The sequence below is a fragment of the Setaria viridis genome, chromosome 3 (assembly GCF_005286985.2).
Source record: "Setaria viridis chromosome 3, Setaria_viridis_v4.0, whole genome shotgun sequence".
In the NCBI taxonomy this organism is placed as follows: Eukaryota; Viridiplantae; Streptophyta; class Magnoliopsida; order Poales; family Poaceae; genus Setaria; species Setaria viridis.
The window spans coordinates 8,829,996-8,964,499 of NC_048265.2; the positions used below are offsets into that span (position 1 = coordinate 8,829,996).

A 134,504-nucleotide genomic window follows, 5' to 3' on the forward strand; every position below is an offset into this window, starting at 1 on the left:
GAACTACTTCTACCATGCATGTACGTTCCTAGTCCTACGTGTACCACGTGGAGTGCCACCGGGTCTACCATCCTTACTGACAGGTGGGTCCATGTTACAGCCGGCCATGTATAGAGGAGGGCCCCACCAGCACCAGGGCACACCAGGCCAGCAGCGGCGCCAGTAGACGCGAACTGGTCATCGACACGTCAGGCTACGGACATTCCGGCCGTACGTCACGAAGAGAATTGACGGACCAAGATCCAGACCGCCCGTCTCAAAAAGTTGTTTGTCAGCTGCCGTGCAACTGTCCATGTAAATAAGGGCAGGCGAAGAGACATGAATCCAGTGCCGTCACATCAGGCTCCGTTTCTGACACGAACACCCATGGGATCAATCCAAGCACCGGCCTATCGATCCTCGTCGCAACTTGCAAGAAGTGTGAACCCGACCTCACCTTACATATATTTTAACTTCGTAAAAACTTTTGTACTACAAAAACATGGTCAATTTATCCCATCAACTTTTTGACAACTTGCTAGCTAGTTTGCATGTTCCTCCGTGCATTGCATCCACGCATGATGCCTTCATGTGTTCAGTTCATCTACCAGAAAGATTAGAGCACGGCATTTATATATGGATGCTTGCACGATTGCACCCAACCAAAAGTTGATCGGTCACAGCACACTGCACACATGCAGGTGGTCAGAGTAGTGCACAAGAGAGGAGGAGCTAGCTGCTGAATGCTGAAGAGCCTTTCTCCCCAAGCAAAGAGCTACTACTAGCTAGCATGCACTAGCTAGCAGAAAAGTCCAAGCGGGTCGCTAGCAGCTGCAAGTAAAGAATATTTGTGCAGCACGTCCATTCGTCCAAGGTGCCAATCGAAAGCAACACGTCGAGAAAGCTTTGAGTAGAAAACAAAACGGTGATGGCCGAAAAGCTAGCATGGGATCGAGAGAGAGAGAGACAGTGACACGAAAAATAAAGCTTTGCACCAATGGGCACGGCGAGGCGATGACTTGGTTGTTAATTAACCCAACAAAACATTTGCATCTCATACTACAGTAAACATTTGCACTATTTTATAGTACGTACATGCTCGTAGTGCGTGCACCTTTCTCACAAACTTTTTCACTTTCACATCAACCTCCCGAGTTGGAGTTTGTTTGTGACTTGTCAGAAAGCTAGGCTGCACGGAGAGGACGACAACTTTGCCACGTTGGAGGCACCAATAGTCGCGGCCCCAATAATCACTTGCCCCTTGGTTAAGAATATGTTATGTTTTGCATGCTTGGACCGCTTGGTAAAAGAATTACTATTGCCACACACACACTACCAGCCACTCACGTTTGATGTCGCTGTTTCTAAAGATTCCCACAATGGCAGCAGCTGAAATCTGACCATGAGTGTTGAGTGTTCCACTGAGCTAGCTAGTTGGCCTTTTCAGTCCAGGGAGTTGGATCCAACCGTGCGTTTAGTTTACCCTTTTTACGTGCTTGCCTTTTGCCTTTAGCACGTTCGCTAACTTTTATCAGCTTTAATTTTTCGAGTCTAACATCAACCTTTTTTTTCCTAAGTATCATATCAGGTGGGCGAATGGTTTTCGCACCGTCCTTCTCCACAACACAGCTTGTAAATTTTCACCTCAGCTCGGATTACTTCTTTCTCCTAAATTTTCACCTCAGCTCGGCTTGCTTCTTCTTTTTAATGTACATACAATCAGTACGGTAGCTCTCCTGATTCGTTGTAAAGAAATTCTACCTCTGCAACACTTTTCATGAACTACCTATTCCTTTCTCATGGACCACGTAAATTTATATAATGTTATAAAAGGATATTGCATAATGTTGTAATCGGGAGAGTAGTTAAGGTACCAATCAGACACATGACGGTGATGTCTCATTGTTTGATAGGTACAAAACGCAACAAAATTTCAAAAGCCAATAATGAGAGATGTGTACTGACTGACTCATTGTCGACGCATATATCCAACGGGGACGACGTTAAGTCTTGTTGGAAATGAATCGGAGACGCGACGTACTGCTTTTGTTAGAATAGAATATGTACAGAGAATATAACAATCAGTACGCGGCTGGCAATGCTTTCGGACGGACACTATATAAGGGCGCCATTTTTTTAAAAAAAAAACGCGCTTGACCTAACATGGCCACCAATCAGGTTGCCCCATTGGGCCACTATAGCTCGATCTGGTCCAGTCACTGCTCACACAATACCTGTTCTGATTCGTACGGATCGCTGCTAAAAAAAACATTGCTAAGGGAACTGCTGTGAAATTACTATGAAATGCAGGGTCACTGTCCTTTTCCCTTTGGAATGCTCGCTGTCGCTGGCAGCCCAGCTCGTGGCGGCCAGGCCACCTTTATCCGAGGCAGAACCACATGCATGAATCTTCCTCTGCTTTTGATTTGCTTTTGCTCGATTATAGGAGATCGAAACCGATGTGTGCCGAAGGCAACATGTACATGGACAGGCCAGGCGGTGGTGTTGGAGTGGCCGATCGGTTGGAGTGGGAGCTAGCAGCGACCGAGCCAGTACAAAAAACCTGCCAAGTGCGACGCGGGCACGTCAGCCCCCACGAACACGGCGCCGACCAAGACCCGGCCGTGCCCTTCACGGCCTCGGGGACGGCGCGCGATGCTCCTCTGCAAATCTCACAATGTGTAGCTGGGTACCACTTCACCTACCAAGAAAAGAAGGGACAAATAATAGTAAGCATGCCATGTGTGATCGATATGGGATAGATGGAGAGAAATGCATGGCAATGTGAACACAATATATATATACCTAAGAACAACACTGCTACGAAATGTACAAAAGTAGAAATGTTGCGCACAATGGAAAATGGGGGTAACTCTTTCCTTTCCGTTTTCTTGTTTTGAAAAAAAAATAGTGTTGATGTCCGTGCTAGCCACACCGAGTAATTTTCACGCCTGCTACGCGCCAAGGTAGTTTGAGCGAAGCATCTCATTCGCTAAAATCGTAAACGTAACAATTGGTTGGACATTGTAAAGCTAATAGTTGGAGGTAACGGTTCGGGGTGCACGAGAAGAATATTGAACCCATTACCAAATTAGAGCGGACAAAGATGTACTCCAACCGTTATTGGTCACATACGTACCGTGGGCACTAATGAGAAAACGACCTCTCCAATTCAAATTCATATCTCCACTAACTCGCACACATGGGATTGTTTGGATCTCCGATTTCATCCTCTAATTGTAAAACGATATATTATTTTCTCCTATGTTTCCGAATAGTTTTAAATCAAAATACGTTGCTTCTAACTCTCTTAATTTGTAAGTATCGGAAATACAGAGGACACCTTTTTTTCAAGTAAAAGGGGTACACTACAAATATCCAGCGTTGGGCTGAAACAGCGCCAACTCAGCAAGCTCAAAAAAGTTGCTTTCCATGAGACGATGTTCGCCGCCAAGCAATGCCACCCCCTCCCTCCGCCGCCCCGCCCCCCCTATATAAACCCACCCACCCCCTTCTGGCCTCTGCCATTGCTCATTTCATTCCTCCCACACCCACTTCCACTTGGCATTCCGCACCCATCATCTTGGCCTCTTTCTAGTTCGACGGCAGCGCGCGTCTGGCGATCAGGCTAGGATTTCGCGGCGATCGAGCTCGGCATGGAGCAGAGGAACCTGCTGGTGTCGGCCCTGGGCGTGGGCGTGGGCGTGGGGCTGGGGCTCGCGTCCGCGAGGTGGGCGGCGCCGGCGCACGGCGAGGGGAGCGGCGCCGGCGCTGCGGAGGTGGAGGCGGAGCTGCGGCGGTTGGTCCTGGACGGCCGCGAGAGCCAGGTCACCTTCGACGAGTTCCATAATTTCCACTACTACCTCAGGTAAAGAGGTTTGGTTTGGTTTGGTTGGTGGGATTCGAGGAAGATCCGATTGGCTGATGCCTAGTGCGATCCGACTTGGAAAGCTGGCATGACATGAGAGCGATCGATATGAGTTGTCTTCTGAATTTGATGGTTTCCTTCGCGCTTCACTGGAGTGTAGTGGTGCCTCTGCTCTAGTAAATCGTTAGCGTACGCTTCGCGATATTTTTCTCGTCCCCAAACGACGGCACGATCAGGAGCCGTGTTGTAGAGAAAGCGGAAGGGGTTGCTTGATTCGATCACACGATTTCTTTTGCAGCACTAAAACTTTTACTCTGTTAATTTGGGGACGAGATTTTCAGCTCTGTTCAGCTCTACGATGTCACTGGCACGGACAGCGACTGAACTGCTAGTGTGATTTTCTGCAGCGATCAGACCAAGGAAGTGCTCATCAGCGCGGCTTTCGTCCACCTGAGGAAAGCGGAATTGTCAAAGCACATCCGGAACCTCTCCGCTGCAAGCCGTGCCATACTGCTCTCTGGCCCTACAGGTTCGTCGCCTCCGGCGCTATAATCCATTAGCTTCGAGAGCTGCTGCTCGGCTTCCCTGTTTTACTGATGGTGATCTTGTTGACTGCTTCCTGTGCAGAGCCTTACCTGCAGTCGCTCGCTAAAGCTCTGTCCCAGCACTTCAAGGCGCGGTTGCTAATTCTGGATGCTAACGACTTCTCCCTTCGGGTCAGTGGGACCTGTTACTATAGTAATTTTGACTTGTATAGTTGCCAATTGCCCTGCTGTTTCTCAACTCTCTAGTGCTGAATGCTTCTGCAGATCCAAAGCAAATACGGGGGCTCCAATAAAGTCATGGTGAGTCACAGTTCCAGAGATTTTTTATAAAATAATGCCCGCTCATCTCCTTTTTTCGAACGATACAGTTCCTGAATCCTGATCATGAGAACTAATCTTCCTTCAGAAAAGCACTTGCTACATCTCTTTGTTTTTGTTTAAGAAAAGAGATCCAGCGACTCCAGCACAGTCAGTTATTTGAGTCAACCGGTAACTATGGGTTTGTTGCTTTTGCTTCTGCAGGTCCGTAATCAGTCAGTACCGGAGACCACATTCGGGAAGATGTCTGGTCTCATTGGATCTTTTATGACATATCCTAAGAAGGATGAGCCTAGAGGTACCTAAGCATTGCTGATTCCCTTTGTTTGATTTTTTAAGCAGATATTTAAACGCTAGTATGCAACTGTAGATTTTTTTTGAAAGGATTAAAAAAAAAATTTTGAAAGGAGTATGCAACTGTAGATTGGAGCTGCAAGTATAGCGCAGCTGGACCTCATCACCCCTTTTGGCTTGCCATCTTTTCCAATATTTCAAAAGAATGAGTTTATTCTCTTTTTTAATAGCAATTAATGAATTTATTCTTATCAAGCAGTAATGTTACCCAAATTTTGTAGATTCTGATTTGTTCTGGTTCTGTCGTGCAGAATCGTTGCATCGGCAGACAAGCAACACGGATTTAAGAGCAAGGTAATATACTTGTTGTGTTGTGTATGAGACCAGAAATGATAGTAATAGCTTTTGTCATGTTACTCATCCATCCTTTGTTTTCTTCAGAGGCTCTGATGGTTCTACCAGTACACCTTCACTTAGGAAAAATGCCTCTGTATCATCTGACATGAGCGATCTTGCCTCACAATGTTCAGGACATTCAGGTGATTTTTTTTGGTCATTTATCTCCTTTTTTCTGTTTAGTTATCTTGATGTCATATATGTGCAGAGTTAAATTTAGACAGCTCCTAGATCACACTTACTAGTCTCCACCAGTTTCAGACTGCCCGGCATCCGCGTTTTCTGGTAAAATATGTACATGTGTCAATATTAGTTCTGACATATAAATGCCATGTGTTTTATGTTCTCCGTGGGGTTTATTGGACGAGATTGCATTTACTGTTAGACATGCTGGCAAATTTTGGCATATATGCAATTGTATTAGAATAGAACCAGAGAACCTTATGATACAGAAGTATCTTACAGTTCTTCACTTTTTTCAATGCAAATTTCAGTGAGGCGAACCAGTAGCTGGTGTTTTGATGAGAAAGTTCTGATACAGTCACTCTACAAGGTGAATATACTTCTTCACCGTAACTTGATTCGCTTTGTTTAGTTGTGATATACTTATCTGGCTGCCACTGTTGTAGGTCCTGATTTCTGTATCTGAAAACGATCCGATTATTCTTTACATAAGGGATGTCGATCATTTCCTCTGGAAATCGCAAAGGACTTACACAATGTTCCAGAAAATGATGGCAAAATTATCTGGTCAAGTGTTGATACTTGGTTCTCGGCTACTCAATTTTGATGCTGATAATAGGGATGTTGACGAGAGAGTTAGTACCCTGTTTCCTTACCATGTTGATATAAAACCTCCGGAGGAGGAGACCCATCTAGATTGTTGGAAAAACCAAATGGAGGAAGACACAAAGAAATTTCAAATGCAAGATAATAGAAACCACATCATAGAGGTACTCTCAGCGAATGATCTGGACTGTGATGATTTGAGCTCAATCTGCGAAGCAGATACTATGGTTCTCAGCAATTACATAGAGGAAATCATTGTCTCAGCAGTCTCTTACCACTTGATTAACAACAAGGATCCTGAATACAAAAATGGAAAGCTCATCCTATCTTCTAAAAGGTTTGGCCAGTAATCCTGATTTTTCTTCTTCTTTACAAATACCAGTGATTTTGAACTCCTACTTGTTATTTCATTTTATAATACTTTTCTTTGGATTCCATAACATAAAATTTCTTTACAGTTTGTCCCATGGGTTAAGCATTTTCCAAGGTGGCCATGGTGGGAAAGACACCCTGAAATTGGAAGAAACAAAGGTGTGCAAATGTCTAGTTGAACTACCAAAATAAATAGTGCATCATTGTACTAGTTATGCTGACTTCGATCATATTGTGACACAGGATGGTGTGAAAGGAGCTCTTGGATCCAAGAAAACTGAGGCAGACAAATCAACCCCAGTTCCAGTTGGCGATGGTCCATTGCCACCACCAAAACCAGTAAGTTTGCCTTTTGTTATACCCTTCTACTACTAGTTGTTCATTCTGTGATTTTTCTCTCTGAGCACTAAAAACATTTAAGTTTTTTACCTTGATGCACTTTCCTGTTTTGAGCAGGAAATTCCAGATAATGAATTTGAAAAGCGCATCAGACCAGAGGTCATACCAGCGAGTGAAATAGGAGTGACATTTGATGACATTGGAGCCCTGGCTGATATCAAAGAGTCTCTTCAGGAGCTGGTTATGCTTCCTCTTCGACGACCCGATCTTTTCAAAGGAGGGCTTCTGAAGCCGTGCAGAGGGATTTTGCTGTTTGGGCCACCTGGAACAGGGAAGACAATGCTTGCTAAGGCTATAGCAAATGACGCTGGTGCCAGCTTCATCAATGTATCGATGTCCACGATCACATCGAAATGGTTTGGGGAGGATGAGAAAAATGTCCGGGCATTGTTCAGTTTGGCTGCGAAGGTAGCTCCCACTATTATTTTTGTTGATGAGGTCGACAGTATGTTGGGGCAGCGTGCTCGGTCGGGTGAACATGAGGCGATGCGGAAGATCAAGAACGAGTTCATGAGTCACTGGGATGGTCTGTTGTCAAAGTCAGGTGAAAGAGTTCTTGTTCTTGCGGCGACAAATAGACCGTTTGACCTTGATGAAGCCATCATCAGGAGATTTGAGCGCAGGTCTGTTCAACTACTACCTTTCCCGAGGGTTTGTTGATTCAATCTAAGTTTAGCGCTTGAGATGATGAATGTTTGCTCTTCTTTGTTATACTGAACAGAATCATGGTTGGGCTTCCTACTCAAGAGAGCAGAGAGCTGATCTTGAGGACACTGTTGTCAAAAGAGAAAGTTGACGAAAATATTGATTTCAAAGAACTTGCAACCATGACCGAAGGTTACAGTGGCAGTGATCTTAAGGTTTGTGCGCTGCTTCCAAACAAAGTTCATATCGTAGCAGATAACTGAAAGCTTCATTTTTCTTTTTCCTTTGTCACAGAATCTTTGTGTCACCGCTGCTTACCGCCCGGTAAGGGAGCTCCTGAAGAAAGAACGAGAAAAGGAACTGGTAAGTTTGACTGTCTGGTTTCTTGCTTCAGTACTGAAGATGGGGCGAGTTGCTGCTGATCAGGTAACCTTGTCCAATGAATTGATGACTCAGGAACGAAGGGAGAAGGAGGCAAAAGAGAAGGCAGCAGCGACGTCGGAGAATCCCGAAGCTCCAGAGAGTAAGAAAGAGAATTCAGAAAGTAAGGAGAATTCAGAAAGCAAGAAAAAGAATTCAGATGGCAAGGTGGATAGCTCAGGGGCGAAAGCTGAAGGTGAGAAGGAAGCGACCATTGACCTTAGGCCACTGACAATGGAAGACTTGAAGGAAGCAAAGAACCAAGTGAGTTGCCGGCGCCGCCATAATTTGCTTGCTATACCAATAGAATGGACTTATCACTTTATCACTGAACCGCCATGAGTTGCTTGCTATACCAATCAATATAATGGACTTATCAGTTACCACTGAACCGTGTCCCATGATGCAGGTTGCAGCGAGCTTCGCTGCCGAAGGTGCTGTGATGAACGAGCTGAAGCAATGGAACGACCTCTATGGCGAAGGGGGCTCCAGGAAGAAACAGCAGTTGACATACTTCTTATAGGTTACAAGCATTTTGGTGGGATCGTGGAGGAACAGATTCCAGCGTTTGGTGGATCATTGAGGAACAGAGCATGGCTTTTAGATGTAGCTTCGAATCTGTGAGATGGATGGTCAATTGTAGGACTACCATGAACAATGGTCAATTGTAGGACTATCATGAACAATTCTTTTACAATCATTTGTACATCCGCATCGCTAGAATTGTAATTTCCTTGGTTTATTTGTTTCTGTATATTTGGATTGAAAAGCTCTTCTATTCAAGGGTGATTTTAGCTTCTCATGTAGGCAGCTGTAATACATAGCATTATCCATGTCTGATTGGTAGTTATTCTCATCGTGTTGCTCGTTCAGTTCTCATACATCTGTAATTCATAGTTCCATATGTTGGATCGGTTGTTATTCTTAGGGCACGTACAACCCATAACCGGTTGCCGTCTTTTTTATGCCACGGCAGCAAGCTCGTCCGACGTGTGCATCATTAAATGAAGAGAGATAATATGGTCGTGTTCGTCGACAGCTTCGACTCGTGCTCCCAAGTCACAGCGACGCCCGTCCTCCCGTGGGACCGAGTTCCAGTGCAGTCGTTGTAGGGACTGCAAGTTAAGGGTGCGTTTGGTTCCAAGGATGAAGTGGGATGGGATGGGACGATCCCACTTCATCCCGCGTTTGGTTTGGAGACGGGACGAGGACATCCCAACCAAGGAAGATACCACGAAGATCCGGGACGTCCCCGTCCGGCAAAAATGAGCGGATGGGGGCATCCCACTTCGCCCCCGTCACGCGTCGTCTGTCCGTCGTCCGCCGGTTCTGCGAGGGGTGGCGCGGTGGAGTCGGCGCGCCGGAGCCCGAGGGGAGGGCGGGCGGCCATGGCCGACGGCGCGTCCAGATAGGGTGGGGGCACCTCCTGCTGCGGGATCGAGCTTCAAGGGCGGGCGCCCACGGCCGGCGGCGCGTCCAGCTGGGGGGAGCTCCGGCGGCGGCGCGTCTAGCTGGGGGTGGAGGGAGCTCCGGCGGCGGCGCGTCCCGAGCTCGGCGGGGCAAGCTCCGATGACGGCTCGGGGCTGGAGGGGCGAGCGCCCCAAGCGGCGCGGCCGGTGCTCACGAGGCCAGCGCGGCTGGGTCCCGAGCTCTGCGCGGTCGGGGCACAAGGCCGGCGGGAGCAAGTCCTCGGGCGGCGCGGCCGGGGTCCGAGGCAGGCGGCGCGGCCGGAGCTCCCCTGGCTGGCCGCTGTCAGACGGAGGAAGAAGATATACTCGTGATAATGACAGGTGGGGCCCACTAACGGTAGCTAACGGAAGCTGAAAACGGTGGTCGTCCCATCTACTTGAGTACCTCCAACCAAACAAAAAAATGGGACGAACTCATTCTTGCCAACCAAACGAGTCGGGACGATCCCATCCTAAAAAACTAGGACAGAACCGACCCATCCCATCTCGTCTCCAAACCAAACGCACCCTAAGCGCAGCTGAGAGAGGAAGTACTGTTGATCAGTACTGTTTGGACTGTTCATGATTTCACTGTTTCGTTGCTGTAGCATTTCATCTGGCCCGTTCGCTCTCAGATCGGACGGCCAAAATCACGTGCGGTCGCTATCTTACAGTCGCAGTAGCGACTGCACGCGATCTCCGTCCCCTCCCGTTGTATGCGTGGATGCGAGCTGCCGCCAGCCCGCGCAGATGCCGTGCTCCGGGCGTCGTCCCTACCTCCTCTGCGCCAGATGAATCCGTCCATGCGCTCCTCCGCGCGTTTATCCCGACGGGGGCTGTACCCGCCGCGCCTACAGTTGAGCTCGCTCTTGGGGGCGTTCGGCTGGCCGCCGGGCTGGGCCTGCTGTGCCACGACGGTGAACAGCTGATGCGCGCATCCCTTATGCAAAGCTCAAACGGCGACCTCGATGTGGTTTGTGCGAGCCCGCCGCTTCAGAGGAGATAGAATCAGAGAGAGAGAGTACAGATGAGAGACGAGAGACGAAGGCCTCACCTCACGGGAGGTAGAGAGGAGATAAGGGGCAATGTGGTCTTTTCTTATATTTCTATTTTTTCACTGGTTTTCAACATTTTTTAATTTATATTTGCTGAAGAAAGAAGCGCACAGAAGCAACAAAATCGCATAGATCAAATTCGTATTTAATCACCATCTACTTTATGAACTAGCTCAACAAAATCGCATAGATCAAATTCATATTTAATCACCCTCACGGACAGCTAAATAAACGACCCATGGTACAAATTATCGTATGATATGGAAAATCAAATAGACAGCAGCTGTTGTACGTGCCTCGTCAGGATCTTGCACAGCAATGTGTGGATACTGTCAAATTATCTAAGGGGGTGTTTGGACCTAAATTACATAGATGGAGACTAATTCACGAGACGAATCTATTAAGCCTAATTAATCCATCATTAGCACATGTTTACTGTAGCACCATATTATCAAATCATAAACTAATTAGGCTTAATAGATTCGTCTCGCAAATTAGTCTCCATCTGTGCAATTGGTTTGTTATTAATCTATATTTAATACTCCTAATTAGTATCTAAACATTCAATGTGACAGAAATTTTAGGAGAAACTTAAGAAACAAACACCCCCTAACACAGTTCGGATTGACGTCATTTCAAAAACTAGAATCAGGTATAAATCCATGGGGAAAATAGAAACACATCGAATGCAAATGCGAAGGTCAAAAGAAGCTTTAAATCATTTTTCTTTAACAAATGTCGCAAATGGTACTGCCATCTCACAAACAGAAATAGGTTGTGCAAGATTTTTGGGACCAAGTTGCTAATCCTATCCGAGGGCAAACTTGGACGATACAGCACGGGCATAGAGCTGTCCATCCATAGGTCCCTCGTTTCTTCAATCATTGAATTTAAATCTCAATCTGTAGCCGTGGGTACAGATGTAATGGAACCAAAGCCGATCACACATCCACGAATCCACGGAACATAACGTTTCTCTGCGAAGATTATGATTGTTAGGGAGGCCTCAACGCTGGAGGTACAACACGCCTCTCTGCTGGGATCTTCGCCATGACTATTGATTCTTTTACAGAGGATGTAGTAGATGAGCCCCGATCTCGCAAACAGTGTGTGAAGTCTGGAGAGATGCTGGGACTCTTCTGCAGATCGTGTCCGAGGGCTAAAACTGGATGATACCGCACAAAGGAAAGCAGTGCATCCCCAGGTCCCTCGTTCAAAAACCATAGTAGAGCGCTTGAGAAGGAGAAAACAGAGCAACGCGCATCGACGAAGAGATAGGCAAGCAAGAACGGATGCTCAGCGAATACGAACCAAAGGTAAAAGTCATCATATCGCCAAGGAGGCGATGGATCAAGCGTGTATATATCTCTTCATTGCACCCTACCATGGAAAGAACAAAGAAAAACACTAGAGCAGAGAAAGATCGTGAGCAAAAGGAAAAGAAGATCGCCTATGGCGAGGAACTGAAGACGAAGGGGGCGGGCGGCGGCGGCGGCGGCGGAGGCGAATGGGTTCTAGGGTTTTGGAGTTGGGTGGTATAAATAGAGGAGGAGTTGGAGCGGAACAACGGGACCTGGAACGGCCACTGCCCGGCCATTGGACCCCGTGGGCCAGAAGTGTTAAACTCTTTGGGCTGGTGCCGGTGGACTGGCTTGTGGGCGCGAACTAGAATGTGTTTGAGCCCAACTAACTGAGAACTCTGATCTGGGCCCGAGAAGGGCAAACAGCTCGGCCCCGTGCATGTCAATGTCCCCCGAGCGAGGTCAGTCCATGTCGGAAGCAGCCCAAACCGGCAAGGCGGCAAGCTTGACGCAACTCTGGTACGTCGTACGTCACAGGAATCCTTGAACCTTCGATGCCAGTGAGTGTCGAACTGCAAATGGCAGAGGCCGTCCCTTCCGGGTCCTCTCCGGCTACAGGCAGGTCTCGAACCATCACGACGTTCCCTTCCCGAAGCAAAAACAACGGCACGCGCGCGCTCCGCGCAGCTACCGCTACGGCTAGGCTGCTGCGAGACGAGACCACGCACGCAATGATCGCCTCCTCTCCCCTCAGCTGATGCGTGACTGGACGGAGGTCGGAGCCGGAAGAGTTCGAGGAGACAACGGCCGTGACCGCGATTAGACGGCTCACAAAAAGAAGCTGCTCGCTCGCTACCGCCGCGGCGCCGATCGACGCTTCGTTCCATCCCACCCCCCTACTCCGTAGGTCAGCGAGCGAGACTGGCTCTGGCTGGCCGCCGGAACTACAGGGTGTTTGGGAGACAAGGGCTAAACTTTAGCCCTGTCACATCGGATATTCGGATGCTAATTAGGATGACTAAATATGAGCTAATTATAAAACGAATAGCACAACCGCTAGGCTAAATCGCGAGACAAATCTATTAAGCTTAATTAATCCATCATTAGCGAATGGTTACTGTAGCACCACATTGACAAATCATGGACTAATTAGGCTTAATAGATTCGTCTCGCGATTTAACCTAGGGGTTGTGCAATTAGTTTTGTAATTAACCAATGTTTAATACTTCTAATTATTGTCAAACATCCGATGTGACAGGAACTAAATTTTAGTCATGTATGCCAAACACCCCTACATCATCAGGCCGGGAAAACCGAGGCCGTAAAAGCTCGTCGGCGTTTCAGGCACCGGTCACCTCGCCCTGGGGTTTCACCCCACACGGCCACACTAGCCCGAGGCCCGGTTCGGCGGCTTTGTCCCGCGCGCGCAGCCTTCCTTCGTCTTGCGTGAACGTCGGAGGCACTTTATTTGGTCGATTGGTGTGTGCACATTCCATATTGCAAATCATTAACGACATGACGAGCATAAACGTTGTTTGAAACAGAACTGGAGCCTATCGCTGTTTCCACGAGCTTTACGGCCTTCATTCCTGCCTAACTCCACTGGAAACCATTTTGTTTGTTTGTTCGATCGATCGATCACACTTGGCTTCCTCCTGCCTTTACAGGAACACGATCATTAGCAAGAAGTTTCCGCCCTTGATTAGTGAGGTTGCAGGGTCTAATCTTTCAGTTACGTTTGCACCAATTACGGTGCATGTACTAACAAACTCTCGCACACAAAAGCAATCCGCCCGTGCGATTACACATGATCCTTCTTTTTTGTTTGAGAAAAATGGTTCTAATTATTGTTCAGCGGGGCCGATCCCACGGATACTGTTGCTGGCGAATAAAGCGGGTGCTGTACCGTGGCTTGGGATGCTGTCTCTATTTCGCACTCGCAGTTGGGGCGAGGTCGTTGTCCCACGGCCTCGACTCAACTGAAACTGAAGTGATGGCAGCTGGGGACACTTCGGCATCATTCCTGCCCCCAGCTCTTTTGCATTCCTCTAGGGCCGAAAATAAAGTTCTTTTTACATGTCTGAAAATACATCAGTGCCATACTGATGGAACACCGAACGCTTTCCAGCCTTCCAGGGTTTCTGAAGAAGCAGTAGAACGGACTGTATCAGCCTTCATTTGACGACATGCATGAACGGCAAGTTTTTCTCTAAAAAACAATCTACCAAGTCACACAAAGCTTCTCATTGTCAGCTCGTCGTGCGACATCCATTCACTGTGTTTTATTTCCTCTTCATCGTTCTCTGAAAAGATCCATCCCGAAAATGTGTTGATTGTCCGTGCGGTCGTCCTGACTAGTGACAGTGCTCCGTCTGAAAAAGAAAACGAGGCGCAGCAACGGAGAAGAACGGCAGTCAAGTGTCTGTACGGTCGCACTGATCAAGTGTCGGAATCAAATGGACAAATAAAACGTCGTCGAGGACGGCAGTGAAAATATGCGTACCGTGAGATTGATCATGTCCCTGAAACTCACGAGCCCAGGGACCGTCAGCCGTGCCGTGGCCCCTGGGCTGGGCGGGCGATTTCACTACTTCTTGCCGTATTGAGTGCCAACCGATGTGACGTGACCATGTCCGAGAGAGTTGTGTTTTGCACGTACAGTAGGTTGTTCACGGACTGACCACGGGGGTTTACTGACAGCAAGCAAGCCACAGGCCACGAACAGGCGTCTTGAAGCAGCACGGAGCCAGGATTCCGAAGATCCGACGGCCATCGCCCCATCCCAAGCCCAACCCCGTGACTGCACCGCGAAATCACGCTCCCAGCCTCTCATCCCCTCCGCTGCCGCGGGTGCCTTCCGGGTGCCGGCCGGCGGCCGCCGCCCGCGCCACTCTCACCACGGAACGTCCCACCAATTCCCCGGCCGGCCCAACACTTCCCCACCCCGCCACCGCCAGCCCCCGCTCCCGACGCCTCGGATCACAGGCAGCTCCTCCGTCCCGTGCCGAGTGCCGTGCCACGGCCCTACTACCGCCGCGCGCCACAAAACGCGCAGAAAATATACGGAGCACTCCTCTGTGTGTGTGTTCGGTGCGGCCCCGCTCCGTCCGTCCCGTCTCGTTTCGCGCTCCCCTGCTTTCGAACCAGTTTAAAAGCCGCCCGCCCGCCCGCCCGCCCGCCCACCCGGCAGCCAACAGCCCCCCACGTCTCCGTCACGGCGCTCCCAGTCAAGTCCCGCTGTCCCAGCCTATCTCGTCGCCGGTCGCCGCGACCCCAATGCAGCTGCGGGTCCTCCGCCTCCTGGCGGCGCGGCGCGCCGTGCTGACGACCATCACGACCCCGGCGCCGGCGTCCTCCGAGGTCCCGGACAGCGACGTCGAGGAGGAGGAGGACGAGGGCCCCTTCTTCGACCTCGACTTCTCCGCCTCCTCCGTCCGGGCCTCCTCCAGCTCCGCCGGCAGCGCGTCCTCGGGCTCCGAGTCCGACGATGCATTCACCGAGCTCGACTTCATCATCTCCCTGCACCGGAGCCGCTCCGCCTCCCCGTCCTACGACGCCCTCTTCTTCGGCGGCCTCGCGCCCCCTCCACCCCCGCCCCCGCCGATGCCGCGACTCAAGTTCTGCGCGTCCGAGCCCAGCGCCAAGGCCACCGGCATGCAGGCGCAGTACGGCAGCAAGCGCGCCGGCGGCGGCGGCCTGCGGACGCTGAGCTTTGGGGCCAGGAAGGCCGCGTTCTACGGCGGACGACCCAGCTTCGCGCGGAGCTCCAGCAGCGCGCGCTCTCTGAGGCTGTTCATGGAGTCGCCGGCGGACGACGAGGACGAGGAGGTCACGGAGGAGCCTAGACGGACACCTTCCCGAGACGTCATCAGGAGGTACCTGACCAAGATCTCGCGGCGGCTGCGGGGCGTGCGGCTACGCGCCGGCGCCGCCGCCGAGGCCAGGGGGCTCCGTCGCCTCCGCAAGAGCCGGTCGGCGTCGGCCGCCGTGACGCTTGCGTCGCCCGCGCCGTCTCGACGCGACGACTCGCTCGTTGAGAAGCAGGACGGCATCGCCAGCGCCATCGCCCACTGCAAGGAGTCGCTCCACCGAGGTCCGTTACACGTCTGAACTGAACTAATGCGCGGTGTTACAAGCAGTTACGGTGCATCAATCCAGCTTACAGATTCAGCAACATTTTTGATCTGCTCTTCAGCGTCCCTCTCGGAGTGCGACTCGCCGCTGCTGCGGTCACGGAGTGATCCTGGTAAATGTGAAGCCGCCGCATAGCCAGCGCGTCAAACTCTGATCGAAGGTCACCATTTCCGTTCAGAGCTCCTGACGAAACTGGAATGGAGGTAGAGCATGCAAAAGCTTCACCCGGAAATTCAGCGAAGAAGAGACAAAGCACAAGTGAATTATTAACGCATCAGGAGCATGCGGCGGCCATGCTGGCTTGAAGAGATCTTTGATTTCTGCTTGTTTTATGGGTGTGTGTGTTTCACGTCCTTTGATTGGAAGCGTGGGAAAAGAGCTCTTTTTAGGCTTTCTTTATCCCCTCATGTAGAAGCGTGGACTGTAGTAGCCGCGTCTTTTGCAGTTCTGCGTGTGCTCGTTTTCTAAAGTTTTGATTGTACAAGTGACTTGTAACATCGACTTGTAACTACGTACATTTTGGACTCTGAGCTTTGACCACTCATGGCTTTCTCCAGTGTCCATTCATGCATTCAAAACTGTTTTAACTGTGCATCCCCTTTCTTGTTTAATTCCATGTGCATGCATTCTGCAAATCAAGCCTCACCTTGGCATCATGGCAGCTAAGGCTATCTCAGAGGTTAACTGGGCCACTTCTTAACTGGAGTTCGCGGTACAGCGTAAGGAGGCTCATCTTCATCTCATGCAGGGGGCGTTACTAAACTTTTAGCTCCCGTCACATCAAATGTTTAAATACTAATTAGGAGTATTAAGCATAGATTATTTACAAAATCCATTGCACGGATGGAGGCTAAACGGCGAGACGAATCTATTAAGCCTAATTAATCCATAATTTGACAATGTGCTGCTACAGTAACCATTTGCTAACGATGGATTAATTAGCCTTAATAGATTTGTCTCGCTGTTTAGCCTCCACATGTGCAATTAGTTTTATAATTCACTCATATTTAGTCCTCTTAATTAGTCTTCGAATATTCGAGGCGACACGGACTAAACTTTAGCTTGAGGAACCAAACAGCCCCGAATTTTTCTGCAAAACTCAAGCCATAGAAACACATATAGATGTTCGGAAAAGATAGAAAGAAAGAAAGAACACATATGGATAGTGGGGGAGGAAAACGAAACCGGAAAAGCTGAGGAAAAGCTCGGCGGGGGCCGCTCATGGCGTCGCGCCATGATGGCGGCGAGCGGAAAAGCGCCGCGCGCGTACGTACGGTGCGGGTGGGCGAGGGAGAAGACAAGGATCTGTGCGTGATTCTGATGGGCCTCGGGAACCGCGCCGGCCCATTTCTTTCCTCTTGTTTATCATCATCATCATCATCGATTCATCGTCTCTCTCTCCTCTCTCTCACCGGAGAGAGAGGGAGGGAGGGAGGCCGGCAGCCTTTGCTTTTTCACTGCTCCGTGACTTCCTCCTCTTCCGGCGCCGGGGGGCTGACGGGCCTCTTCCCCGTCGCTGTTCCGTGGTCCCTTTCGTTTACCTCCCTCTCTCTTTTGCAGGGTGCGTGCAGCGCCCAAAGCTTTGACGATGCACAGTGCCGGGAAAGAGCTGCGCGAAAGCTTTTGTTCCGGTCAGAGGCTCAGAGCCTTTGGCCTCGCTTCGCTTTGTAGCTTTGCCCGTCTTTACTACGTTCACCTCCTAAATTCTGCCGGAAAGAGTCGGCGTAAGCATGCAAAGCTAGCGAAAGGCAATACGACGTGCTCCGCCTCGCCGTCACCACCGGCGCTGTCAGAAATTTTCCACCGGCCTCGATGCGGTGCGATTACAGCGCAGTGATTGTGAGGCCCCGTGCTGCAACGCCATGGATTGGATCTAGTCGTGGTGGCCGCTGGTCACTCACTCATGGTCAGTCAGGTAATTCGAGAACGATCATTGCGTTAGCCTCTGCCTTGGGTATGGAGTGGAGTGGTATGCGCTTCCGTTGGTGCTGTTCCTTCCTTCCCTTTTACCGATGACAAAACTGCATTCCCCTGCAGAAGCTCGCGAGTGCAATGATGCAGGGCGCTGCGGGCGTTCTTCAGTCTCCTGCTCCTACTCCTCTCCTTCCCTAGAAAGCAGAGCACTAGTTCGGCCATCAGGTTGGCCCCGGCAGATTAACACCAGCATTTGACTGTAAATAAAAGTAAAAGAACAGTTAACATCTGTCATTGCAGCGGCATAGAAAATACTAGCACCTGAAAACTCTTAATATCCTGTGCTCAGCTACCGCGGCGGCAACGCGACCGAAACTCCAAGCGTCTCGAGGCAGATGCCTCGCTGTTGAATCCAGGCAGAGTGGAATTGCACCATTGATTCTTGACAGCCGCCGGAGGACACGGTGGTTGCTGCGGGCAGAAGGCAAAACTTGTTGGCGAAACCGCATGCAGTCTCCTTGGGTACGCATCGGCATGTTTAGATCCCTTCGGTTTTGAGGCTCCAGAGGTGCATGCACGGGCAATTGGGCATCAGAGGGCGTTTCCAGGTCCCGTGCACGTCGATGGCCAGGCCGGGACACAGGGCGAGCACGAGGTGATCAGAGGATCCAATCTCTCTGGAGCCGAGAGATTGTTCGTCTGAACTCTCAGGGAGTCGTTCCTGTTCCAGTACATGAATCTCGCCTCCGACGGTACATGCATCGGATGCCTCCTTCGAAAGTCAGCAACCATGCGTCACCACATGCGAGAGCAAAGTCAGCAAGATGAAGCATTTCCGATCCATTTTCTTGCCTTTGCGGCTTTGCCCAAGGGAGGAGGGAAAAAACAGATTTTTTTTTACGCCAGCTTTTGCTTTTCCAAAGCGAACTGTTATTTTTGCATGAGGCTTATCCTTTATCCGTGGAGAAAGGCATCCACGCATTGCATTGCATTGCATGCTTGCTATACTTGCTTTGCTTCCCTTTTGCATCTGGGAGTGTGCTACAGTGCTGCAGAGTGCAGAGGACAGTGGCGCTCGCTTTGTGTACGTGCTGGACGTGGTCAGGGTCAACTGCGCCCGGCTTGCACGGCTGCAGTCGTCCCATAGAGGGTGTTTTGTATCGGTCTCGGCTGACGGCTGTCTCACTCCGACGACCTCCATCATCTCCTTGCTTCGTGTACGCAAGTGCAGGTGAATACTGTAGCAAGTGGTCTGGAACTCTGGATGGTACTCTGGTGCATGCATCATGTTTGGAGCAAGAGCAACTGCTCATTGGGATTATTTCACCCAATTATTTGGGCATCCTGCGGATACTCTTGGGATCTTGTCTGCTGCGAAGGAAGTCAGGAACTACGGGTTCTGTACCCGTGAAAGGGGAGTTCATGCAGGTGCCGCGTGCTTATGAAGGTTACGGAAGTTCTTTGATACTTCGAAGCTGACAGATCAAGGTGGCCAACGGACCATGAAAAATCTCCACTCACATTTTTTTAGTCTTCCTTTTCTTTTTGTGAAATAGTCTTCTTTAGTCTTTTAGACTTGTGTTGGTTGGTGCACGTTACTCATTGCAATTTTTTTTCTTGTGGTGGCTGAGTGCATCCGCTGTGCTTAGATTAAAACTAATATTTTGTCTTGAAACAAGATTTGCTCGTTAAAAAAGAGGAGTGCACGTAATGTGGCTGGCTGGGCCTGAGCTCCAGATCGGGACGGAGGCGGACTTTGGAGGGCTTTTGAGGCTGGGCCGGAGTTCCCGTTCGTGGATCCTGAGCCGATAGTCATCGTTTTAGTCATTTCAACCCGTGCGCCGGTGAGCCGCCGAAGAAGCCTAACCGAAAACATACATATGGTAAGAATTTGAAGACCGTTGAACCATGTGGATCCTGGGCCGAGTCATGCAGCGAGAAATGATTTCAGCCTGAATTTAGCTCCAATGAAAGGGAACAGCAGCCAGCTAGCCGTGCATGCATTATACTCCAGAAATGATTTCATCGTTGTTACCACCCCGCAGCAGTAGTTAGAGTGACAAGCTAGCTAACTGCAAGGCTGCGGAAAGCTAATCGCACAAACAGCTGAAAGTCTGAAATTTGCTCCAAGGAGGATTTCATTGTTGTTATTCAACACGATGTTAGAACAAACAGGTAGTCGTCGTTATGGTACAAAACGAGGTACGAGAAGAGCCGGAATCTACTGAGGAGGAGGGAGGGAGCACTCGGCTGTTATACCTTAGCCGCCACCGTCACTACCTACGCCGGTCATCGCCGGTAAAGAGAAAGGGCAAAAACTATACCGGCTCACCCGCAAACAAGCATGGCCACGCAAATTATTCAAGCACCGCTTCGCCGTCGAAGGCTATGGCTCCGCGCCTCCGATGTGCAGTGGTCAGCGCCCGAAATCCGCGACGCAGGCGGGGTTCCCGGCGACGACGACCGCCGCCGACACGCGCAGCACGACGCGGCACCGCATGGCCACGCGCACGGTCCGCCGCCCGTACAGGCCCCCGAGCACGCTGACCCTGCCGTCCACGGCCGTGTGGCTGGCGAGCCGCACCTCGCCGCTGCCGAACAGCACCTCGCCCACCACGGCCGGGCCCACCCGGTCCACGAACACGTCCAGGCCCGCGGTCACCCGGCTGGCGCCCCGCGCGGGGACCTCCCCGGGCGGCGCGCGGCCCACGCCGACGGGCCCGGCCACGCCATCCACGAAGATCTCCGTGTCGCTGGCCCCGAACCGCATGGACGCATAGTTTGGGTTCCGGATCACGATGCTTCCCTCCAGCGTGACGTTGATCCGCAGCGGCCGCGCCGCCCGCGGGTCGAAGCGCACGTTGAACCACCGCACCGACACGGAGTCCATGGACAGCGTCGGGTCCCGCACCTTGAGCACGGTCAGGGACAGTGCCAGCATCACCAGCGCGGCCAGCGCGCCGGTCGCGGCCAGGCCGCAGCACGCCCACCGCAGCCAGCGGCCGCGGCCCGCTGGCGTCGCGCCATGGGCATCGTCGTCGGCCTTGCCGGCGCTGGCGTCGACGGCTTTGGCCTTGGCGGCGTCAGCAAAGGCGAAGGGCGTGGAGCCTTTGGGTTTGCTCGGCTTGGCGTCGGCCATGAGCTTGCGGTGCGCGTGGCGGGGGTAGTCGGCATTGGGTAGTTGCTGAGCGCGAGTCGCCGTTGGGGGTTAGGAGGATTAAGGCGGGTAGCTGTCGAGCACGGTGAGTGGCTGCGTCTTTGGCAGTGCAAGGGCGATCGGTTTGGCGCCATGTTTGGTGGTTGGGGAGTTGGACGTCGCACTCTGGGCGCTGTTCCCATCCGTTGGGATTAAATTCGGTCAGAGAGCTTGGTTGGCTGGCTGGCTGCTGCTGTGCTCGACACGACGAGACACTGAGGGTCGGCGATAACGGACGAGTACGTGCGATGATTGCAGAAGCAGGCCCGTTTGCTCGTCCTGTTTATGCCGCTCCGATCCCCCTCTGTCCATTTGATCTTGTGATTCCAGGGTGCTCGTTATTCCAAGAAGAATTTAGAAACACATCTTCTTGTGATTCCAGGGTGCTCGTTATCCCGTTTGGACGTGGAATGTCTGCACCTTTTTTTTCTGATCCAGGCCACAATCGGCTTTCCTTTCCTTGGTATGGCATGGGCCGTCCACTTAACCGAAAACCATCAGCCATTCCTCGTTTGGGCCTCCGCGTTGGTGCCCCCCACGGCCCACTGGGGTATCATCCCCTCCTACAGTCCTGCCTATCCTTTTCTGCTTCCTTGTTCCGGATCGGAACCTGCTGGCGGCCTTCACCGTAGCAGCCACCCCGCCGGCGGATCCGTACAGCTCTGCCGCCTCCCACTCCTTCATTATCCTACGATTTACCCGGACCGGCGACCACAGCTGCGGCCACCGCCACCGCCACCGCTGGTGCCTTGCGTCCAATCCACCCACCGGGTTCGTCGCCGGTCACTCCTGTCATCGCCCATCCTCCACCCGCCGTCGCCCGTCGGGGGGGGGGGGGGGGGGGGGGGCGATGCGGATGCCTCTATTTAGACGCATCCGCTGCCGCAATCGCAAGCCTACGCCACCAGATAAGCGCGCCGCCGCCGCGTTCCGCCCGATTCATCGCCCCCGACTCGGCTCTGCCATTTCTAGGAAGGGTCCGTACCGGTGCCGCGGGTTGCGCGCGCCATGCCGCCACGACCGCCTCAGCGCCCTCCCCGACGACCTACTGCTCCTCATCTTGCAGCGCCTCGACACCCGCACGGTGCTAGCCACCGCGACCCTCTCGAAGCGCTGGGCCTACCTCCCCCGCTGTCTCGATTTTAGGGTCAGCGACATACTATCGGCGCGCTACTACAGGTGCAGCCGTATCCGGCTATCCGCCACTAAGTCGCAACTTTTATTAATGGTATCATCGACTTCGATCTCAAGGTGGCTCGTGACAGCATCGAGCGGTATGAGCGCCGTGCCATGCGTGCTATGGTCTCATCCATCAACAGCTTCCTTGAGGCGGATGACGATCAGGACAGAGGCGGTTAAGGTTGGTTATTTCCGGATGATGATCAGTTTTAACGTGAAAAAAACGGGTTTTCATGACACCACAGCGCAAGGTGACATTCAAGTGCGTGAGGTGTGGGAAGGAGCTAAGCTTGTAACTCACATTACTTTCCACAACAGCCAAGCGCTCAAGCATTGGTAGAGTGTAAAGCTTGATCAGCCCGAACCAGCTATGCTCGATGATAAGCTGCTTGATTTCTGATTTGGGGGCATGGATGACCACAACACCTTGGTTGAGCATGCAGGACTTGAGATGCAGTGCTTGTAGCTGAGGGCACAAGGTGAAAATAGTTTCATAGGCTGCGGTTGGAGTGGACCTCGGCAAATCTTGCAAGACCAGACTGGAGAGCGCATGGAATCCTTAACATACGCTTCACTGGATATGATAGATGGTTCAAACATTGGAGCCCCACATTGTTGTTCCCTAAACTCAGGAGACTTCTGATTGCTGATGTCCCTTCATCCTGGGATGTCTCTTGGCCCCGCCTCCTCATCGAGGTCGCGCCATGCCTCGAGAGCCTTCACATCCATATTACCCCATGGGAGGAGGAGCCTCGTGATGACATTTCGTGGCAACCCTCTGAGTTCTGCCATAATCAGCTAAAGGAGTTGGTGATAACTGGTTTTCAGGGAACATAAAGACAGATTTACTTTGTTAACTTTGTTATTAACGGGGTGTTTGATACCAGGGGCTAAAGTTTAGTCCTGTCACATCGGATGTTCGGATGCTAATTAGGAGGATTAAACATGTACTAATTATAAAACTAATTGCAGAACCCCTAGGCTAATTCGCGAGACGAATCTATTAAACCTAATTAATCCATCATTAGTAAATGGTTACTGTAGCACCACATTGTCAAATCATGGACTAATTAGGTTCAATAGATTCGTCTCACGAATTAGACTCCATCTGTGTAATTAGTTTTGTAATTAGACTATGTTTAATACTCCTAATTAGTATCTAAATATCCGATGTGACAGGGCTAAACTTTAGCCCCTGAAGCTAAACACCTCCTAAGTACCAATGTTGTTGCAGCTTGTTTCCTTGCAAAAAAATGGTTATGTTCAGGACAGGGGGTGCTGGGACTGGGACATGGTGACACAGCAATACCAATGGGTCAATGAGGAGAAGGTCAAAATACTGAACCAGATTGCCTATAGTGCTCCTTGCGCTGCTACTCCCATTCAAGTGGTTCTGGAGTAATCTCCAACATGCAAGATTGAATAAAATGCATAAATTATATATATATATCTATATATATATATGCTTAAATACTGCTCCGAATTTGATCTATGTAATTTGTGAACCTGTTTCAAGGAGTTATTGATCTTCTGTGAGTTGAATTTTAATTGCATAAGTTATGTATGCATAATTTGTTCTCCGGATTTAATTGATGTAGCATATAAGCCTCTAACTACTCGGTTGATCCACTTATCAGTGCTGTACTATATAGCACATGGGCTTACTAATCAAGTACTGCATATGGCTAGCCTGTGTGCTCTCTTGGCCCTGTTTATGTTTTGCAGTTTATGTTTTGCATCATATAGACATTTTGGGCACAATTCTAGTCAGTTCGGGTCTGTGTTATATGAAAAAATTTAATGAAATTTACCTTTTCTTTCAGTAGAACATATCTTCTCTACTTCATTATGCAGTACTGAAGAATGCATATGGCACTGCAGGGCTCTGTAAAATAACTTGTTTATTGTACTATTTTAGAGTTTTAATAGCAATATTTTAATGTAACAAGTGATTTCTCTACTTTTCATCTCAGCACATCCATAGCAAATATCTTGAAGTTTGAGTTGATGACACCCATAATAAATTGGCCGCATCCATATATAATATTGGGTTTCTTAACTAGTTAACTTTATATGCCACTTTCAGTTTGCAATCAGGTGCTTGTTACTCATGAAAAATGAACTGCGACGTGCTCATTCTATGAAGGGATTCCCTTCCTCTACATGTACTGTCTGTCTTATAATGTATATGTGCCATTTGTTTGCGGTCTTGAGGCTGATAGGTTGCATGTCTGGGGAACAAATATGTGACCTACTACATTGGTTCTTTTAAGAGCGCAATATACTTGTTTCATCATAATCCGGTATATTGTTATGGATTAATGTTTTGTGTTGCAGATGATGGATCAATGTTGTTATTTATTACAGTTATTTTCTGTTCTTTTCTTATGCTTGTGGATACTAAGTTTAGAATTGGCTGGTCTTTGTTCAGTTTTGTATCATCCTTATAGTTTCTTGTTATGGTTCTAGCACATAAGTCGTGCTTGCATTGTCCATCTTGAGAATTCAGGTCAGTTTTGGAGCGTCTTGGGTAATTTTCATGCTACACTGTTGATATGCCACTCCATCTATTATATACTGTTTTGGTCTCGATCCACAACTCATCCTACACTTTTGAAGCGAACCGAGCACCTTCTCCCCCCGCGTCGCTCCCCTCGACGGTTCGGGCGGTCTCAAACCCGCCGCCGCCAGGCCTTCCCCCACTTGCTCTCAGACCTGCTGCCACCGGAGCTTGACGCCAGAAGCCCGATGGAGGGAAAGGATGGCGGCGGCAGGGACCTTACTCTCCTTTCCATGTCTGATGGTGGGGGTTCAGAGCGCGGGCTGACCCATGGAGGAGGGATGTCCGACCTGTCGGTGCTGCAGATCCGGCTCCGCTGCGGGCGGATCTAGTGTCCCCCCGCCCGGTGTCCCCCCGCACGGATCTGCGGCCCTCGTGCCCAGAGCTGTCTGACGGTGGACCCGCTGCTGCAGGTGCGAGCAGTGGCGGATCCAGAAACGAGCTCCGCCCCGGGCTAACTAAGGCTTAAAATCTTACTGGCCATACACTATTAGATATGACATATTTTTCGAACAACACAAATAATTATATAATTATATTGATTTCAAGTATTCAACCAATAGACTCAAACAATACGTAGAACATTGAAGATAAAAAAGTACCAAATTAAGAATCTTCTATGACAAAAGAAAACCATACATGTCCTCATGATTTAACACCATTTGTACCGACATCCTCAATTCTACATAAAAATTTTAAAAATCTCAACTCTTTATAAAGCAAGATAATATTATGTATTGAAATAGACTAATACAAGTAAACGACACGCACCTTGAGCCCTCGATTGGCAAATTCATCTTACTGTTTCTTAAGCCTTGAAAGCGCTTTAGAATTGTTTATCTTCAATTGATGCAAACAAATCCCACTGAATATAGCATATCATGCTACTATTCATACAATCATCATTCATTTTATTTCTTCATTCTATCTTGATAATATTCATAGTAGAGAAGGCTCTTTCAAATGTTGCGGTTGCCACCAGCAAAATCAAAGCAAGTTCAATGAGACGATACACTAAAGGAAAAGTTGTATGTCTATCAGTCTGAACCATCTTCTCAGTAAGGTTACCAAGATTAGTACAAGTGCCAAAATTATTATCATTTGTGACTTCATCAATAAATATAGGAAGGTCACCCGCAAGCTTTATGCAGTCATAATCAGAGAAGTCATCTTTATAAATCTTAGCAACCTCAACTAACTTCTCTACCTCAAAGTTGGTAAAAGAATCCCTCGAATCAAGGCAAGCAACGCATCTCAAGAGTTGAGTTGATCTTTTTGAAAATCGATTGTTTAACTCACAATAAACTTGATCAATCACAACAATAAAAATTCCATGATAAAAATGATGGTAGTAACTCACCAATTTAGCATCACGACATCTTAAACGACCTCTAACTGGTATCATATCTTACATATTAGGAATGTCTATGTTGTTGAGGAGGCAAAACTCATTTACCTCTTCAAAAAGAGCATCCCAACCATTTTCCCTCATTTCATTCATATTTATCATCACAGAGCCAATTAATCCTATTGCACGAACAATATTTTGATTTTTTTTGCAAACATTGTGACAAGTCTTGAGTCATCCCCAATACTCTAATCATAAGATGTAATATGAACACAAATTCAAGTATTTGTTCGCAGTAGTTAGAACTAATTATCAGTATATAAAAAATATTACCAAATATAGTGAAGTGGAGTATTGTTTTGAAGATCTCGTCGCAATAAAGATAATGGTGCAACTAAAATTTAATTTGGATGTTCTGTTTAGAAGTTATGACTTTTTTTAGTGTTTAAATTTGCATACACGTGGATCCGTCATTATTTTTATCTTTTCTGCTTGCATGCAAGCATACTCTCACATCATGCAAACCGTTTGGAACTTAAAAAATATAAATCTTACACCGAGCATCAAAATTAAATTCCGATTGCACCATTAAATTTCTGACAATATAAGCTTTACAACAAGATCCCACTTGACTATATTTAGACGAATTTTTTTCATTCATATTTTTTAATCAAGGTTGTATATTCTGTGAGGCATACACACGTGGAACAAATTATACAAACTCATGGAACAAAGCAATCGTACACATCGAACGAAATATATGAACTCAAAGAATATATTTAATTTTTTGTTCGCAGAAAATAGTTATTTGTTCATGGTGTTCAAGCACTTGTTCGCAGTAGTCATAATTAATTAATCCGTATCTAAAAAATATTTTTTCAAAAAAATATTCTCCAAACATAGTCAAGTGAGAATCTTGTTATAAAAAATTTAATGGTACAATTGAAATTTGATTTGAAGGTTCGGTTCAAGAGTTATGACTTTTTTTTATTTTCGGATCCTCTTGCATGTGCATGACATCACCAACTGTTATATGTTGTTACTCCACTCGATTCTTTCATCTGCTCAGTCCAATAATCATAATGCAGCCCACCAATCATGCTGCAACAACGTATCGCCCACTGCGATACATAACCGCACCCGCGGCGAGATGCCGATTCAGCACCGTCCGTTTGGGGGCATCGCGCCGCGTGGGGCTCGGCGTCCGCGCCGAAGCCGAACCTTCTTCCCTCCTCCCTCCTCCCGCTTTTCCCAAATTCCCCTGCCTCGCATCAAATTCACGGAACCCAAAAGCTTCGGGTCCCAACCAAACCTTACGCGCCTCGGCTCGGGCACCGACGCGGGATATCGCAAAGTTTCACGTACCCGGACGGCAACGACCCACTGGGATGATACGGATTCCACGCGGCTCTGCACGTGGTGCCCACGCCGCGCGGCCGCCGCCCGTGTCCTCCTCCGCTTGATATAAACGCGGCCACCACTTTCCTCACCATCTGCAGAAATTTCCCAGCCATCCTGCCGCGTTTGGCCGTTGCTGCAACCACCGCGATCCATAATCCAAGAGAGAGTCGAAGAGCAAGGTTTGCCATGGCGAGCGAGCACGCGGAGCCGAAGCAGAAGCAGAGCCTGATGGATAAGGCCAAGGAGTTCGTGGTGGACAAGATCGCGCACATCCCCAAGCCGGAGGCGTCGCTGGACAGCGTCTCCTTCAAGAGCATGAGCCGCGAGTGCATCACCCTGCACAGCAACGTCAACATCTCCAACCCCTACGACCACCGCCTCCCCATCTGCGAGGTCACCTACACCCTCAAGTGCGCCGGAAAGTAAGCCCTCCATCTTCTCGGCACCTCTCTCGAATTCGAATCAGGGCTCATTTCTTTGTGGCGGATCGTATGGATCCAGGGTGGATGCTCAAATAAATAATCAAACGTGTTCGTCGTCGCAGGGTCGTTGCGTCCGGCACCATGCCCGACCCCGGCTGGATCGCCGCCAGCGACAGCACCAAGCTGGAGATCCCGGCCAAGGTGCCCTACGACTTCCTGATCTCGATCGTCAAGGACGTGGGCAGGGACTGGGACATCGACTACGAGCTCCAGGTGGGGCTCACCATCGACCTCCCCATCGTCGGCAAGTTCACCATCCCGCTCTCCACCAGCGGCGAGTTCAAGCTCCCAACCATCAAGGACATGCTGTTCAGTCGCACCCCATCAGAGGCGAGCTAACTCTGTGATCTGATCCGACGAATGTATCCTATCTTGCAAATAAAAGGCAGCTCCTCTGTTTCAGTTCCACATGCTACTGCTACTGCATTGTATCAGCTGTCAGCTCAACTGAACCTCTGTTTCTGAATGCATGCCTCATGGTTGCAATAAAGAGCTAGACGCCTGCATTTCAGGTTTCTTTGGAAACTGATTGTGATTTTTAATTTGAGAATGAACTGTTCTTGTTGATGCGCTCGATTTAATCTTTCCGTGAGAATTGGAGAGAAGAACAACGATATGCGGAGATCACAAGAACAAAATTAACAATGGAGGGGCTAGGTGGTCTGGTTATCATACGCGCGCTAGAAATATTTTCTAGATCAAGGAATGCCTTTATTTTGTCTTTGCATGAGACAGACACTCAACCATGTATTATTATAAGTTTTAGCCATTGTCTGCAAGCAACGTGCCAGCACGTATCCCCTCCTTTTTTTTTTACAACAAAAGACCAAATCGGATCTAGTGCCTGTCCCCTAAGATGGCATACACAAAAACATTTATTTTTTTGGGTCAAATACAAAGCAATCTCCCAGTTCAAATATGGAGCTACATAGCTGAGTGTGTTCCTTAACCATCTCCAAAACAATCCAGCTAAATGCAATATGGATGATAGTTCCCCAATTGAATTTTGCCAATTCCCCTGGCCCCCACAAGACCTGCTAAACAAATCCTAGCCCACCAAAATCCATCTAAGCAAAACCAAAGTATATAATCCCACATCTACTCCTGCTTCGTCCCCTCCCGGCTCGTAGCTACTGCCTACCAGGGGTGACACCGCACCCTTCTCCCCTCCGCCTCCATTGTGACCTCCCGGGCCTCGGCTTGCAGCCCCTGACGGCTGACGCCTCCCTCCTGCGGTCCTCCCCTCCACCTCCGTTGCCATGTGACTGCACGCCGATCAGCTCGTTGTTTGGTACTTTGGTCGCTCGGGCGGCGGAGCGGAGGCAAACTGCTATGTAGGGGCGGATCTGCAGGGGGTGCTGGGCCCCCCCTGAGCCCATGATTGTCTCATCAACAGCTAGTCTTTTAGCTTGAAAGTTTAAGTATAAATATGAACTTAGCTTAATTATAAGAGACTCAGCACCCCCTTTTGATTCTGGCTCCATCCTGTATGTAGGTGTAGAGTGGATAAAATCAGAGATGGAAGAAGAACGACAACTAGTGAGTTCATGAGTTCAGGTAAAAACTCCATGGCCGGGTAGGGAGGTAAAATTCCCAAGTGGAGTAGCCAAATTTTTCATTACATAGCGCTGGTTCTGCTATTTCACTTAAAGGTAAATAGTACAATTAAGAAGATATTAAATGTATTTTGGTCCGACTATAGATTTAATCTATTATCTTAGTATCATAGTGTTTAAAGAAGCCACCACATTCATTGAGATGGGAACATGAATTAAAAAATAATATACAACATTGTTTTTATTATGTTCTATCAAATACGGTTAATAAATAGACGAATTTAGTTGGAGCTTTGTTACAATGCTTTTAAAGTCCATCTCAAATGTGATTAATAAATAGCTAAATTCGTGAATTTAACAATAAGGAAATTCGTAGTTGATTTATGTATGATTGGGAAGCAAAATAGCTAAATAAATAGTATATGACAAATACAGTTAATAAATAACTTAATTTCAGATTAAAATAATGAAAATTGGTATTTCAATTCCCATTGAGATTGGAAAGCTCGTTACTTACCTAAAGAGCCGATGTACAGTATAAAAAATTAATAGCCAAATTTTGAAATAGGACATAAAATTAGCACGCTAACTGAAGAAGAAAATGATTTACACCATTGGTAATCCCAACAAAGCGGATATCAGACTTGGCCTCCGCAGTAATGCTGACCGGGCAGATCCTACCGGCGACCTTAATTGTTAGAAAAGACGATGATGTTGGCACGGATAGTACATCCGTTGTAACGTAAATATGAGTTGGTAGAGTGGATTTCGTGTTGTAGTGCAAACTGCCAATGACATATTACATAGGAAAAAAATGCTAGATGTTATGAACAATGTAGTGCAAAAGAGCAAATGCTCAAATCTTCTTTTAAAAAAAACTTTTGCGATAAAAAGAACCTTTTATACTAATTAAATTTTGCAGCAAGGAGTATAGGAAATCCATGTCATTTCAGACATGCACCCAAGTGGCGTCATCTTAATTAGGAACAGGGCCGTGATGCACCAGGCTTTTTGCTTAAGATGTCGTCATATCCATGAACCCGTATATAAAGAATCCAAACATCAAGGCCGTCGTGCGTGTATAAAGTATTCTTCCATCAAGCGAGCGATGTTGCTAGACACACCAAATATAACACGGTCAAATGTACGCGGCGCACTTTTTCGTCTAGTTGCATCGCATCACCAGGACACCAGCCTCTCTGAATCGACGAGAGAAGAAAGAATCAAAGAGACAGTTTAGCAGTCAATAATGAGTTGCCCTGTTCCCAACTACAGTGACACCCGGCGTTCAAGAACACCGTCGTCGTCCTCGAAGAACCGATCGAAGCCGTCCTCAAACGGCCCCAGCAAATCGTCCAAATCCAACGGATAGTCGTCCAGCGCCATATCCGCCTGCTGCCACGGCTCGTTCTCGTCGTCGGCCGTCTCCGCGCCGCCGCCTCCGTCCACGGTCATGGAGGACGCGTCGGCGCTGTCCTCCTCGCGCCTGCCGGCGGACGCCTCGTCCGACGCACCGTGGGACGCCTGGTGGCCGTCGCCGTCGGGCGACGCCGGCCTGTGCCGCGTGGTCCCGGCCAGCGCGTTGAGCATCGTCGGCACGGCGTGGCAGTGCTCCGCGATGTAGGTGACGACGAGCACCCCGGGCTTGGCCGGGCTGCGCTCCACCAGCTTCCGCGCCATGCACGCCTTGAGGCTGCTGCACTTGTAGTACCCCCTGATGAACACACGAGTTACAAAATTTCAGAACGCAAGGTACATGCATGAACTTGGACGAGAAGGCTGGAACGTGGGAGATCATCACGTACCGTGGATACGGCGAGCCCTTGATGGGCTTCTGGCCGTACTTGCGCCATGCCCACAGGTCCGTGGACACGCCGCCGTCGGCCACCGGCACCTCGCACACCACTTTCTTCAGCTGGCTCTTCTTGCTGCACCGGATTTGATATTTTGTCACTTCATCATGCTAACAAATCACTAGATACGTAATGAAAAATTCGTTGTGTTCTATTAATGAAATTCGGATTCGATCGCCCACGTTTGAAAATGAAAATAACTAGATATACCTTCTTTTAGGCCTGGGAGTGCGGACTCCCGGCTTGCGGCCGGGCTGCTTCCTCTGTTGCAGGAGCTGCTGCCCGGACGTCGAGGCGGCCGGGAAAGAGAGGAGCACCTCGTGGTCGAGCGGCCCCCGCTCACTGGAAGGCGTGATCGAGAACGGCGCCCGCGGCAGCTCGTGTTCCAAGTCCAAGTAGTCCAGGTCGCCCAACGCCGCCGGCGGCCGCACCGGCCTCCCGACGAGGAATTCCGGGGCCGCCGCCACCGCAGCACGGCCGACGAGAACTACCCGTCGATCCTCCTCACGCCGCGGCGGTGGCGCTGCTTCCGAGCCGCTGCCGCTACACGCAGCCGTGCCGCAGCTCCGCACGACGGCCTGCAGGTCCCAGTCGTTGGAGAACTCCATGATCGACGACGACGACGACGATCGTGTACCAAGGTGGAAGAACGAGGTTCATATGTCGGGGGGGCCGGGAGGCGTGGTTGACTTTGGCTATGTATCTAGCTAGTATGGTGTCTGTGTGTATGTGCGACTGCATATATAGCCCGCTCTACTAGCTAGTGGGGCGCAGTGCAATGGACCGAGCTGTAAAGTCAAACGCAACCGCCGATCATCGGCTAGTGGTGGGCACGAAGGGCGCCAGCGATTGATCGGTGCACTCGCCGGCGCCGGGATCGACCGGATAAAAAAGCGCGATCGCGTCAGGATCCGCACGCAAATCAGTCAGTCGGGCCGGCCTAATCTACCCCCCGTCTTCACGTGTTGTATAAATCCATTCGCGTACCAGCCGCAACAGGCGACATCTAGCTCAGCTAGATGATGCCATGTGTGGAACCTCCAGCTCTTGCTCCCGTGTTGTTTTCATTTGACTTTGCTCCAAATGTCAAACGGGAGAGAGAGAGCTCTGAGCTAGGTCAGGTCAGAAGCAGAGAGAAGGGGGGAAAGAAAAACATGTGCTACATCACCTGGCACATGCCAGGTGGACGGACTGCAGAATAAACCTGGAATCATGCTCCTGGCCGGGGTTTGTTTACACGCAAATAGCATCATTGACATGCTAACACCGAGTTTAATTATTAGTGCTGCGAATACTACTTTCTCCTCTTGGATCTGGCACCCATTTGTTATTGATTTGACTTCCCCGATTGTCAACCGGTGGCGAGGAGGAGAGATCGAGAACCATAAGCTAAAGCAACTAATGTCATGTCACGCTCAAACACAGTACATACCGGGAATCTTTATTAGGCGTGTGTGCTGGCCTGCTGGGACTCCAGCGCCGGGCGGGCACTGGGAGAAGAGGATGGAGCGGCTGCCGATGGATGGATGGGTCCGTGGCGGAAGGTTAATTGCGCGTGCGCTTTGCGCTTTTGGGCGGCAGTGCGCCAGTGCGCGGTGCCGAGAGCGCGGAGCACACGCCGCTGGTTCTGCCGTGTCGCCTACTTGGCGCGTCCCTAGTGCGTGGGGTGGGCACCGCCCGGGTCCGGGTCGGACGCCGGCGGGTGGTGGCAGATTGGGTCCGGCCGGCTCCTCGTCCAACTGTCCATTCGGAGTCGACGCACGAGAGACGGCGCGACTTGACGGGTGGACAGCGGACGCCATGGCGCGATCGAGCTCTCGGGTGCTGCCTGCTAGCTAGTGCATGCGTATCTGGAGGCGTACTGCAGGATCCCAAGTCATTTCTCAGAAAAAAGAAGCGGCCGGTGGGAAATGGACGAACAGATCGGCACAAGAGTTGGGGGAGGGACAACAAGTCATACACATGCATTATCCGTGGCTGACATGTGGACCCTCCTCGCACCTGGTGCACATGTCGGCTACAGTTAATGCACGCGTAGTACCTTAGAGGATATACGCGCGTTTCGTGTACGTACAATGTACTGCATGCTGGCCGTTGCATTGCCGACCTCGAGTGTACCGACCAATCTTAACTTCTGTTATGCTTGCTTCTGCCACGTACGCCGTACGCGTACATACACAAGTTGGCTACCGGTCAAAATGAAATGGCGATTTTTGTGTGCGTGCGTGCGTGCGTGTGTGTGCGCGCGCGCGTTTTCCTGTGAAAATAACAGGTTTAAACCGAGAGCAATCGGAGAAGGTATGTGGATGCTATGACAGTCGAGTCTCATGTCGGCGTTGGCGATCGATCAGGATCGTGCCGATCGAGTCAACACGCGAATATTTTCTAGAGGTGGACAGGGACCGGATATCGACATGGATCGCTGCGGATTTTATTTGCATTGCGGCTACTAGCTAAGATTTGGACGGGTGCCGTGGTGCCCGTGCACCGCGACGCGCGCGTGCCCGTTGGACTTGTCACCTTCATCGGTGCAACTTGAACTCTAGGGCGGACCACCCTCTTCTTCCTTTTTTTGTGGAGGGTTGCATGGGCCTGGAGCCGTCTCGATGGTCACTCGTCGTGGCGTTCGAGTCCATGATTTAGGCGCATGATAACCTCGAGGAATTATTAGTGTTTGTGCTCCCGCGTGGCCGTCGTCGTCGATTTCTGGTCGATCCGAAAGGGCGACAGCCAAACAGGTGAACAACATCATAATTCACAATGCTGCACATTAGTACAGCTTGCTTACGCAAACAGCCGACGCATCACGTCCTTGCCCTGTATAGCACAGTAGCACTGTTAATTCCTGGGCAACTGCCTAGCTAGCACGGTGGTTAATGTAACACGCAAACATGGCTTGTTGACCGCCGATAACGCATGATAGCTTTCCTCCTTCTTCTTCTTTCTTTTTTTTTTTCATTTGGGAGAGAGAGAGAGAGTTTTTTTTTTGGAACGGAAGAGGGAGAGGTTGGTTACACAAGATTGACTTTTAATTAACTGGACTCTAAAACCACTCCACTCTGAACGCTTGGGCCGAGAGCACACGAAAGACATTTAACTGGGCCGGAACAATTTGAGTCCCCGCACAAAAAAGGTCGAAAACTAAGGTCGGCCTCTTAAGCTGGCCCAACAAATGGCGCTGAACTGGATATGCACATGGATTGGCCATCAGCACTCTGTCAGTCAGAGATTTTTTTTTAAAAAAAGGGCACTCTGTCAATCACGGCGATCAGGGATTGTAAATTATATATCCGATTAACCGCGTGTCAACCACATGATCGATCAGAAACTGATCCATAGTGTGAATTATTTGAGATGAATAAAGTGAGGAGCATCTTTCTCAGCGTTCATGGGACTAGTAGGAGAAGAGAATCCGAAATGTGCTCTCCGGGTACGGACAAAGCCCGACGGCGTCGTCTTATGCTTGTCGTCCCGTCCCCGTCCCAGCGCAACTCACTGACTAAACCCGTTTTTATAGTGATCCACCAAGCGCATCAATTCAAAGGGTCGTTAAGAGAAACTTCCACAAGCTCCGCGCCAACTTGTTGGCTAGGCTGTGCTGAATCGCGGATGGGATGCATATATCCTCACTGTTGTAACTGTAATTTTTAACAGCAGCTCCTCTTCCCTAAGCTTCCCTGTGCAGAAACTCTTGAGCTAGTGAGTTAGCTATTGTATGGTTGCATATGAAATGAAACTGCTTGCGTCTGAGTCTGCAGCTACGACCTAGCCTGGCCGTGCATGTTACCTGCATGGCACATTGGCACTGCCCCTCCAAATTTCAAACCGCCAAACAGAGGAGATTCAGTTTGGGATGCGGACAGTGGTAACTGGTAAGTTCAGTCTGTTCGTTCCTTGGTGGGTGAACTGTTTCACAGCTTTAGGCCCTACTAAAATTTAGCACCTATCACATCGAAATATTTGGATACTAATAAGAAGTATTAAACATAGGCTAATTACAAAACTAATTGCACAGATGGAGTCTAATTCGCGAGATGAATCTATTAAGCTTAATCAGTTCATGATTTGACAATGTGATGCTACAGTAACCATTTGTTAATGATGGATTAATTAGGCTTAATATATTCGTCTCGCAAATTAGCACAGGGATTCTACAATTAGTTTTATAATTAGCTCATCTTTAGTCCTACTAATTAGTATCCGAACATCCGATATAACACTGCTAAAGTTTAGCACCTAGTATCGGGGTGTTTGGATCCCGGGCTAAATTTTAGTCCCTGTCACATCGAATGTTTGGACACTAATTAGGAGTATTAAATATAGACTAACTACAAAACCATTTTCACAACCCCTAGGCTAAATCGCGAGACGAATCTATTAAACCTAATTAGTCCATGATTTGATAATATGATGCTACAGTAAACATTCGCTAATGATGGATTAATTAGGCTTAATGGATTCGTCTCGCAATTTAGCCTAGGGGTTGTGAAATTAGTTTTGTAATTAGCTCATGTTTAGTCCTCCTAATTAGCATCGAATATTCGATGTGACACGGATCAAACTTTAGCTCCAGAATCCAAATACCCCTCGTTTACACAGGCGAAAATGTAGCTGAGTTCTCAGCATGTCTGCAGCCGATGAGCGAACCTGGCACGTCATCATTTCAGGAGGGCAAAACATCCATGGTCATGGCAGCCACGATGGTGCCTGATTCCTGATCCCACGGGAGGCATCCAGGGGCTATCCAGTAGCCACCACGAATCCATGATCGTCCTCATCGATCGAGGCTACCTTCGAGGGGCCAGGTCGGGCCTACGTACCAGTCACCAGGTGCTCTGAGCTGACGCCGGGAATCAGCTTGGCTAGTTGAATTGCTTGCCGTACGGTGTCACTGCTCTAGCAGTGAGAGCCTGCATGCATGTTCGGTCAAGTGTCCTTCTCGCACCGACCAACCTTACCCAACATAGATCTCAGCATCGAGCTCGAATTGCACTGGCGAAACTGAGAAAACGAGGCAATGTTATTGCTAGCTGACAGAATCCACACACACAAGCACGCGTTCACTGAAAGAAACTAAAAAAGGCTATACATGGAACGAAGAAGGCGCGAGACGCCGCGATGACGTGCACTACGTGAGCTAAAACGATGATCGATCGATCAGGGCTCGCTGCCCAGGACGGCCTCCCAGACGTCCTCGAAGGCGGCGAGGATGGCCGGGTGGTGCCGCGGCGAGTTCAGGGACAGGTACCACACCAGGAGCTCGCTCAGCGCGTCCGCGCCGCGGAGGCGCCGCCCGGCCACCATCTCCACCATCGAGCTCCGGAAGTCGGCGTACGGGTCGTGCGACCGCTTCACTACCGCCGTGCTGCCCGCGGCCGCCACGGCGTCGCCTCCGTTCTTGCGGTCCGCCAGCTTCTTATTCTTCTCCTTGTCGTGCTTGACCTTGCCCGCCGCGGATGCCGGCGGCCGGAACACGTCGGGGGGCCTGGGCGCGCGCCTCGGCGGCGGCGCTGCGCGGCGAGGAGGCGGGTTCCTGTGCCGCCTTGGTCTGGTGCTGGGGCCCGTGGCGCTGTAGAAGTCCGCGGTGGTGTCGGAGGAGAAGCTGTGGGACGAGAAGAGCGTCGACCTCGTGTCGGTCGCCTGGCCCCTCTCCCCGTCGCTGCTGAACGGCGCCAGCTCGCCGTCGGTGTCGGAGGACGACGACCAACTGTACAGCGGCGAGCTGATGCGCCTACTGCCATCGCCCTTCCTGCGCGTGCCGCTCTTAACGGCGCCGGCGCCCCTCGCCGCCGGCACCGGCGAAGGCAAGACTGCCGCGCCGACCGAGCGCGCGGAGCAGTCGATGGAGATGTGAACAAGCGCCCGCGAGCTGCGGCGGCGGTGGCGACGCTGGCACCTGCCGTTGACGAGTTTGGGCTGTGGCTCGTGGGCGCACCGAGGAGGTGGTGGTTCTTGGCGCGAGGCCGCGGCGTTATTGGTGACGACGGTGGCCGCCGCGGCATTGGTGCTGGCGACGCCGACGAAGGCGGTGGTGGAGGTGGTGGCGCAGGACGAGTGGAGGAGGATCTGCGCGAGCCGCTGCCTCAGCCGGCCGCCGACGCCCACGCCGCGGCCGCCGGCCTGGTCGTGGCGGCTCTTGTCCATGGAGGACTTGATCGAGCACTTGACAGTACAGGTGCTTGCGTGTCTTGTGGTTTCGGCCTCAGCACGCTGGTGCGGCGAGGGGCTTAAAATAGTTGGGCGACGAGGTCGCGATAGTTTACTATGGTGGCCAAATAGATGGGCAGGACCAGCCGCATGTGTCGTGTAGTGACGCAGGGAATTCTCCACAAACATCCTTTTCATTTGTGCGGCCATAATTTTAGTTTGCACAAACTTTGCAATGTATCCTGCACTATGCACTTAAAATTGTAGGTTCATAAAAAAGGTCAGACAAGCATGTACCACCTCCCAAAAAAGGAAAAGAAGAAGAAGAAAGAGAAGAGGAGAAGACACTGTGCAAATTTTCTTAGTACCCAATGCAAGGCAATGCAATGTCGTCAACCAGAAACCGAAAAATGATGATCACTGAGCAGTGATCACGCTGTTCGTACTCGGTTCGTACACGCACTTGGGTCGGCAGTGCAATGCTGATGCTGCCGCCGCTGCCGTGTCATCGCTTATTCTCCGTGTTGCGCGCGTGCGCGCGTCACGCTGCCGCTGCCGCGCCTGCCGCGGCAATGCTAGCACCTCGCTGCGCCATCTGCTCCGCCGGCGGCTGACCGGCCCATGCCCATGGCGTTCCGTCCCCCCTCGCTGCCATCCCGAACTGCCTCGCTTGACGTCCCGGCGCTCACGCCACCGCACCGCACGGCGGCACAGCTCGTAGGGCCACCTGATGACTGCGCGGCTGCGCCGAGGTGTTGAATCGTGTGGGGGTTTGACCGCGCTCCGGCGGCTGCTGCGGCACCGTGTTGTCTGTGCGATCCGGCTCGGTGGGCTCTCCTGATCTCGCCGCCATGTTGCTACCACCGGCGCACGGCAGGCAGCGGGTCGTGGGCGTGCCGGGGCGCAGCAGCCGGCAGCAGGCACGGGGGACGCAAACGCGTCCGCGTCGCGCGCCACCCAGACGCGCCCTGATCCCTGGACGATGTGTTGCCGCCATGTGCCTGGCCCTGCTGGCTGCCCCCATGATTTGGTCCCTTGCTGCTACTAGTAGATAGTCCAATCTCCACCGATGGAGAGCACATCAAAAGAAGAGGATAGGAGAAGGGTCAGGAGCAATATGATTATCATGTGGAAACGAAGTGCAGGACAAGAGAATCTCCAACGAGATATACAAGCTCCAACGAAAGATCGGGGTTAAAATAAAATAAAGTGGGGAAGAAAAGAAAAGGTTTCTGCTGCTATTTTGCTGTTACACCTCGCACCAACATGTTTGCGTTTCTGTGAGCAGCGCACGCACAAGCATCGGAGGCAAGGACCAAACCGGTTGGCGAACCTTGGCGTTTGTGCAAACCGGTCTACCGTCTACAGCTGCGCTGGTTTATCTTGAAGGCTAGCTATTCTGTCACGAGAGCACAGGCATCTTCTTATAATATCCCTGAGCCTCTGACCTGAATTTGTTTCGGAGGAGATCACATCAAACGCAAGCGGACATTCGCCTACACCTACCTACCTGTAACCTGAGCCAGCCCTCGCTTCGATTTCAAACGAGGCCCGGGTAATTTCCAAGGAGCAAAGACAAACGCAACGGCCGATTAGCATTGACACTCCCATCCCAAAGTCAGTAACCACATGATCTGGGTACAGTACGAACGTTTGCAGGCTTCCAAACCCCAATACAGCTGGAGGCAAAATATTGTAAAGTGCCATTACATTAGTGCATCGTTTGTGCAAGTCGATCCAGAGCTAAATCCAAAGACTTGAAAACAGTTCATAAATTGCACTGCCTTCAGCATGGGAAAAAAATAGTAATGCCCTTACAATTCAAAGGTACAGCGGAAAAAAAATACCAACCTAAAAGGAATTAGACAATTTTTTATTAAGAAGAAAATAAGCATCCAAATTTGAGTTAGAAAGAACTCGAACCTGCGTGGTTTAGGTGCACCCTGAGCTAGTCTCACTTCCCAAAGGTACAACACGTACTTGGACACGATCATGTACCTGTCAAATCAGTGGCCAAGGACCAAGGACGCGACCCGGGTGACGCAGGCGGGCGTCACCTCGCTTCACGGGGGATCGTGTGCTAGTGCAACCACGCTTTGTTCCTCGTCGTCTTGGATCGGCCGCAAAACACAGAGCCGGGCTCAGGCTCAGGCTCAGGCTGGGCGGCTGGCTGTCCCCCGGGTCCCGGCTGCCTACGGAAGAAGAATCCCAAAGCGCTGGCCTACTGGAACAGCACCGTATTCGTACGTAGTCAGTACGTGTGCTTAGCTTAACCGGCCGTAAGCCTGCCACCACTGCCAGAAACATGTTCTCCTCCTCATAAGCGTACGTGTGCATGCTGGACGCCCTGGCACTGAACACTGCACAGCCCTGAGCCAAGACAGTACCATACGGCCCGTGCCTCTGGTTGAGCAAGACGATGGGCGGCTGCCGACGCTTCAGGGAGGCCGCGAGATCGCCCACCACACCAGCGGATCCGACCAAGGCGTCCAACAGGTTCGTGGCAGGGATCGCGGAGAGGTTCAGAGAACAATCCCGGAACCGTCCTGGCTTCGGGCATGTAGGCCACGGCGCAGGCCATACGAGCGTACGACGGACGGGACCATGGCGTTTTTGGACGCGCGCGCGCCGCGTTCGTGCCGATGCAGCCGTGATTGATCGGCGTCGGCCCGTAGCCGCCGGTGGGTGATCCGAGGACTGGTGCGGCGCACTTGCGGATACTGCCCTCTTCGTCCCTGGTTTTCACGACCAACCCGCTCCGGGTTCCGCGCGGGACGTCAGACACTTGCCATGTTCCTGCTCCCCGACTGACGCATCCGGGGGGTGCCGTGCCATAAGCTGAGTTAGTGAGTTGTAGACTTGAAAATCTATGAGAACCGTGGGCAAACGAGCCGCTTATAAGCCCTGGTTTCAAAAGAGCTTCAGACATGATCGATGCAACGAAGCACTGCACTTCATTTTACCACAAAACTGTGCCGAGATGATTAGACAGGGGCAGCACAATCGAAGTTCATGATTCCAGAGAAATGTTACCGACAACCAGAAACAGCCATATCCATAATCCACCCATCAGTTTGTATCTTCGGTTGATCACCATGCAGATTTACACAAGTTGGGTACCACCAAAAAGAACAGAAGAAAAGAACAAAGAAGCATAAGAAAGAATACAGCTACCCTACGCTACGGAAAAAAAAATACTGCACCAGTCTCTTTCCTATCAGGCAGCATTACGTATACCAAATCTCTCGAGGGAAAAACGACACCAGTCTATCCGGCACGAAACCGTCCTGCCATGGTCCAGGGAAAAAAGGGACCATTCTTACACCTTCACCCGTTGCTATCTAACCGTATTCACACTGCACAAGGCCATCTCCTATTCTCCTTCAAACTGAGATATCAACAAGCAGTACTCTGAAATCACCTTATTTACAGAGAATCAGGCCATCACTCTGGAACGACAATCGAAAACTGCTCCACGACAGCAACATGTTAAACAAATCATTACTGGGCGCCGAACCGCTGTTTATCTTCATGCCACTTTCTCACAGTGCCATCCAACTCTGGGAACGCGGCTAGAACAAGCAGCTCTAGGAGCTCAAATGCTAGCTGCTTCAAACAAACCGGGGACTGTATGGAAAAAAACAAATATAAATGTAAGACAAGGATCAGATAGCTGATGCTGCTTTTCTTTTACTCCCTCCGTCCCAAGTTGTAGGTCGTTTTGGCTTTTCTAGGTTCATAGGTGTTTGTATGTACCTAAATAGTGTATGTCTAGATGTATACAAACATCTATAAACCTAGAAAAGCCAAAACGACCTACAATTTGTATCTTACTGTAGTTTCCTACTGTTTCTCAAACGTATGTTGCTTATTATGTTCTAGAGAGTCAATTCTGACCACTAACTGTTCATCTGCAGTTCTCAGGAAGGTGTCTCCTTTGTCAGGAAAACTGAAGCAATTTTACAATAAATCCCCTCACATCATTTCCATCATTCCATGTGGTCAATGCAAATCCATATTTATTGGTGGTCGAAAGTACGAAAGCCCAACTGGAAGCATGCCACGATGCAGGTATTTGCGAAATGAATACCATATTTTTGAGTAATCTTGTGGGGCTATTTGATTGCTTGAACCTTGAAGAAAATCATAATGTATTCATGGAGCCTGAATCGAGTAATCGAGTAATCTAGAATAGGTGATAGCTGGCCGAGTTGGTCATCGAGGGGCTCTCGTGCAAGACTGAGAATTTGGGGCGATAAAATGGGGAGGGTGGCGCTTAGCTGCTTAGGCAATGATTATGGAAAAGGATGGCATTTGCAGTGCCTATGGAAAGAGAACCTTAAGGGACCACCAATGCAAGTCGGCACTGCTCATAGTGTGGAACCATACACACTGTACGGAATGCAGAAAGAAGTAAGTTTGCACTCGATATGAGTTCATTCCTCCAAGAATATGTACCTGAAGAAAGAAGTAGATATCCTGAGCACATTTTTCATAATCCTTTCGGCCAACCAGACTCACTAGTGGAGATGGTGCTTTATCTGCGCAGACAAAACGGTAAATGGTATAAAGATCAACAGGACACTGAAGTATCATTCAAGCAAAACAACAGTTCCCATCCGGCGTGCACTGCGTGTCGGTTTTGCGTAATGAAACGGTTCAGGTGAGCAACTTGCCCCCCCATTTTTAAAAAAAAAACATTCAAGCAAAAAAGTATATTAGAAAGGAAGCATTATGTGAACACATAATGGAAGAAAAATAAAAAAACAGAAGTATCACATTCACCTATTATTAATTCACGGACAAAATTTGCACGACGAGCAGCTTCTAGCCGTTGTTCATCACTTAGATAGTTGCCCACAACATTGTTCTGTTCACCAGAAGGTGGTGGTGACGTTTTTCTATTTGGATGTTTTGTCATGAAAATTCCATCAGGCCAGAGAATCTGTATACAGAAAAAACAGAGAAAAGGCAGACTAAATTAGGGGGCACTCCTGCACAAAAGTCTGTTGATAATGGGCAGCCAGTGAGAAACTGCCTAACTGAACAAAGAATGTCTGTGCCTTTGTAAAGTGTTGGATGTCTGAACCTTCTTTGCTAAAGATACAACCTGAGACTTACTTGTTCAACCCGCTTAACAGCGAAAGCAATTATCCTTCCTTTCCTAAGTAATTGGATTTTGTCAACAAGCCAGTCATCAAATGTGTCTCCCATTCCCAACTGCAGTAGTTGCTTTGCTACCCAAAATGCTTGACGCCTACAGAAAATCAGGAATTCAGAGTTGACTCTAAAAGTGCAAACTGCCAGAGCTACAATTGCAAAATGTTAGAAGACCATAATGATGAGTGTAGGGTTATTTCACCTGATCCAGCCTCCATCTTGGAGCTGAAAAACCACATCAACAAGATGAAACAAGGGGACACTAAGATTTGGGGCCATCCACTGCCATGACATAGATTTGAAGTAATCAGTAAGTAAGGATTCGAGTAATAAAACTAGAACAAATCTGGAATCCTAATAGCAACAAATTCGCAGAAAATAACTAGAACCTACATCATTAGGAGATACAGAGAATCCATCAGATCCCAAAAGTTGAGGTGTCTCATTGGTTTCACTTGAACGCATCTTCTTAGGATTTACTGAATCTATTGAAAACGAATAATCATTCTGCTCCGGGTCACTTCCAGAATTATCTAGATAAAGATTGGTAGTTGTGTCACAAACACTATTTCCTAAGTTCTTTTCCACATTCCCTTTCCTATATCTCAAACCATCACTGACAGCAAAGTCCAAATCCTTATGCACGGTATTATCTGTATGTCCATGGAAAGATTGACCTCCAGAAATAAAACTTCCATTCAAAGCTCCAGAAGAATTCAATACTTTTCTACTCTTCCCATTTGATCTTTCATCTAAACCGACTGCAAGATATCAGGAATCAGGTATTAAATAGTGCAAAAATACAATGATTTTATAGAGAAAAAGTCACTCGACTCTAATGGGCCAACGCACCTGACAATGTCTGGATAACTGAGAGAGAGTCCATGAAAATATATGTCTGCAAAGAGACATTTGCCAATTTATTAAATAACAGTTTTAAAAACATTAAACTGACAAGAATAATTTAAGGAAACTAACCTGTGAGTCCACACTGAGAAAATCCCAGACTTCTATGCAGCTTGAAACAATAGGAATTTGAAGGAGGTTCTGTATAATTAACAAGTAGAGTTATGATTATGTGGCTTTTCTTAACTACTCTACTAAACTTCATGAGCAGGTTCCATATCACAGATCATCAAGCACAACAAACATGATCTAACAGAAAATGCTTACTCCAAGGTTAGAGTACAGTACTGCAAGAGAAAAGCAAAGCCAAAACACAGAAAAGGTGAATCTCACTAATGCTTAAGCACAGCACCCCTTTATATTCCTAAGCCAAAACAAAGAAAATGTCTGTTTCTTGGAAGATGCTCTGCACTATAGCCCCAAATGAAGCTGTTCTTAATCTATGACTCGAATTTAATAGGTCCAATAAATGAATTCTTGTTTAGAAAGCTCAGTGCTTCAAACTCAAGCTTTAGCAAAGTATGGAGAGAAACTGAAAATTAACTGGAGCCCCATAAAATAGCACAAGAAATACCTTCAGATATATGTCAAGCAGCTTGCATCTCTCTCGAACAACAGGAACCTCTAAACCTGATGAAAGAAAATGTTTTGGAGGTAAATGAAGATTGTACTGAGCATACTCTTTCAGACGTCGATGCAGCTCTTCAAAATGACGAAACCTAATCAAGAGCAGCAGAGCAGACGTAAGTCATGCACTTGTAGAGAAAATAATAGCATATTTGAAAAATATCTACTGTGGCTCATTAAACAATAAAAACCGAAACACAGCTACCTCCTCTTGATGGACCAACTATTACCATTGGCGTCAGTCACGGAAATAGAATACACAGCAAACATGCCAGACCCACTTTTCACAATGCTAGCTCCTACCACCTGAGTAAGGAAATCTGATAAAGAGATCTGTGCCACCAGGTAGTTATCAGGATCAAAGTAAATTAAAGTGAAGATACGTTACCTCGCATCTTAACTTCAGATAAGAATCTTGTAGCACATTGGCACCGCCATAATTCGAAGAATAAGAAGAGTCAGTTGATGCCAATGAATAAATTGAAGCATTTGCACTACTAAACATCCTAGCCATACTTTCCACCTCAGTATCCTCAACTAATTCATCTGTCTTTGAATCATTTGCAGATGCATTTAGTATGTCCAAATCATCCCCAACCGTGAACGAGGATCTTTCTTCTTGCCAGATGGGAGGCTTTTGAGCATATGACCTAGACCTTTTTCTTCCTGAAGAAGTTCTTGACATTTTCAGTTTTCCGACATGACTTCTATTCTTCTTTGCTCTATGGAAACTAGAAGACTCAAGTGGGTGATGTATATGTGATGAGGTGGCATTTCCTTTGCTTTTGCTCTCCCAAACTCGGGTAACAGGAGAATCAAGTCCAGTCACATTGTTGACGTCATCGTCTTCAGTGGCGTATGAACTCTCACTCTCTACTCCAAAGTCTTCTGGGCCAGCATGTTCTGCCATGTCTGCAGATAAGCTTTTCGGCAGGTGGTTGGTGCCATTTGAATATGCAGGTGTAGTTGAGTGTCTTACCAAGCGCTGGTCCTCAGATTGAGAGAACAGTGCTTGACTTTGAGAAATTGAAGTGCAGCAGGGAACCGACTGCTGCCCTGAAGAAGTCGAACCTAGAGAATCAGATCCAACAGGTATATTCGCATTATGTTTTGCATTTTCTGATTTGTAATTCTTTCCCTTTGTCCACATATTCTCAAGGTGCTCAAGTGCTAGAGCTTGATGTGTTCGTTGGGAGCTGATACCCAAGGGCTGTGCACGTTCTCTCCCATGACTATCTGTGGATGCTATGTCACTGCTTTTGGAATGTAAAGAAAAACCATTACCCGAAGCAACATGGGAAGTGGAATGTAAACTTGTTGACTCAAGTGGATGTGAAGTACCGATCAAAGAAGCATTACTGGATTCTGGTTTTAGACTAGATGAATTTTTACTTTTGCTGGGTTGCATATCTGATGCCATTTTGGACTGACCCTGATGAAATGGAACCAGTTCAACACCTGGACTCGAGTGATCTATTGATGCAGAAAATTCATCTATAGAAGGCATAGAAGCCTCCTTTTGCTTAACAGTTGTAGCATCCACCATGGATTCTTCAACTCCTTTCTCCAACTTATTAGCACGTGAAAGAGCCAATGATTCAATTCTTTCATTTATAAACCTGCAAATTTAACATTTCAATATGGTGTCAATAAAAAAAATATCGTATGAACCAAGGCGGAGAGTAGTATACCTTGGATTTACTAAGTTCATGACAGGTCTCAAAACTGCACAAGCGAGAAGTTCTCGCGCTGTGCACCGGAAGAAGGTACACTGTAGATCCTGAGGCTTCACTGTGATTGAGATCAAACCATCAGCAAGGCTTTGCAATACCTAGAAGAGAAAGAGAAACATATACCAGTACTATGAGATGAGCAAGAAACATATTACCATGGTGATCAACTCACAAACAATCCTATATAGGTGTAAATCGACACATGAATTAAGAGAAAGTGTTATCAAAGTGGTATAAGATGTGACTGAACAATGCAAAATGCAATATCTCAAAAAACCAATTATGTAAGAAATTACCAGGAGCGCTTAATATCTATAAATTGAAGTTGTACTTAATCATGAAAATCTCATTCTATTCTTGCACAATATGATAGAATATGTGTATTATCATTTATCAATGATGAAAGGAATTAGCTAACAATGATCAATGCAATTAACAATCGCATAATATGTAGTAAGTTCTATATGTATAACAAAAATTTGCTTATGTGTATTCAGATCAGCTCGATCCAGAATTCTAGATGGAGTGGTGCTGAAAATGGGGTGATGTGGCCTGATCCAGTGTCATGTTTTGCACACAGGATTATTGTAGAGGTAACTTCATAGGATACAAGCATTCAACACACCACATGCATAGATCCAACAATATGCTTAGCTGGGTATAGAGCAAATAAATATGAAATAAATTCTAGCTAATTTTGAAGTAAGAAATGCATGAAGCTTATGCCTTATGGTTCAAGATAAAGAAAAAAAAGGAAGTGATTATGCTATTAATAAAACATAACCAGAACACTAGACATAGTAGTTCATCAAATTGCGCACCTCACACTGGCTAAGTTAGACAACAAATAAACCTACTAAAAGGAAGAACCGGAAATTTCACATCCACCAAGTCTTACCCTGTATTCGGCATTGGCTGAAAATAGAGCAGGATGCAACTTGTTTTCGGCCAGAAGGGCCATTTTCAGTTCAGCATCACGATGCTCTGATGGCAGGTTCACAAACTTCTCTTTTCCAATCTTGGCTTGACAGAAATGATAAAGTTCCAAACTATTGCATATAAGATCAACCAGATCTCTGGAACAGGCAGAGAAGGTTTTAATATAAGATATCCAATGTTCTGAGAACATTACGTTGTTATGTATCTATTGTGCTAAAAAAAGATTTTTCTACCTGGTTAGCAAACTGATAAGGTTAACATTTCTTGCCCGAACTGAAATCTCCCCAAGGACAGTATTAACTATGGTGATGAGTTCCTCTGGACCTTCCTTGTCAGGTGTTACACGGGAGTACCACAGATCTGTTACCCATTCTGTGACAAGGTGCCTTGAAAACTGTTCAAATGCTGCTTCAACTGGAGGTGAATTAACCTTGCTCCTCCAATTAGATTTTCCATCATTTTCAGTCAGAAGGACTTTCTTTAACTCAGTACTTCTCGTTTTTATAAGTGGACGACTGATGTCCTGATCTGTATTAGTTGTGCTCTTTCTACGGAGGTCATAGTCAAGTGATATATAGCGAAATAAAATAATCAGAGCTGTGGCAAATGGCAGGTTAAACCATACTGACGAGCTCGTCACTGCAATGGGGAAATCGATTGTTCAGCAAAGATATAATCAAGGGGAAATATGTTGTATATCCGCAACACAGATTTGTCTGAAAAACATAGCCCTCCTATCACTTTAAAAAAAATCTCATTTCAAACTTCTATGTGTTTTTGAGGTCTTGCTAGCATATTTCGTAGGATCATCATGCATAATGACCAGAAGCAGTTAATCAATTTATCGTGCAAGTTGATTATCTCAGAGTCCATGAGACCATGAGAGAAGGGAGCTGCCTAGAATGAGATGGAGGTATCATTAGTATTGTGCATTTCGGCTTCGGAATCCGTACTCTTGCGAAAATAACTTGTACCGTATGCAAGAAATTAGTAACAGACTACCACTTGGAAAGCCTCTGAGAAAACAATTAGCACTAAAATCCATGAGGTTATATGTAAGTAACCACTCGTCTAACATAAAAACAGCGTGCCCAAAGACATGTCTAGTCTAATGTATCAACAGATTAGAACACCACAAGAAGCCAGGAACAAACTAACTTCACTAGTCCGCGCATAAGTACAAGTATTTTTAAAAATCACTATCCGGGAATGTTAATTACCACGGACACAAAGTTCAATTCCGAATTTAAGCGATGAGCAACCAACATAAACCCTAATCACGGCACTACCGACCGAGAACTGCATCGACAAAATCGCCGACGCGCAACTATCCCACTGGGCAGCGAAGCTTAGAGCTGGTAAGTACTGGATTCGGATCTCGGAGGACTCACGGGACATGAGGAAAGCGAGGCCGAAGGCGAAGACGAGGAGCAGGACGGCCCGCTTCTTCCCCTCATCCGCGAGGTCGCGCAGCGTCTGCGCTCTCGGCGCGCCCGCGGCCGTGGTCGCCATCGCCGGCAGCTCCTCCGCGCGGCGGCCGGAACCGACGGCGCGGTTTGGCGGGGGGAGGCGGCAGCGACGGTGGAATGGGGCCGCCGGCCTGGCTCTGTTTCGGGGAGACTGTACGGCCGGCCGGTCAGGTGGTAGCGTTTTCGGGGACGTTTCAGGGTGCCCAAAGCATTTTCTTGCCATTTTATTATTTTAATATTTCGGCTTTGCTTTTAAGACATTCGAATTTTCGAAACGGACCGGGCCTGTTCTATTTGAGATGGTTCTGACCCATGCATGATTAACTGTTTGGATAAAAGTTTTGCTAAAAAAACTGTTTTAATAAAGCTGAAATAATAAGCTGCAAGTATGTATAAAAATAAAAGATAAAGGGCGTCTCAGGTTCTGGAATTTAGAGAGATTGAGAGATGAAAACGTAATGTTCTAGAAATTCGAGTAGTCTGCAGAACAAATTCGAGCATACACGTGTCATGGACCGGCCACAGCTCCGACGTCGTTCGTGATGCCGATGCTGCCCTGTAGATTGGGATTGCCACATACTCCGTATTCATTAACGAAGATGGCGTTTTGCGGAGGGAACAGTAATGCACATGACTTGTCTACGTGCAGCCTGGATAAGCACAGGTACAACTTGCTAATTGGCATCACATCGGCATACAGAATTGTCAGCGATAAGAGTGGTTCTGGGCCGATGGGCATCACATCTAGTTTTCCCATGGGCCAATGGCCTCGCAAACAGAGACGGTCTCGGCCTAAATGGGCCGCTGCTGGCTGGTTGGGTTTGTCATCTCAATGTTAGTTAGTAGTGGCCGGTGTGGGCTCCCTGGCATTTCGTTTGGTCTTTTTGAATGTACTTGAGGTGGCCCGCGCAAATAGCGCCAGCTAGTTTTTATTTCTCATGGTAACATTTGGGTTCCTTTTTACTTAGAAATAAATTTATTCAAATGATTTTGTATGATGTTTTATAGTTATAGTTTTGTCCAAATAGCTCAGACCATAAAATAAAACATGGACATTGTAGGTTAAGTTTTACTTCAGTTTGCGCTCAAGCAGATTCCTCCTTCCTGTATGGTATCGATATAGACTCTTTTTTCTATTTTAATCTAACATATAGTCATTATGAAATGGACTTTATATTAATAATTTGTTTAGGTCTTTTTCATTCTAATACATATGAAAAGTAACATAGTTTGTTTAGCTTTTTTAATGTAAAACTTTGGTATTCTATATATCTATTTGATATGGACTCTTATTTGATTATTCTAATTTTGAAGTCATAAAAAAACCAAGCTGCTAGTTGTATTTACTATATAATTTTATTTCATTTTGATAGTATTAATTAGGCAAGGCTAATGGCTTCTTTTAGGAAGGTAATCAATGCAAATAGCGCGGCTAGACATCACTATATAAGGTCCACTTGTACCTCTATGGCCAATTAACATTGCATTATCCTACTCGCAATATTCAACAACATCGTATAGAATTTTGATGGTCCTTGTGTTCGTGATTCACTTATTCTCACCATGGCCACATTGGTCACCCAAAGATCTCTACTAATTTTCAATTGCCTGGATTTCAAATTGACCTATTTACTAAGCATACTCAACATGTATTCTTCGAAGTGAATCTAGACCGTTACATCATCATACAAATCAATGTTGTGTATATCATTTTAATTTTGATTACCATGGTATTTCAAGGCTAAATTTAAATTGTAGCTATTAAATAATTATACTCTATATGGGCTCTTTACGTAAGTAATATGCTTTCCAATCTCAATAGGAATTATCATTATTTACATTTAGTTATTTATTAATTGTATTTTGCATAAACTATGTATTTAGCTATTTTTCTTCACAATTTGTACACAAATTAACTACTTTTTTATTTTTTATTATAAATTTAGCTATTTATTAATCGCATTCGACATGGTCCCTATTGATCTCTTGATTATGTAAATGAACAAATATCTTCTCTCTCCTTTCTTCTAGATTTGGAAATAAGCATGGGCTCTTTGGAATCCGATTCAATATCTCTACTTTCATTTTGAAACAGATGAATTCATTCCCTTAGTCTATTTGATGTTCACATAAGCCAATCCATCTCTCTAACAAAACTATAATCTATTTGGAGCATGGATGACCTGTATGTTATTCCTTTTTCCACCAATTAATATATTAATTTTTATTCTTTTTTCCACCAATTAACATGTTAATTTTAGACTATTTTTTATTTTGAATCTAGTTACTTACGAACTGTATTTGTATGTGGTGTATACTCTTTATTTAGCTATTTCGGTTCCCGACTTGTATAGATTTAGGATGCTTCTTGCCAGCAGTATTGATCCTCCTATCGCCTTATGTCTTTCCCCATTGGTTTCACATATGATGCTTGCAGTTTGTGAATGTGGCCCTAAATCGCTCGAAATTGAGGGTTAAAATCTAAGGTCCTGTTTGGCAGAGCTCCCAGAGCTGATTCTCTGCTGAATCCAGCAGGAGCCTTGCCAAATAATTTTTTAGAGAGAAGTGATTCTTTGTTGATTCTGTGAAGTGATTCTCTGAAATGAACTAAGAGGCTGGCAGCTGAAAATAGTAGCTTCTCCTAATTCTGTGAAGTGATTCTTCATCCTAATTTTAAGAGTTTATGCTAGAGAATCAAAGAGAATCAATTTCAACCACAGAATCACTTCTCTTAAAGAATCAGCTCTCATAGAGAATCATAATCAGATGGAGCTCCACCAAATAGGCCCTAAAGCTCAACCATGTGGCATTTTGGTAGATTTCGAATCACTACTTGCTTCGATGGCATATCTGGTAGACTCATTGCCTAGTCCTGGCTGCACCTACACCTACACCTACACCCACTGGATGATCCTATATCAACGGTGATGATGGTTAGGTAGAAGGCTACATAATACATCCTTTTCCATATGATCTTTACTTCTATGTGTGGTAGAGCTCCTCATGTGTTCCTACTACATATTTCATTGGTGAAGACGTATGGGTGCTTGATCGTTGTTTGTGTTGGCTCACCCACTGTCCGCGCAGTCCAAACATGTCGTTGTCATCAGGTCCAAGACCAAAAGTCATGTCTCCTTCTCCTTTGTTCCTCTAGGCTCCGTGGTTATGCAGCAAGGCTATACACATGACACATGACATCTTTTTCCATGCGCTCTTTACTTCTACGCATGGTGGAGGTAGCTCATGCTTTCGCATTACATTTTTCAATGATGAAGACGTCGCACTTGGGGCGCTTGGTCATATTCACCGCATTGGATCGCCCACTGCTAGGGACTGGCGCTGGAGTAGCAGGACATAATGGTAGTGCGTACTGTCTAAATACATTGTCATCATCAGGGCCAAGACCAAATACTTCATGTCTCGTTCTCCTTCGTTACTCTAGGCTACGTCATAACCATCTCTTCTCTCTTTCTTTGTCTTTCATGGACATCGTTAGAGTCCATTAGCGCTTCCTTGTGGCACTAAGAATTTTGAATTATCAATCAGATATTATTTCTGAGTTGACTTGTAATGGAGGAGGCTGCGCACGCCACATTGCTAGGATCTCGCAAACGGCTTGGCATCTAGAAGCGTCGTCGTTGTAACAGTACCTAGTTCGTTTGTAGGCGCTGGTTCCCTTTGATGAGATGAGCTAGTGCGACTTTGAATGGATATGTGAACTTCTTAATTTGCTAGCAAGTAGGAGTATGTTTATTTTAATCGCTATCTGACACATCCATACGGTCTTCGATATTCTTCGTATATATTTTCTTCCTTAATTATCCTCCTTGGACTATTGTTTTGGAATCCTACTTCCTCCGTTCCAAATTGCAGGTCATTTCAACTTTCTTGGAGAGTCAAACCATTTTATATTTGAACTATGAAAATATATTTAATAAAGAATCTAATAGTATTTATTTGATATAATAAATGTTAGTACTTTATTATATAAATTTGGTCAAACTTAGCATGTTTTGATTTTTTAAGAAAATTAGAATAAATTAACGGAGGGAGTATCTTGTTACCTGTTCTACACCTAGCTAGCTTACGTCAAATATGAACCCTGGATTTGATACTGATATCTATATATGCATATGCAATGGATCTTAGACTTTGTAATTGGGAACAACCAAAACAACGGTATGGATTATTTTTGCACTTATTAATTGGTAATTTCTAGGATTTTGTAAGCGGCGGTGGTGGAAATTCTTAATTTATTATATTTATTAGTAGTATTTGGCATGGACTCTTCGTGCTAGTTTAGACCATTAGATCTTCATAAAATCCAACGGTGTGCGTTCTTCTCTTTTTCCGATTAACATGGTAATTTTTAGACCCTCGGTGAACGTAGTAACTTCTTTTAACGCTATTGTATTAAGATAATAGATGATAATGATTCCTTTCCTTTTGCGATAGACTATATTTTTAGCTAGCGGAGGAGTGGAGATGTATTAATTGGGCCCATTTTCTTTTTTCCTTTCTTTTTTCATTTCCAGGAGGAGGGGGAGATGTATTAATTGTTTGTGGGAGACATCACAATCCCTGATTACGACTTGCTCTATACTTCGTTCATCTTTCATTGAGGTGGCTAAATCCGCCTTTCGGGGTGCTAGGAGTATGTAAAAAAGTGTACATGCGCCACGACCTCAACCTTTTGTATTGGTCTAAACTCTAAAGCCTCGGATGCTTGGATCGGGGGATGCTTTTTTGTTTTTTCTCATCAGACGTGATGCATAAATAAAGGGCAATGTCTGTCCCATCCCAATATCCCATCTCCCATGCAAAAGATGTGATCACTGCAGAGGAATAACCCCCATCCATGGTCTTAGAGTCTGAACTAGCGCACTCTATATACAAAATAAGAACCACGCGCGGCAAGCAGGAACACAATAATCGGATCGCCGCCCACCACTGTACCACGTCCACGATGGAGCATGAGCATCCATCTCCTCGGATGATTCAACGGACGGACGATAGCTGGATGCGCGACACACCTCTCGCGGCCGCGGATGGTGCGCGTCCATCCGCCGCCGCAACTCGCCGGCACGCGGGCTGCAGGCCCGAACACTGCATCGGCCCCTTCCCTGTCTTGTCCCCTCCCGGCTCCCGTCGCCATCGCGCGGCGCCCAAAAGCTCCCGCGCCTGTTCACACCTCCGCGCGTGGGGAAATGGCCGGACCGGTCCCGCCGCGCGCCCACATGCTGCGGGTGGATTGGTTGAATACGCGCGCGCGCGTGCCAGTTCAGTGCCAGGGCAGGCCCCCGTCGGTCTGGCCGGCACGCCGCCGGCCGCCGCTTGGCCGACGTCATTTGGAGGGAATGGCCGCCGCAACGCAAGGCTGCAGGCCTGCAGCCGGCACTTGCAGTGCTGCGTGGCATATGAGTATATGACTGGCCTGGCACTCCAGGGGTACGATCGTGCGGTTTAGTGGCAAGCGTCTCCCTGTCTCGTGGCGAGTAGACTAATCAGGATTTTTTCATTAAGAAAAACAGATTTGCTCTTAACAAAACGGAGCGGGAGGATGACGCGGCACGGGTAGAGAACCGGAGACAGCAACCTCGGCGTTTCTTATGGTTCCTGTCAACTGATGGTGCCAAAATAAGGAGAGGAAGAATATATAATCCAAACGCCCGCCAAACATGTGAGAGCGAGGAAATATCTTGTCAATCAGTGAGATAGTCGTCGTCGTGCACAACATGCAGTCGTCGGCGCGGCACAGTGTCTGCACGCTCCTGACTCGGGCCAAACCCTGGTCGATCGTCAGCCCCGGCCGGTTCACGCCTAACACAAACGGATTAATTTAAAAAAAAAACATGGCTAATAAGCTATGCGCAGAGATGGAATCTGGCAAGTTGAATGTACGAATAAAACCATCTAATGATCACGGTGATGAAATTGTGCCTGTCCTTGCCGAAAAGGATCGCGAGTTCGGCAAGCGGATCCATCGATCGGTCGGTCGACAAGGCGTGTGCCGCCCCTTTTCCACGTGTTGCTCAAGGAAGGCGCGCCGGTGTACCGCCCGGCCGGGCCGGCAGGTAGCATTCACATGCCGGAACGAATGCGTTTTCCGGAGGCGTACGTGCGTGGCATGGACGGGCAACACGCGAAAGCAAAGGTTAACACGAATTTGTCTTTAATTAAAAAGGGTTAACACGAACGAGTAGCGCCTAAACAATTGCAGACAGCCAGGGTTAAGAAGATCGAAGGAGAGGCTAGAATATACTACACGCCAATTATCAAATTGGCGAAGAGTATTAATACTGTTCTTTAATACGACGCACGGGCGCCAAGTTTTTATTCCAAATAATAAATCCAAGAGCCCCGTGTCCCCCCCCCCCCCCCCCCCTCTCTGTCTCTCTCTAAAGCGGCGAAGACTTGCCCAAGTTCAACGCTTCTCTCCCTCTCAGCGCAGTCCCAGCCCTCCCGTTGCACACTTGACTAGCTCCCTCCAGACTTCGATCGCCACGCCATGTCTGATGGAGCAGGAGCGGGGGGTCAAGGCCATGGGGGCCTCTACGGGGATCCTGCCGCGGCTGATCACTTCACCGCCTTCGACCACGACGACTTCTTCTTCCAGAGAACGCCGTACGCCGGGGAAGGCAGCGGCGGCGGCGATGGGCTGACGACGCCGTACTCAAGCATCACGGACTACCTGCAGGGCTTCCTGGAGCCTGCGGGGCTCGCTGCGCACCTCGACGTGCCGTGCCGGTTGGGCGATGACGACGCCGTGAAGCAGGAAATGGAGGTGCGGTTGATCCGCCATGACGGCCCGGCGGCCAGTGCGCCGGTCACGCCGAACTCGTCGTCGGTGCTGTCGTCGTCCAGCTGCGAGGCTGGTGGTGCCGACGAGGAGACGCAGCGCCGGTGCAAGAATATGCTGGAGGGGGAAGAAGAGGAACAGGAGATGGATGCCGAGGGATCTGCAGCCGATCGGAACTGCAAGTAAGTCTAGAATTGTTCTGGTGCAAAACCAAAACTATCTCTGCACGATCTTCTTGTTGATTGTATTATTGTATAACAGTCGCGGTTAATTTATCACAACATAGTAGGAACGAACAAAGAAATTTCATTTCAAGTGCTAGATCTTTTTTTATATACCAGCTGGTGTGAACATACAAGGGCTTAGGGTTTGCTACCTAACTTGACCGACAAACAAAGTAGGCTTACTATCACTATACTCAATTCTATTAAAAAAATATGTTTAGCTTAGTTAAACTGCACTTGCCCTCTCGTTAAATATACAAATCATTCTATTAGCATGGTATTCAAAATCAAGCTCTGTCTGGTGGTTTCTCACACGATATAATGATGCATCATGTGTACCATCTATTGCTACAAAACTGATCCACAGTTTATAAAACCACTTTCCCATTTGAATCTAGCTATATAATTCGACCAAGTATTTTGGGACAGGGCACGCGTCCTTCATGAATGAATGCCCATTCTGACGACTTTGCACTCAGTACGTATTAGCTGGTCAGTGATCATCGACCAATCGGTGATTCAGGACCCCCACAAAGATCGAAATCCTTTGTACTGCAGTTGGGTTGGGAGTGTGACCTGTCCTTGTTGTATGAGTATGACATATTGGCCAATGGCCATGTTTAATTCCTTTATCAGGAGGAGCAAAGCTGCAGAGAAGAAGGCGAGGGGCGAGAAGAAGCCGCGGGAGCCCCGCGTGGCGTTCATGACCAAAAGCGAGGTCGACCACCTCGAGGACGGATACCGGTGGCGCAAGTACGGCCAGAAGGCCGTCAAGAACAGCTCGTACCCGAGGAGCTACTACCGGTGCACGGCGGCGCGGTGCGGGGTCAAGAAGCGGGTCGAGCGCTCGCACCAGGACCCCTCCACGGTCGTCACCACCTACGAGGGCCAGCACACGCACCCGAGGCCCGCGAGCCTCCTCGTCAGGGGCGGCGCCGGCGGCGGGGCCTACGCGGCGCCGCCGCCGCAGCTTGGGCTTGGCTTCCGCCCAGACCTGCGCGCGATGATCGACAGCTACGCTCACGGCACGCGCATGGCGCCCGGGAGCTTGCTGCTGCCTCGTCCTGCCGGCCTGCCCTCGCCGGCGCCGGGGCTTCTTCAGGAGCACCGCCGCTCTTCTTCGCATTTGGCGGCTGCGTACGGTGGCGCCGTGCTGGACTTCGTTCCGTCCGCGATGGGCGATGGGCATGCATGAGCGTTGCTCACTCTTTTTTCCAGGCCGGCGTATATATTTGCCACTTCAGTTAAATGTTACTACTAATTAGTTACTGAAATGAAGTGTTCTTTATTCTTTTGAGGTGAGGCTCGGTCCCCATTTGCCGTTTTATATCTCTGTCGCTCGATGGAGTTACTTGAATGAAGTGTTGCACGAACGGTTTCACAGGCCTTTGCCGTTTGGTCTTTGACGAGCCATTTTATCTCTGTCGCTCGAGCGTCAGTGCTAGTGCTGAGCTTCGCGCGGGCGGTGTGGCTCTAACTTGGCTTCCTTCCATATGTGGGATTAGCAATTATTTGCCATTCTTATAGGAGCATAAGCGGTAACATATTCGCATTGCTTCCTTGACCTACTATCATTGACCTGGTCCCAAATAACCTCACATGGCAGTCATTACGAGAACTGACACTTACTATACATTGTCGCAGTTTTTAACAAATTTTTAGATAATGAGCTTTGACAATTAATAGCAACATGATATTTGTATTGCCTATTTTGTTTTCACTATCATATTCTTTTGCAGACATAGCAAAAATGCATCTCACAGATTGTGTCATCGTTCAAAATGACTTGTATAATATTCATGGTCTTCGCACTATTCAGGTCGAGTTTTTTGTTTTTACTATTCAGCTCAATGTGTACTTCAGCGTCTAGATGCAGTAGTACACTAGCACAGGCACCGTCCACGTGTGCGCATCCCCACCATCGAAATCAAATACATTCCCCCCTGCCCCGCTTGCCTGCTTGGTTTGGGGTCTGGTCCGCTCGGGTCAACAGAGCCCGGGCTCATCGGCACGCTTCCATGTGGGACCACAGGTCATTGTCCCACTTGTCAGGTGAACTTTAGACTGCGGTGACCGACGACCGTATACATTCCTCGTCTCGGTAGCGGCCGCTCCCCTGTTTCTCCGCGCTCCCTCCCCGCCTTGCCTCTCTACCCGAACCCGACTGCTGCCTCGACGCCGAGGGGGAGGAGGAGTCGTCGTCGACGGCGACCAGGGAGCGCGGAGACGCCAGCAAAGGGGCACCAGAAGTCCAGAACGCGAGCAACGAGCTGTTCGGTGAGCTTCCCTCTCGTCTCCCCTCTCCTCCTCCTCTGCTCCTCCCATGTCGAGTGGCCTTTACTTGCCGCATCTTAATTCGCTGTCAATTTCTGCCCCGGCTCTGTTCATCTCAGCGGTCATTTAGGATCCGTGTGCTTATTTTTAAGTGTTTCGTGAGCGTATGCCATGTGCTTTCGTCTACTACTCGATAATTCCTGCTCGAACCACGAATCAGATTTTCTATTACTATTAGATTGGTTTCCCCCCGCTTATTGCTAACTTTTGAAATTCGAACGACGTGGTTTGAGTGCCGGGCGGAGTGGGGATTGGGGAAAGGAAGGAAGGAACAGGCGTCTGGGGTCGCGCTGACCAGGTCTTCCTGTTTCCGGATACCAAAGTAACTTTGACTTGGAATGCTAGTAGAAATCGCGCGTTTTGACGTGGTCTTAGCCAGTCTTAGGGAGTTGGTTGTTCCAATTCCAACTTGCGAGACGGTCTCCTGCGAAACTGCGCTAGTTTCTGCTCTGAATTTCTTGCCCGGTCTGTAGCTAAACATGACAACATAAGAACCTTTCTTATATGGATTGAGTGCTTGGTGGTTATGGCGGTTCAGGCATAATGAATGTATAGACGATGCTAGGCTGGTTGCTTGGTTGGGTGGTTCCTAGTCACGTCAAGGTCTGGTGCACTGCACACCACCACAATCCATGGAGCATCATCGAGTAGCTAAGGCCCGAGGATAAACAATTTCTAAACTTAGTTTTCCCTTTTCTTTTCCGAGATATTCCTGATAAAAACAGCCTCAAGTACTTCTTTTTAATTTTGCTTGTCCGGTTTTCTTTGAAGTATGCCACCTAATCTCTTTCAATGTACACGATGTTAGTTCTGCTGCGATGGGATGGATATGATACATCAGATTTCAAAAGAATAGGCCTTTTGCCAAAGATATTGTGCATAATGTTAAATTTACTTAAAAAAACGATATAAGTTAAATACGTTTTTTCCAGTGCCTCATTAGCCTGTAGTAAATAGACAGTTTACTAGTTCAAATCTTGACTAATTTTTCAAGTGATGTTTATGTTCAGCAGTTGGTCTATTTTCTACTGGAACTGCAGTTCTTTCAACATGCCTTTTGCAATTGCCTATTAAGGAAAAATAGAATGTTAAAGAATGGACTGTTTAGGAACGCAGGAACCCCATTCAATCGGTACATCCAATGGACTTTTTAAAGATCCTCATTATCAAAAGTGTACGTTTGACCAAACATCAAGGGCGAACCAGCAAAATGGTAAGCGCAAATCCACTGTGTTAGACACATGTTAATGTTTTCCAACTCTCAGAATCCTTCTTGGAGAACATCTGAATCATCACTGTATTGCTATGGAACTAAACTTTTGTTCTGTGGTTGTGTCAAAATAAACACTTCACCTGAGAAACAAGGCCATGTAGTAGTAAACAGTGCTCACTGCTCAGGCCTGGGGCATGTTCCTAAATTTTACCGAAGTTCTTAGAACTCAGTTCACTGAAATGTATTTAGTTCTTAGAAATCACTCATATCCAATAAAACAGTAATATTTGTCCCCTATTTTCACAAGCTACATTGATGTCACTGCAGGATGTTCCAGTAATGAAGTATCAAAACATAATATTGGAATCGCTGAAGTCCATTTCTCACGGGATGATTCTAGTGCAGAAATGACCAATTTACACCCACTCTTACCATGTGATTATGGATCATCGGTAATTACTTTTTTTTCATTCTTATTTCTTGTCATGGCACATCTAGCATTTCCCCACTTGGGACATACTTCATTAGCTATTTAATCGAAAAGTTAGCTGAGTGTTTGCAGTTTTTCATTTTCTATAGCCATATCCTCCACTATATTTATTTACTTCCTCAAGTATACACCATTGAACCATGTGTGGTTTTCAGGTTCCTACACTGACACCATGCTGCTCACACCCTGAAACTGTATTCTCACCTAATTGGAAACAGGATGATCCTCAGACAAAAGCAATGTATCACAATGGTGCAGGTTATCCCGATTCTGAATCCACCCCCCCCCCCCCCACCCCCCCATAAAGAAAATCAATAATGATTTTGATACTCAGGTTTTTTTTACCGTAATCTGTTTCGTACGTCAACAGAGCAACAATTTCATTTTTTTTCTTGTCATTGCAGCAACGGATGACAACTCTGAGTTTCTTCAACTAATTTTTAGTGACACTTACGAAGGGAACAGTTCAAGTGAACTGCAAATTTGGGATATTTTAGATCTGTATTTCCCTGAAAGCTTTGCCGCTGTTCAATTCAATACGCTGATGGGTTTTGGAAATGATGATTGTAGTTATAATGAGTGTGTGGATGCTGCTGATATGGTAGCGATGGGCATTTCTCCCCCAGATAAAACAAGGGGCGTGGATGATGCTACTTGCAGGGCTCCAGTTGATTATACTAGCTTTTACCTTCAAAATAGACCATCAGATTCAGAGAATGAGTGCAGCTCTGCCTCTTGCATGGTGACAGGATATGAATGTACTGATAATCAAGAACTACCAGTAGGTCTTCTGAATTTAATGGATATTGGTTCACCAGGCAATTCAGATGACTTATCCAGACCATCACTGAACACAAAAAACATCGTGCTTGTGCTGGATTTGGATGGTAAGCTGACTTATCATTCTGCAAACCTTCAAGTTAGAAAGATTTCCTGTCTCATAATTTTTCCTTTTGGTGGGAGATTGTCCAATGATTTTTGGTTAATTTGCATTCAATCTTTTCTTTTTCGTTTTCTTTTAAACATTTTTGAGCTAGAGAAGTAGAGATTAGGATATAGCTTTATGTTTAATATCTGACCGCATTCTCTTTGACAAAATAACGCCCATTTCAGCAGCTTATTATCTGTCCCCTCACTAGCAAAAATTTTGTGTCCTAAAAAAAGGTTCTCCAGAATCCGGCTCTATTCTCAGCATTTTTAGTTTGCCAGCTAATCATTTTTTGTTTTTGGCTACAGCTGTGTGATAGTCTAAACTATTTCTTCTTTGCAGAAACCCTTGTTCATTCAAAGCTACAACCCTGTGATAATTTTGACTTCACCCTTCAAGTTTTCTTTAATATGGAAGATCATACAGTATACGTGAGGCAGAGGCCTCACCTCGAGATGTTCTTCAACCGAGTTGCTCAGATGTTTGAGGTTGTCGTTTTCACAGCTAGTGAGAGTGTTTATGCTGAGCCTCTACTAGATAAACTCGATCCAGATCGGAAACTGATTTCACGCCGTTTTTACCGTGAATCGTGTACATTTTCCAATGGTAGCTACACAAAGGACCTAACAATTTTCGGAGTTGACTTGGCAAAAGTTGTGATAGTTGACAATACTCCACAGGTAAAACTTTACTATCAGATGTGAATTTATATTTCATCACCAAATGTGTTTCTGGTATCTAGTTTTTAACCAAATGAATTCTTATTTTAAAACTGATCTCGTTAGACCTAAGGTTTCTGCTCTTACATGTGCATGGCTGTGCATGCTGATTGTAGTTTCTCTTGCCTAATTCTAAGATGTTTTACATGGTGTTGGGACTGTGCAATGCTCACATTTTCATCAGGTCTTCCAGCTGCAGGTCGACAACGGCATACCCATAAAGAGCTGGTTTGATGACCCCACAGATGTTGAGTTGATGGAACTGCTTCAATTCCTTGCGACCCTCGTTGATGCCAAGGATGTTCGACCAATAATCTCCAAGAACTTCAACAACAAACCTCAATTGATAGGATCGGATTAGATAAAGTAATGTTTGTTCCCTCTTTGTTTGAGAACCCCCATTTCTTTTTTTCCAAAACATTTGAACCTCCATTTCTGCGTCCAGGTCATTCTGGGTTCAGGTTATTCTTGGCCTCTTGGGTAATTAGGTATAGAATCGACACATAATGTTCATGATATGTTAGTAGTTACAGGTATGACGGCACAACCGCACAAGCCATAGTCACTGCCATGACATTGCATGGTTCCTTAGTTTCATGTATTGCAGAGGTACGTAGTGTGTAAGGGAACTAAATTACCAGACATTACTTTGTGAATCAAATTGTGACTGTTCAACGATTTCTACTCATTCTAGCCGAAAGGTTTTCGGTGGATACAGAACACCTTAAAATTTAGACATCGGACATTCTGCTTTGAACTCTGTCATCAAGCATAGGAATGTTCCGACGAGGACCCGCCGGCCTCTTGCGTATAGATGGCTAGATGGGTCGCCTGATATTAGCCCAATTTAGCCCGGCCTGACTAGGCCCGGCACGAATAGATTCGATGGCTTTTTCGTGCCGTACCGAACTCCTAGCCCAAGTCCGGCATGATGGCCTTTTTATCGTGCCGGCCCAGCCCACTAGCACGGCTGGCACTACCGTGTTAGTGTCGGGCCAGGCACTACAAGCAAAAAGAAATCTAAGAGGAATTCATGAATCCATCACACAAATATACACTCATACCAAATCCATCACATAAAATTCACTGAAAATGGATCCCCGTCGTCCGTGGATGGAGCAGTGGGAGTCGCTCCCGACGGTGGAGCACGGCAGCGACGCGGCTCCCGTGGCAGTGGCGGGCGACGCCCCTCCCGACCGCAGGCACGGCTCCCAGCAGAAGAGAGAGGGGTGCTGGCGTGAGCAGGGGGAGGCAGGAGGGAGTGGCGGGCTGGCGGCTGCTTGGTGTGTTGGGGGGAGGGGAGAGGATAATGTTATGGTTTATATATTTATATGAGGTATCGCTGGTAGCTGGTGGCAGGCCGAGCCGGTCAAAAATCGTGCTGGGCTTGGGTTGGCCTAGCGTGCCGGGAGGCGGCCCAAGCACGGTACAACGCATCATGCCGGGCCAGTCTAGGTACTATACACTTCGGGCCATGCTGGGCTTTTTCGGGCTGTGCTAAGGCTGCCCAGCAGGCCTGGCCCATCCGGCCATCTAGTCTTGCGTAATACTCTGTCACTCGTCACGCCTACCATGTCCTCCCGTTACCGCCGGTTCACGCCGTTGTCCTCGTCCCAGTTGGCCCCGGAGATTGTTCAGGCCACTGCCTGTTGGTTTGTGCAGAAAAGAAAAGCCACCGAGTTCGATGCGTCGCTGGCCGAATCACAGCTACGGTTTACGTCTCTGGACCAGCCTGCCATGTGGGCCACGGAACCTGGATCGTTTAGGTCATATCGCATTGAATATTTGAAAGTTAATTAGAAGCAATAAATATGTGTTAACTATAAAATTAATTACACATAGGGAATCTAAACGACGAGACGAATATATTAAGGGCCTGTTTGGCAGAGCTCCAGCTCTGAAAAAACAGCTCCAGATCCATAGATCCACCTAGCTCTACCATACAGCTGCTCCACCGTGGATCTGAAATCTCAAAAAGCGTTTGGTACAGCTCCACTCTTATCTTTGTGTCACTGGCAATTTGGACCCATGCATCAGAATTAAAAAAAAAAAAGAAAAAACATCTTCTTCACGGTGAGTGTGACCTCTCCACGCCTCCGCTGCCTTCCTTGCCGAGCGCTGCCACGCCTGCGGACCCGCCGCTCTCCTGCGCTCCGGCGGCAAGGGCGAGCAGGGGCGGGCGGGGCTCCGGCGGCAGAGGCGGGCAGGGCTCGAGCGGTAGGGGCGCGCGGGGCTCCGGCAGGACGGCCTCCAGTGGCAGGGGTGGGCGGGGCTCCGGCGGTAGAGGCGGGCGGGGCTTGGGCGGTAGGGGCGCGCGGGGCTCCGGCAGGGCGGCCTCCAGTGGCAGGGGCGGGCGGGGCTCCGGCGGTAGAGGCGGGTGGGGCTCCGATGGTAGGGGCGAGCGGGGCTCTGGCGGGGTGGCCTCCAATGGCAGGGGCGGGTGGGGCTCCAGTGGCAAGGGCGGGCAGGCGCAAGCAGGGGCGGGTGGGGCTCTAGTGGGCGGAGCGAGCGTGGCGGGCGGGGCGAGCAGAGGCGAGCAAGGCTCCGGCGGGTAGGGGCGGACAACGACAGAAGAGGAAGGACTCCAGTGTGTCGCACGGAGAAGAAGAAAAGGAAATAGAACGAACCGGTCATTTTCCACTAATGAGTGGCAGTGGTGGGTAATTTTCTCCAACTCCACCAAATTTGATTTCGTGGAGCACCCCCTGAGGTGCTCCACCAAATCCATGGATCTGGGGGTAGATCCACCGTTTTCGTGGAGCAGCTCTACGGTGGAGTTGCTGGAGCTAAAACCGTTTGGCTGGAAAAATCGGGAGCGGAGCTGTTTTTGAGGATCTGGAGCTACATGGAGCTCTGCCAAACAGGCCCTAAATCTAATTAATCCATCATTAGTAGAATCTATTAAATCTAATTAATCTATCATTAGCAGATGATTACTGTAGCAGCACATTATCAAATCATGGACTAATTAGACTTAATAGATTCATCTTGTCTTTTAGCCTCCATCTATTCAATGGGTTTTGTAAATAATCTATATTTAATACTTCTAATTAATATCTAAATATTCGATGTGATCGGAACTAAGGGGGTGTTTGGGAACACCGTGCTAAACTTTAGCACCTGTCACATCGGATGTTTGATACTAATTAGGAGTATTAAACATAGTCTAAATACAAAACTAATTGCATAGATGGAGTCTAATTCGCGAGATGAATCTATTAAACCTAATTAGTCCATGATTTGACAATATGGTGTTACAGTAACCATTTGCTAATGATGGATTAATTAGCCTTAATAGATTCGTCTCGCGAATTAGACTCCATCTGTTCAATTAATTTTGTAATTAGCTCATATTTAGTTCTTCTAATTAGTATCTGAATATTTGACGTGACTCTACTAAAATTTAACATATCATATCTAAATACCCTAAAATTTAGATCGGGATCCAAACACAGCACGATCCCTAAGATCGGGATCCAAACACCCCTAAATGCTGCACCAACCCTGCATCGGGTTCAACCCTACATCGTTGTTCACGCCTGCCATGTGGGCCACGGAACCCGCATTAAATGCTTCACCAACCCTACATCGGCGTTCGCGCCGTTGTCCTCGTCACAGTTGGCCCCGGAGATTGTTCAGGCCACTGCCTGTTGGGCCTTAGTTGTCTAATTTTAAGGTGTCAAAATTACTATAGCACTGTAGCGTTTCATTTGTATTTGTAAATTATTGTTCAAATATTGACTAATTAGGCTCAAAAGATTCGTCTCGCAAAATATAACAAAACCGTGCAATTAGTTTTTGATTTCGTCTACATTCAGTACTCCATGCATGTACCGCAAATTTGATGTGATAGAGAATTTTCTTTTTAAGTTGGGATTTTGGAGTGAAAAACAGGACCTTGATTTGTGCAGAAAAAGAAAGCCACCGAGGTCGATGCGTCGCTGGCCGAATCACAGCTACAGTTTACGTCTCTGACCAACCTGCCATGTGGGCCACGGAAACCCATTAAATGCTGCACCAACCCGCATTACAATACGACGGCCATACGAGTGTATGACTTCCTTGTCCAGTCCCACAGTGCGCACATAAAACTGAAAACTGACGAGCCACATCTAGATGCTCTGAACCAGTTTCCAGCCGGGCTAGCTCAGCTCAGCTCAGCTCCGCGAGCCCCATGGCTCCGGCGAGTCCTGTCGTCGTCCTCGTCTTCTTCGCCGTAACCGTCCCGCTCTCTGCTGCTGCGGGGGCGACTCTGGTGTTCCCCAAGGAAGCCCTCCCCACCAAGTCGGGGTACCTCCCCATCCCGCCCGCCAACGCCTCGCTCTTCTTCGCCTTCTACGAGGCCACCCAACCGCTCACCGCGCCGGCCTCCACGCCGCTCCTCCTCTGGCTGCAGGGCGGACCCGGCTGCTCCAGCCTCCTCGGCAACTTCTTCGAGCTCGGCCCCTACTTCGTGACCCCCGACGCCGAGACCCTCTCTCCCAACCCCTTCGCGTGGAACCGCCGCTTCGGGCTGCTCTTCATCGACAGCCCGCTCGGTACCGGGTTCAGCGCCGCGCCGTCCCCCGCCGACATCCCCACCAACCAGTCCGTCATCGCCGCGCACATCCTCGCCGCGCTGCAGTCGTTCCTCGCCCTCGACCCCAGCTTCCGCGCGCGGCCGTTCTTCCTCGCCGGCGAGAGCTACGCCGGCAAGTACGTCCCAGCGACGGGGGCGCACATCCTGGACGTGAACCCGACGCTGCCGGAGGCGCGGCGCGTCAACCTCCGCGGCGTGGCGATCGGCAACGGGCTCACGCACCCCGTCGCGCAGGTGGCCACGCACGCGGACTCGGCCTACTTCACGGGCCTCATCAACGCGCGGCAGAAGCGGGAGCTCGAGGAGCTGCAGGCGGAGGCGGTGGCGCTGACGCGCGCGGAGCGGTGGCGCGAGGCGTCGGACGCGCGGGGGCGGGTGCTGTCGCGGCTGCAGAACATGACCGGCCTGGCCACGCTGTACGACGCGGCGAAGCAGCGGCCGTACCAGACGGAGCCCGTGGTCGCGTTCCTGAACAGGGCGGAGGCCAAGGCGGCGCTGGGCGCGCGCGGGGACGTGGCGTGGGAGGAGTGCAGCGACGCGGTGGGCGCCGCGATGCACGCGGACGTGATGAGGAGCGTGAGGCCCGAGGCGGAGTCGCTGCTGCGGCGCACGCGCGTGCTGCTGTACCAGGGCGTCCGCGACCTCAGGGACGGCGTCGTGTCGACGGAGGCGTGGCTCGGCGGCGTGGGATGGCACGGGCTGCACGCGTTCCTCGATGCCGACCGCGCCGTGTGGCGGACGCGGGGCGACGGGGAGCTCGCGGGCTACTTGCAGTGCTCCGGCGCGCTCTCGCACGCGGTGGTGTACGGGGCCGGGCATCTCGTGCCGGCGGACAACGGCCGCGCCGCGCAGGAGATGATCGAGGATTGGGTGCTGCAGGCGGGGCCGTTCGGGCGCCGCGGTGGCGACGGCTTGAGGTGCGCCGCCTGATGCCTGTCCGCGCGAACGAGCTTGTTGCAGCTTACAACTGTGCACCAATAATTCAATAATCGATTGATGATATTGTTACTGGGTTTTGGATAGATTCAATCGTTGTGTTTGCTGAGTGATGCTAATTGGAATAGAAAATACACTTCCTGAAAAAAAACATTTGAATTCCCTGTTGCTAAGCACTCTCGCTGAGACTGGAATAAGGTCCCGTTTGGTTTCCACACGGGTTTGGTTTCCACCTACTAAAGTTTAGTTCTTGTTGTTCCTATCACATCAATGGTTAGATACGAATAGATACTAATTAGAAATATTAAATATGATCTAATTATAAAATCAATTGCACAGATAGAGGCTAATTCGTGAGACGAATCTATTAGCTTAACGAATCTATTAGCTTAATAAATTCGTGAGGCTAATTCATGAGATGAATTTATTAGCTTAATAGATTCGTCTCGCGAATTAGTCTCTATCTGTGCAATTGGTTTTATAATTAGATCATATTTAGTCCTTCTCATTAGTATCCGAAAATTCGATGTGACAAGGATCGAACTTTAGCTTAAGAACCAAACACTCCGTAAGCTTTAGCCTAGCTGCCTCTACACACAAAGCATGGGAATTTGACACAATAGCCTGTGCAATTTGAAGTGATCAAGCCACTACTAGTACCAGTGGGTTACCGGTACTACTACTTCCTCCAGTTCTTCTCCATCATCGAGTTGCGAATGTGACACGGACATCTCGTCATCCTTGATGGAATCTGTGTAATCCAAGCCTTTGGGGACAATTCGACACCCACCTCTGCTTTCTCTGTCGCAGTCCTTTATACCAGTGGCCTTTATGTTTTGAGACGAACAGGGCATCCATCAGTCTCCTCCATATGCAAAAGGCATGTCCACACCGTCGAAGATTTCAAGCCAACGAGTGTCATGTCCACACCAGTTCAATTTTTTTTGGACGAAGTGCAGATCTTTCTTTTTTGAAAATTCAGGGAGCAGTGCAGATCTCCGCTACAGTTCACGCCAAAGTAAATTACTAGACAAAAATGATCGCATGTCAACAGTGATTTTGGCAGTTCGGGCCACAACAAGGGTGTTTGGGAAAGACTTCTTCCAAATTAGCTTCACTAGTGAAGTCAAAGTCGGTAAAATAAAAAATAGTGATTTCACTTCCTAGTTCATTTTAGCATCCATCTACAAAACAATTTCACGATACAGTGCATCGTTTTGCGTAGAAACAAGTGAAACAAGTGAATCCTCCCCAAACGGAACCGGAACTACAATTCCTGCCGGGCTCTAGGATGCTAAACTTTAGTACCCGTCACATCGGATGTTTGGATACCAATTAGAAGTATTAAACATAGACTAATTAAAAAACTAATTGCACAGATGGAGTCTAATTCGCAAGACGAATCTATTAAGCCTAATTAGTTCATGATTTGACAAAGTGGTGCTACAGTAACCATTTGCTAATGATGGATTAATTAGGCTTAATAGATTCGTGTCGCGAATTAGACTCCATCTGTGCAATTAGTTTTGTAATTAGATAATGTTTAGTCCTCCTAATTAGCATCCGAACATCCGATGTAACGCTGCTAAACTTTAGCACCCAAACACCATCAGCGACATCGACGTCGGCGATCGTGACGGCATGTGTTGTAAGCGCTGACTGTATCGGGACAACGACGTCGGCCTCGTTGTCTGCGCTTCGCCACTAGTTAACTACAGGTTGGAACGTGGCCATTCGCTTAGATGTGTAACGCGGTCTACGATTACATCAAAACTTGCCCATTCTATCATTTTCACGTGACCGACCAGAATACTTTACTGGAACAACGACGACGAGTGAATGGAGCACCGATGGCTAGTTCGCCCCCAACATATTGCACCCATTCTGTCCCTTTCCCTCTGGACCCGCCCTATGTAGCATTTATCTTGTTTCCAGTTCCACACAACCAACAAAATGATAATTTTACAATGCAATCACCTAGTAATTTTACAACATTAATCGGCCTGTTCGCTTCAGCTTATTTAGCCGGCTTATCAGCCACTAAACAGTGTTTTCCTCTCACAACAAATTAGCCGTTTCAGCTTTTCAGCCGGCTTATAAGCTGAAGCGAACATGCCCATTACACGTGCTTAGGAGGATCAGCGATGCTTGCGGGCATGGTTAGACGCTGCATGCTGGGTTCATTGGGATCGCCAACGGAAATGCAAGGTATACAATAGAATCCACAGGCAGGTCCACAGAATGTCAGCTTCACTGCTCAAGGCGGCTTACGACGAGCTTAGCCACCGCCGAGAGAACTGCAATTGCCAGAAATCAGTTAATTCTTCAGTTACATTGCACATAACTAAAAAGAATTTAAATCTACGATGGTGAATATATTAGAACGTTTCTCACCCGCAGGCTATAAACAGGAGTTGATTTTGTAGGGAGAGCTCTAAGCAACCTCAGTCGGTTAGCTGTACTGCCTTTGCTGTTTCAGAGACAGACAACGATTTTTTTTAGTCAGAGTAAGAAGTATATGCCCGAATGGATCAGCATCTTTACATGTCAACCAATCCTCTGTCTTTAGAGCCTTTGTGCTGGGAGTGACGTCCCATAGTTTTAGGGAGTACAGTACATCTCATATCAAATCTTCGAAAGTTAATTAGGAGAATTAAATATGAGTTAATTATAAAACTAATTATACAGATGGAGGCTAATTCGCGAAACGAATCTATTAAGTTAAATTAATTCATGATTAGCACATGTTTACTGTAGCATCACATTGTCAAATCATGGATTAATGAGGCTTAATAGATTGGTCTTGCGAATTAGCTTCAATATGTGCAATTGGTTTTATAATTAGTCTATATTTAATACTTCTAATTAGTATCTAAACATTTATTCGATTCGATGTGACAGGAAATTTAGGAGGGATCGAAGAACAAACACCCCCTAAGCCTAAGGGTCTAGAGTACAGTCAGCCGATCCAGACTTACGTGTCCTCTGTCTTTAGCTAAAAAATAGCAGGATATATTAACTAAGAACATATTTCACTAGATAATATAGTTAAGTAATGCTGCTTTCACTAAAATCGCAACTATGTGCTTATTGCGGTGCACATGAGGATCAAGGTCACCTGCTACTACGTTGTCCACGGGCTCGTCGGATTTGGAGGCTAATTGGATGGCCGCAAGCAGCATGCATTGACTCCTTCCGTGACCTATGGGACATCCACGACCTTGCTCTCATCCCGTATGCAAAGGTCCGCTCCGGCATCGTCACTGCTGTGCTATGGAACATCTGGAAATACCGCAATGACCTGGTGTTCAACAATGTTCTTGTGCCGGCTCATGTCACGCTTCGGGCGGTGGCCACTGACCTCGACCTTTGGCGCTACCGTCTCAGAGATCCGGCTGCTGTCACCTCTCTTCTTTCGTGGGTCGATTACTTTTGTAATATTGTAACATTACTCTAAGATTTTTAGCTCCCTCCATCCTCATTTCTCAAAATCTTGTAGGCTACAACTTTGCATATATGCATAATCGTTCAGGCCGACTTCTTGCCTACTGTAGTCCCCTTAAAAAAAGGTTCAACCAATGCCTGCTCGGATCGCCGCGAACGGAACGGAGCAGACAGGCAGCAGCTAGCGCGCTCTGCAGAGCGATGGCAGGGAAAACGCGAAGCGCATGTGGCGTTGCTTGCCATCTCTACTCGCGCGTTGCTAGGAATGGGAGGGGAGGGGACAGCACATGGCAGCCATTCAAATATCTCTTCCATCTAGAAACCGTGGGCGCCACCAAAGTGCAAATTCTTCGCGCCACCAGTCTCAGCGAGAGTGCTTAGCAACAGGAAATTCAGATGTTTTTTTTCAGGAAGTGTATTTTCTATTCCAATTAGCATCACTCAGCAAACACAACGATTGAATCTATCCAAAACCCAGTAACAATATCATCAATCGATTATTGAATTATTGGTGCACAGTTGTAAGCTGCAACAAGCTCGTTCGCGCGGACAGGCATCAGGCGGCGCTCCTCAAGCCGTCGCCACCGCGGCGCCCGAACGGCCCCGCCTGCAGCACCCAATCCTCGATCATCTCCTGCGCGGCGCGGCCGTTGTCCGCCGGCACGAGGTGCCCGGCCCCGTACACCACCGCGTGCGAGAGCGCGCCGGAGCGCTGCACGTAGCCCGCGAGCTCCCCGTCGCCCCGCGTCCGCCACACGGCGCGGTCGGCATCGAGGAACGCGGGCAGCCCGTGCCATCCCACGCCGCCGAGCCACGCCTCCGTCGACACGACGCCGTCCATGAGGTCGCGGACGCCCTGGTACAGCAGCACGCGCGTGCGCCGCAGCAGCGACTCCGCCTCGGGCCTCACGCTCCTCATCACGTCCGCGTGCATCGCGGCGCCCACCGCGTCGCTGCACTCCTCCCACGCCACGTCCCCGAGCGCGCCCAGCGCCGCCTTGGCCTCCGCCCTGTTCAGGAACGCGGCCACGGGCTCCGTCTGGTACGGCCGCTGCTTCGCCGCGTCGTACAGCGTGGCTAGGCCGGTCATGTTCTGCAGCCGCGACAGCACCCGCCCCCGCGCGTCCGACGCCTCGCGCCACCGCTCCGCGCGCGTCAGCGCCACCGCCTCCGCCTGCAGCTCCTCGAGCTCCCGCTTCTGCCGCGCGTTGATGAGGCCCGTGAAGTAGGCCGAGTCCGCGTGCGTGGCCACCTGCGCGACGGGGTGCGTGAGCCCGTTGCCGATCGCCACGCCGCGGAGGTTGACGCGCCGCGCCTCCGGCAGCGTCGGGTTCACGTCCAGGATGTGCGCCCCCGTCGCTGGGACGTACTTGCCGGCGTAGCTCTCGCCGGCGAGGAAGAACGGCCGCGCGCGGAAGCTGGGGTCGAGGGCGAGGAACGACTGCAGCGCGGCGAGGATGTGCGCGGCGATGACGGACTGGTTGGTGGGGATGTTCGGCGGGGGACGGCGCGGCGCTGAACCCGGTACCGAGCGGGCTGTCGATGAAGAGCAGCCCGAAGCGGCGGTTCCACGCGAAGGGGTTGGGAGAGAGGGTCTCGGCGTCGGGGGTCACGAAGTAGGGGCCGAGCTCGAAGAAGTTGCCGAGGAGGCTGGAGCAGCCGGGCCCGCCCTGCAGCCAGAGGAGGAGCGGCGTGGAGGCCGGCGCGGTGAGCGGTTGGGTGGCCTCGTAGAAGGCGAAGAAGAGCGAGGCGTTGGCGGGCGGGATGGGGAGGTACCCCGACTTGGTGGGGAGGGCTTCATCGGGGAACACCGGCGCCGGGTCTGAGAGTGGGACGGTGACGGCAATGAGGAGGAGGAGGAGGAGGGCAGGGGGCGGCGGAGCCATGGCCGGATGGGTGCTTGACTGCTTGCTGAGCTGAACCTAGCTAGTCTGGTTGGGATTGGGATATCAGATTGTCACTTTTGTCAATGTGTTTTTCTTTGGAAAAGATGGTGTGCAGACAGTGCGGATGGGGTCGGGAAAGAGAGTTGTTGTACCCAACACCGGGTGCTTGGATTTAAATAGTATATGGCGAATGAACGTGACCGTCCCGTGCTGCAGATGTCATTAGAGCAACGCAACGCCCAAATGGCAACAAGAGGAACAGACAGAACACCAATAGTACATGCTAGGATCGCCTTTGCCATTGCATATTTGCATCACATCCATGCGCACGCTTATGCTCTGATCGTTCTCATAGAATGTAGCAGCAACAGAATCACCACCAGCTTATTATGCGACATTGTAAGCTCAACAAACTATTTCCGTGCGTTGACGAAAATTCCATCCTATCCTTGCACATGTCAACCTTTGCAACTTCGGCTGTGGGGGAACTCAACAAGGCTTTACTGATAGTCTTCCCATCGATCGGACCGTAGTCTCCTCTGTCAGCTCGTTCTCCAGGAAGAATTTGATGTCCTCGATAGTGGCAGAGTAGGGAAGCCACGGAACTTCAGCACGTTAACCATAGAATGACAGAACTGCTTGTGGAAGGCGCCGTTGGCACCACCAGCATTGCTGCCCATAGCCGGATAGCCCCAAGATAAGCTGAAGCCAACAGGCCGAGGGAGGACCAATCTTAGCACAACATGGAGCTTTTCACAGCCAATTATTACAGTATATAGTAGTTGCCATAACATCTAAATGCACTGGCCTAGTCGCACGGGGTACTAGTACAGATTATTGGCCATGCCAAATATAAGCTTCAGCCAGATTTACAATCTAGACTGCATCCCTCCAGCAACAACAATGGTTTCGGCTGTAATGAATGATGCATCGTCGGAGGCCAGGAATGCAGCAGCCGCAGCCATGTCTTCCACAGAGCCCAATCTCTTAAGCGCGGTCTTGTCAGTAAGCTCTTTCCTCTGCAGAGTGATATTCAGGTTAGGTGCATCCATTTGCATGCAAGGAACAACTGGATCAAGTATTGAAATGGATAGTGGTAAATGATTTTGTGTGCCAATATAATTATGAAATTGACGGGAAGCTCAGCAAGTATCTTCATGTTTTGTACTTGGGTATGATATAATGGAATAATATCCCCTTAGCACCACCAGATGGATAATTGCATCTAATTTAAATATCCTCATCTAAACCATCCATTTAGCATGCCATTTCTAACTTTTGAAACTGGAAATTTAATACAATAGCAAAAGGGATAGCACATTAATATTAAAGATCGCATCCAAAGGTTAGCGATCAGAAAATATGTAACAACTGAAATCAGGAAAGGAATATGCAATAAACACTTATTTGAAGATCAGATCAGGATAGCCTTAAAGTGGATCATTAGAGCGTTCAAAAGTTGGTTTAGTGCATTTTGAATCAAGTTTGCATACATTTTCTATCCCTCTAAATAAACTGCCATCCGCGCAGGCATTGGTAATTTCTATCTATTTCTTAAGTGCACTGGCATGCGCAAGTAAAGCTTAAGGCCATACTGGTGGCATCACAAATTAGAAAACTACCTATAGAACTATAGAAGTACTAAGCATTGAGATTCTTTTATGCCATAGCCCATAGAACATTGAAACATTTAGGATAATGATGAAATCTTATAACAGTGTCAAATAATTCTTTTAATTAACGAATCATCAAAATATATGAAGACAAAGTATGCAAATAAAACATAGAAATCACTTACAATGGTCTCATTAGTTGTGAGGAAACTAGCAAACCGTGTAGGAACAAAACCTGGGGCTATACAGTTAACACGAGTATTGGGTCCCATCTCACCAGCAAGAGCCTGCATGCAAATACATCAATAGCATAGTAATAAAGTATCCAAAGAAATTAGTTGTTATCTTCAAAATTGTGTATAATATATAGTTTTTTACTTCCTGTCCAGCTTGTGTGCTTCTCCTAAAGGAAGTTTTAGCATCAAACTAAACTTCATTCCTGAGGACATCTAACATGCAGCCCCTGACATAAATACAAAACGCCAAGCAGACACTTCTATGTGCGAACTTCATGAAACTAGAGAGAGGGAGAGAGAAAGAGAGATATGCTTACTGTCTTACATGGCACTGAAAGGATCACTTAGACTAAGACACTTCTATGTGCAAACTTCATGAAACTAGAGAGAAGGAGCAATCAAGAAGAAATTGCATATATGATGAAAATCTGGAAGTTTTCATGTCCACCCCGTTCTGTACCAAAGGTAGATCAGATGAAAGCCCTCTCACCTCATGCGCTTTACTACCCAACCAGGCAGTGTATGAAATTTTCAGATTTTTAACATATATGGCATAGCTACCTCATGTGCTCCCTAGTTATGTTGATATTAAAGGGCCATGCATGAGCATTTAAACAAACCTCCCGAAGGAAAGATAACTTGCTTATGTATACTTCATTAATCCAGCATTGTTCAGTTAACAGCTAAAGTAAAATATGTTATTTTACATTATAAGTTTACAAATATCATGATTAATAAAGGTGCATTAAGATTTATGAGAACTTTCTACACACGTCAACAATAAAAAGATGATTTTGACATTGATCAAATACAGCAAACAAGGTGAAAGATGACAAAAAGATCAATTTATACCTTTGTGAGACCAAAGAGAGCAGTCTTTGTAACACCGTACATTGTCAATCCTTGTTCTGGATTGTAACCAGTAATTGAAGAAATAATAATCACAGATGATCCCTTTCGTAGATGGGGAGCAGCTTCCTGAAAAGAAATTGATACATGAAGCAAATAATGCCAAACATTATTTGTCGAGAGTGTAAAGTAGGAGGAATTTGCCCACCTGAAGAAGAAGAATAGAAGCCTTGACGTTAATATCCCACAGTTTATCGAGAACAGCCTCTTTCATTTCAAGTATGCTATCTACGGTAGGATTTGCAGCAGCATTCGAGACAAGAATATCAATGTGTCCAAAGTTCTGCAACAGCATAATAGCTGATTACTACTACAAGAATACGAACCGTCACAATGTTACCTGATAACTACTTAAGTCCTCAAATGCAAAAATACTATCTAAGACATGAACAGAAACTAAATAAGCATGCATCATGCCCCAGGACCTGACTGGGCATAATAAGTGGCCCATTCAGAACCACAGGTGCTGTATCACCACTTCACTAGCCCTGTCCACGTCATCGCAAGTCTATTCTGAAGAAGGATCTAGAGTCGAGCTGGTTAGTTCCTCTATACACATAACGGCGTGCAACATGCTGAATGAAACAAGTGGTCTGAGATATGTAAAGGTACACTGTTTTTAAGACTATGAAAAATTTGTATGACTCCTGCCTGCGGAACTATTAATGGTTTTATGTAATTTCAGAGAGTCATCGACATGAATGTTACAAGATGAGAAAATAAAAGAGACATGACACAATTTTTTGGCATGAGACTTCCACAGGATAGAGATATTCTACACTACTGTTCATTGCCTTGGAAAGCTATTGCCTCATCAACTAATAGAGAAGGGTTACACTCATCAGTGAAACTCAAGTAGATACTAGTATTACTGAGCTTGTCTTTAGTTCATAATAAAACAAATGGACAATTTGTTAACTCTAGTGTTCCTTATTTGCCAGATTTCACCATCACCTCATTTAAAGCTGCAACTGTCAATGCAAGAGCCCTACCAACCATAAATCTATGTTTCCTAGTTCTGGCAATGCTACTGCACGCTGAAATGGATTAAGCACGCAGCTAGAAATACCAGGTAGTAAAACCAATCCCAATTTCGCCCTAGAAAGAGAAACCAAGGGGGCAGGCAGTTAAGGTCGGCTGAGCAACAGCCAAATAGCCAATTCGTAGTAAAACAAGTAAACAACTAAACCAGCGTGGCAGCGTTCACAACAAGGTTCGGCGCAAAATTGACAGGAGGGAGGCCTGACGGGAAATCGCTCAGCAACAAGAGAAATCTGACTATGCAATGTAACCCCCATCTGAAATCCCCTCCCCCAATTCTGACCTTGACGGCCGTGTCGATGAGGTCCTTGCGCTGCTGGGCGTTGGAGACGTGGCAGACGGCCCCGACCGCGGTGATCCCCTTTGCCTTGAGCCCCTCCACCGCCTCGTCCACGTTCTTCTGCAACCCCACCCCCAATCAGAAGCACGGTCAAGGGAAAAGCCGGGACGGCGGCACATCAAGCAAGCAAAGCAGCGCAAGTGAAACGAGAAGGGGCCTCTGCTCGGCTTGGCTGGAGGACCTGCTTCCGGGAGGAGATGACGACGGCGGCGCCCTCCAGGCCAAGGCGCTCGGCGATGGCGAGGCCGATCCCCTGCGTGGACGCCGTCACGACGGCCACCTTCCCCTCCAGGCGCCGGCACTTGACCTCCATCGCTGCGCCGGCCGAGCTTCGATATCGATCTTTTGCTGCTGCTTTGTAGTAGTTGCCCGTGCAGGACGGCAGGAGTGCTGCTTGTAGGAGTTTTGTTTCGATTTGTGGGAGGGGGAAGGAGAGTACGAGTCGTCGATGGAAGCGAGGCAGCGAAGACAGGTGCAGCAGGCATATCCGATCCGGCTTCCGTCTGTCCCGATACTGGAGCGTGGGCCCTGCTAAGTGCTGATAACTTGGCATACAGGACTGTTTGGATCGAGGAGTTAAAAGTTTAACTCTTATCACATCGAATTGGATGCTAATTAGGAGAACTAAATATGAGCTAATTAAAAAACTAATTGCAGAAGTCCTGGGGCTAATTCGCGAGACGAATCTATTAAGCCTAATCAATTAGGCTTAATAGATTCGTCTCGCAAATTAGCCTCCGTCTGTGCAATTAGTTTTGTAATTAGCATATATTTAATACTCCTAATTAGTATCAAACATTCAATGTGACAGAAGTTAAAGTTTAACCCTGGAGCCAAACCGACCCTAAAGCGATTCCAACCAATATCTCATCCAAGCTTCTATCTTAAAAACTTTGAGGTCCCAATCTGAAATAATCGGCTCATACTGACCCATCATTCGTTGATGAGAATCCCTTTTCGCCCATGGCCCTTGCCTCTCATCCGCGAGCTCCACCAATGTGAAGTAGTCATAAAAAGAGACATCCTCACCGAGAGCACACGCACAGGGAGTTTTGTGTTTTGTTTTGTCGTGTGGTGTTATCCGAACTCTAAACTCTCAAAATGCATGTTCAGGTTTCCAAACTTGTCTCAAGGTATCATTTGGATCCTAAACTCTCGAAGTGCATATTTAAGCTTCCAAACTTGTTCTCGAGTTTCATCCGTATCCCTAAACTCTCAAAATATATTTTCAAATCTTAAAATTTGCCATATGTCACGCGATGCTTTCTCGGATGGCATCTTGAGATAAGCTTTTTATGGACAAGTTTATGGACATAAAATTGCATTTTTAGAGTTTAGAGATCTAGATGACATCCCATGACAAGTTCAGGGACCGTCCATGTATTTTACTCTTTTTTCAACACCAAGCTAGTTTTGTATAAAATCAGTTTTTGTGTATTATGTATGCAAGTTTATTGATACTTGATTTGATTTTCGACGCAGGAGATATCCATTAAAGATAGCCATTAAAAATAACTATTGTAAATGTAGTCGTCGTATAAGTAGTAGCAGTAAATATCACCATTTAGATATAAGATGTTTATCTTGTTAGTTAAAAGATATGAATAAAATAGAGGTAAATGAGAAATACGGAAGTACAGATGAAAGATAGATGAAAGATAAATAGGAGGTTGGAATATGGATGAGATGCCCTCGTATAATCGTATGGAAGAAATAGGGGCTCAAATTTGAGAAGAGGGGTCTGCAGCGGCTCTTGATGAAGCAACGACAAACGATGGAACAGAAGACGACTTCATGGGTGAAGGCGTGAAGCCGACCCGTTCCCAAAAATAACAATCACAGACTCCAGTCACCTACCTCACGGACAACCAGATTTTGGCTAACAATCTACAAGCTCAAGACCCCAAGACCCCATCACCCAGGCAGCAGATTGGCGAATAAGACAAAACTTATCAGCATTCATGGACAACAACAGCAACACACAATTCAGATGCCGGAAAATTCCAAGACAACAAAACAAGACTGCAAGAGAAGAGAAGGCTGGCGACTTGCAGCTGCCTGTTCGCTTCAGCTTATCAGCCACCGAACAGTATTTTTCTCTCACAACAAATCAACCGTTTCAACTTTTCAGCCGGCTTATAAGTCCAGCTGAACAGGCTCAAGCTTAATTCTCGTGAACGAATGTAAGGGGGCGTTTGGTTCCTTTGCTTATTTTTAAGCAAGTGTCACATCAATGTTTAGATACTAATTAGGAGTATTAAACGTAGGCTATTTACAAAACCCATTACATAAGTGGAGGCTAAACAACGAGACGAACCTATTAAGCTTAATTAATCCATCATTAGAAAATGTTTACTGTAGCAACATATTGTCAAATCATGGACTAATTAGGCTTAATAGATTCGTCTCGCCGCTTAGCCTCCACTTATGTAATGGATTTTGTAAATAGTCTACGTTTAATACTCCTAATTAGTATCTAAACATTGATGTGACACTTGCTTAAAAATAAGCAAATGGAACCAAACCAGGCCTAAACCATAGGCATGATTGCCCAGTGCGCCGAGCACTTAACCATGTAATTTGGGGCGAGTTCAGCCTCATATCTGTTAACTGCTTATAATGCAATATAATTCTCAGTATAAAAAAAAGTTCCAAAAAATTACATCCCAAAATGGTATCCTGCACCCGCCAAAATTTACATCCAAAAATGGCATCCTGTACCCGCGCCAGCAGCAGGTTTGAATCGGCAAAGAACAGAACCAGCGGAGACCCTGCAATTTAGCAGCTTCTCGTCGTTGGCCGATCGATCAGGAGGCAATTCAGGAAAGCAGTGGAGATAGCATCAATCCCAGCATTAAAAAAAACGAAACAGTAGCAACAGGAAGTGGATAAAACTCAGACTAAGCAAAATCCATGAATGATTTATGCCATACAAGTGCATCCAACAGAGGATAACCGTTACATTTTTTTCGCATAAAAGAAGATACCACAAGAGCAGTAGCAACGGGACGACACTGACTAGCACAACCTAACAGCGATACAGTAAGCATGCAGAGTGAAAGCTAAACTCGAGCGCAGCTGCTGCATACAACCAGAGAGCGTCAAGCTATATTTCTTCATTGCCTGCCTCGGGATTTTGCCCTGCTAGCCTCCTCCGGGGTCGACGGGAAAAGCTCCACGTACCTCGTCCCGATGGTCATCTTATCCTTGCACATGGCAGTCTTTGCAACTTCAGCTGTGGGGAACTCAACAAAGGCTTCGCCGGTAGCCTTACCATCGGAGCGGTATGCAATATGCACATTCTCCTCTGTCAGCTCATACTCCAGGAAGAACTTGATGATGTCCTCGGTGGTGGCAGAGTAGGGAAGGCCACGGAGCTTCAGCACCTCAGTGTACTCCATGCTGCCCTTGTCTTCCGCTGGCTTCTTCGGCCTTGGAGGTGGTGGGGAGCGGCGGTACTCTGGCTCAAAGTACCCACCTTGGTTCACCTCATTGGCTATTGCACAGTAGTACTCCTGTTTCTTGCATCTGAACACCTCAACATATCTCCGGCCCATGTTCTGCCTGTTGCGATGCAGAGCAAATTCTGCTTGCATGGCCCCCTGGAAGACCACAAAAGCCTCACCAGTAAAGCGGCCATTCTTGTTAACCAGGAGGCAATCCACTATTTCCAGCCCCGCAAAGAACTTGCAGATGTCAATTTCGTTGCAATCAAAAGGGAGTCCTCGCAGCCGGACACCTGGAAAGTTTTGGATGCCAGTGCTAACCCCTGCACCAGCTAAGTTGCTGCTGAAGGGCTGGTAGAAGCCACCGCTGGCACCACCAGCGTTGCTGCCCATAGCCCCAAAATAGGGAGGGCCTGGTTCCATCATCCTGGCCCTCTTTGAGACATCCAATGGACTCCCTGCGTTCACTGCGAAGTAGGGATTCGATTCCATCATCATTCGTGGCCTCTTTGATCCCTCGTACCCATCCGAAACCCCCCAGCCTCCCATCATTGCCCTTCAGATAATCCAGAGTCCCAAAAAGAGAAAAGAAAAGGAGAATAACCCCCCATCTCTCAATCCCGATTTCAAATAATAACCCAAATATAAAGATAACTGTGCAGAAAAGAAATACTCCCTCCGTTTTTAAATATATGATGTTTAGGACAATGTAAACATCATATATTCAAAAACGGAGGGAATAGTGCAGACAGCAAGGACAACATGTAGTAAAACAAGCCATAATTTTTAGTCAAAACACAATGAAATTTGAGTCCCAATATTACTGTTGACAGCATTTATAAGAGCAAATTTTGGGCTATGACTGGAGTTTATCTGAACACTTGAATGTCATGTGTTTAGTGCAGTGAATAATATATATGACTCTGGCTAAATTTCTAATATTATATTTGATTGCTTTAAGTACATGGACAAAATTTACAGTTTACATTAATAATGAGCTGAAACCTTATCCTCTAGATGAAATTTGAGCCATGTACAGAAGTTGAATTATAAGTTTACATCGTGTGCTTGATCACAATTGGACGGTATAGTTAGAATTCAGATAAGGACAAAAAAATTTCAAGTATCACAACAAGAACAAATTATCTTAGAAACACCCTATTCTGATATTTTGCTACTGTAAAGGAATCAAACCAAATATTGCTAATTAATCAACACGGCACACAACTTATTTGGCACAAATTCGCTCAGGACTATTTCGGTGCCCAATAATTTCCCATGTGGTACTAAGAGAGTGCACGAAATTAACAGCCCAAAATCCCGTCACCTAGCATCTTAGTCGATGAATTGCATGCGGCATCAATTTGGTCCACAGCCAGCGGCGGATTTTGCCGTCGGCAAGGGGTTCAGATGAACCCCCAATAATCCCGGCGCATAAGCCCAATCTAATACTTATATTAACCAATTCGCGATGAACTAGATGGATTGTTTCGGGTTCAGGGAACATATTATCACTAAAATTCAGGGGCTCACATCAAAGGGCGGATTCTAAGGCAGAATAAGCGAGCAATCACGCCAATCAAGCTAGGGCATCGCAACCAGTAAAAGAGGAATAAGCAGCTGGGGATAAGGGGGAGAGGTGCAGATGCGGCCCAAGCATACCTGGATCTGGAAGGAGGCGTGTTCATCTGGATCGGCCGACGACCGGCGGGGTGGCGGAGGAGAGGGCGCCCGGTCGCGGTCAGGAGAGGGGACTCTGCCTCGGGCGGCTAGGGTTAGGGGTATCGGGGGAGAACCGGACGGAGAAGGCGACCAGCCGACCAGGACGAGGACCCCTTCGGCTTTGGGCTGGGGGCGATTTATTCGCCTTTCAAGGCCCAGGGAGACGAAGGCGTGCACACGCGGGGAGAGAGAGAGTGCGCAGGAAAAGGAATTTATTTATTTTTTATTTTAGTATTTGCAAAAATATATGTCTTAAAAAAATATTACATATATATATATATATACCGCAGTTTGAAATGGCGGAAGGTGCTGTAGCATGCCTTCCCTGGGTAGCACACTTTTAAAAAATTATAACTAATGCATATGAACACGGATGGAGATAAACTTTATATGAAAATTGTAGCTCTAGACGACATTTACAACTTTATAGTTTAAACTTTTTTCATTTTGTCCATCTTGGTTCTCAAATAATGATAAAAGTTTCAGATCTAAAATTTTAGATTTGAAACTTGTGTCAATTATTTAAGCACAAAGACGCACCAAATGAAAACAGTTTGAGTACAAAGTTGTAAATCTCATCGAGAGCTATAATTTTTGTATAAAACTTATTTCTATCCAAATTCATATGAATTAGTTATAATTTTTTGAATGTGGGCTGCCCAGTTTCAGATATAAAATTTGATTGCCCAGTTTCAGATCTAAAATTTGAATTTTAGATCTGAAACTTTGTCAATTATTTGAGCACCAAGATGACACCAAATGAAAAAAGGGTTTGAACTACCAAGTTGTAGATCTCGTCGAGATCTACAATTTTCATATAAAGTTTATATCCATCCGAATTTATATGAATTAGTTATGATTTTTTGAAAGTGTACAGCTTAGAGAGGAGGGAACTTACCGCCGGTTGAACCTTCCGAGTTTGCTATAGTGTACCTTCCGCCATTTCATTTGACTATAGCCGTTTCAAACGGCGGCATAGGTATAGATTTTTATTTTTTAGATATATATTTTTACAAAATACTAAAATAGAAAAATAAAAAAAATCGCACAAAAAGGAAACAAATAGGCCTCGTTCATTTCGGCCGAAACGGCTAAAATGAGACCCGTTCTGGGTGGTTTGGTTCGACCCGGAACGAAGTTAGGTCTGTCTTGGAATCGCTGTTCGGTTAGGTCTGGCTCGGAACGGAAAAGGTCTGGCTCGGTTTTCACCCTCAACTTACGGCCCGTAACCAATTCCCACCTCCTCCCCTCCGGAACGGATCCTAGCCACGTGACGCGATGTGAGGAGACGCGCTGGCGGCGAGAGGTGGTGGCGTGACGACGCGGCACATCTTCAACGGCCACTACCGCGACGGCGACCGCTGCCTTATCCTCTTCTCTCCCTCTCATCCTAGATTTCTTGCTTCCTGTGTCCTCCGCTCGATCTGACGCTTGATCTAGGTGGCCGTGTTGTGCTGGACATGCCCACGATTTGGTTTGCTGGACATGCTAGGTTTCTTAGTTTGTGGTAAGGGACAGCGATAGGGTTCTTGAGCAGCCCAATCCTGGTTCCATGGTTCGTGAGTGTTCCATGGTACAGTTGGCCGGCCGGACGGACAAGGCTGCCGTGCGACTTCACGCCCTGCGCGGCGCAGCCTCCCGCGGCCCCCGCTAGCTATCTCCTTGCTACCACCTACCATTTCGTGGTGAAAGAATTAGTGTCCAAGATCCACGCATACTCATTCATTACCGTACCACAAATGCATAGGACCAACCAAAGCGATACAACTACTAGTACCTGTTACATGGAGTATATGTATGTACTGACTTGTTGCTCGTTTGATTGCTGGATCATTAATTTGAAAAGGTTACAGCACACCAGTGTGTGTCAGTTCCTTACTTTTGATCTATGCTGCTGACCCAAGAACGTCATATATCACATACTAGATGGAGTAATCCGAGACATATTACTATATTATTAGTAACATGATAATACAAGGAAGCGCAGAGAATTCGCAGACCAATTTCAATTTCAGTTTTCAGTTTAGAAGAAGAATGTGCTTTCTTCCTTGTAGCAGAGAGCATAGCATTTGAACCAGGATTGGGTTGATTGATTACAAGCACTCATCTTCTCCCACAGTACGTGATTTTAGCATATGTTTGTAACTTGTAAGCAAACAGAGTATGGTACTATGGTCTGCTCCATTTGGCATCCATGGCTAGTTCTCAAATGTACATTCACTAATGTGCCAGCCAAATGAAATGAGTGAGTTTTGGAAGACATCATGAAAATGTGGTATACAGGGAGGAGAGGAGAGGTTGCTGTGTTTGCGATCTTCTTCTTCTTTCTTTTGCTTTTTCCTGTTTTTCCAGATTGCTGTCGATTGCTGTGTAGATTCTCAGTTTATTCAGGAGAGTTTGGGAAGACATCATGAAATGAGTGATATATATTTGATTAGGAGGTTCTGTGAACCTGGTTTAGTTTACTTGCGTCTTAATTTTATATTGGCATACTGAAAAGCTATATGCCATGTATGAAGGGGAACCTAAATAATGAAAAGTTATATGCCATTTAGATCAACTGAAGCAGGTTCAATTATCACTTTCTATTGGCAGGATCTTTCATGAGCATGGCGCTCTTATTGGTGGAAGAATTCTTTCTTTTCTAGATAATGTTAATCTCTGGTTCTTACCACATTGCCTTACTTGCTATTATGCTTTAGCTGTTAGCTGTTGTTGATCTGGACACAGCTAAGTTGATCTAAAATGATAGGTGAATGCAGTTGGGTACTGTTTATTGCACATTTGAGTTTGGTGCTATTGTAAACTGTCATTCTGTTAGCTGTAATTTAAATATATTTTCTGTTATGTTTTATGATAGTTGTTAATTTCTCTCATCATGATAATAAATAGCTGTTCTTTTCTCCAATGGTCAAGGCTGAATATAAGTTACAAAATGGTTGCAACTAGGCTTGGTTTTGACATAGCAGTGACAGTCACAGGGACATAGACTGCATAGTGGAGCACTTGAGCATTGTTGTCTTCTGTGTTGAAACCTGAAACTTGTAAAGTAGCATCAGCTGTTATTCTTTGACAGTCACATTGTCCCGCATTGAGGTTTCAAAAGAAATTACTAGCTTCTTTTGCTAAAGCAGTCACTGTTTTTTTCTTTCTTGCTTGCTCGAAACTATTAGCAATCTGTTGGACCTGCCTAACAGAGTGATGCTCTTGCCAATTTTCCATGCAGTATATAAGCTGAATCCTTGTGGTAAGTCTTGCTAGTTGTTCTATCTCTTATGCTTTGAAGTTCGAAGCAGTTGATTAGTATCCCCAAAAGAAAATATGCTTCCAAATAGCACCGAGACAATGAGCTTCTGTGACCTCACAAACTCTTCATTCTTGCAGGTTCTCCATCAGGTGGTGGCAGGCTGGCAGCAGCTCCAGATACGTTTGTTTGATCCTACAGTAGATGATTTGCTATGATGTTTCTGAGATGGTGATCCTACGGCTGTCATGATACACTCTGTTCTGGTGGTAATGTACTTGTGTTAGATATCATGGTGCTATGACTATGCTTTTGTAGACCACATTCGCCTGCCATACCTGCCGTGGTGTTATGAAGATGCGTCCGTTCTTCTTGCCGTGGTGCAAGTTATCTTGGGGAAAAATTTTGTGCTTGTTCTGGATAGCAACAAGGTTGTTTACTATTCATTTTTTTTGTATTTCTATGTAACAGGCGTGTACTTTGGCCATGGATTGTAGACGCAAGCTGACCTGGAAGTGGTGTGGTATTTCTATGGTATCTTACTAGCTTGACCTGTATTGATTCCATCTGTGCATGTAATGAGTGGATTGGCAAGATTTAATCTTTTTGGGATTGAGTGACACAGGTGGATTCAAATTTTTTTATTTTTATTTTTTATTTTAGTATTTTGCAAAAATATATGTCCTAAAAAAATTACAAATATATACCTATACCACCATTTGAAACAGCTATAGCCAAATGAAACGACGGAAGGTACACTGTACTCTGAGCAGTATACTTTCAAAAAATTATAACTAATTCATATGAACTCGGGTAGAGATAAAATTTATACGAAAATTGTAGATCTCGACGAGATATACAACTTTGTAGTTTAAACTTTTTTATTTGGTGTCATCTTGATACTTAAATAATCGATACAAGTTTTAGATCTAAAATTCAAATTTTAGATATGAAACTGGGCAACACACATTTAAAAAATCATAACTAATTCATATGAACTTGGATAAAGATAAGTGTTATATAAAAATTGTAGCTCTTGATGAGATTTGGAACTCTATAGTTCAAACTGTTTTCATTTGGTGCCATCTTTATGCTCAAATAATCAACACAAGTTTCAGATCTAAATTTTAGATCTGAAATTTGTGTCGATTATTTGAGCACCAAGATGGCACCAGATAAAAAAGTTTGAACTACAATATTGTAGATCTCGTCGAGATATACAATTTTTATATAAAGTTTATCTCCATCCAAATTTATATGAATTAGTTATGATTTTTTGAAAGTGTATTATCCAGAGGAGGGAACTTACTGCCGGTTCACGGTATAGGTATAAATTTGTAATTTTTTTTGAACATATATTTTTATAAAATACTAAAATAAAAAATTAAAAAATTAAAAAATCGGTGGAATCACTCAAACCGGATCTGGAAATAATCCTAGCCGGAATCCAATCCGACCAAAACGAACGAGGTGTAGGCCGGTCCGGACCTCGGAACAATCTTGACATGGCGAACCCTCGCTTTTTTATTCAACAGCCATACGAATTTCTTCCTCCCTAAATTATTAAGCAATTTTAAAGCTGTTGGTAGTGCCTTTTAAGTTCTCTTGGTATCTCCAAAGTTTGGCCCACATATCATGGGATTACGCGTTGTGTTGTGTTCGTGTGTAGACGAGGTGGGCCTTTAATCTCATTTAGACGAGAAAAAAATTCTCTATTTACCTCCATGAATAATGGTCTGAATCCGTGTTTTCTCCTTCAGCTGCAAAACCAGCCGTCCAGACTCCCCGAACTTAAGAGACCGGTTGCGTTTCCTTTTTAATAGAGATGACATCCCTTGGGTGCATTTGATCTGGGAGAAGTATTATCGTAATGGCAAATTGTCTAGTGAAGTCAAGAAGGGATTGTTTTGGTGGCGTGATAATCTGAAGCTTATGACCACCTATAAAGGTTTAGCCTCAGTAATAATGAAGGATGGGAAGACATTAACTCTTTGGATAGATCAATGGAATGGAATAGTGCCCGGTCAAGCCTTCCCTGAATTGCAAGAACTCGGAGTATCAATATCCAGAATGCTAGAATAGAGGAGGAGGTCAGTCAGTTGTTCCATCTTCCCTTGTCTACAGAAGCTTTTGAGCAATTACAACAACTTGCGTTACACCTGAAGGCCGTGCTAGACGTCATGGAGCATGACCAATGGTCATATATCTGGGGCCCTTTCTTCTCTGCAAAAGCTTATAAACAACTGACGGGGTGCAGGAACGTGCATCTAGCGTTTAACTGGTTATGGAAGTATTCTTGTCAAAACAAACACAAGGTATTTTTTTAGCTCTTACTGAAGGATAGACTAAGCACAAGGAACTTGCTGAGAAGAAGAAACATAGGGCTGGAATCTTAAAACTATGTTTTATGTCCCCTCTCCAGTGAAGAAACACTTGCTCATCTTTTCTTGAGCTGTGAGTTTGCTCGAGACTGTTGGATGCTATTGTCTCTAACAATTGATTCAATGGAGCCTTTTGCCATGCTCTCTAGTCTCAAACACCAGATTAATCAACCTTTCTTCATAGATATCACCATCTCATGAGTTTGAGTATTTGGATGTCTAGGAATGATCTTATTTTTAAGGAAATCACGCTGGATGTCAACTTATGCTGGAGATTGTTCAAGAAAGAATTTGATCTAGTTATTCTTAGGGCAAAATCAGCCCTGAAGCCTTCTATGCAACTATGGCTAAACTCTCTGTTGTAATTTTTCTTATCTTTTTTTTTCTTGAAGTCTGTCTTGTACACTTTTATTTTCATTACCTTTTATAATTAATATATATAATTAGCAGGGGAACTCTTCTCCTGTTTTCATAAAAAAAAAAAGAAACCGGTTGCGTGACCCCCTCGGCTTGAATCTACAGCAGTTTTCAACCGACGTGGCGGTTTCAAAGGCAATTTTATCTGATGTTGCGCCACGCCACCTATAACTATCCGGTGGGCCATATATGTCAGCCTCAAACGTGTTCTTCTACCTCTCCTCTCTGCTGCTCTTGCCAAGAAGCAGAGCAAGGAACGAGCATGTATGCGGCTCGGGACCCTGTCCCTTAACAGCCGTCGGGTGGGCGGGTGGCCTTCTTGATGCCACAGACGGGCGGTGGGGGCACCTGCACTTAGGCATGGTAAAGGGCTCTCTAATTTAACCTAACAAATTTAAGGATCAGATCATAATATTATATGATTTTAACTAAAAATAAATAGGGCTAAGTTGGATTACGAGGGAGGTATGAGGGTCGTGATCTATTACCACCCGCTCTGGACGCTCTCCTACGAAAGGCGCGGCTCGCGTCCCATGCCCACCTTCACTGTTCGACCGCTCATCCCCACTCCCCCAAAGGTCATCCCCGCTCATCACATCTATTATCTCGTAATCTCCGCAATACTCATGTGGGTCGGACTCCTAGCCTCCCAGCCGTCAGTCGCCGCATCTTAGTACGACGGCGACAATCTTGTCAGTCCGCCTCCTTCCCTTTCCATCAGAGCTGTCGATTTGCTTCCAAATATTAAAGTTTCAGTACAACAGCTAGTCGAGTCTGCATATAATGGGTGTTTGGTTACACGGACTAAAGTTTAGTCTCTGCCACATCGAATGATTAAATACTAATTAGGAGGACTAAACATGAGCTAATTATAAAACCAATTGCACGGATGGAGGCTAATTCGCGAGACGAATCTATTAAGATGTGATGCTACAGTAAATATGTGCTAATCATGAATTAATTAGGCTTAAAGATTTGTCTCGCGAATTAGCCTCCATATGTACAATTAGTTTTATAATTAGTCTATGTTTAATACTCCTAATTAGTATCTTAACATTCAATGTGACAGAAACTAAACTTTAGTCCGTGCACGAACCGGTGATAGACAGCTCCTCATTTAGCATCTACGGCACCTATTATTGCAGCCTTGGTATCCATGGCCACCAATATTAGCAGTTCGGCACTCTGGACTGAATCGATTTCCAAAAGAACAAGTCAATTTCTGACAATTGCAGCAAATAAAAAATGAGGAACGATTCTTGATTTTATTTTTTTCCATGCACCGTTCTGGGCTGCGAATTTGGCGGCAGATTGAAAAAATGCAACGCTTTGGATCCAGTGGGCTGTAGGAGCAGCGGCGGTACGGTCAATCATCTACTCCGTCTACCTGCTCCGACGAGGGGCACGCCCGAGCTCAGCTCACCATGGTGCGCGGGTCTTGGGGGAGAAGCTTCCGCACCACAAGCTGATCAATGACACGGAGTACCTGGACGCGGCCATGCTCCGTGCTACTCATTGCCGCGCGGAGCAGCCCGGTTACGGCGGAAGCGGCGGATCAGGGGATGGAGACGAGTAGACGACTTTCATGGGTGGCGGTGGCGGATGGAGGAGGAGAAAGAAGAGATTCAAGAGAGCACAAGATAAGAAAGACCGACACGTGAGCCTGGCAAAATTATATTTCTTCATATTTTTTACCATTCACCATGTCACTGTGGACCAGTCAAAACCGTTAACACGTCAGCTAAAACCGGGTTCAGATGGAGTGAAGGAGATAAAAAATATCTGGTTTCGCAAGTTCGAGGTACAGAACGGCTGGTTTTGGAGTCGAAGGAGAATCAGAATACGCGGACTCGAGCCGTTGCTAAGGAGGTAAATAGGATTTTTTCCTTTGGACGATGGTGCGTTGGTTTGGGCTATGGCGGCCCAAGGCACCGGTAGCGCCGGCCCGTCCACCGCCGCCATCATTAAAAAGGTCAAACCACCCACCAGGCCACCACTCGTGACTCGTCTCCTCCTTGCGACGCCGCGCAGGTTGATCCTCCGGCAGCGACGGGTTGATAGCCAGGATGCCGCACCGCCGCCGCCGGCAGGGGCGGATTCGGAATGGGGCTGTCCAAAACAGTCTAATCTTATTTCCTAAGCCTTATTTTGTTAGGTTAAACACCACATATGTTAAAGGGACTCCATGATCTCGTCCCGAGCTGCAACCCAGGCAGCTCAGACCCTAGATCCGCCCCTGGCCGGGGGGCGGGCTGTTGGCAACTGCAACTCGTTTAAGCTTCATTTTTCAAGATACAATAATGCTACACAACGGACGTCTGAAATTTAAAAAAAATAAATGCTTCGACATATGTCAAAATAGTTAAACATAGATATCGCAACTATTGTAAATATTGCATAGTGTTCATGTTGTAGTAGGAATTTTCTATCCTAGAGTTGAACAACATAATCATTTTTACACATTAGTTTTTCATGTTGCAAACAATAACCTACACATTAGTTTCATGTTGCAAACAGTAACCTACCCATTAGTTTCATGTTGCAAACAGTGATCGGTGATAGTTGGTAATTTTTGGGCGCTAGCAGCACTAAGATAACACAATCTTGTTGAGAGCAAGCAGAATTGCAGATCAGTTGAGATCCAAAGGGACGCTACGCTGCACCCACAACTGTTGCATTATCACGAAAAATATCCTCAGCTCATAAGTTAAACCTTTTTACTAGTGTCCCTTCTACTCTAATAAGTAGTAATTTCCATTCAAATAAATCAATTAATCGATACTTCAGTTGTGCACAAATGGGCACCTTTTTTCGCCTGGATAGATGGCGTACAAACATGTAAAAGAGGACAGGAGCCCGAAGACTCTTGGGGCCACCTCTTAGGAATTTCTTATATCATATACCACTTCTTTCCAGGCTAGTCCTGAAGAACCTGTGACAATATATAGCTAAGATTTGCAACCGCTGCAGCGAGCTAATACATCCTTGACATGGCGGAGGGCACGACACCAACATTTCTGTGAGTACCAGTACCAGTGCCAACTGATGCTGCTGCGGCGGCAACGATTCCGTTAAGAGATCTCGTGTATATGTCAGTTCCTGATGCTATTCTATCTAGCGGGTTATTCTTGGGGCCAGCTGGAACGTGGAACGGGGGTGCTCTCATGTTTACAGCGACATCAGCCGTGCCTTTGCTGTTTGCACAAGCATTGGCCTGGGAATGCATTGTATAACCACCTATGGCCTGTGATTGATTGGTACTGTCTAATCTTGCAGGCACCTGATGGTAACCGTATGCTTGTGGGATTTGTTGGTGGGGATATCCTGAATTCATCACTGAGCCGTTAACTCTTCCTGGTCCTGCTGCCAAATAGGAATTAATCTCAGAACAAGGGCCATTATAGTTGAAATATGTGGAGTCATCTGTAGTAAATGAACACAGAAATACCTGCTTGTGCTTGCAGCCCCTGTGGAGGCAGAGATGCCCTGGGAACATTTACAGGACCTCTTTCTTTCTCCCAAGGATTCTTACATGAATCATCAGAGACTGGTCTAACCCTCGATGAGGTAGCAAGAGGTTGCTCCTTGGCAGGAATTGGATTCGAGTGAACAACAGTAGTCCTGCAAAATGAAGCTGGCAGATTAGCAAAAGGCAAAAACTTTCTCTGAATAATCATGTTGACAAAAGGACAAAATCACATATAAGTGGAGCAGGCCTATGAAATTCTCAGCACATATTAATCAACTCTCAATTTTATTTCAGAACAGAAACCTGACTAGTGTCACCGAAGCATTGTGCAGTTCACTTGAAATTTAAAGAACCGACATTTTAGTTATGCGCACCCCAAGTCTAGAACATTGGCACTACTGAATATTCCCAGAAATGCCTCTGGTCTTATTCTGTGTTCAAAGCCACGTATAAACTTTTGAATTATCAAGGAGATTACAGCTGTATCCCTAAACTCCTGTGATCATCTAGCCTTAGTCACTTCACTCTTAGTTCCAACATCCTGACAAGTGATAATGAACTCCTACTCAATCCAGAAGATGAAATCAATACTATGATGCCATATTACCTGGGAAGGGATGCATGTTTTCTATCCGTTGGAACTGATGTGCCATTACCACCGCTTTCTTCAAGATGAGAAAACTGCTTCTTAAATTGATCAACAGCACTGCGTAAACATAGCCAGCAAGCATTCCCATCAAATAGTTGAAAAGAAGGAATACATGAGTAAATACATGCATGCGCAAAGCACCATACGTGTGCAAACACAGAAAAGCTAAAACCTGGGGTAGAGAAAGGTTGTCCTCTCCGTGCCATTTATGTAGCTATTCAGCAATTGTGGGTGATATTCCAGTATCTCCCGGAATATCAACTCCCTTATCTCTTCCTTTGACATTCTTTTGTGCTCAAAGTCAAATTCCACTTTTTTTATTGGCTGACAGGATGGTTCTCTTTCAACCCTGGCAAGACCTTTGAAGTATGGATCACGCAATGCCTGACACAAAATAAGTATTGAAAGAAATGTCACAAACAGTTACGATTACCAAGTAAGGTTGCACGCAACATCATACGCCTAGTTCCATAAAGGAAAATGAACTGAGACAGCCGAAAAATTAAGGTAAGAGAGCACCAAAGGATTACCTCTTCTGCAGTTGGACGATCCTTTGGGTCAAATGCTAATAGCTTTTCCAATAGTTTAAGTGCCAAAGGATCTGCATTGGGAAACTTCTGAGAAAATGGAACCGGGTCTTTCTTTCTCATGCTGCTCAAGTACCTTCTTGCTTTCTCATTCCGAACCTGAAAAGGAATTAAAAAGGCAACAAGTTCAACTTTGGAGTCACTGAAGCAATTAGGACACACTAAAAGAGGTTATAGCACTATACCCGAGAAATTGTATCCATTGATGGTGTGCCTAGAAGATCAGTCATCAAGTCTAACTGATGGACAACATTTTTACCAGGAAATAAAGGCTTCCCTGTCAACACCTCAGCGAAGATGCATCCAATGCTCCAAATGTCAATAGCTGGTGTATACTGCATTTTTTTTGGGGGGGGGGGGGGGGCAACAATATAAAGCACATTCAGATTATAAGCATCCTAGCAATGATTTAAGTAATAGTAAAATTCTTTTACCATTCTGAATAGTAAGAAAAGCTCATTTTATTATTGTAAAGCTGCTATTCACAGGCCATAGTTTCCTAATTGTGCACAATACAGAATAAAAAGATAAATACAAATCGTATTGGTCATGCATGAAAATAAAGCACATAACAAAAATGAAAAATAGAACAAGAAAAGGGGCATTTATATCTCCACCTAAAGATAGACAGAGTTTAACAAAAAAATAATATGCTCAAACAATCGTAATTGCAAACTCATTATGGGACGATCAAACATTGCTTTTCACAACCCAAACTGAACTCTTCTGTCAATATAGTGAGCATTTGTATGATATAACTATAGGGCTCACCTTGGAGAAGAAGGATCCACAGAGCTCTGGAGCTCTGTACCATCTTGTTGCAACATAATCCTGCAGGGCATACGTATCAAATATAATATCCATTATAATTCAATACAATAAAAAAGAACAGAATTTATGTTTCTTACATACCGTCCAGAACACTGTTGTTGGGGTATCGTTGAATGCAACTCGTGCTAGTCCAAAGTCACATATTTTCAGTTTGCAGTTAGAGTTAGCTAAAATGTTCTTGGGCTTCAGGTCACGGTGATAAACATTAGCTGCAATCATAGAATGTTGGTATCAGCACAAATGATGGCTACGAATATGAAAACACAACATGCAATTAAATGGTCACTGTGGGTTGCTATCTAGAAGGAGATGAAAGGGAATGTGATCAGTCTAAACATAAGTGGGAATGATGTGCATTCCCAGATGGGCATTAAGGGAACGGTCGGCAAGCAAATATATAGAGGGAATGGTTTCGTACCAGTATGAATGTATTTGAGGGCCCGGAGTAGTTGATAGAGAAAGAATTGGTAATGCTCCTTCGTCAAGTCATCATTGGCCTTTATAACTTGGTGGAGATCAGACTCCATAAGTTCGAAAACAACATAAATATCCTTGAAGTCCTTTCTTGAGGGAGGTAGCATAATGTGCTTGATCTCGACAATGTCAGGATGCCTTAGGAGTCTGAGAAGTTTGATCTCACGAAGGATCCTTGCGGCATCAGAGACGTGCTCAAATATATTGTGTATCTTCTTTATGGCCACTCTCTGTCGAGTGTGCAGATCAATGGCCGAGCACACAACCCCATAGCTTCCCTTACCAATGACTTCTTGGATCTTGTACCGGTTTGCATCTCCATATTCTGTGAAGAAATCGGCCTCTGCAGAACTCTGCAAAACAAATTGCGCACATGAACCAACGAACTGTTTGAAAAAAAAAACTCCATTACAGATAACTTCAAGGGTCGATTTAGGAAACTGAAACAGGGTAGTAAATGGTGCAGTTGCAAAACGGATAGAGATAGGCAAAGATTCGGAACGGGCACAATGCAACAGAACACTTCACCAAGCAGTTACCCTGAGCATGATATGAACAGTTTTACCAATGAAATCGTTTCCTCGTGGGCATGTCCGAAGAACACCACAAACAAAGGGAACTACTTTGCGCGCCGACAGGACAAGGCAACAGCACGCGGCTTTGTTTAATTTGGGACAGATGGCATCTCGAAGCGGCAGGAAAATCGTCAACTTTTGCATGTGAAATCAGAGCTGTCCGCAACTCACCGTTCAGCTCACGCGGCATTGGACCTCTTGCATCACCGCAATATCCAGATCAAATTCAGAACTCCGCAAATGATATCAACATGAAAGAGCCCCGTCAAAACTTATAAAACAAACAGAAATTTCAAATCAAAAAATAAAAACAAAATAGTGTTCCGAACGTCAGCAATCGACGGCTCGCGCTTATTAGCAGCATAGAACTGGAATCGACATCAAGCATCAACGCCGGTGCACAGAAACACAACATAACCCGGAAAATTTACGAACAAACATCAAAGAAGCAGGAATCGCTGGAACTCCGCACCCACCTTCTTGCGCTGCTCCTGCTGCATCCCCGCTCACCAGATCTCCCACCGAACCGCCTTCCAAACGCCGCACCCCTCCCTTCCGCAGCACTCAGCACCCGTCCTCGCAACCACCGGACCCTACGCGGCGGCACACGGCATTCGCTGCCCCCTGAACGGCGAGGGGATCAGGGGCGCCGCGCCGCCGAGGCGGGTGGGGGAGTGACCGCGACAGCACCCGGGGGGCGGGTTGCGGCCTTGCGGGCTGCGGCCGCCGGTTCCTCCTCCCGATCTCGCGTGCAGCGCTCCCGAGAAACAGAAGCGAGACGAAGAAGCGGCCGGAGGGGGGGGGGGGGGGGGGGGGGGGGGGGCAGGAAAGATGCAGAAAAGGGGAGGAGATTTCTTTCGTGTGTTCGTGGCTTGTTGCCGTTATATGATGGGGCAGGGCGCAGTGGGTGCGGGTGGGTCGCTGGCCGGCTCCCCCGCCGTCCGATCTGCATCTTTGCGTGATCCACCGCCCGTCCATCTACCCCCCTCGAGTTCACCAACGCCCTAGTGGCTTTTGAAAGCGCACTATCCCAATTTCAATCTAGAACTTAAATCTATCGCCCACCTAAAATAATAGTAAGCGTGATGAATAATTAGCCTCTGTTGCGTTAAGTGTCGGCGCATGGCATTTGCATTTGCGATCGGTGTGGCCGTCTGGGTCGGGGGTCGGTGGTCTCGTGGTGTGGCTCTTTGCCACGAACCAGCGGGCAGCGCCGTGGTTAGGTGGCGGGCACCTTGTGATGGAATTGAAACGCCAACTAATAATAAGCTTGCCTTCAAATCACACTTTGGCATAGCCTTTCTTGCTCGCAACCAGCCTCCGGACGGTCTCTTTTGCCTGACGAGCTCTATTGGGAAAAATCTGCCGGAACCCAGCTGCGTTCCGCCGAACCTGTGTGACCGTGCCTACTTGGCTACGTACGCAGGATGCAGCAGCCACACATGGGTCGCCTAACTGCGAGCGCTGTACATCACGTGCCGGTGCGCCACGGACAGGCTCACAGGTAGAGAGACGCGCTCGCGCAGCACAGCATCAATGCGTCGTCTCTCTCGATCTACGCGGGGGTTGCGTGACCGTGACCGTGTCCTGAAATCCTAATGGGTGTCCATCTCATCATTCCGGCTGTTCGGTTGGACTTATAAGCCAACTGAGAAGCTGAAACGACTGATTTGTTGTAAAAGAAAAATATTATTCGATGGCTGATAAGCTGAAGCGAACATCTCTATTGATTCTAGGATTCAGACGTGTAGGATAAAATTGGAGGTCAGGTCACGCAAGCCGTGGCAGTACTGTATCGGCTCTTATCCGCGGTTAATATTTGCCGCCACGTAGTCATCAACCAAAGAAAAATGTAAGCTAGCTGGTAGTAATTCCGGCGTCTACCAGTCGTCTGCAAAAAGAGAGGACGACCGGCCGTGGCCGTCACAGAATCTGTTGGACGTCGCGTCGGAATGGCTGGCCTTCACACACACACACAAAACAATCGCTTGCCTGCCACCGACCACAAAAAAGAAACCCCACCCAACCACGGGCGCAGAGTCAGTGGCGCCTAACTCACACATAGCAGAGCACCGCGGCCACCAGTCCACCACAGAACAAAAGAATGATAGGCAGGCAATGAACGCCACAAGAATAATCATCGACTGATGATGAAATGAACACGCACTCATGCGTATCTCAGCCTTCCAGAAAGTGTTGTTCATGCTAATATATATACGGAAGAATTTCCTTCCTCCTTATACAATTGTACTCCCTCCATCCCAAATTACAAGTCGTTTTGAGTTTTGTAGATACATAGATATTATTAAAATTATAAATTGTTTTGACTTTTCTAGATACATAGATATTATTATGCATCTATACATAGGGTATATCTAAATGCATAACAAAGTCTATGAATCTAAAAATGCCAAAACGACCTATAATTTGGAACAGGGTGAATATATTAACACGTAATTTTCATAATCATCCATAACCGTTTCTCTGAATTTAGTTACAACAATAATGAAACTGCTACAACAAGCTAGAACCAAAAGAAATGCAAAGATCAACTATGCAATATGCTGCCCTTCTTATTTACCTTGCAGATACATACACACATACATGAGCTGCAAAAGCAAAATGCCGAGGCAAATGCTCCCACGAGGTTGGTGGGTACGCGGCAGTGTCGGTTGCATACTCGCATGTGATGGTTGCTGCACCAATGATCTCCCCGGAACCAACATGATACCGCTAAAAAACATGGATTTCTGCGGGGAGCCACTCCAAATCCACATGGAAGCCCAGTACGACGGCACCGGATCTTTCAAAGAAACCGAGTTGAAGCTGCAGCTGCTACCTACTCGATCCTCTGGAGATTGTAGTGCACCACCTTCTCAAGGGTGCTTCTGAACTCGCTCCTCGGAAGGCACTGCAGGCTCTGTATGGCCAGGTCGCCTTTCTCCTTGGCGAGCTCCTGAGCCCTTCTGATCCCGCCGCTCCGGTGAACCAGCTCTATCGCTGTGCCAAGGGAACCGGGCTCGCTGAATTCAGAATCGATTATCTCCCGCAACCGTGGCTCGTCTTGCAGCGCGAAGATGACTGGGGCTGTCAGGTTTCCCTTGGCCAGGTCGCTGCCTGCTGGTTTCCCGAGCTGCTCGGCTGACTGGGTGAAATCAAGAATGTCATCCACTACCTGGAAGGAGAGCCCAAGATTCCTGCCGTATTCATACATCTGCTCACATATAGTGGTGCCGACACCGCTGAATATGGCGGCAGACCTTGTGCTTGCTGCGATCAGAGAGGCGGTTTTATAATAGCTCTTGAGCAGATAATCATCAAGGGTGACGTCGCAGTCGAAAAGAGTTGATGCTTGTTTTATCTCACCACTGGCAAAATCCTTGATTACCTGTTCGCGCATCATTTTTTTTTGTTATTAAAAAGAAAGCATTTAGGATTCGAAAGAAGAGATGAACGCTTGCTCAAGTCCTTTATTACCTGGCTGATGAGCTTGATAACTTCAATGTTTTCTAGGTTTGCAAGAAACCAAGAAGACTGTGCAAACATAAAATCACCTGCAAGCACAGCCACCCGTGTGCCATAGAGCTGATGGATAGTTTCTTTTCCTGCAAAAGATCGGATCTAGTTTAGAATAAATTGGTCAACTTATTGATCCACTCACCAAACCATTACATTATGATGAATAGCACTGAGTGTTAAGGAAACAAACATGAAGCTTCTTAGCAACAAGGAAAATCAGCAAAGAGAGGTGTAAAAATGAAATAAGGATTGCCAAAGTAACCTATGTCTCCAAGTACAAGCCCCCCCCCCCCCCCACCACCACACACACACACACCCAAAAAAAAAGGAAGCTAGAAAGACCATGCACATTCGTGCCCATAAAACATTAGAAAAGTGTTTCTAATAGGTCTTAAAAATGTAAAAGAGCATGATGAAATATGTTTTTTTATTGAAATACGACTGGCTTGCTCATGAGAAAATATTGTGCATACCTCTTCGCATCCCACTATCGTCTATGACATCATCATGTATTAAACTTGCAGTATGAATCATCTCTATGATCTCTGCCAAGCGCTGATGTTCTGTAGTTAGCTCCCTGGATTGCAAACCAAAATATCTGAGCGCTTAATAATAAAAATCCTAATACCAAATGGTAAATATGTAACAGCGAAAGGAACTTACGACAAAGCAGCTATTTCAGCAGTTGCTCTGGACACCAGAAAAACTAATGCTGGTCTTAATCTCTTTCCACCAGCACCAAAAATTTGTTCTGCTGCAGACACTAAAACTGGATTTTCTGCACCAACAAGCTGTCGAAGTATATCAGTTATTGCTAGGTGTGTTCAATGGCAGTTTGAGCGCCCCCCCCCCCTTCTACAGTAGGGCTAGAAGCTGCTGCTGCTGCTTATTTCACTTAACCACCCCATAGATTTCTTCGCAAAATTAATTTGAATGGCTTTGGACGGCTTGGTGAAAACTGGAATGTTCACCATTAGTTATTACTTGGCAGATCCCGCTCACTAAACATGAACTTCTAAAAAAAGATCTTCAATATCCATGTGTAGCTATTACAGTCTTACAGATTGCAAAATAGTGCAGGCACGTATATTTGATTTTAATGCTCTGAAATTTTAGGACTTCATTAAACGAATAACAATGATCTACGGATGAAGGACTGTAGAGCTGTCATGATATAGTATGGGTATATTGTCCACCTTCCCAAAAACTTAAGCTTGCTTTGTGCATCGAACTTATTATGTTATGAAAGCTCAAGGTATCATGAAACCTTCACATATTTAGGAATAATAAATGCAACCCCTTTAAATCAATATCGTAGGCATGAGGAAGTCTAGGGCAGTGCTGAAGTATGAGTGCACTTCTTATTTTTCAGCCAGCTACTTTAGATTTAATTGAATAGATGCATTCAACTTAACTTTAAAAAATTATAAGTTCCTGGTGCATGTCAAAATTCAAGAAACGAACTAAAGTTCGCAGGAAAGGACAAAAACTCAAAAGGCAGTGGAAGAAGTTATAGAGGCCACAAAAAATGACAAGATCCAGCAAAACTGCAACATGCATCAGTCGGCTTGTGGTGTTCTAAGCTCCAAGTTATCATAATATGTGGCTGATACATGGAGACCGCCTTGAAAGGGATGGAGACCACCGTTAATGTCTTTAAGACTTTATATAACCATCTCTCTATTCCTATCATCTTGCAAGTCATTTTCAATGAACAGGTGCAACCATGCACACTTGCTGATAACGTGTGATGGTTACTTATTTTACTCTGGACTCTGAAGTTTCATTGAATGTTTGCCTCGATAAAATTCCATGGACATCGAAAGCTTGAGAAACATGCTGAGACAGGCAAGTTACGATGATGTAGCAAGCAAACAGCATGCCGACTATAACTTTGGGAACACTGTCTAAACAGAAACGAAATAAAATATGCAACCCTTTCGATGCAAACTTGTAGAATATGAGTATGCATTATTGGCCTTTCTCATAAGTCATGTCGCAACTATTTATTTATGGTCTGTCATGCGTGCATAGCCTAAACACTAGTTATCTGAAAAAGGAAAAAGAAAAGGACCCTTAACGATGTGGCTTGTAGACGAAGCTCACCGATTTGAGATTGTTGTTGAGGTTGAGCAAGTCGCCCGAGACAACCTCCAACAGCGAAGAAACAGAAATGCGTTCAGGGACGCTTGCCGTCGTCACAATCGTCTGCGGGGGCACATCAATTGCAGCAAGGCCTGCACAAACACATCGGTGTAAGTGACAAGGCCTCACTCCAGACCAACACTGCTACTGAAATCAAGTTAAAGCGCTAGGATGCAGCAATCAAGTAAATTAAGCAGCAGAAACAAGAGAGGAGGAACAACGAACCAGGCTGTGTGGCGGGTGAGGCAACGAAGCAAACACATGGCGTGCGCTGCCGCCTCGGCGCCGCGCGCGCGCCCGGCCAGCTGCAGCGGCAGGAGGCCAGCTGCCCCGAATCGAACGCCTTCTTGCTCATGGACACCCCCGGGCAGCTCAGAGACAGCATGGCGACTTCTCGAGCAGACAGAGAGCAAGAGGCGCAGCAATCCAAGAAGAAATCACTTGGAGTTGGAGCTCCCAAGGACCACGGATGCCTATACCTTTGGACGACCCCGAAGAGGCCCTCTTCCTGGGACGATACTTGTCTGCGATTGGTTTCGTGTGCGAATCAATCAACCTGGTGGTTGGGATTTCCCCCCCGCTCTCGTCGCGGAGCAGCGGAGGTGGAGTGGTGGAGCTCCGGGTGGAGGGAGGGGGCCCTGCGGGATTTAAATATGGAGCATGCGGAGGAGAAAGGGGGATTTGTGTATCCATGCTGGCCGTAGATTTGAGGAGCTTGTGTGCGAGCGAGCTGGGGAGGAGCGTCAGAGCGAGTGTGAGGCCCATCGCTTCGGACGAATCCCAAACTGAAACGAGAACTGTTCTTGTTCGGTGACGTCCTACACCATGCACATCCACGGCTATACCCAACGAGGCAGTTACTGACGTGCCAGGTTTAGCCACGTCTCGTCCGGGGGCCGGCACGAGCAGACGAAACAGTGGCCGGGCGAGGCCAGATACGAACGGACAAGGGCAATGTTTCAGAGACGTCAGTCAAACGGCGACGGTGGCGGCGAAATTCGTGACGGGCTCCGATCCGATCCCTGGTGCCACAGACGCGGAAGGACACAACGTGTGCTGGGAGAAGCCCCGACGTGGACGAACGGAGATGGTTAGCGTCGTACTTGTACGCCGCGACTCCGACAAAGACACGTACGCGGCCGGTCTCGCCGGCCAGTTGCTGCCGCCCGGCCTGGGAGTGGCGGCTGGCGGGCCTGTGGCCGCGCGCTGCTGCCGCACTGCGGCCATGTGTTGTGGTGTCTCTGTTCTGTTCCTCGACGGAGGAGGAGGAACAGAGGAGCTCGCAGCACGGCACGGGGCGTTCTGTTTCGTCACGAGATGATGTTGCTGCTGAACGCAGCACGCCGAACTCAGCAATGCCCGCATGGACGGATCCGCCGACGCCCGCAACATGCTACCCCCGCCGCAAGGATCTTTGGTTGGAGAATAACCCACTCCACAGTAACACACGCACAGACTACACTGGCGCTGCTGGTTTGTGTAATTTCGTCGAGCTCAGCCCCGGCACCCGGATCCCGGGGCTTTTTGCCGACGCCTCACCGTGCGTTTTCTCCTGCTCTAGCATTTTGGCGTACCTCCGGAACGATCGCGGGCGAACTATTTGGGAACGTTTGCACTGCTCGGAGCACGATCCCCGCCGCGCATGGCCCTCGGGTAGTCGGATTCACATCAAGCGCTTCAAAGCAGCTCTGGACGTGTTTGTGTGGCCATCGTTTTGTTCGATGATTCCATGGACGCAAGAACTAACCATAGTTCAGCTGCCGGATGCGATCGTGTAAATGACAACGCTGCTTTTTCTAAGTGGCTGTGGATGCATATCTTCGGACGAACTGGATCACCTCATTGCAATCAATTTGTAGATGTAGTGGATAATGTCAATGCGACAGCGCAATGTTCCGGAAACGTTTTGTTTGGTGAACTGCATATGTCTCTGTCGATGAACCAACTACGACAAGGTGCTTTCTTTGATGGGCAAGTTTGAAGGAGCAGCGTGGAGAGGAAGGAAAAGGAAGCAACACGTAAGGTTACAGTTACACGACGCATCCCTCTGGAAGCAGCTGGGCCTGCTTGGGCTTCACGTTGGCCCAATCAACAGCCCAGTACAATGATCCCTATATTGGAACTAGGCAATCTTAACCGTCGAAGCAGCAGCCCCCATCCCGCCGTCCGTCCACTCTACCATCCCCTTCTCCATCCTCCCGCCCCCGCCGCTTTCACCGATCCACGCCGGCGTCCGCGAAGCAAAACCCTAGCTAAAACCCCCACTGCCACACCAACCCGACCCCGGGAAGCAGCCGCCGCCGGCGCAGTCGGATAGAAGCGGCGGCACGATGAGGAAGAAGGTGGACGAGCGCATCCGCACGCTGATCGAGAACGGCGTGCGGCAGCGGCAGCGCTCCATGTTCGTCATCGTCGGCGACAAGTCGCGCGACCAGATTGTCAACCTCAACTACATGCTCTCCAAGTCCCGCGTGAAGTCGCGGCCCTCCGTCCTGTGGTGCTACCGCGACAAGCTCGAGATCAGCAGGTAATGCCCTTGCACCTGCTGCTTCTTCCGACGCCGCCGCACGCTTGCTTGCTGTTTCGGCTGGTGAATTGGTCGGTTCTGTATTACTTACTTGTCCCGGATTTCATCTTGTGCCGTAGCCACAAGAAGAAGCGCGCCAAGCAGATCAAGAAGCTCATGCAGAGGGGGCTCATGGACCCCGAGAAGGCCGACCCGTTCTCCCTCTTTCTGGAGACCTCGGACATCACATACTGCCTCTACAGGGACTCTGAGAGGGTCCTTGGCAACACGTTTGGCATGTGCATACTGCAGGTCTCGCCTCAAGCTGAAGCGTTGACTTGCAATTGGGATTGTCGTCCTGGCTTGCTTGTTGCTGAATCTTCTTTTGTTGCTGCTGCTTTAGGACTTCGAGGCGCTGACGCCCAACCTTCTCGCACGGACCATTGAGACAGTTGAGGGTGGTGGTTTGATCATTCTGCTGCTCCGTTCATTGTCCTCGCTTACCAGCCTTTATACAATGGTCATGGTGAGCTTCATTTCTCCTCTACATTTTCAATTTCTCTCACCCATAAATTTTCAATTAAAATGAACTGGATAGTGTTTTATGTTTTTGGTTATGATGATGTCCTTGTAGAACTTCTATACTCCCTGTCCCATTTGTGCTGAATTAGACTTTTGAGTTGGGCTCTTCCTGTGCCAACAGGATGTCCATGAAAGGTTTCGAACAGAGTCTCATACTCAACCAGCCGCGAGGTTCAATGAGAGGTTCTTGCTGTCCATAGCATCATGCAAAGCATGTGTTGTGATGGATGATGAACTTAACATTTTGCCGATATCATCTCACATGAAATTCATACAACCAGTTACAAACAATGAGGTATGTGTGCTTAATTCCATTTCCTTTATTAGTATGTGAAGCATTTTGTTGTTTAAATTGTCATTCTAATAAGACCTTTTCTCTGGTCTCCTGTGCATGCATCTGCTGAGGTTTCCAAATTTTTCTGAATCTTCGAGATTTTGTTTCTGTAATTCAGATCATTTGATTCCTCTGTAATGTACATATTTTACCATGTGACTAGGATTCTGAGGGATTGTCAAAACGGGAGAGGCAGTTAAAAGACCTCAAGGATCAACTTCGCGAAGACTTCCCTGTTGGTCCTTTGATTGGCAAGTGCTGCACATTGGATCAGGTGCAATTTGATGCTAATGTTGTCAATATTCTCACCAAAAAATAATTTTCTCGTGTCATATGTTGAAACTTAAAGTCACTTACAGGGTAATGCTGTCATCAACTTCCTTGACTCTGTTTTGGATAAAAACCTGAGGAATACGGTTGCCTTGCTTGCTGCTCGTGGACGTGGTAAATCAGCAGCCCTTGGTCTTGCCATTGCAGGAGCTATAGCAGCTGGGTAAAGCTGAACCTGTTGAAATCCATTATTTAGTTGAAAGTGCTAATCTTATTAGTGCTAACCATTTGACTTCTTAGGTACTCAAATATATTTGTCACCGCTCCAAGTCCAGAGAACTTGAAGACTCTGTTTGATTTTGTGTGCAAGGGAATAAATGCATTGGAGTACAAGGTGCTTTTCTATTATCTGGTTTTGTTGTTAAAGTGTAACTGTGTGTTCATAATTCTTGATTTTTCCTTTTTCAGGAGCATTTGCACTATGACGTGGTGAAGAGTGCAGATCCGGAACTCAAGAAAGCAACGATTCAAATAAATGTATATAAACAACATCGTCAGACAATCCAGGTAACTTGCTGCCAACCCTACCATTTCAGTTTTAGTCCTATTTGGAGCATCCAGGATGACGCTTCTGGCAGAAGCTCACTTCGAGAGTTGGAGGGTGACTTCAGCATATGTATACAAAAGAGTCTTAGGCTTCCTGTGAAACTTTAGGAGTTGTATTCCATTTCGGAGGTCTTCAATATCTTACTTAGTCTCATTTCCTCAGAGAGTGCAAAAACCAATTACTTCTCAAGACGCTAGCAATAGTAACTGAGCAAGAGAAATGCACATTTTTAATTAGTGAGATGATGATAATAATGGGTACTAGAGGTGTTTCCATTATTAATTGTTGGAGAAAGGCAAAGAACAATCAACATAAGCCTATGCAGTTTATTGGATGGTTAGGTGTGAACATACACTCTGGTGGGTGGGTGTAGAACAGAAAGCAATTGATGTTTTTACTGTAGCAATTTAATCTTTGGTTACCTGCTGCCTGTTGGAGATTATGGTTTTCCTATACTATCTGCTTTATTCATTTGGCAATTAATAATGTAAAAAATGCTTGTATCATCTTATATGTCAACTTGAACAATTTATCACTGTGGAGGAAGAAACGTGTATCCTATCACTGCATTGTTTTGGGTTTCATTTCATTCCAAGGGAAATATGTATCATCCTTGAAGTTTATATTTTCCCTATCCACTTGAATATGTATTTATGAAGATACCCATTTTGGAACTCACTTTGCTTAATATCAATGTACCTTGTTCTTAGAGTTGCTAATGTTTGCAGTATCTGAAACCACATGATCATGGAAAGCTTTCTCAAGTTGAACTCCTTGTTATTGATGAAGCTGCTGCCATTCCATTGCCAATTGTTAAGTCCATGCTTGGTCCATACCTTGTTTTCCTGTCTTCCACTGTCAATGGGTATGTTTGTTTTCAGTTACTAATAATGTGGTACCATAAGTCACAGGGGTCGGGGGTAATCGATGAGGATTGTTTTGTGTTGAAGGTATGAAGGAACAGGGCGATCATTGTCTTTGAAGCTTCTCCAGCAATTAGAATCCCAAAGCCAACCATCTGCGCAATCTAATGGATCTAATTCCAGTAAGAGTTGTTTAAGTTTTCAGTTTTAATGGACTAATTTTGGAAGAATCTTCCATGTTTCTTGTTGTTTTGCATTTATTGTCTGCTTTATTTTATCCTGTAGGTAGGGTGTTTAAGAAAATTGAATTGAACGAGTCAATTAGATATGCCTCTGGTGACCCTATTGAGACATGGCTTAATGACTTACTTTGTTTGGACCTTGCAAACTCCATTCCGAATATCAGTAGGTGAGCATCATCCAAATACCCCCTCTTTTTACCGTGTCAAGTTTGTAGCATGCCTAACAAAGAATTCTGGTTCCTTCTTAGGCTACCTCACCCAAAAGAATGTGATCTGTATTATGTCAACCGGGACACACTTTTCTCATACCACAAGGAGAGTGAGATATTTTTACAGGTACAGATCAATTATGCTTCGGTTTGCTCTCTCCCTTCATATATTTGAGAAATTAGCTTGCTGATACTTAAAAGAAATTATATATAAACTGAAGGGGAATGCGTTTCATCTTCCTAAATGGATAGTGGTCTCCTTGATATTTTCAGCGGATGATGGCACTTTATGTTGCTTCCCACTACAAAAATTCACCTAATGACTTGCAATTAATGGCGGATGCACCGGCCCATCATTTGTTTGTATTGCTTGGTATGGAATGACCCTCCTGAACTAATTACCTTTTCGGTATGGTAATATTATTATGCAGTACTTATATTTGTTCTTTGTTTGGCAGGCCCTGTTGATGAGTCCAAAAACCAGCTCCCAGATATTCTGTGTGTAATCCAGGTGCCAATACACATACTTGAGTTAATTTTGTAGGAGCCTATTTTGAAATTTGCTCCTGATTCTTCTTCTCATTGGTATCTTTGGTACTTCGATTGCACAGCACTGGATCACATGAAACAATTTTACATAAATACATAATGTATTTGTCCAGACACCAAATGCAGCAATATTTAGGTTTTTTTTATACATTTACCCCCAAATCCTCCAGGTCGAAATACACCTACTTTATTGACCTAATTGACTTTTCTTTGAGTTAATTTCCTGTGGACTCAAATTTCTGCACATATCAACCTAGTCCTAGAACCTTTCAAGCAATGTTCATTTCCCTTTATCAGTGTGTTTTTTTGGGAAAAAAGGTGGCGTGTTTGCTGTATTGCAAATCCATATCCGTATTGGGGTATCTAGTTGTGGAATGTTGTCTCTGCTATCTTGTGCTTGATCTATTTAGTCCTTTGTTTGCTGGTAATTATTTAAGCCCATTGTGTACATGGGAACTTGTCAAATGATTGCTAGTCTTAAAATTGGTAATGAGAACTAGCATTCTAAGCTGTTGGATTCAATCTAAGAATCTAATCAATCACGAAAGCCACTTACAGTTTTCATATTCCACCTGGATCTACACCATTCCAGCTTGATCTTGTTCTTGAGACTGCTTAGTGGTCTACTTTAAGGTTATTTCATACTAGATTCGCCTTGTAATTCTCAAATATTAGATATGTATGATTGTAATTTGTATTTTCAGGTTTGTTTGGAAGGACAAATATCTCGAAAGTCGGCTATGAAAAGCTTGAGCGAGGGTCGTGCACCTTCTGGTGATCAAATACCTTGGAAATTTTGTGAACAGTTCCAAGACAATGTATTTCCTAGTCTCTCAGGAGCTCGGATAGTGCGAATTGCTGTCCATCCTAGTGCCTTGAGGGTACATTCTTTTACCCATATTTGACTTGGTTTGCGTACGTTAACATCATTCTATATATCCTAAATGTTCGTCGCCTAATGCAGCTTGGGTATGGTTCAGCTGCCGTGGACCTTCTAACAAGGTATTCTTCTTTACAGCGATTTAATTTGCATCTGTATGGCATATATGATTATTGGTGCTTTATCATGATTCTAAAATATACTCTTCTTGACACTGATTTAGTTTGCATCTGTACGGCATATAGGCATTATTGGTGACCTGCTTCTGGTTCTAAAACAAACACAACCCCTACAGTCTTCAACCATAGTTGTGATATACAATCCTCCCTAATTTCCTGTAGTTTGTTCTCCAACCATAGCGCACTTGTTCACATGCACATTTTTGCGCAGAAGCATTTCTGGGAAATATATTTATATCGTCATTTATTTGTTATTTTATGAAAAGGGCCGATAACTGAACTAAGAATGCAACTTTTATAGCCGTTCCCATTTTATTTGACCAGTATTTCTTTTTTTCATTGAAGGTACTATGAAGGGCAAATGACACTATTTGCTGATGATGAGGAAACTGAAGAGCCTGAAGTGAAGATTACTGAAGCTGCAGAGAAGGTTCGAACTTACAACTGTATTTACTCAATTATTCATTTTAATGTCTTCATTAAAAAAGTTTTAAATAGCTGGAACTAGGCAACTAGCACAAGTTTACCAAAAAAATTAGGTACATTTCACATACTTGCTATTATGCTTGCTAATCTAGTTTCGATGTTTGCAAACTGTATGATCCTAATTCGGGAAAATTATATCTAATACACATTAGTATTACAGCTAATGCATTGCGTAGAAAAAGAAACCTGTTTTCTTTTGTCTATCGTTTAGTCTGGAGTATATGATTGTTTACCAGGTGCTATAGCTATTGGGACATGTTTTTTTTGCTTGGGGTATATTTGGTTATATACAGTCATACAGTATTTGTCCATATTTATGTCAAATTTCATCCTCAAATTTGAGTTAAACAATGCACTTGATGAATGACCTCAATTATCTATTGAATTTGTTGTATATTGCCTAGTGAATACATGATTGCTGAATTTGTTATATGATGTATAGATGCATTGAGTATTTAGCGTTGCATATATGCTTCTGTTTAATTATACTACCAATTATAACATTATTGGTATTAATATGTTATCACTGAGTTTTTAATGACATTGGCACATTGCTTATCTTTAGGGGGATAACAACTTTCAACTTGGTCTATGTTGTTTCAGGCTTCGCTGCTAGAAGAGAACATAAAACCTAGGGCAAATCTTCCGCCACTCCTTGTTCATCTTCGTGAACGTCGTCCTGAGAAGCTCCATTACCTTGGTGTATCTTTTGGACTGACACAAGAGCTTTTCCGCTTTTGGCGGAAGCACAACTTTTATCCATTCTATGTGGGCCAGATTCAAGTAATGATATCTAACCTGACCTGCCATAGCAGACCGACTGTTCTTGTCTCATCTTGACTTGTGCTTATTGCTATTTCTTTTTTCAGAGTGCTGTTACTGGTGAGCATACCTGTATGGTTCTGAGGCCATTAAATAGTGATGACATCGAAGTTAGCGAGTCAAACAAATGTGGATTTTTGGATCCGTTTTATCAAGGTACGAAATTCTTCCTTGCTCTGTTCGATATTGTTTGCATTTCTAACTGAAACTGGTTAGTACGCTTCACCTCAAATTCAATATTTATGTGGGTTCTAATCTTCCTAATCTGTTTAAGGCTTATTTTGGCGCACTAACTAAATTTCAAAGCTATATTCAGATTTCAGACAAAGATTCAGGCGGCTTTTGGGAACTTCTTTCCGGCATCTCAATTTTAAACTTGCGATGAGGTATGAACTTTCAAACTATGTTGGCACAGTGAATTTGGCTGTATTCTAATTTTCTGTTTGGTCTATTTTCTAGTGTCTTGGCTTCGAAGATTGATTATTCAAACCATGAACCTTCAGAATATGGTAACAATAGCGCATCAAAGTTGTTGGGAGACACGCTATCACCACATGACATGAAGCGGTTAGAAGCATATTCCAACAACTTAGTTGATTATCATCTGGTAAGACCCAGAAATGCAACTATCTAATCCAGAAGATCAAGTGTATGCAGTTTTAATGCATGTGCAGAATATATTCTTCTGGAGTGGTGTAAAGATATCTGCACTATGCATCTAAGACACTAATCCCAATTTAATGCCCTTGGTATTGCAGATTCTGGATCTTGTCCCCATCCTTGCACACCAGTATTTTTCGGAGAAGCTTCCTGTATCATTACATGGTGCCCAAGCTGCTGTTTTGTTCTGTATGGGTCTGCAGGACAAAGACGTAGGCACTGTAAAGGTTAGCTCAGGTTTAATTGCAAGCAAGTCTAGAGTACTTAACATTCTCATCAAGATTATTCACAACTGTTATCTTAATTTCTATACTCACAGGAAGAACTGGGGATAGAAAGGGAACAAGTTCTGTCTAACTTCATCAAGACAATGAAGAAGTTATATGGTTACCTTCATAAGATCGCAGGAAAAGAAATTGAAGCAACCTTACCTCGACTGAAGGAGGTAAGCAAATACATTTAGTTTCATAGTGTAAACTTCAAAATTCCAGGTAATAATTCCATGCTCTATTGGCATGCTAGCTGGTACGAATTACTGTGACCGCATGGAATTTGTATGGTCATACTCTGGAAAACGCTTTTTCCCCTCCTTTGTTTCTTAAAAAATTCATGCTTTGATTTCATGCTATTTTTGCTACTCCCAGATTGAAATGCCCCCTCTTAGCAAATCGATGGATGAGGATCTTGCAGAAGCAGCCAAGGAAGTAGAGGTGAGAGTTCAAACCATCATCAATTAATACTTTAAATTCCATGAACCATCAGGGCACACTAATTAGATGATAAACACATTGATACTATAATTAGGTAGAAGAGCAAGATTCTTGTTTCTTTTTTTCAAGAATTCAGTGGAGAGCCAGATTCTGGCTGTCATTAAGCAGAAACTTGATTCCAGCCCAGTATAGCCACAACTGTGTACAATTTTGATCTATCTATATATAGAGGCAATCTTGTGATAGTGTCAGGAAGTGGGGTTTTCCCTGGCCGGTCTGCTTATTGACACTTCTGCTAATGTTTTACGGGCAAAACACAGGAAAAGAGAAGAGCCGCAAATGAAGCCCCTGTGGACCCAAAAATTCTGCAGAAGTATGCAATTGATAATAATGACAATGAAATGGAGGAGGCCCTGAAGAGTGCCAAGGTGTCTGCAAGCGGCATTATCAGCGTGAAGTCCAACAAAACAAAGGCAGACAAGAAAGAGAAGCACAAGGAAATGGGCAAATCAAAGAGGAAAGGAACTGATGGTGGCAGGTCCGAATCGAAAAAGAAGAGGTCTTAAGGTATCCCTTGAAGTTGGGTCTGTCAAACAATTGACCCTTCCGTATTGTTGGAATCGACCCTTCCTGGAAACTGCAAGGATGCTTTGATCTGAAAGAAAAGGAGACGATGAGCAGCGTTGGGTTGAATGTGGCCAATTTTTCTGGCTGCTCGCTACAATTTTGATGTAACATTTCACGTTTTAGAACATAGCTTTTGCTGTATCTTCTGTCCAGTTCATTTTTGTTGGAGAAACGAAGCAACATACTGCTTCGTAGTTTGATCAACTGCTGATGTTATATTATAGTGTTATTCTAGATGCTTTTGCTTTGCTAATTTCTGGGGATGCGGGGGGCGCAAGCGGGCTTGTATGTGCACGAAACCTGCAAGAAATGACCTATTTGTGGATTCGCGGATAAAACCTACTTGCGCGGGAAGTGCTTTTTGAACTGATGAACCTGCGGTGTGGTGCGGTTCGACGAATTGCTGACATTACCTGACGTCAAAATTCAAGAACAGAGGAAGGGAAAAAAATCTTTCCCTTCGGTGGATCTGTATAATTTCCGATGGCTATACTGGGAATTGGTCCAACATAGTCAGGCCTCCACTGCTTACTTAAAGAGTCGCTTGCAACCTGCTAGCGCTTACTGCTGCTAACTGGAAACAGCAAGAGGGCATCTACTCATTCGAGCCGCTTGACTTGAAAATTCCACTGTACTCAACCTGCTAGTAGAGTAGATCGGTTATTGCATAGAGCCATCCCTGGTAACCGGATTACCGGAGGTCAAGCGGCAACAATGCACAACGACATGGCACTTAATCGAGATGCGAGAGGAACACGTCGATCTAGCGATCACTTGAAGAAGTGGCAACGGTGCACTGTCGTTGGATCTCACAACATGTAGCTAACAAATCCGTGAAATGCTCAGGCCTAATAGAAAGGCACCCAAACCTTTTTGTGCGGAAATGACAGATTACTTATGGAAAATATCCATGAAAATCATGTCGCCCTCTCTCATGTATCAAAAGAATTACTCTTCTATAAAGCCCAAAGGACCAACATGCACCATCAACCTATCATTCCCCTTTTCCACCAAGCAATAAAATACCCTTGTCCTTGGACACCACCACTTCACCAAACGCCACAGCCCTCAAAATTAACCAACCAATAATCAATCGTGCACCAGCAGCTCCTGAATTCGACCCCCGTTGGTGCACCAGCAAGCAGTTTGTGACCATTCTATGAGCCTGCCTACCGTTACACACCCAAGCAGACGCGGAAAGGGAGGCCGCGTTCCTGTCGAAAACGTAAAGAACGGGAGCTCGAGCACACGAGCACGACGACGACAGGGTCTGCCGTCTGCCGGTCTGGTCTCTGAAAACTCTGAAAAACTCGCCGAAAAAATGCGACGATGAGGAAGCGAGCGAGCGAGCGAAGGGTGGCACCAAACGCAACCACCACGATCCCGTCAACCCAACCAACCAACATCCAACAAAGCGCTGCGCCCTTTTCCGGCTTTCCCCCCATCATTTCCCACGTCCTCCCCGCCCGCCCCCGACCGCGACCAGCCACCGTCTCGCCCGCCCCGCCTCGCCCCGGCGGTTGCTTCAGATCTCCTCTTCCCCCCCACCCCGAGCGCCCAGCGCGGCAGCAGCGCCAACCCGCGCGCCATTGCACGCGCGCGTATATAAATCCTATCCCCATCGCTCTCCCCCACCCGCCCCGCCCCCCTGCTGCGCGTCTGCTCCGCGCGCCATGATCTGATTCCCGGCGGTGGGCTCGGTCGGTGAGGCTGCTGCTGTCCTCTGGATCTGGGGGTGATCGGTCGCAAGCCGAGTCGGGGGGAGGAGCGGGATCTCGGGCGCACGGAATGGAGGTCTTCGGCCCCGTCACGCCCGGACAGGTGTGCGCGCGCGCCAAATTCTCTGCTCGCCGCCTGCTGTTTTGCTTTCGCTTCGTTAACGTCAGTAGTTACTGAGATCTAGCCGAGCTTAGTTCGTTGGTTTGCTTTGCTCTCGGGAGTAGCTGCGCCGTGTGCGAGTGCAATTTGAATTTGAGTTCTAGCACGACCGAATTTGGCGAGATTGTTCGAAATTTCCCAGTTCGTGTACATGGGGGCGGTTCTGAAGTACAAGCAGCAGCGGGCTCCTGTGTGTGGAGTAGTTGCAGTTTTAATGCCATGGTTTAAGGTAGCTCCAAGGTTCCATTTCCAGCCTTCCAGGGATAATTTAGTGCCCACTAACTAAACCGTGCTCCGGCACATGAGTCCCCGTACCTAACAAGTTTGGTGGGTGGACTTCTGCTACTTGGAGGTTTCGTAGCATTGAAGTTGTCTGCTGATTATGACTTGCACGAAGCATAATTCGTGTTCTGTGGTTGTGGTTTTGAATGGGTCCAACGAAGAAACTTGATTTTCATCTTATGCTCCTTCTAATATTTTTATTGTTAGTCATAATGGTTGGCGTTTCAGCTTGACCATGGAAGGAACTTTTACTAATGTTTGAATCACTATATATGTGGAGTTGAGCTGTGATATCGAAAAGCAAGGGGGAAGTAATTTCTCTGCTGAAAACCACTAGGACAGATTTGTCATCATATCAAATCCATTACGCTAGGATATAGGCATTGATGCTTTCTTTTAAGAACTAACTGGTAGCTATGTTTATTCGGGATGGTATCATGGACTTATGGCACTCAATGTTTTGCTTTCTCTCAGGTGTCATTTTTGCTAGGTCTATTCCCTGTCCTCATCGCATGGATCTACTCCGAAATCCTCGAATACAGGAAGTCTTCATCGCATGGGAAAGTGTAAGATTTCTTTCCAGAAACTCTGGTTTTAATTAGCGTTAGTTCCATTGATCTGAATTGGTATATCTCTTTATGCAAAATATCTTAATAAGTAAATGTTCAAGGTCAACTGCATACTGCTATTCCAAATTAGTAAAATCATGGAAAAATTGAAGACCAGTGTTTTAATGTTCTCCTGTAGTCCTGTTATTTACTATTTTGTCATATGCAGTCATTCAGATGCAAATTTGGATAATGGAACCATCAAGGAGGAAGACAAGACGGTATTACTTGAAGGAGGCCAGTTGAAATCACCATCCACAAAGTTCCGGAACTTGTCTACCAAAGCCAATTTGATTCGGTACTGTTTGAAGAGCTAACTCAAGCCATTAGGGTTATAGCACATACAGTTTGTGGATTATTGATGTCTCTGTGATTTTGAGCTGTAGGTTTATAACAATGGACGAATCTTTTCTGCTTGAACACCGTGCTGTACTGAGAGCCATGTAAGATCATTTAGTAATAATGGCAGCCTTCTGGCTATGTGAATATGTGATCATTTGCTGATACTTTTCTGCCCTGTTTTGCAGGGCTGAGTTTGGCATTGTTCTGGTTTATTTTTATATTTGCGACCGGACAAACATATTTCCAGAAAGCAAGAAGGTAATAATGTTACTCCTGCTAGTTACTATTTGACACACAACACTGTAGTAAGTGGTACATGTAAACTGCAGCAGCTATTGATTTACTACATTTTGATTATAGAATGTTTCTGATCGCTGATTCGCTGAAGATTGCCCCTAGTCACTTCTAGTTTAATAATATACTATGACCTGTTTCTTACATGTTCTTCATGTCTTTTACTTGCATTGTAATCCTTTTTTTTTTGTCTTTGACAGAGCTACAACCGTGATCTGTTCCTGTTTCTGTACATTCTTCTTATCATAGCATCAGCGCTTACCTCACTTAAGAAGCACCATGAAAAATCAGCATTTACCGGAAAGTCCATACTCTATCTTAATCGGCACCAAACTGAGGAATGGAAAGGGTGGATGCAGGTTAGTGATATTACCTCACTTCTCTACTTTTCTTGACAATGTAATGTTTAGGTATCTATATCATTAGAGATTTGAAAGATCACAAGTATGATTACACGTAAATGCACTTGTTAGACATTGATATTTTGTACGACATGTATGTTGTGTCTTCTGGTTTTCCTTTATTAGTGATTCTGCATCTTGTGCTACATAGATAGTGTATTCATTGTTGGGATGTTCCTTCTGTTGTTCTCCAGTCACAACTGATGTTATGCATACAGATTTCTCTTGGAAGTTTTCATATCGCTGGAGCACTTTTATTGTGATAACTAGTGCAATAACTTTCCTCGCACTTGTTTGTTACAACTACTAAATGCCACTGAAATATAATTACTCCAGTAGTGTTTTTGCATTCTTTTTTTGGCTTGTCTCACAGGTATTGTATTAATTCACTCCGGCTGCAAGAGTGTACTGATTGTTGATTCTGTGTTTCCAGGTCTTATTCCTGATGTACCACTATTTTGCTGCCTCAGAAATATACAATGCAATTCGTGTGTTCATTGCTTGCTATGTCTGGATGACTGGATTTGGGAACTTCTCATATTACTATATCAAGAAAGATTTTAGTATTGCAAGATTTGCTCAGGTACCTAAGCTACCTCAATCTTAGTTTCCGCTATGTTCTGAACTTCTAATGAGTTTAAGTCTCCTTTCCCCCCCTTGTTATCACCCTTTTTAAATAGTGGACCAATAACTATACTTTTCGTGCAGATGATGTGGAGGCTAAATTTCTTTGTGGCATTCTGTTGCATTGTCCTTGACAATGATCTCATGCTCTACTATATCTGTCCAATGCACACACTATTTACTCTTATGGTTTACGGAGCACTTGGTCTGTTTAACAAATACAACGAGATACCATCAGTCATGGCTATTAAGATTGCTTGCTGCTTCTTGTCTGTAATTTTGATATGGGAAATTCCTGGGGTATTTGAACTATTGTGGGCCCCCTTTACATTCCTACTAGGTAAGCTATTGTTATAATTTTGTATGGCATTGTCCTTCTCAGTCATGTTTCAGGAGTTCAGGGCCAACCATAAATATTTATGTATCTTTTTTTGTCCAGGCTATAAAGATCCATCACCTGCTAAGGCACACCTACCCCTTCTACATGAGTGGCATTTCCGATCTGGCCTTGATCGATATATATGGATTATTGGAATGATTTATGCTTACTTCCACCCTAATGTAAGTATTTCAGATATGGATCTATGTTACCCTGCTCTCCCTCTCATGCTGCATCTTAGATGTTATAGGTTGTGTCAATACATTTCTTCCTCAATCTCTCTATTCCTTAAGCATTCATTTCTTTTGTTGAGCTCATGTTAATGTAACATAGAACCTTTTATCCTACACAGGTTGAAAGATGGATGGAGAAGCTGGAAGAATCTGAGACTAAGGTTAGATTATCAATCAAGGGAACCATCGTGACTCTTTCAGTGATGGTAAGTTCCACTATCTCTTACATTTGTTGTTGTGCCAACTAGGTTGAATTTCTTTAACTCAACACCACTGTGTTAACTTCAAAATTCTGTACTAACTAGGTGTTCTGTTTCTTCTCCTAGGCTGGTTACCTGTGGTATGAATATATATACAAGCTAGACAAAGTTACATACAACAAGTACCATCCCTACACGTCATGGATCCCTATAACGTACGTATAAGAAAATGTTGACATTTATTTAATCAATGTGGCATACTGGCATGTGGCATCAATTTGCTCCATTGCAGTTGACGGAGAACTTTTGTTTCTGACAGTGCTTATATCTGCCTGCGCAATTGCACCCAGCAGTTGAGGAGTGCCTCTTTGGCTCTTTTCGCGTAAGCATTAAAATTTCTACTACCTACATCATTCAGATGTTTGGTTAACTTACTTCGTCTTTAAATATTTAAACTATATTTTTGACAGATGGCTTGGCAAGATTACACTGGAGACTTATATTTCTCAGATCCACATTTGGCTTAGGTATGATCTGAGTCTGAGGTGTTCTAGATATATTGCTTTTTTTCCCCTAATTACTGAAGGTACTTCCTGTTCGCTAGTGCTGTAACAAGTACTACCTCTGTTCGTAAATATATGGCGTTTAGCACAAGCAAATTACTTTCTGTTCGCTTGAACTAATTTGCTTGTCGTAAACAACATATATTCAAGAACAGAGGGAGGAACATATATTCCTATAGCATGTTGGATATAATATAAGGTTAAGATTAGAACAAATCAAAAGTGGTCGAATTGATTTTTCTTTAATATAGCAGGTCTTTTGCTTTTTTTGGGTCACACTCTAACCAAGCTTCTTTTGCAGGTCTAGCATGCCAAATGGACAGCCAAAATGGCTTCTTTGTTTCATACCAGATTATCCTATGCTTAACTTCATGCTTACAACTGCGATCTATCTTCTTGTAAGTTTACCAACTTCAAAGCCATTTCATTCAACACTCATAAAAAAAGGATCCTCATTTCACGATCTATACTGCAGCTGTCATACCGTGTGTTTGAGATCACAAATGTCTTGAAGGGGGCATTTATCCCCAGTAGGGATAACAATCGTCTATACCAAAATTTTGTTGCTGGGATCGCCATCTCAGTGTGCCTGTATTTCTGCTCACTTATTCTTCTGAAGATTCCTGTTGTATAGGTAACATCTAGAACTCACTATACTTGAAGCTCTATATTCTGTCAGTCCCAATACCAAGCAATTTTTTGAAGTGTAACTCCGATAGGGTACTGCATTTACAGGGATGAAGATATACCAAATGAAGCAATCTTGGTAGAAAGGTCGCTTCTGCAAGATGTTTGATTGATAGGATGTTTTAGCTCTGGCCACGTTTCCCGTTTGCATCAGGAGAATAGTCGGAATACCTGAAGCTGCTGCTCGTCCGAACAACTGGGACATTGAACTGCCAGAGGCTGCAGATATAGAAGTCCAAATTTTGATCTTTTTGTTCGTTGAAAACATTGTACACAATTAGGCAAACCCGTGCATTCTTTGGAAGTTGTAGCAACTACTAGCGTATGTTGATACAATACAAGCCTTGTAAGAGTTATCCTGTACAATTGTACCATAGACGGGGCTTTCCTCTTTGTAAAAGGAAAATATACAGGCAGAGCCCACGCATTTCAACTGTAACTAAAATAGTATTCGCATGATACTACATGAGGCGCCCTGAAATTCAAGACTGCTTGGTGCTTTCGGTTCAGTTCTTTGTTCCGTCGCAGATCGATAGCAAGTAACCGAACAACCGACGGCGCATGCAATGCAACAACCTTCGCGAACGCTCACGGAGCCGGCCGCCGATGCCTCCAAGCCGAGTGCGAGCCGTCGCGACGCTGGCAGCAGCCGCACAGCCCAACATGGCAAGGACGCCGTGGCCTGCGGGCAGTTCAACTCCGGTGCTGCAGCTGGGCGCGCGCGGCGGACACATCGCTGACCTTCATCTTCTGCTCGCCGGTCGCCGCATTGCCCATCATCGCCGGTCAGCTTCTCAAGCGGCTGACCCCTGGCAGGCCACGAGGGACGGCGGCTGTGCCGCGCGCGTTTACCGGCCGTCGGCGCCAGCACGCGGCCGCTGGTCGCATCGATGTGTCAGGACCAGCAACCTGATGGGCTCAGCTGATGGGCCCAGCTTTACAATTCACTGCATTCGAGCCTTAAGCGGCCTGCGACTGCGAGTCGCTGGCTGTGTACTGGGCTTGGCTCATTAAACGTATATACTCGCCGTGTGGGTGGTCGGGCGGAGGCGAACAAGAACTAAAACCCTAACAGTATCCTCTTCTTCCTCGTTTCCTCTCCGAGACGGCGCCGCCGGGCTCGATTCACCGTGCGCGACGCCGGTGATCTCTCTTCCGCCGCTTGTCTCGTGACACGATGATGCGCTACGGTTTCAGGGCTCTGGACGAGAGGTGGTGATTTTGTCCTCTCGATCGTCGCCGTGGCGGATAGGAGGCCGAAGCGGCGGCGGCCCCGCTCACCGCGGGCGCTGGTGCGGTTCAGAACAGGGGAGTGCTCGTGCCTCGTGGTGCCCGCCGGGTGTTACGGCATGGCCGCTTCGCGGTTGCAGCCGGGTAGGTAGGACGCGCGCGGCGGCCGGCCTGCCAGATTTTTTTCTTCCGAGCGTTCAGGTAAGGAAGGGACGGAATCCATAAAAAATGAGTGAGCTCTGTCCGTACGTGTAAAGAAATGTTGGGTTGCAATCAGGTTGATTAATATGAAGATCTGATCCGATGCATTGTGAACGTCGTGAAAAAATAGTTAAAATTTCGATGGAGGATGAGAGCTAGACGGTGGTTGGATGAACGCAATGCATGGCATCCTTTTGCCTGCGTGATGATGGCCGGTGGGTTTGTGTGGTGCTTCCGGGGTGAAAGTATCAGCAGTGGTCTGAATTTTGCTGACAAAATTATGCATTGTCTCTTAATCCCCACATCCGAAAAAACGTGTCACTCTCGGATTTTAAATCACAAAACATGTCATCGTAGCTTCTCGATAGCTAATGGGGCCATCAACATCAATTCCATCCCTCATCCCGTGGCACCCAACCTAGGCCTCTCTCAATCTCCCATGCCTCAGCTAGGCTGCATCTAGGTTCCTTATCTGCATGCCACAATTAATTAGTCTAACAATTTATTGTAGGTGCACCAAGCAACAGTAGGTCTTTTTTGTCGGAAGTAACTTCGATAAATAGAGGCAATAGAGTCATTTCACCTCTTTACTAATTCGTCAAAAGAATTTATAGCCTGTTTTTTTTTTGGGACGGAATATTTAAGAGACAGTTTGATGGCCACAGGCCAGGTGCGTTTCAGAGCAAGTATTGCACACGGACATCATTGGAGCAAAATACAATACATTATTCGTGGGAGATGCAGAGAAGATTCAACCAAACATACAATAATCCAAAACAAGGAAGACTTCTGCTAGGAAGTAGGAATAGGATGGCTTTGAATTTCGGATCGTAACACCGGAAGAGTGAGGAGGAGGATGTTGAACTGAAGAAGAAAAAGCGCTCGAGCTCCCCCCCCCCCCCCCCCCCCACAACCACCACGGGCACAAACAAAGGAAAGTTCTATACATCCCGACTAACAGTCGGGAAAAATATGCGACTGTGTGTTTGTTCCTGACGTTGAAAAATCCGCGCATTTCGCTCTGTACAAATCTCCCGCAACACAAGGATAATTAGGCTTCGTAACCCTTTTCGGCCGATCACCTGTGCACCCGCTAGAGCTGTCCACCAATTGTGTAGCGAGTCATGTAGATCCCAACGACTCGGGTCAATGTTTTCGCACCATGTCCATGCACTCATCTCTTTCCAAATTCTCCTTGCAAAGTTGCAGCCGGTAAACAGATGAAGTCCGGTCTCTTGTGTTGCATTACAAAGAGCACAACGTGGATTACTTGGCCATCCTCGTCGCACCAGTCGATCCGCTGTCCAAACTCTATCCTAGATAGCTAGCTAGCTGAAGAACTTGCACTTGGCCGGCGCCCAGGGTTTCCAAATGATGGTCTCGAAATTTGTCGTCGTGGATCCAAAAAATTACGCTCGGTGTGCCAACTGTGAACTATATTGCCTGTCTGTCGTGAGCTTCCATACAATGGTGTTCGAGACTCCCGGTCTAAGCTGCACTCGGCTCACCTCAACCCATAGGTGGTGGTACTCAATAAAGTGTGTCACAGAGAAACCGTGATGTAGAAGATTTAAGTCCCGAATCTAGGCATCATTCATCACAGCCTCATGCAGCGATCTGTTCTTTCTTTTGGATATCTTAAATAGGTTTGATGCCATATCCCTCGGTCTTTGGCCATTGATCCAACCACTATCCTAGAATGACATTTTCTTACCGTCTTCAATTGTAATCGTGGTGGCTACCGCAAATAGCTTACGATCAGTTTGCAAGCAAGGGACATTGCATCCCTCCCAATGTGTACCATCATTCATCCATTCCTGCCATAACCAGCGCAGACGTAGTGCTCTGGAGAATTTTCCAAGATGTAGTACTCCGAGGCCGCCCCCTTTCCTAGGCTTGGCTAACCGGATCCGTTAACCTTGCATTTGCCGCCTATGATATTGTTAGTTCCTGCCCAAAGAAACTGTTTCTTCTTAGCGTCGATGAGATTCATGATTTCTTTGGGTGCGTTTAGGGATATCAGTAGGTAGACAGGCTGGAAGGTCAGGACCGATTTGACAAGCGTCAGTCGCCCAGCTGATGACATGTTCCACTCCAACTACTAAGTTTGCCTATAGCCTTGTCCATTAGAGGTTGAAAGTCCACCGTCCTTAGGCAGGTTGTAGACAACGGTAGACCCAAATACTTAACCGGGAAGTTCCCATTCTTTGCTAGGAGATTTTGTAAAACTTCACACAGTTGTATTCCTTTGCAGCGGATCGGGATGGCAGTTGACTTTTGGAAGTTTGTTTTCAACCCCGTTCTCTCTCCAAACATCTTCAAGATGTGGACCAACGCGTCTATATCCTCTTTTCTTGGTGCAAAGAACATCACCGCATCGTCAGCATACATCGATATACAGCAGCACGGTGCACGTCCACGTAGCTTGCCAAGGATGCCCATCTCAGTCGCCAATTCCAACAACCTTTGCAATGGATCAATTGCTATAATGAAGAGGAGCAAGGACAATGGATCGCCTTGATGTAAGCCCCTGCCATGCTTGAGCAGCTGATTTGGGACCCCATTTAGGAGAACGTGGGAGGAGGAAGTCAACAGTAACGCCGCGATCCAGTCGCGCCAACGCATCGGGAAGCCCAGGTATTGTAGTAGAGATAGCAGATAATCCCACCTAATGGAGTCAAAAGCCTTCGCAATATCCATCTTTAGAAACACGACAGATACTTTGTTACGATGATATCGTCTAGCCGTACTGCGCACCATCATAAAGTTATCGTGAATGCTCCACTTCTTGATGAATGCACTCCAGCATTTGGAGACAATTGAGTTCATGTGCGGTTGTAATCTTATTGCCAATGCTTTAGTGATGATTTTGATGAAAGAATGAATTAGGCTTATGGGCCTGAAGTCCTGAACAGTGTCAGCCCCCTCTTTCTTTAGTAGTTGGATAATATTTGCTGAGTTGATTAGTTGGAGGCTGTTACAACGAAGAGAGTAGAAAGCATTTGCCCCTGCCATTACATCGTGCTTGATAATGTCCCAACATGATTTGAGAAACAATCTCGTGTATCCGTCCGGTCCTGGTGCTCTATCACCTAGCATTTTATCGATGGCTCGTTTAATTCATCTTCTGAGAAAGGGGAGTCTAGCGAGGACAGGTGATGTTGGTTAATCCCGAGGAGGCTCCAATTAAAGTCCGCTTGATGAGGTTGTGGTTGCTGCATGGTTGCTTTGAAAAAGTTTTGAATTTCAGTTGATTTTTCCTCATGTGTGCATGCCCAACCATTGCCCTTCTTTAGTCTTTGAATGAAATTTTTGCAGCACCTGGAGTTGACTCGTCGGTGGAAGAAGCGTGTGTTGGCATCCCCTAATTTTAGATTTCTTATTCTGCTAGCTTGGCTCTTACACGCTCGTTCAATCATGGCTAGCCCCATGGCCCTTGTCTTGAGTCGTCTACGCAGGAGGTGCTCTGCCTCCAAAAGTGTTCGATGTTCTTGCACCATGTCCAGCCTTAGGATAACCTCTAGGGCCATGTACAGCTGCATTTTTGCATCTGGTATAAGTCGGCTGCTCCACTCCCGCAGAGCAACGGCCGTGTCCTGGAGCTTGTGGTAAAGCCTGTGGAACGGCTCAACATGTGATGAATGCGTATTCCATGCCCTGGTTACTGTGTCCTTGAATACCGGAAGCATTGTCCAAAAATTTTCAAATTTGAAGGATTTCGAGCCACTCAGTCCGCATTGATTGGAGAGCAATAACGGGCAATGGTCAGATAAAGAGGTGGAGAGGGTGTGCAGGACATGGTTGCTGAAAGCGTGATCCCATTCCTCATTGGCAAATACTCTGTCAAGCTTAACAAGGGTAGGGTTGCATCTTTCGTTGCTCCAAGTGAATTTTCTATTTTGTAGCTTAATTTCGTGTAGGTCACAAATGTCTAATGCCTCTCTAAATGTGTTCATTAGCCTCAGATTTTAACCTTCTGTTGTTTTTGTCACTCGCTTTGTAGATGAGATTGAAGTCACCTTGGACAAGTCATTGGGAACCTGTTTGGGGCTTTTGGGATTGAAGTTCTGTAAGAAAGTTTGCTTTCCTGCTCGCTCTGCTTGGGCCATATACTACCGAAAGGGTGAAATTGTATGTCGTTTCTTGCATTATTACCATTGCCGTGATATGAAACTCTCCTATGACCAAGTTGGTAAGCTTGACGTGGTTAGTGTTCCACATTAGAAGAATGCCGCCCCTCGTGCCACTGAGGCCCCCTGCTAGCTTGAAAATATAGTCATCCAGCCTGTGCCCTCCCAGATACGCAACCATAAATTGGTCTATCTCGCTTAGCTTCGTTTCTTGCAAACATGCGATGTGGCAGAGTGTGGTGGAAATTGTCTCCCGGACCATGTCCCTCCTAGCTCTCTGGTTGAGCCCCCTCACATTCCAACATAAGACTTCAAGATGCATTCCTGCCATTAAGGTAAAGTAGTTCATCTCTTGTATCAGCAGGACAGGCTGGGCCAGTCAGCAGCTATGGCTTTTCACGGTAGCGGAGGAGTGCACAACACATAGAATGATGCCCGGCTTCATGACCAGGAGCACATCCATCAGAAGTGCAGTCAACAAGCGAAGAAGCAACCATGCAGAGAGAGTTAAGCTGCCATGCATCTGTTCTGGCTTTAGGATTACAACCCAATCGAACGCTAAGACACTGAATAATTGAAAGTTGATGCAGTGGCTCCTAGCACTACTTGATAGTTCAAAATTTGCACTTAACATAACAAATTGGATGACTCTGAGTCAGGCACGGAGCTGGTAGTCAAGCGCCGCCTGTAGAACTTCTGCCTGCAAGCTATTGTTGGCTTCCTGGATGTAGGCGATGGCTTCTCCTGCCACCGCAGCCATAGCTTCGTCGAGGTTCTCAGCATTGATGTCTTCTAAGTTGAAGGCCAAAGTCAGCGCCCTAATGATATCTTGAGGTTGTGGCCCCTGCAACATCACCAAGAATTCCTACAGTGCAACCTCGATGGGCTGTAGATCATCATTCAGTAGACCAAGCTTGCGATGGGATGCCTCTCTAAATGTGTTCATCAGCCGACAGGTAGAGAGTCTAGTGCTGCAGCGTACCGTAGACATGTTGAAGACGCGTCGTGAACGGCGGCGTTTAGCCGGTTCCATATGTACCGGCGGGTTGTGCTCCTCCAGCTCCTCCATTAGTGGCTCCGCGCTGTGAAGGATTGGCTCCGGCCTGGAGAAGAGGGCCCTGATGAGTGTGTTGCCAATCAGACTGTTGTGCTCCTCGGTGCCCGGCATCATGGCAGACGGAGCATCCGTGCTGTTCATAGCTCTGTCAGTGTGGCCGGCGTCGACGCATGCTATGTCGTTAGTGTTGGTGTCGGCGGTCAGCTCGGGCGGCATCTGTGTAGCATTGAACATGTCAAAGAAGTTCTGATCCGGATCAAAGCCATGGCCAGAGGCCATGATTGGTGAAGCCGGCAAGGTAGTCGGCTCCTGGCCGTGCATTGCAGCTTCCACCTGAAGCTTATGCAAGGCTGCATCAACCTCCTGGACGGAGACATAGGCGCCACCGTCGTGGTGGTCTCCAACAGCTGGTATGTCATCTAGGATGTGTGCAAATGCATCTGCCACCTTGATCATCGGCGCCTCCTTGTTCTTAGCCTTGTGCCTATGACCCTCGGACCAGACTTCAGTCCCCTCATGCTATAATTGGAGCTTGTCTACAAGTGCTACTTCCTTGTCAATGTAGTCGGAGAAGAGCGCGTTAAGGGGTGCTAGTTCGCTGTCTGCCATCCCCTGTTGCCGGTGTAGGAAGTTCTTGGCCACCTCCTAGATCGTCGACGCTTGGTTAGCAAAGAGGAATTGAAGCTCAATCACCTTATTATCTTGGAGAGCTCCAAGTTGGGGCAGCTGCTGAGGCAACTTGAAGATGGTTGTTGTGTCATCACCAGTGTTCTGTGCAGCATCGAGGTGGTGTCACCCCCCATTCCTGCTCCCACCGCCCTATGTCGTGCGCCTGGGTGAGCGATCCCGCTCATAGTAGCTCTCCCTGCCCGTCTGCTTGCGCGTGTCGTGGGCACGGCGAGAGCGGTCATGGTCGTCGTCATCGTCCTTTCATCGACGCCAGGCGTTGCCTCTGCCCGGGTGGTCATTGTTGTAGCCCTAGCGTTAGAGGTCCCATTCATTCCCGTCTTCACACCGTCGGTCGTCACCTGCCACGCCGCTCCAGCCAAGTCGCGATTGGTCCGGGCACGGTGGCGAGTGTGGGCGCGCGGCGCGTTCCGCTGCCCGGCGTGGAGTCATCTCCCCATCTATGCAACCAAGTTGCCAGGGTAGAAGGCGGTGAACAGTCGGAGTGCACGAAGTCCTATCGTCGAGGTTGATAGATGCGACCGTGTAGTCTTGGATCTCCTTGAGGTGGACGATGATGTAGTGCTTGACTCCATGCTGCTAGTGTCCTGGCGGTGTCTTGGACACCAACAATCTTGCATCACGCGCTTGGCCAGTGAACATCAGCCAGGCGCACTTGGGGATGGAGCTTGGTTCGCTGTCCATGCTCACATGCTGATGGTCTTTGTCTCCTCCGGCTGGTCCAAGTTGGTGTCAATGCCTTCAAGCGTGCAATTGTTGTTGATCAAACACTCTGTGATGTCCGCCCTCTAGGCGTGCATAGGCACGCCGTCAAGGTAGAGGCGGACACGGAACAGCAGTGTGGCGCCCTCAGCATCGTGAAGGCTCCGCCATTTGCTGAAGTAGACCTCGACACCAGCAGCCATTGCTTTGCCCTTCTGGAGCGCCTCTGTGCACTGGTGGTCGTGCTTAAACTTGATGTGGAACGCCTCATGGAAATGGCATGAGACAGTCACCTCTCTATGGCGTAGCTTGAACTCCTCTCTGATAGCTTTCTCGATGTCCGCGGCTCAATCGGCTCTGGGGCACACACCGCCCAGGTGACGGCTGCCGTTGAGTCCCACTCCCGCAGGTTGGCATCGATGTCACCGGTGGACTGGATGAGGCAATCGACTTGCTCTGTTCTCATTGTAGGGTCGTCGAGCCTTGACATAGCCACCAATGATGTGGGCGGCGGCGGCGGTGGCAAATCTGGCCAGGACTCTAGCCATTGGCTGGTGACGCACTTCGGGGGGCGGCGAGCGACAGACGGGTTTCTCTGGTTGCGGAGGTTGTTGCTGCAGTCCCGGGCATGGTGGCCGAAGCGGTGGCAAATGAAGTAGTGGACGGGATCTCGGCAAGAGGAGGCGCGGTGGTCAGAAGCCAAGCAGATGAAGTAGTGCCCGTCGGTTTTGGCCCGGAAAGCGCGTAGACTTGGGGCGAGGTGGTGCTGGGCCATGTGGAGTCGCCGTGAATGCAGATGGCCTCGATTTGTAGCTGGCCGCTGCGTCGGACTTGAATGCCACTCCTTCCTCTACCAGCACGGCTATCAGACCGACACCCAACTTGCATCCTGAGGAGTAAAGGAGGCTGCCTTGCACCGCGCGCCGGTCACCTCAGGCGTGGCTACGCAGATGGAGGAGCGGTGGTTGGGCGGAGGTGACTCGTGGCAAGCGGAGCAGTAAGTGCTCCGGACGGGCTCAGTAATGGCGGATTTCAGCTTCTACGCTTGCCGAACCGGATTCAAATCTTCCTCAGTTGTTCCCCTGACAACTTGGGCAAAGGTGCGGTGCAGCGGAGGGGGGCTTCCTTGCTAGGATTCTGGCATATCCTGCACCACGGAGCTCACCTAGATCTCGGCTCTGACCTTGGATTTGTGGGGAGAGGGTGGTGGTGTTTCCTCCCGGTGTCCCACTAGATCCGCGACTGGCTTGGGCAACGGGGTGAAGGTCGTCAGCGTGGGCGGCTAGGAGGTTGCGGAGGTCCTGGTTGCGGCATGGGGGTGGCGAAGCTTGGCTGGTGGTGCGGTCGGGGGCGCCACCGCCAGGGGCAGAGCACGCTAGGGCATCTTACCTTTTTTTTCTTTCCCCTTTTCCTTCTATGATCTATCCAATAATGCCGAGTGTCGCCGTTGTCAGTAGATCGTAGAATTTTTTAGACCCCGGACACGAAGCCTCTGAAAACTGCTTGTAAGGGGGTGTTTGGATCCCCGGGCTAAACTTTAGTCCCCGTCACATCGAATGTTTAGATACTAATTAGGAGTATTAAACATAGACTATTTACAAAACCCATTGCACAGATGGAGGCTAAACGGCGAGACGAATCTATTAAGCCTAATTAGTCCATGATTTGACAATATGCTGCTATCGTAACCATTTGCTAATGATGAATTAATTAGGCTTATAGATTCGTCTCGCCGTTTAGCCTCCATCTGTGTAATTAGTTTATAATTAACTCATATTTACTCCTTCTAATTAGCCCCCGAATATTCGATGTGACACAGACTAAACTTTAGGTCAGGATGCAAACAACAACCCTAAGCTGCTGTGAGCCGCGTAAAAACTGCCGTGTGCACTTTTCCCTCCCCGGTCAGTGTTGCCCTGGCTGCCGCGCAAAAAAAGTTCTTGGTTCAGGATGCTTCAGGCTTTCAGCAAACAATCATGTTTCCCGAGCTTGCAGTGAGTTTCTCACCGCAGCACATGTAGTAGGGGGTCCCAAGTATAAACATCTAAGGCAAGATATCCAACTAAGCTCACATCACAGGTCCTTAATGGTTAATGCTAACCAAAAAAACCACTCAACAAACAATTAGTCCACAGTGCTAACCAAAAAACACTCAACAAACAACGCTACCCACATTTTTTTCATGCACAAAGGTTATGTGAGAACAATGCACTCATTGAGTTTTATAACATTCAAAGTTCACCCGCACATTCTGTTGGGAGAATGGTAAATCCATCGGAGCTGTTTGTTATCAAAAATGAAACAGAACTTTTCTCAGGACTAAATCCAGCATCTCAAAACTAAATCTGGAGCAAGTGAACTAATCAGCTCCAGGAGATTTCTTCACGCCAGATGATCGGCGACGGAGGATGGAGCGTCCCGCGCACAATGCGCTTGAAGACCACTGGTGCGATTTTCTTCTTCTGCTTCTTCTCCACTGCAGCCTCCTTCTCCTTAGCCTCCTCCGCAGCCTCCTTTGCCTCCTTCTCCGCAGCCTGTCTCTTCTTGGCTTCTAAAGGATCTTGGGGTGGTGGTCTCGAGTAATCCACACCAGTCATGCGCTGCCGGTCCTCAAACTCGTTCGGCGGGCTCTCAATCTCACGGGTAGATGAAGATCTGAGCCTAGGTGCAGCTGGTGGCTTTGTCCTGGAAGAGCAAAGTATGGAAAAAATAATGGTGTGGTTCAGTCAAATATTTTTTCTGTAAAGAAATTAAAATATGGAAATTATAAAGGTGTTGGATCATACTGAGAAGCCGTTGTGGGGTGAGGAGGTCCAGCAAGACGACCCATAATCCCATTCAGCAAACCCTGACATGGGGCACCTGCAGTACCAGTCAACAGTAGGTTAAGATAACCCCATATGTGCTTTCAAAACCAATTTTAACAGAAGGTGATTGAGAGACAAAATAATAACCTGTAAGGGTAAGGGGTGTAAGAGACAAAAGTGATGGTCTCCTAGCTTGATCCCTGCTTGATTGGACCCTAACACAAGTAGCAAAAATCAACATTTTAATAAAATTACTTGGCAAAAGAAATTTTGTAAACAAAAGGCTGACAGAACTATCCAACTGAAATATGAAGAGATTGCTTACTGATGGAGCCAAAGCTGAGCCGCTTCCAAAAGCGCTCTGGGTAACAGTTGCAGTTGGGGTTTGAAATGATGTAGGAACTGCAGAATTTGATGTTCCTGAATATTGTAAGGTTTAACAAATGTTAAGACAGTATTGAATAGACTTATATTAGATTATATGCCGAATGATGAAGATAATCAGATCGAACAGTGGATAACCAAAAGCAGAATTTGTGGTGCCATGATTTGCATATGCTACATTAGCAATCAGTGCGAGTCCAAACATCCACTAACATATATACAAGAACAATGCATGTTGAGGATGCAAGCTTATCATTCAAAATAAATCAGTAGTTACCAGGTGCGGCAGGGGGATAAGCAGGGGGTAGCCTCCTAAGCAAAGCAGAATAGTCCTCACCAGCCTTCCATCCTGAGGGTCCAAACAGTGAGTACTAACATATATAGACAAACAAGATACATAGAGACAATGCAGCTAACTGTAAGTTAACAATGCACAATGTCACAGGTAATAAAGGGAGAAATGGTTCTCCTGTGAAGACACAGTTCGATGGAATTGGGTATTAATTCATTGCCCAAGGTGAGCAGTGAAGATGACCACTTACATATTCTCTTCACTTCATGTGAGGAATTTGTTGGGCAATTTCTTTTTAGAACACTTTCTTTTGAAACATCATTGCTGTTGGAATGTGGCCTTTTAGCTATTTAATATAAACTGGAGTAGCCGAGTGACTACTTTGTACTTTCATTGGGCAAGTCAGTAATTGAGTAATGCATTAACAAAAACTGCCAGAAAAGCTGAACATGCTGTGAGGCATTTCAAAACTGTGTAATGTTTGTTGGTGTTGCGTATATAACTAGTTTATCGATCGAACTTTCATCACAGATCAATGTCAAGAAAGGTTTTTCAACACATACTTGCTTCCCCAAGTTCCAAATCTATTTTAACACGAGCAGCATTCCCTTCTGATCCTGCAAAGGTACGATCGAACGAAAGTATATGTTACTTTGTAAATCAATAGAAGATGTAAACTACTTAGGAAAGGTGCTTACCCTTAAGACAAAGCATTAGGAAAAACTGAAAGATGCAGAAGCCAACCATTATTATGCCAGAAGATATCTGAGAAAACAACAATTTATAATTATCCCTAGGCCAAGATATCTGAAGAAATAAACCATTCCCGATAATACATTACTTCCTAGATGCCTAGTCATTTAATATGAAGTGATATTTTCTACCTAAACTGTTGAAATATAAAATGCATGCTTGGAACATTCTAGAAGATTTTGAAAATCACAAGAGACTTTGACATACATAAGGATAAGATCATGGCAAAGTATGAAGGTTCCATAAGACTTTGGAGATATCAAGAGTTTAGAGTTGCCATGCTTCATGGCAACTTATGAATAGTCTAGAGCACGATATTTATATGGTAGGATAAGAATGAGAGAAAATTCTAGAATTAGATATTTATAAAGAAAAGTGTGGAAGATGTCACATAGCAACACCACAAAGACCATGAGCACCTATAAATAGAGGTGCTCCCCTCCCATAGCAAGCAGGTGATTGCAAGGTAGATCCATTTTGTATACTAAAATCTATTTTCGACAGGATATTCCAATTCAAAATAAAATGCTCTATTTTCACACCTAAGATCTATTTTTCACACAAACCTTCCTCTTCGCGAACAGACATCTATTTTCAATACTGTTTTACAAATTCTACATATTCTAGGAAACTATGTCCTATTTTCACGAATAACAAGGATACTGGAAAAAAACAAGATTCCAACTGGGAAAACAAAAATACGTGAAAGAAACGAGAATCCACCGTGCAAAACAGTAATAATGCCAATAACATGAAACCTTAATCATAGAAGTTCATTAAAAATCCACTGCAACAAACTAAGAATACTACAAACCTTAATCATACAAGTTCATTAAACATCCACTGCATCAAACTAAGAATACTACGAAGTACTACTAATATTATTACATCAGTTCTGGCCACCCTATTACAAAAGGCATTGCTTAGAGCATGTTCATCCATCACATTAAAGTGTGGATATAAAAAGTCCTCCACATGAACAAGGAAATCATGCACTTCCCTTCCACCATGCCTACAAATTAAACAACAAACAGTTCAGTGACACACAGATTTCACAGGAGGTTATAAGAGAGTGAGGGACAAATCTTTGTTTCTTTGTATATCTTTCGTATATAGCTGTCTGTAGTGCCATCATAACAGATTTGCGCTGGCCTTGCCTTGTTTCAGCACAATGTTCTCGTTCTCTAAAGCTCACGGCATTTGAAACACGATTACTCGCACAGTAGACAATCCAATCATTTCCATGCAATACTGGTAAGAAGATTTTGGAAAAAAAAATATCATGCATTGAAAGATATAGGGAAAATCAAAGGGTTTACTTAAGTTTTAAATGGACTGGTTTTACCATATCAAATGATGACCAAAATGATGCAGGTAGCATCTTGGCAATATTTTCCTTAAATTTCTCTGGGTCCTTTTCCTGGTGCAAAACAAACAGCAAGTTTTTTTTTTGAACCGAAACCGTGGGGCAAAGTCTCCTGGCAACAAACTTATAATAACCAGAGAGTTAAAGAATACTTACATAGTCCTGCGGTGCTAAAAATATCCTGGCTTTTTTACCATTTTCCTCATCATACATCAGGCATTCAGTGAATGCCTGTAGGATATAACTGCTGAGCACACCACCAGAGATGAATTCAGCCATGGAAGTTGATGTTATGGATATTCCTCCAATAGATATGATCTCATGTCTGTCATTTACAATACGAGGAGTATTAGATGCACAAAAGAAATAAGTCTTGCTGCTTGTATTAGATATAGTAATTGCACCAAACAAATACAAGGAGTATTAGAAGCTAATACTTACTCCTTGTACTTCTCCGAGCAAACAAGATCATACAGCTTCGAGCTTATCTTTTCAGGCACCTTTGTGTATCTAGCCACTTTTAGAGTTGATATCGCTTTTCCTCTTGTCCTTTTAGCTGACTTTTCAAAGTCACTTACTTTTTCAGCCTTCCTCTTGTGCGAAGTATCTTCTGCCCCAGAGGAGGATTCGGAAGTGAATTCTTGTTGTTCAGGGACAGTTGGCACAGCTTCCCCTTGTACACTTTCCAGGGCAGACCCGATAGTTGGCACAGCTTCTCCTTGTACACTTTCCAGGGCAGACCTGGAGACTACCAGGGAAGAGGAATCACCGGCTGCCATGCCTACATTTGAGCGCACCCTATTTGCTTTGCTGTAGATTAGGTCAACTGCAGTTTTCTGCCGGTACATACAAACCATTTCCTGTATTTTAAGGCAAACAATAAGTATTTCTGGGATTTGCAAAAAATAAAAGATACATCAAGCAAGCACTAACCTTATCATGACCATATATGTCCTTTCTTTCAAAACCATCAATGTACATGAGCACATGGATCCCGCAATCAAAACTGCAACAATAATTAGCATATTGGCATTAGCATATTGGCATTCATGATAGCGTTTTGTAACATAGCATATTGGCATTGCAATCTCTACAGCTAAAAAAATGTCAAACGGACCCGTCTACTACCCCGCCCCTCCTCATCTCGCCTGGACGCCCCCTGCTCCGCCACCAATGCGGCGACGCCTCGCTGCGCCGCCTGGCAACCGCCCCCCAGACCCCTTCTCTTTCCTGTCCCGCCCGACTGCTACACCATGCCGCCTCGCTCAGCATCGCTCCGTCCGGCATAGCTCAGTTAAATGTGCTTGCACTTCGGTTAGATCATACCAGAGTTGTAGACGTCTGTGTTTATGGTTTTTGTGGGCATCCTTTGTGTGATCAAGTGGTCTCAAATGGCTGCTAGTGAAGCTTTCTATATTGTACTTAGGCTGGATATGGGGTGGCTGATGAGCAACTTATACTAATTCTAGGATATTGTTCTATTGTTCCTTAAAACTAAAAACAAAATTATATTCATGAGAAGCTTCATAGCATGGAAAATCATAGGTAAAAGAGGCGACTGCAAAAAAATTGTGATATTATACTAGTAAAAGATAATGGAGAAGTACAAGACTTACTCGTGCTCTTGAACTGCAAGACCACGCATGAATGACAAAGGCCACAAAGATGTCTGTACACCCATCTCCAGCAAACAACTGCACGCTGCTTCAAACACACCCATTGAGCGATAGTATACACTGCGACATGGGTTGGAGTTCAGTACCCAACCACATTTTCCCTCAATGTCTATCACCAGCAGGAACCAGTGATTCTGATCTGGATCTTGGATAGGCACAAAAACCTGACTGGTGCCCTCTATGCTTCCATCAAGTTCTTTCTTCAGAATGTCAGACAGATTTAGTTCCAAAGTGTTCCCATTCCCTTCTGAAACAATAATATATGGCTTCTTCTCAGCCTTCCATTCAAATTTCCACAACATAAACTGAGCGGACATTACAGAGGAATCCATATATCCTGTTGGCTTGAAGCATTTGACAAAAACATCTTCAGCAACTGAATGATCATGAAAGTCAAGTATAGCATGCTGTCCCGACGAATCAAGCTTTTGCAGAACATGCTGAGAGTACAAACTTTTCACTCCAATTTGGTCCGCTCTACTGTTGCATCCCTCTAGCAAAGATCCATCTAGCAAAGATCCAATTTCAGCATCTAATTGTGTTCCTCTAGGCACATGCACGCGTGCCTTAGCAAGAGTAGCTGTTTTCCGTTGACTCCTGTCAACAGGTATGGCTTCAGCGACATCAGCTGCCTTCAGCTGTAACAGGCTTTCATAACAGGTGCGCGACCTGCTCTTTAACTGAAAAAGTGAACAAACCTGTTACATCTTGGACAAAGAAATGATGCCTCTAATGAAATCTAGTTGTTACTTACTGGAAGTTCGGCATAGTCAGATGATGACTTAGCTTTACACTTGTTTGCAATTTCCATCAGTTCCTTTTTTTTGTATTTGTTGATGCGAGGAGGGAGCAAGTCCTTCCCTTTCAACTTCGGATAGTCCACACTATCTAAGTAATACACCTGTCAAGCATAATTTAGTGTTAAGACAAACACAATTGTAATAAGGAAAAAAAAAAGAATAATCGAGACAAGGTTGAGTCTGTCATACCATTGGGACCATACAGCACCCATGGAGAGTCCTTGTTGGTCGTGTCCTCCTTGGCTTCTTTGGCGGAGGCTTGTCTTTCTTGGCGTGCCATCTCAACACAGCTTCCCTCAAATCTTCATAGACTATTCTGGACCAGTCGAACTTAGTGATCAAGTCCATATTTCTGGTGAGCATGACGGCCTCTTTATTGAGGGTGCTGCTAGTGCATGGCATCAGATAGGAGTCTATCACTGTCATGAAGAATAATCTTAATTTGAGCTCGCTCTCTTCCTCGGTGAGCACCCTGTTTTTCTCTTCCTCGATGTCAGACAGCTTTTTAAGCTTCTCAAGAATATGTTGGATGGTAAGATCTTTCTTTCCCTTTTTTTTTCTTACCACCCTCCCCATCTTCACCATCCTGGTCACCATCTTCCTCATCTTCCACATCATCTTCTTCATTGTCAATGGCCTGCTCATCATCTTGCTGAGGAAGTAAACCAAGTATAGAACGCAGCTTATCAAATTCATCATTTCTTTCCTTCATTGTGTATGTTGGAGGCATGTCTCCACCGATTGGGACCCCCAGGATTTTGTTTACCACCCAAGGCGTGAGCTGTAGGTAGACCCCTGGCTTTATCTGAATGATGATGCAGCCTGCTTCGAGTTTAGAATTGTCATACAGCCACCGTACCAAATCTCTTCTTCCTAGGCTTTCCACTGTTAAGTCTAGAAAATAATTGTAGGTGTACTCCTACAAATTAAACAACAAACAGTTCAGTGACACACAGATTTCACAGTAAGAGAGTGAGGGACAATAAAGAAGACATACACTGAGAACAACACAGGTCCTTCTATTCACTTTTTCTTTTTTTTCTTTTGTCGTTACAATAGGGACTTAGGGATAAGACGATCAGGATCCAGGGATCACATGAGGGCCCTGCTGCCGCCTGGAGCATGTCGTCTCACTTTTCTACACAAAGAGTGTGTAAGTGAGTCTTGTATCAAATTGAGTAATGAATAAAGTTTTAAGTTTCCTTGTAGAGAGTTGGTCTCTCGCATTGGTGTCAGTGCGAAGGTCTTCTCGAAGTAGTGTGGGTAAGGATCTACAAAGAAGTGGTAGCACACTACTTTGGTGCCACTTCTAGGAAGTCGGTGTCAAGTTCGAGGTGACGATTTCTCAACATGAACCATTATCTATTCTGGATGCCCGTTGTTATTGATGTACCACATGGCTAAGTTCAGAATAAAGCTAGGGATTGATGTAAAGCTGGTGAAGAACCTGGTCCAACTATCAGCAAGTGAGTCCTAAAAAAAAGAATGATATATATGTGTACTACAACATATCATACTAGCTAAAAAGGTTAATTAGATTCACATACAACTATATCCACAATCTGCCATATTTGAGAGAAAATGAGTGTGAAAACTGCTGCAATAGTAAATATAATTTGTATGCCTGGATGGACAGACACACTCCATCTCACCAAGGCAAATATCACAAGAAAGCTCATAATAATGAAACCTCCAAGAACATAGCCCTTCAAATGTAAAACCACAAGTAATTTTTGTAGGTGCGTAAGAATCAGTGAAGGATATAAAAAGAAAAAGGAAAGGCAATCAACATACCTTCCTTGTTTCACGTCTTAATACA

The 134,504-nt window shown here is 46.5% G+C and overlaps 17 protein-coding genes across 25 annotated transcripts; 8 read left to right on the forward strand and 9 right to left on the reverse strand.

Moving 5' to 3' along the window:
• The first annotated feature begins 3,498 nt into the window (after window positions 1-3,498).
• LOC117849659 (uncharacterized) lies at window positions 3,499-8,875 on the forward strand. 2 transcript variants are annotated; one of them, XM_034731285.2, is made up of 16 exons: window positions 3,499-3,847; window positions 4,255-4,376; window positions 4,475-4,563; window positions 4,657-4,692; window positions 4,915-5,008; window positions 5,286-5,358; window positions 5,446-5,543; window positions 5,895-5,953; window positions 6,030-6,526; window positions 6,648-6,720; window positions 6,805-6,900; window positions 7,018-7,583; window positions 7,682-7,820; window positions 7,900-7,968; window positions 8,062-8,289; window positions 8,435-8,875. In XM_034731285.2, exons 1-16 carry the CDS (start codon window positions 3,636-3,638, stop codon window positions 8,546-8,548), a joined length of 2,565 nt encoding a protein of 854 aa, XP_034587176.1. In that variant the 5' UTR covers window positions 3,499-3,635; the 3' UTR covers window positions 8,549-8,875. The 2 variants fall into 2 exon arrangements, with proteins under 2 accessions (XP_034587176.1, XP_034587177.1); XM_034731286.2 differs by having other exon boundaries at window positions 5,316-5,358.
• A 6,144-nt stretch (window positions 8,876-15,019) lies between these two features.
• Window positions 15,020-16,503, forward strand: LOC117847716 (uncharacterized). The gene is made up of 2 exons (XM_034728986.2): window positions 15,020-15,922; window positions 16,025-16,503. The coding sequence occupies exons 1-2, from the start codon at window positions 15,106-15,108 to the stop codon at window positions 16,096-16,098; spliced, it is 891 nt and encodes a 296-aa protein (XP_034584877.1). The 5' UTR covers window positions 15,020-15,105; the 3' UTR covers window positions 16,099-16,503.
• Window positions 16,504-19,997: 3,494 nt separating this feature from the next.
• LOC117847813 (uncharacterized) lies at window positions 19,998-21,734 on the reverse strand. The gene has a single exon (XM_034729098.2). The coding sequence runs from the start codon at window positions 21,014-21,016 to the stop codon at window positions 20,294-20,296; it is 723 nt and encodes a 240-aa protein (XP_034584989.1). The 5' UTR covers window positions 21,017-21,734; the 3' UTR covers window positions 19,998-20,293.
• Window positions 21,735-27,642: 5,908 nt separating this feature from the next.
• On the forward strand, window positions 27,643-28,568 carry LOC117846840 (late embryogenesis abundant protein Lea14-A). The gene is made up of 2 exons (XM_034727939.2): window positions 27,643-27,983; window positions 28,106-28,568. The coding sequence occupies exons 1-2, from the start codon at window positions 27,748-27,750 to the stop codon at window positions 28,380-28,382; spliced, it is 513 nt and encodes a 170-aa protein (XP_034583830.1). The 5' UTR covers window positions 27,643-27,747; the 3' UTR covers window positions 28,383-28,568.
• A 2,078-nt stretch (window positions 28,569-30,646) lies between these two features.
• LOC117846839 (WRKY transcription factor 22) lies at window positions 30,647-32,898 on the reverse strand. The gene is made up of 3 exons (XM_034727938.2): window positions 31,663-32,898; window positions 31,405-31,527; window positions 30,647-31,313 (listed from the first exon to the last, which is right to left on the reverse strand). The coding sequence occupies exons 1-3, from the start codon at window positions 32,058-32,060 to the stop codon at window positions 30,869-30,871; spliced, it is 966 nt and encodes a 321-aa protein (XP_034583829.1). The 5' UTR covers window positions 32,061-32,898; the 3' UTR covers window positions 30,647-30,868.
• A 3,556-nt stretch (window positions 32,899-36,454) lies between these two features.
• Window positions 36,455-37,937, reverse strand: LOC117847779 (uncharacterized). The gene has a single exon (XM_034729066.2). It carries the CDS (start codon window positions 37,807-37,809, stop codon window positions 36,610-36,612), a length of 1,200 nt encoding a protein of 399 aa, XP_034584957.2. The 5' UTR covers window positions 37,810-37,937; the 3' UTR covers window positions 36,455-36,609.
• Window positions 37,938-40,626: 2,689 nt separating this feature from the next.
• LOC117848747 (uncharacterized) lies at window positions 40,627-48,598 on the reverse strand. Its single transcript, XM_034730270.2, has 15 exons — window positions 48,356-48,598; window positions 47,198-47,603; window positions 46,924-47,101; window positions 45,984-46,123; window positions 44,681-45,911; window positions 44,498-44,598; window positions 44,240-44,384; window positions 43,738-43,806; window positions 43,612-43,657; window positions 43,153-43,520; window positions 42,962-43,041; window positions 42,721-42,856; window positions 42,385-42,544; window positions 42,058-42,140; window positions 40,627-41,226 (listed from the first exon to the last, which is right to left on the reverse strand). Exons 1-15 carry the CDS (start codon window positions 48,474-48,476, stop codon window positions 41,101-41,103), a joined length of 3,390 nt encoding a protein of 1,129 aa, XP_034586161.1. The 5' UTR covers window positions 48,477-48,598; the 3' UTR covers window positions 40,627-41,100.
• A 6,049-nt stretch (window positions 48,599-54,647) lies between these two features.
• Window positions 54,648-56,843, forward strand: LOC117849578 (uncharacterized). The gene is made up of 2 exons (XM_034731172.2): window positions 54,648-55,414; window positions 56,093-56,843. Exons 1-2 carry the CDS (start codon window positions 54,942-54,944, stop codon window positions 56,649-56,651), a joined length of 1,032 nt encoding a protein of 343 aa, XP_034587063.1. The 5' UTR covers window positions 54,648-54,941; the 3' UTR covers window positions 56,652-56,843.
• Window positions 56,844-57,546: 703 nt separating this feature from the next.
• LOC117849577 (uncharacterized) lies at window positions 57,547-61,828 on the forward strand. 6 transcript variants are annotated; one of them, XM_034731168.2, is made up of 7 exons: window positions 57,547-57,733; window positions 58,804-59,003; window positions 59,331-59,455; window positions 59,649-59,751; window positions 59,898-60,380; window positions 60,764-61,101; window positions 61,334-61,828. In XM_034731168.2, the coding sequence occupies exons 2-7, from the start codon at window positions 58,886-58,888 to the stop codon at window positions 61,499-61,501; spliced, it is 1,335 nt and encodes a 444-aa protein (XP_034587059.1). In that variant the 5' UTR covers window positions 57,547-57,733; window positions 58,804-58,885; the 3' UTR covers window positions 61,502-61,828. The 6 variants fall into 6 exon arrangements, with proteins under 6 accessions (XP_034587059.1, XP_034587058.1, XP_034587056.1 ...); XM_034731167.2 differs by having other exon boundaries at window positions 57,550-57,733; window positions 58,801-59,003; window positions 61,325-61,828; XM_034731165.2 differs by having other exon boundaries at window positions 57,550-57,733; window positions 61,325-61,828.
• Window positions 61,829-65,174: 3,346 nt separating this feature from the next.
• LOC117846960 (serine carboxypeptidase-like 50) lies at window positions 65,175-66,922 on the forward strand. The gene has a single exon (XM_034728088.2). The coding sequence runs from the start codon at window positions 65,315-65,317 to the stop codon at window positions 66,647-66,649; it is 1,335 nt and encodes a 444-aa protein (XP_034583979.1). The 5' UTR covers window positions 65,175-65,314; the 3' UTR covers window positions 66,650-66,922.
• Window positions 66,923-70,556: 3,634 nt separating this feature from the next.
• On the reverse strand, window positions 70,557-72,564 carry LOC117849696 (serine carboxypeptidase-like 50). Its single transcript, XM_034731339.2, is given in 2 exon segments — window positions 70,557-71,594; window positions 71,596-72,564. Coding segments are annotated over 2 exon segments (1,329 nt in total). The 5' UTR covers window positions 71,986-72,564; the 3' UTR covers window positions 70,557-70,655.
• A 154-nt stretch (window positions 72,565-72,718) lies between these two features.
• Window positions 72,719-76,587, reverse strand: LOC117849697 (tropinone reductase-like 3). Its single transcript, XM_034731340.2, has 6 exons — window positions 76,306-76,587; window positions 76,068-76,184; window positions 74,892-75,026; window positions 74,687-74,812; window positions 73,784-73,885; window positions 72,719-73,004 (listed from the first exon to the last, which is right to left on the reverse strand). The coding sequence occupies exons 1-6, from the start codon at window positions 76,435-76,437 to the stop codon at window positions 72,855-72,857; spliced, it is 762 nt and encodes a 253-aa protein (XP_034587231.1). The 5' UTR covers window positions 76,438-76,587; the 3' UTR covers window positions 72,719-72,854.
• Window positions 76,588-79,025: 2,438 nt separating this feature from the next.
• Window positions 79,026-81,430, reverse strand: LOC117849753 (uncharacterized). Of its 2 annotated transcripts, none has more exons than XM_034731421.2 (2): window positions 81,233-81,430; window positions 79,026-80,037 (listed from the first exon to the last, which is right to left on the reverse strand). In XM_034731421.2, the coding sequence occupies exon 2, from the start codon at window positions 79,994-79,996 to the stop codon at window positions 79,241-79,243; it is 756 nt and encodes a 251-aa protein (XP_034587312.1). In that variant the 5' UTR covers window positions 79,997-80,037; window positions 81,233-81,430; the 3' UTR covers window positions 79,026-79,240. The 2 variants fall into 2 exon arrangements, with proteins under 2 accessions (XP_034587312.1, XP_034587311.1); XM_034731420.2 differs by having other exon boundaries at window positions 79,026-80,126; window positions 81,233-81,429.
• Window positions 81,431-90,085: 8,655 nt separating this feature from the next.
• Window positions 90,086-94,719, reverse strand: LOC117849004 (mitogen-activated protein kinase 10). Of its 2 annotated transcripts, none has more exons than XM_072292661.1 (10): window positions 94,396-94,719; window positions 93,289-93,697; window positions 92,952-93,079; window positions 92,811-92,870; window positions 92,225-92,374; window positions 91,983-92,138; window positions 91,625-91,836; window positions 91,411-91,509; window positions 90,783-90,955; window positions 90,086-90,694 (listed from the first exon to the last, which is right to left on the reverse strand). In XM_072292661.1, the coding sequence occupies exons 1-10, from the start codon at window positions 94,417-94,419 to the stop codon at window positions 90,309-90,311; spliced, it is 1,797 nt and encodes a 598-aa protein (XP_072148762.1). In that variant the 5' UTR covers window positions 94,420-94,719; the 3' UTR covers window positions 90,086-90,308. The 2 variants fall into 2 exon arrangements, with proteins under 2 accessions (XP_072148762.1, XP_034586508.2); XM_034730617.2 differs by having other exon boundaries at window positions 90,086-90,697.
• Window positions 94,720-96,361: 1,642 nt separating this feature from the next.
• On the reverse strand, window positions 96,362-100,256 carry LOC140222349 (solanesyl-diphosphate synthase 2, chloroplastic). Its single transcript, XM_072292662.1, has 6 exons — window positions 99,809-100,256; window positions 99,545-99,675; window positions 98,102-98,229; window positions 97,912-98,015; window positions 97,397-97,524; window positions 96,362-97,307 (listed from the first exon to the last, which is right to left on the reverse strand). Exons 1-6 carry the CDS (start codon window positions 99,966-99,968, stop codon window positions 96,759-96,761), a joined length of 1,200 nt encoding a protein of 399 aa, XP_072148763.1. The 5' UTR covers window positions 99,969-100,256; the 3' UTR covers window positions 96,362-96,758.
• Window positions 100,257-101,732: 1,476 nt separating this feature from the next.
• LOC117849941 (RNA cytidine acetyltransferase 1) lies at window positions 101,733-110,343 on the forward strand. The gene is made up of 25 exons (XM_034731688.2): window positions 101,733-102,110; window positions 102,230-102,401; window positions 102,493-102,615; window positions 102,793-102,966; window positions 103,169-103,279; window positions 103,365-103,498; window positions 103,576-103,669; window positions 103,744-103,842; window positions 104,611-104,747; window positions 104,833-104,927; window positions 105,031-105,154; window positions 105,236-105,323; window positions 105,470-105,569; window positions 105,655-105,707; window positions 106,450-106,626; window positions 106,710-106,747; window positions 107,150-107,234; window positions 107,894-108,073; window positions 108,160-108,268; window positions 108,429-108,498; window positions 108,572-108,719; window positions 108,871-108,999; window positions 109,092-109,217; window positions 109,417-109,482; window positions 109,803-110,343. Exons 1-25 carry the CDS (start codon window positions 101,914-101,916, stop codon window positions 110,046-110,048), a joined length of 3,075 nt encoding a protein of 1,024 aa, XP_034587579.1. The 5' UTR covers window positions 101,733-101,913; the 3' UTR covers window positions 110,049-110,343.
• Window positions 110,344-111,640: 1,297 nt separating this feature from the next.
• LOC117850390 (protein REDUCED WALL ACETYLATION 3) lies at window positions 111,641-117,109 on the forward strand. Its single transcript, XM_034732215.2, has 16 exons — window positions 111,641-111,930; window positions 112,744-112,835; window positions 113,047-113,175; window positions 113,264-113,320; window positions 113,405-113,477; window positions 113,714-113,872; window positions 114,348-114,497; window positions 114,623-114,878; window positions 114,978-115,099; window positions 115,270-115,356; window positions 115,477-115,565; window positions 115,670-115,732; window positions 115,821-115,877; window positions 116,215-116,311; window positions 116,389-116,547; window positions 116,649-117,109. The coding sequence occupies exons 1-15, from the start codon at window positions 111,898-111,900 to the stop codon at window positions 116,545-116,547; spliced, it is 1,623 nt and encodes a 540-aa protein (XP_034588106.1). The 5' UTR covers window positions 111,641-111,897; the 3' UTR covers window positions 116,649-117,109.
• The last annotated feature ends 17,395 nt before the right edge of the window (window positions 117,110-134,504 follow it).

Excerpts from the sequence above, each read along its gene's own strand:
- LOC117849659 (XM_034731285.2), top strand. The coding sequence starts at position 3,636 with ATGGAGCAGAGGAACCTGCTGGTGTCGGCCCTGGGCGTGGGCGTGGGC. Across the intron at positions 4,693-4,914 it reads GGGGCTCCAATAAAGTCATG|GTCCGTAATCAGTCAGTACC; the intron begins GTGAGTCACAGT and ends TTGCTTCTGCAG. Across the intron at positions 6,527-6,647 it reads CTCATCCTATCTTCTAAAAG|TTTGTCCCATGGGTTAAGCA; the intron begins GTTTGGCCAGTA and ends ATTTCTTTACAG.
- LOC117847716 (XM_034728986.2), top strand. The coding sequence starts at position 15,106 with ATGCAGCTGCGGGTCCTCCGCCTCCTGGCGGCGCGGCGCGCCGTGCTG. Across the intron at positions 15,923-16,024 it reads CAAGGAGTCGCTCCACCGAG|CGTCCCTCTCGGAGTGCGAC; the intron begins GTCCGTTACACG and ends TCTGCTCTTCAG.
- LOC117847813 (XM_034729098.2), bottom strand. The coding sequence starts at position 21,016 with ATGGCCGACGCCAAGCCGAGCAAACCCAAAGGCTCCACGCCCTTCGCC.
- LOC117846840 (XM_034727939.2), top strand. The coding sequence starts at position 27,748 with ATGGCGAGCGAGCACGCGGAGCCGAAGCAGAAGCAGAGCCTGATGGAT. Across the intron at positions 27,984-28,105 it reads ACCCTCAAGTGCGCCGGAAA|GGTCGTTGCGTCCGGCACCA; the intron begins GTAAGCCCTCCA and ends TCGTCGTCGCAG.
- LOC117846839 (XM_034727938.2), bottom strand. The coding sequence starts at position 32,060 with ATGGAGTTCTCCAACGACTGGGACCTGCAGGCCGTCGTGCGGAGCTGC. Across the intron at positions 31,528-31,662 it reads ACTCCCAGGCCTAAAAGAAG|CAAGAAGAGCCAGCTGAAGA; the intron begins GTATATCTAGTT and ends AATCCGGTGCAG. Across the intron at positions 31,314-31,404 it reads AAGGGCTCGCCGTATCCACG|GGGGTACTACAAGTGCAGCA; the intron begins GTACGTGATGAT and ends TGTGTTCATCAG.
- LOC117847779 (XM_034729066.2), bottom strand. The coding sequence starts at position 37,809 with ATGGCCGCACAAATGAAAAGGATGTTTGTGGAGAATTCCCTGCGTCAC.
- LOC117848747 (XM_034730270.2), bottom strand. The coding sequence starts at position 48,476 with ATGGCGACCACGGCCGCGGGCGCGCCGAGAGCGCAGACGCTGCGCGAC. Across the intron at positions 47,102-47,197 it reads CTTATCAGTTTGCTAACCAG|AGATCTGGTTGATCTTATAT; the intron begins GTAGAAAAATCT and ends TGCCTGTTCCAG. Across the intron at positions 46,124-46,923 it reads CAGCCAATGCCGAATACAGG|GTATTGCAAAGCCTTGCTGA; the intron begins GTAAGACTTGGT and ends TTTCTCTTCTAG.
- LOC117849578 (XM_034731172.2), top strand. The coding sequence starts at position 54,942 with ATGTCTGATGGAGCAGGAGCGGGGGGTCAAGGCCATGGGGGCCTCTAC. Across the intron at positions 55,415-56,092 it reads GCAGCCGATCGGAACTGCAA|GAGGAGCAAAGCTGCAGAGA; the intron begins GTAAGTCTAGAA and ends TTCCTTTATCAG.
- LOC117849577 (XM_034731167.2), top strand. The coding sequence starts at position 58,886 with ATGGACTGTTTAGGAACGCAGGAACCCCATTCAATCGGTACATCCAAT. Across the intron at positions 59,456-59,648 it reads CATGTGATTATGGATCATCG|GTTCCTACACTGACACCATG; the intron begins GTAATTACTTTT and ends TGTGGTTTTCAG. Across the intron at positions 60,381-60,763 it reads GCTTGTGCTGGATTTGGATG|AAACCCTTGTTCATTCAAAG; the intron begins GTAAGCTGACTT and ends TCTTCTTTGCAG.
- LOC117846960 (XM_034728088.2), top strand. The coding sequence starts at position 65,315 with ATGGCTCCGGCGAGTCCTGTCGTCGTCCTCGTCTTCTTCGCCGTAACC.
- LOC117849697 (XM_034731340.2), bottom strand. The coding sequence starts at position 76,437 with ATGGAGGTCAAGTGCCGGCGCCTGGAGGGGAAGGTGGCCGTCGTGACG. Across the intron at positions 74,813-74,891 it reads CTTCTATTCTTCTTCTTCAG|GAAGCTGCTCCCCATCTACG; the intron begins GTGGGCAAATTC and ends ATTTCTTTTCAG. Across the intron at positions 73,886-74,686 it reads CTCTCTTTGGTCTCACAAAG|GCTCTTGCTGGTGAGATGGG; the intron begins GTATAAATTGAT and ends ATTTGCATGCAG.
- LOC117849753 (XM_034731420.2), bottom strand. The coding sequence starts at position 81,258 with ATGAACACGCCTCCTTCCAGATCCAG. Across the intron at positions 80,127-81,232 it reads ACGCCTCCTTCCAGATCCAG|GGCAATGATGGGAGGCTGGG; the intron begins GTATGCTTGGGC and ends GATTATCTGAAG.
- LOC117849004 (XM_034730617.2), bottom strand. The coding sequence starts at position 94,419 with ATGCAGCAGGAGCAGCGCAAGAAG. Across the intron at positions 93,698-94,395 it reads AGCAGGAGCAGCGCAAGAAG|AGTTCTGCAGAGGCCGATTT; the intron begins GTGGGTGCGGAG and ends TTTGTTTTGCAG. Across the intron at positions 91,837-91,982 it reads ATCGTCCAACTGCAGAAGAG|GCATTGCGTGATCCATACTT; the intron begins GTAATCCTTTGG and ends ATTTTGTGTCAG.
- LOC140222349 (XM_072292662.1), bottom strand. The coding sequence starts at position 99,968 with ATGCTGTCTCTGAGCTGCCCGGGGGTGTCCATGAGCAAGAAGGCGTTC. Across the intron at positions 99,676-99,808 it reads CTCACCCGCCACACAGCCTG|GCCTTGCTGCAATTGATGTG; the intron begins GTTCGTTGTTCC and ends GTGTTTGTGCAG. Across the intron at positions 98,016-98,101 it reads GCTGAAATAGCTGCTTTGTC|GGAGCTAACTACAGAACATC; the intron begins GTAAGTTCCTTT and ends TTTGCAATCCAG.
- LOC117849941 (XM_034731688.2), top strand. The coding sequence starts at position 101,914 with ATGAGGAAGAAGGTGGACGAGCGCATCCGCACGCTGATCGAGAACGGC. Across the intron at positions 104,748-104,832 it reads CTGTCTTCCACTGTCAATGG|GTATGAAGGAACAGGGCGAT; the intron begins GTATGTTTGTTT and ends TTTGTGTTGAAG. Across the intron at positions 109,000-109,091 it reads AAGACGTAGGCACTGTAAAG|GAAGAACTGGGGATAGAAAG; the intron begins GTTAGCTCAGGT and ends CTATACTCACAG.
- LOC117850390 (XM_034732215.2), top strand. The coding sequence starts at position 111,898 with ATGGAGGTCTTCGGCCCCGTCACGCCCGGACAG. Across the intron at positions 112,836-113,046 it reads TCTTCATCGCATGGGAAAGT|TCATTCAGATGCAAATTTGG; the intron begins GTAAGATTTCTT and ends TGTCATATGCAG. Across the intron at positions 113,873-114,347 it reads AATGGAAAGGGTGGATGCAG|GTCTTATTCCTGATGTACCA; the intron begins GTTAGTGATATT and ends CTGTGTTTCCAG.